This window comes from Emys orbicularis, chromosome 11 (assembly GCF_028017835.1).
Source record: "Emys orbicularis isolate rEmyOrb1 chromosome 11, rEmyOrb1.hap1, whole genome shotgun sequence".
Taxonomy (NCBI): Eukaryota; Metazoa; Chordata; order Testudines; family Emydidae; genus Emys; species Emys orbicularis.
This window is the reverse complement of record NC_088693.1, coordinates 69,638,884-69,783,062: the sequence shown is the minus strand read 5'-3', so window position 1 is coordinate 69,783,062 and position 144,179 is coordinate 69,638,884. Positions and strand designations below refer to the sequence as shown.

The following is a 144,179-nucleotide window of genomic DNA, read 5'->3' as shown; positions in this document are numbered from 1 at the left end:
TTCTGCCCTGGAGCCCGGAATTGCTGTTGGCGGGCCTGACCATTACCAATTATATTTGAGAACTCAGGGAGAATGGATGAAATCCCAGAGGACCGGAGAAGGTCAAATATAGTACCTATCTTTTTTAAAAGGAGAGCAATACCTGAGGTGTTGTAGACCAGTCCGCCTAACCTCAGTACCTGGAAAAATACTGGAACAAATTATTAAGCAATCACTTTGTAAACACCTAGAGGATAACAGGGCCATAAAGAATAGCCAGCATGGAATTGTCAAGAAGAAATCATGCCAAACCAACCTAATTTCCTTCTTTGACAGGGTTACTGGCCTACTGATACCCTTATGCTTCAGGTGTGATATATCTTGATTATAGTAAGGCCTTTGACACAATCCCACATGACATTCTCATAAGCAAACTAGGGAAATGTGGTCTAGATTAAATTACTAAAAGATGGATGCAAAACTGGTTGAAAGACCATACTCAGAGTAATTACCACTAGTTCACTTTCAAACTGGGAGGATGTATCTAGTTGGGTTCTGCTGGGGACTGTTCGGGGTCTGGTACTAGTCAATATTTTCATTAATGATGTGGACAACAGAGTGAAGAGTATGCTTATAAAATTTGCAGATAACACCGAGTTTGGAGGGGTCACTAGCACTTTAGAGGACAGGATGAGAATTCAAAATGACCTTGACAAATTGGAAAATTCATCTAAATCAACAAGATTAAATTAAGTAAAGACAAGTACAAAGTACTACATTTAGGAAGAGAAAATCAAATGCACAGCTACAAAATGGGGAACAACTGGCTAAGTGGTAGTATCCCAGAAAAGGATCTGAGGAAATATGAGTCAACAATGTGATGCAGTTGCAAAAAAGGCTAATATCATTCTGGGGTTTATTAACAAGGGTGTCATATCAAAGATGTGGAAGGCATAGGTGCCGACTCCGTGGGTGCTCTGGGGCTGGAGCATTCACGGGGAAAAATTGCTGGGTGCTCTGCACCCACTGGCAGCCAAGCTCCCCTCTCTGCCCCCCGCCTCACCTCGCCTCCGCCTCCTCCCCTCAGCGTGCCACGTCCCCGCTTCTCCCCCTAGCTCCCAGTGCTTGCCGCCACGAAACAGCTGTTTCATGGCGTAACAAGCTCCGGGAAGGAGGGGGGAGGAGTGGGATCGCGGTGTGCTCAGGGGAGGAGGCGGGGCTGGGGCGGGGATTTGGGGAAGAAGTCTAATAGGGGCAGGGAGGGGGCGGAGTTGGGGCGGGGACTTTGGGGAAGGGGTTGGAATGGGGGTGGGACAGGGGCGGGAGGGAGCGCGTAAGGGGTGGAATCGGGGCAGGGCTGGGGGCAGAGGTGGGTCGAGCACCCACCGGCGCCAGCAGAAGTTGGCGCCTATGGTGGAAGGTAATTGCCCTGCTCTATTTGGCACTGGTGAGGCTTCAGCTGGAGAACTGTGTCCAAGTCTGGAAGCCATACTTGAAGAAAGCAGTGAACAAATTGGATTGCATTGGTGTTAAATGCCTATATCAGGTTCCTATGAATTGAGCCCTGTGTACCTCTGTACTACTTCTGTGCTACCATCTATGGCGACAGAATCCTCAGCTGGTGTAAATCAGGTGATCTCCATGGACCTGTGCCAGGATACACCAGCTGAGCATCTGGCCCGAGGTACTGTTTGCTGCCTTTCTCAATCTGTTCTTCCCCAAATCACCACTTTCCAGGGGCTTGATTATCCACCAAAACCATTTCCTGGCAGTGAATCTTAGGATAAAATCTCCCCAAGATATAGCTTGAATAGAAGGTTTGAATACTTCAATACGTTGAAGTCATCACAAATCACTTTTCTTACAGTGGTTGCTATGGTAGCAAATGTCAAAACAAAACATATAGCCTTAGCTAAGGCAAACTTTCCTGGCTGATGGCTTTCATATTTATTTTTTATGAGCTGCCTTTGGAAGATCTTTTAGTTTCCATTAGCTGTCGCTTTCTCTGCCCTTCTCCCCCGTTGTCTGCTCCCTCTGTCTCTGTAGAAATTGAGATAAAGGTTAGACATCTGTTTTGGATCTACCCAAGTTGTTTAACTTAAGCTAAGAGACCGACTCTCCCTGTCTTGTAAATCACTCTGCATCTGGAACACAGACACAGCAAATAGCTGGGACTGTTTACCCCACTATGTCTAATTTTAAAGAGTGACTTCACTTCCAGCTAGTCGTGTTCTGCCGTTTGACAATCTTTTTTGCCTTGGGATTTGTGGGGTCAGGGGTGGGGAATGAACAAATTAAAAAATTCGTTAGGATTAAAATTGCCGTAGAATTTACACTATGGAACCCGGGGGACACCGCCTCTCGGGTAGTAATAATAAATGATTGATATAAATATATGTGCGAGAAGATGCATGTGGAAAGAGGTTTTTCCACGCACAATGCATAATTAGCCTATGGAATTCACTGCCACAAGATACCCCTGAAGCCAAGAGCTTAGCAGAAAAGGATTGCACATTAATATGGAGGACAAGAATACCGCGAGTTAAAAAAATTAAATGGAAAAAAAAATAGAATTTTTGAACGACTATGAGCCCTAGTGCTTTATGGCACAAGCCGGCTTTTAGCGAATGGGGGTCAGGAAGAAACTTTCCCCCGATTATCCTATAACTGCCTACTGCAGGGTTCCTGGCACCTTCCTCTGAAGCAGCTGGTATCGGCCGCTGTTGGGGACAGGATACGGGACTAATTGGACCATTGGTCTGAAGCAGCCTGGCTATTCCGAGATCTCGTGGGTATCCAAGACCTGACAAAATTGTGTCTGTGCCAGATTCAGAGGCACATAGAAACCCAGAGACAATAGCCCCTTTTTTCTTGGGACAGAGTCAATAAAAAAGGAGGGTAGTCACCGGGGGGCTGTCTCGTCCCTTCATCACCAAGGGGAGAAAAATACAAAACCATTGCTAGTTTGCACTCTCCCAGGACCCATCACAGAAGGCATGAGACCCCACCTTGGAATAGTACAGGTCCATAGATGACCCAGATGCCATGGAGAGGCTGCTGCCAATACCAGCTCAAGAGGAGGTGGAGAGAAATACCGGGTGAGGATCCGCAGGTCAGGAACATGGGTCTGCTGCCTGGGTGGCTGCCACGTCCATGCTGCTGTTCAAGAGCTCGGGTGGAGCATGGTAGAGCAGCCTATGAGTTCTGCAGGCTCAGGTTTCACTGGATGCCTGCCCACGGATGCCCTGATTGGTGGTACCGACTGTGTTTTCCTGATTGGCTCAGGCATGTTATTTAAGACCTGGGGAAACACCTGGAGGTTGCCTGTGCAGCTAGGTAGATCCCCGGCTTGCTGCTACAGACAGACCCTGCTGTGTTCCTGATACCTTGCCTCATTCCCATCTCCAGGTCCCCCTGCCCAGCTCCTCATAACCCGGCCTGCCACTGTTCACTAGCCCAGCCTTGACTGATCCACTTGGCTTTTAACTTATCATGGCTCAGCAACTGCAATCTGACCCTCTGGCGCAACACCAGTTCAGACCGTGGCTTCTGGCCTCGACTACCCGCAGCCAGGACCCTGACAGCTAGCCTCCATTTTTCTTCTTCTCCACGCCTGGCCACCTGGGGCTTGAATTTGCACATCTTTGCTCTCCTCCACCCCATGCAGCAGAAGGGGACATTGAGCCCAATCTTTTCAGCTCTCGTCCCAGGGCAGGAATGAACCTGGGACGTGTCTGCTCGGTTCCGTTAGACACAAACAGAGCTTTCAGCGGCACTTTGCACCTAGCCCATGACGGATCATTGTCTTCTTTATTATTTGTAATGTGCTAGTGCCTAGCAGCCCCCGCCAGGGACCAGGACTCCATTGTGCTCGGCACTGTACAAACACAGAACAGAAAGACTGTCCCGACCCCGAATAGCTTACTCTCTCCATCATTTTGCCCAGAATTCAACTATAACATTGAATATACCCAAATCCTCTAACCCTGGAGCCCTAGTGGTTCACCCTTCCCTTCTCTCAGAATTTTGGCCTCAGATTCAGGCTTTGGGAGGATTTCTTAGGCTGTAAGGTTGCTTCCAAAATGTCAGGTCTTTGAGCAGGGCTTTGGTCATAGATGAAGCAGGTGCCATTGCTGCAGGCATGTAATGCTATATGGAATCACAGTCCTTGTCGAAGAGGAGGTGTTTGGTAAAGAAAATGGCTACAGACCCAAACAAGCAGGTGTCCACACAGCTTGAGTTCCAGCTTTGTCTCCCTTGTTTCCAAGGAGCATGCCCTCTCTGGAACAGCATACAGTACAGTGGATAGTGAGACATCTAGTGGCTAAATAATATCCTGCACATAAACATAGAAGTGACATTGAATGGAACAGAGAGATACTGAATCCATGCAGGCCACAAAGCAAACAAATCTTGAGTTCCCAATACTGTCCAGATTCCCTTGCAGTAGGAAATAGGTTATTTTCCTGCAGGGTTATTTTTAAAATTAAATTGCATTTTCTTTACTGTCATTTTCTTCTCAAATTGGAGAGGACTAATGAGAAGGAGAGCGAAATCTCAGCTTTTCAATTTCCCATTATAGACTGTTAAGTAGACTGTATTGACCTGAGTGCTCTGATTAAAGGAAAAGGGACATTATGTTGATGATTATTTGACAATTACTCCAAGGCATCACAGACAGAATTGCTGCCCCAAAGAGCTTGCAGTCTAAACAGAAATATGTATGAAAAGGATATAGCACACAAAGAGAACTTCTGAGATAGAGATTTAAATACTGCGTTGAATAAGAATGGATGGCTAAGCATCTTTATATAATCTTTATTCCTCCTTCTTTTATCTTTTTTTGGCAATGCCTGTATTAAAAATCAGAGCTTAACATTTCATCACTTGGCACCGTTCAAGTGCATCTCATTTACGTATCCTGCTCTGACAATTAAGCCATGATCTTTGCCACTCAGTTTCATTGGACTAAATGCATTTTTGGAGAGAAGTCCAGGTACATCAGCCAAGTCATGCGTGCTCCTCCCTGCTGAGTGAAATACATAGTATTTCTTCAGATATAAAATATCAATTCTGAAAGGGAAAAAAAGCAAATAAATACAACAAACATGAGAGAGAGAGAGCGCCAAATATTACATCATTCCAAGTTAAGGTTTATCTCATTATGGTACTTACATGGTCCCCATTATTGGGCTATCTGAGCCCCTGACAATTTGTAATGTATTTAGCCACCCACAGCTCTTTGAGATGGGAAAGTGCTATTATCCCATGTGTACAGATGCTAGGGTGACCAGATGTCCCGATTTTATAGGGACAGTCCCAATATTTGGGGCTTTTTCTTATATAGGTGTCTATTACCCCCACCTCCGTCCTGATTTTTCACACTTTCTATCTGGTCACCCTAGCAGATGGGGAACTGAGCACCAGGCAGACTAGGCCAAGAGCCACAAAGGTATTTAGCCTCTCAACTTTCATTGAGTTGAAGGGAAGTTAGGAGCCTAATTACTTCTGTGGGGCCTCTTTGACTTGGCCAAGGTCCCCCAGGAAGTCATGGTGGAGGAAGGAATTGAACCCAGAAAGTTCTAGCTTAGTACTCTAACTACAGGACCATTCTTTCCATCTAGGGCCTGCTGTCTCAAGCTAGGCTTCTAAATCCATATTTAAGTACCTAAATAAGTGCCCTGATTTTCTAAATTACTTAGGATTCTAGACACCCATTTTTTGAAAAGCTTGGCCTTTAAGAATCAAAATCTATAGTATATGACATTTCATCAACAGTATATAGTACTTTTTGAAACGAAGGGGATTCAATATATAAGTTAAGTGCTGCATGCTTAGACTGACTTCATTGACAGAGGCTATAAACTTAATACTAGCTAATAAAATATTTCAGAGCCACTATGAATTTTCTTATAAAAGTTTCCAAGGGTGGATATAATTAAAGGCCAAACTCTAGCATTAGTGCAATGTAAAGGCTGAGACAGCGAATGCTCAGAAGATAGTAAATTCCAAACGTTGCCACCAGTGGTTAGCTCTGCTCCGTTTCACATCCAAAAATGTTTCAGGATGCATAAATAACGGAGGAATGAAATGAAAAAAGGACATTTTACAAGGGAAGCAGCAGTACAAAATGTTCTGTAATGCTACTTATTTACAACCTCGCAGAATTAGACATGGCGGGAGCAACCTTAACCATTGCACTTTTTTAACTGTTGAATGCTTGATATTTTGACCTGAACCAGCAACACTGCATTTCATTTACCTGTGTGTGTTTGGATAGAGAAGAAATAAAAAGAAAAGGGTGGAAAAATCCAGGCAACAACAGCATATCATGTTAACTAATATAGTCTTATTGTTTTCTTGTACTCCCTGTCTGTCTGTCAATCCGTTGTCCCATGTCTTATATTTAGACTGTAGGCTTTTGGGGACAGCGACCATCTTTTTGTTCTATGTTTGTACAATGCCTAGCACAATGGGGTCCTGGTCTCTGACTGGGACTCCCAGGTGCTACGGTAATATAAATAGTAAATCATAAAAAATTCAGAGTTAATTGGCTTGGAGAATTTGCAAGCACCAGAAGCTTCGCCAATGGAGTTTGTGCATTCCATCATCTTGGGTATATGCCAAGGGCTCTCTGGTCTGGTAGCTATCCCTTGTGGAGCCTATAAACTCCCTAGTCGTTCTAACAGAGCAATCCTTATCTCAGTTGTCCTCAAACGACCTTGAAGGCTTGGCCTGAGTGGTTTACAAATGCTACTAGCTTTGTCAAATTACAAGACTTACTGAACAGTGTGAGATCTCCATTCCAAAATAAAGTAAGGCCATGCAACCAGGCCCCTCCTGCAAATGCCTGAGAGAGTAGATCAACCTTGCACTATTCTGTAACGATCCGAAGGCCCCAACTCTTTTTAGACCAGTGTGGCACTGAAAAGTCAAGGCCCTCCTAACAAAATAACCCGACACCCGCACTCCGTATAATCTAGGTAGTAATTGCACCCAAGTTGATCTCAGCCTTCATGACTGCATGAGGAGAGAATCAGTCCATTGCTGTATAGACAGGACCCATCATATAGGGGTTTTGTAGACCAAAATCAGCACCTACTGAACCCAAGATAGTCTTGTGTTTTAAGGTCAGGGATTGATCCTCAAGAGTTATGGAATTGATTCCCAGGTCTGTCACAGACATAGGAGTTGCTATTCCTGTTCATACCAGTGACCCATCTAGTCAAGTATGCTGTCTGATTTTTTTCAGTGGAAGGTACAGGGAACTCCATGCTCATCTGCTATAGAATAATTTACCCATAGTCAACAATTACTGTTTGGCTTATTCCATGAAGCATGAGGATTTATTACACACCTATTTTTATACAATCTGATATAAATGGTTATTCTTATATGTCTATAAAAATGGGTATAGCCCTCTTTAGAATTGTACCAACCTTTCGCTCCCACTATCTTATTGCAGTGATTTCTTGGGTTAATTATGTTCAAAAGGTGAAAGCGTGGTACATTTTTACTGAACTGTACATCAAAAACAGTTTGACCAATTTTGTTCTAAATTAACAATAAATAAATACATGAAAATTCTCTGGTGGCCAGCGAATCAGCACCCCAATTTTTAGACTAAAAAGACGTATTCTTACCCACTTCTAGGAGAGCTGAGAAAAGGGCTTAGACTGATAGACTCCTAGACTTTAAGGTCAGAAGAGACCATCATGATCATCTAGTCTGACCTCCAGCACATTTCAGGCCACAGAACCTCCCCCACCCAACTCCTGATACTGTCAGTATCTCCGTAAAAAATGGCACAATGCGATGAAACAAAAGCTTAATACCAGAGTTAACAGTGTTTGCTGTGCCAGCCAATCACTAGCCTATGTAAATGCTTTATTAGAATAATAATAGTGCTTAGGACTAATGCAGCACTTTCCATCTGTAGATGTTTACAGAGGTAGATACGGCTCATGCAGGACAAATGGCAAATACCATGCATATTGTGAGCAAGGTCAGAGCTCTGATTTAGTGTGGGAACATCAACTATTCTGACTAAAAATATCGATTATTGGGAAGAAGAGCAGGGCAGTGGTTCTGGAACAATTTTTATGCTGGGGGTGCTGAAGTCAGAAACCATGTATTTGGGTTGTTATTACTACTTCAAGGCAGGACTCCTAGTTCCAGCACCTATGGAGCAGAGCCTTGGAGGGGAGAGATTTTATTAAATGGTCCTGATCATCGATATGTCTCAGTCCCTTCAGAAATCACTTTGTACTTCTACTCCACATAAGCATTTAGGAGCCAATCCAGCTCCTATTAAAGTCCCATTGACTTCAGTGGGAGCTGAATCAGTCCGTTAATCATCCACATATCTTTCCCTAAAAGCCCATAAAAAGGAAAAAGCCAAGGAGGGAATAGACCCTGTGTGAACAATGATGTCGAGTCATGTTTGCCAGGAGTAGAATTGCTGAGTCTTTGATGAGGTCTCTCCATAACTAGCAATACATTTCAGAAGATCTCTTTTGCTCTGTGCTCAGAATCTATGCTACTCCCTATCCGATACACACATGTGTATAGAACCTCCCTGAATTATGCTGAGTCCATGGAATTCTCTATGAATCACACTTCACCAAGGTGCTTTCTTTAAACGGAAGCATTCTCTGCTCCATAATACTGGCTTCCACATACTGATAGGCATTGGCTTTGATCTCAGGCCATGTCTACACTAGCAAGCTTACGGCGACACAGCAGTGCTGCTGTAAGAGTGCTCGTGTAGCCTCTCCATGCCAACAGGAGAGAGCTCTCCATCGGCAAAACAAAACCACCTCCAACGAGTGGATTCTCCCGCTGACATAGGGCTGTGCACACTGGCGCTTCTGTCGATGTAACCTATGTCGCTCAGAGGGGTGTTTTTTCCACACCCCTGAGCGACATAAGTTATGCTAATAAAAGTGCTAGTTTAGACATAGCCTCAGTTACGTTTAATGTTTATCTTTGTTTCCACCTCATCAAAGGGGATGGGGAACATCAGATACTGTAAATCTTAAGGAAAAGGCATAGCATACAGCAGATCGTGCAGGAGCCTTCTGTTATTAATGGCACAAGTCTGTTCTTTGAAAGCAGGAGTTAAAAATAATGACCTTGGAGGTTGTTCAGGGATGGGTTAGGTAGTTTAGAGGAGACCTTTCTGATGCAGATTTATATGATGGTGGTCCTGTCTCTACAAGGACACTGTAGATCCCCTCATGGCACTTTAACATTATAAATCAATGACAAGTTACTTCTGCCTCGGGGTGTCCCAGAGCGTCATGTCTTCTCCAGGTCTGTCTTCTAGATGGTAAGTTCATCAGGACAGGGACTGTCTTTGTCATGTTTTTGAGCCTATAGAAAGAGAGAGCTAGAATGCAGTACCAAATGTTTCCTGATGTTGCGTTGAGCACTTAAAAACCATTGCCAAGAACGTAGCAAGATTCTGAGAGGTTCTAGTATCTGTCCATGTAAGTGTCTTGCATCTCGATTTGCTTAGCACTCCACATTTCCCACCTGTCATCTCCCTGAATCTCCAGGATTCATTTCTCCTCCCTTTCTTCTAGTCATCCACTTACTCTTTCTGCTGCTGCTGCTTCTGTTTAGAGAGGACTTCCATTTCCCCTGCTGTCAATTATAGTATTTTGAAGAGCAATTGAAAAGATGCTTTCTGGACAGTGACTATGGAAACTTCTTTGCATCACCCTGCTTCAGTTTTGAACTGGAGGAGCCACCTTTATTTGTCAGTCTCTCTGCTCTTTCAATCCTTGATCTAACTGCTGAGACTGCCAGCAAGGGAGCTAGTTGTAAAGGTGATGGGACATTACCGGCAGTTGTCCATTAGAACTGGCTAAATTCAACTCATGTCAATGAATAGCTTCCAGATGCTGAAAATCTTTACTACCTATCACACACCCAATTCTGAGAGTCCTCCTGTCTGAGCCATACCGTGGAACTTCCTACCTGAAAAGCAGATGTGATCCTGTGAATAGAACATTACTGGATATCACCTGAAGGTGCTAATGCAAATGATCTTGCTAGTTCTGCCTATCTGAATGCACAGGAGATAGATCTTGGGAAAATGCTTATTGTCGGCTGAGATGCAGTTCTTTTAAAATGCTGAGCATGTTTTAGATTGCAAGTTGTATTGAGAAAGAACCAGGTCTGTCTCTGATTATACTGTGCCTAGCACAAAGGGACTTTAATACTCACTGGGACCTCTGGGCTGTAACGTAACATGAATATTAAATATTGAATAATAGTAACAATGAAGTTGATCCCTACTGATTCATTCTATCAAATTCTCTCTCTCATTTAAGGGTCTCAAAGTGCACTACAAACAGTAATTAAGCTGTGAGATATGTAGTGGACTTATCCCACCATTAAGTGAAGCATTGCACACAGCTGATTCAAGGGCAAAAACCCAAGTCACCTGAGGTACCTTACCTGCACAGTTTCATATTTCCCATTGTATGGGGGAGGGTTTTGAATATATCATTTTAACTTTGAATTTCTTGGCTTTCAGGTATTTTTTAACTACAACGTTCTAGTATAATGTCCCCCCCAAAACATAATTTTTTCTACAATAACTCCAGCTTCCAGGAGCAGCTGGTCTTTCAACAGAACTGCTAAATGAAGGTTGAGTGGTGACTGGTACACAAACCACAAAAACTTCCTGTACATATACTTTACAACTTAATTAAAAACTATTTTACTTGAGAGAGCTCACCACAGGTACATCTGTAGAAAAGTACATTATTCTAATAAAGTACAGATGAATAAGGCTAAAGCTAAAATTATTTAGCACTTGGGTAACTCTTTGCAACTTCAAAACTCCATCACACATTGTGTATTTATTATTAGTCCTATATAATTGTAGCCCCAAAGACTACATGAATTATTTGAGCTCTGGAAAATCAGCTTGATGGTGACAAATTTAATAAACATAGGGCTTGTCTACACAAACATTTAGTTTGCAGCAAGCTGGAGTGTGAATCTACAATCCACTAGCCTGCCAATGGCTAACTGTGGACCCTGCTCATGTGCATTAACAGTTAATTAATGTGTTTGATTTACTCCCATTTCAAAAAAGCTTAGAACAAAATGCATACATGACCTGTTAATGTGTGTCAGCCAGATCCACACAGATACTTAGTCCACACCAGGCTAGTGTAAGGTAGATTTACACCCTATCTTGCCATGAACTAATTGTTCATGTAGACAAGTCCTTAACCTTCTCTTTGATAAACTAAGTAGATTAAGAGGTGACTGGACCACAGTCTATATGTACCTATATGAGGAGATTTTTGATAGTAAAGGGCTCTTTAATCTAGGGGGATAAAACAAGCTCTAATGGCTGGAAGATGAAGCTAGAAAAAGTCAGGCTAGAAATAACGTGTGCATTTTTAACAGTGTGAATAATTGACTATTGGAACAATTTACCTAAGAACATGGTCAATTCCTCCATTACATGAAGTTTTTAAATAAAGATTGGATGTCTTTTCAAAACATTATTCTCTAACTCAACTATTAGGTATGGGCTTGACGTACAAATTACTGGGCGAAAGTCGATGGCCTGTGCTATGTAGGAGGTCAAACTAGAAGATCATAGTGCTTCCTTCTGGCCTTCAAAGCTATGAAGCTATTGACTTGTAAAGATGCTCACCAGTGTGAGTAAATCTTGCACACTCCCACTCGACATATTTTGATGTGAGCTCCATTATGCTCTATGACAGTGCTTCTCAACCTTTCCATGTTTGAATGGCAACCCCTTCTTTGAAGTAAAAAATGTCCATGATCCCCTTACATGTACTATAAGATTAGGTGTGAAAAAGATATCAGTGATAACTATGGTAAGCCTGTGAAATTTATTTGTGGGTATGTTTTGATGGGATGACAGAGAATACTTGACCTTGAAGGGTGTGTGTTGTGAGAGCGGGAGCAAGCGTTCTTTTGCTTTAGATTGTACTTAAATTTTCAGTGCCCTTCCCCTCCTCCCCACCAAGAGAAACACTGCTCTATGGCATCTATTTACAGTGCAGTAACTTAAAAAGAAAAAGCCAGAGGCTGGTCCAGAAGACAGTTCAGTCTGATGGATCTGCAAAGTACAGGACTACAGCTCCCATCAGTCCGCTCTCCACTGCACTTCTCTTTCCATTACCCAGATAAGGGGAGAGAGAAGCAGGAAGTGGCCTGGCTCTGTTTGGGCGTGGGAGCCGCATGGCAGCAGGGAGCTGGCGAGAAGCCCCAGGAACTGTGGACAGAACCGCACGTGGAACAGGCTGTGAGTGCCAGACATTACAGCTGGGTGCAGGTCTAGGTGGGACTTCCGGGGCAGCAGCTGGGCAGGGAGCCTGCACAGAGGGGACCCAATGAGACACGAACTGCGCCTGGCCTGGAAACCTCCATGCTCCTTTTGCTGGAATAGAGACTGGACTGGGGAGAGCACCCCAGTCAGCAGGGCGTGAAGAGCCCTGAGGCTCGATTGGGATGCCCCAGGGATGCAGACGAGCAGCTATTCCTCACTTTGAACTGTAACTGTTTAAGACTCAGTTGTACCTATGGTATCTGCATCCATGTCCTTCCCTGCCAGTCCTAGTGAAATACCTACCCTGAGCCATGTGTCTGAGTGGTTATTGGAACACATCTGGGCTGGCGCCTACAAGGTCTAGCTGCGGACGCACCTACAGTGTTTGCCTCCGAGTTGTGGTGCATCCAGCGTACTACCGGTACCCTAAGGGTTTGGTGTGCTGAGCAGCTGCAGTAATTGCAGTAAACATGACACTGTAGTCATGTGAGGGACAAGTGACATGACTGAACATAGGAGAATTTCTTAACTGGGCTGGAAATTCTAAGTAAGATCACAGCTGATGCAGCTTCTTGGAGGGATTTTATTTCCTGGAAAGAAAATAAAAAGAGAAGAAAGTGCTGCGTGTTTCTTCAAGTACGGTAAGCGGGAAGTATATGACAAAAAGCAAGCCAGAAGAAGACCTGGAAAAAGAAGACCAACGGGTATAAATTATTCCCAAGATGAAGAATTCTTCTGGGGTGAATAGTTTGTGTCCTGGATCCTCATCCTAGTTCTTTACAGAGCCTTAGAAAACAAAGCGACAGTCTCTTGTCTGCCTATGGCATAGTGGCCCTGTTCCATTCTGGGACTAGGGAAAAGGGAACACGGAAGAACTCGTGTTTGGCAAAGGTTTCGCAGCTACATTTGCAGATCATGTCTCTTAAATTGGTTGGTGGCATGATGTTGTTTTCTGCTCTAATCACAATTTTTGCACTGGCTCGAAGGAGATCAGGGCCCATGATGCTAGGCATTGTACAGACACATACTAAGAGCCAGTCCCTGCTCCAAAGAACTTGTAGCCTAAATGGACAAGACAAAGAAGTATTATTATTTCCATTTTACAGAGGGGGAAACCGAGGCACAGAGAGACTGAGTGACTTGCCCAAGGTCACACAGGCAGTCTGGACCAGAGTCAGGAACTGAACCCACCTCCTCTGAGGCCCAATCCAGTGTCCTAGCCACAAAACCATCCTTCACAAAGAACATACACAATTCTGCTCCTGGGTTTGCCATGTGTAGTTTTGTTTGTTTGTGTTTAATGGGCAATAGTGAGAGGTGCTGTATCCCTCCCACGATAATCGGACAATGGTCTCAAGTTGCAGTGGGGGAGGTTTAGGTTGGATATTAGGAAAAACTATTTCATTAGGAGGGTGGTGAAGCACTGGAATGGGTTATCTAGGGAGGTGGTGGAATCTCCATCCTTAGAGGTTTTTAAGGCCTGGCTTGACAAAGCCCTGGCTGGGATGATTTAGTTGGGCATTGGTCCTGCTTTGAGTAGGGGGTTGGACTAGATGCCCTCCTGAGGTCCCTTCCAACCCTGATATTCTATGATATAAGAATGATCCCTGAGAGGTTTTCCCATTTGTGATACAGAAATGACAGACTAGTTAGACACAGAGAATTTTTCCATTGGGGAGAAGCTGTTGATTTTCCTTTGCTGTAGTCCAGTCTAGTCACAGCCGATCAGGGAGCTAGGAATCAGGGAAGACCAATATCTCTGCAGCGGTGTTTAGTTAAAAATGGATGGCTTCAATAAGCATTGTGGATCAGGCCCAGTCGTAACTGAATAGTACGATCCAAGCTCTGAGCCCCGGTAAGAAGACTTTGCTTGAAACTGGACAGCTTCACTTGGAGACCGGGGAAGCACAAGGAGGGAAAATGTAATGGCTGGAGATAATTAATGTATCCACGAGTTCAGTTTGGCCGCCTGCACGTTGAAGCAAATGCTTGCTAGTTGACAGACAGGCCCGAGCTGCTTCTGCAAAGGCCTCTGAAGAGCTGCACCACGTTATTTTTGGTCTGAGTCCCCGGCCACGTTGGCAGATGCTCTCCCAGCTGACCGACAATCGCTTCCATGTGTGCAAGCCGGAATGCAGCCGTTGGACAGATTCCAGTGACATGATGTGCTTCCTTAAAAGGCCCGAGAAAGCTGAGCTGGGATGCCTGATGTGCTGGGAGTGAAAAGAGAGGATAGGTGATCACTTCCCAGACAGGCCCTTTCCAGCCTGTGTGCATTCCCATCACAAATAACTAATCACATGAAACCATCCTCCATGGAGTCTGCCTCTACCCCAGGCAGATGCACTAGGAAATACAGTCCTATGTGAGAGAGAGATCACTGAGCAGTTCAACCTCTCTGCTTCCAATTAAAAACAGAGTCCTTTGATTAGATCATTCAGGCAGCATGCGATAGTCAGATCCTGATTTGCATTTACACTAAGGCACTTTTAGAGCACTCCTCTGGGAGTACAAAGGAGGCAGGAAATACCTTTACAGGCCCTTTTACACTGGAAAGGAGCCTTTTTGTAAATGAGAATCAGGCCCTTATTTTTATCTAGCCACAATCAAATGGGGGCGTTACAAAAAAGAAAACCCCAACAACCTCAAAACAACCCCCCTCCCCCACCCCACCAGCCCCTTTTATAATTAAGTGCTTGAAACCTGCGAGGAGGCAAGTCCAAATAAATGTTTGACTAGCTTGGCTTCCAAGGCACACCAGGCTGAGCTCGGCACCTCCTGCCTACTGTGCAAGACCTCTGTCTCGTGCCAGTGCTTCCAAGCCTGAACCCCGGCCAGAACAGCTCTGCATCATCAGAGGAACACAGTAAAAGGGGGAGTGAAGAAAAGGAAAATCCACGTTGAACATGCACCACGGAGAGCAAAAGAAGAGCCTATTGTGGACTGGGTGATGATCCGCTCTTTGGGTGGGGGAGCTGTCCGGGAAGAATTGGTGGGGATCTAGTGTTGAAAGTGACGCACCTGCAATATGGAGCATATCTGAGGGGAGAGGCAGGAATACATTGTGAATCACATGGAAAATGAGTATCATTTGGTATCCTGAAGCTAAGAAGCACTGTCACCTGGGTGATGCCCTTATCCACAAGCTTAGTAGAATTCAGTTAAAGGCTTAGTTATCTGGATAAGGACAATTTCCACACTAGTTAGGATAAAAAAATGCATGAGAGATATAAAGCGTCGTGCTTCAGGGCATAAACCAAACACTCACTGACAGGGCTAAAGAAGAAATTTCCCCTAAGGGGAATTCCTTGCACCTTCCTCTGAATCATCACCAAAAATCATGAGATTGGCATAAAAATCATGGCTTTTTAAAATAAAAATAAACAAAGAGATTTTATGTATTTATGTCTCTCCTTGTTTTTGAATCTTTAGAAAACACTCAAGTTCAGTTTTCAAGCTTTTCTCTGCATCCATGAGTGCTAGAATCTTACAATGTTAATGAACACTGACATTTTCACAGGACTTTCACTTGTCTCCAGGAGCTGGGGCCTTAAGGAATCCATCAAAATATTTCAAGACTTATGAGCGTTGGCCACTGGAGTCTGTTTCTACTTTGTACAGGAGTCTCTGCACTTCCCATATTTTTTTCAAATATTTTCTATTTTTATTAGGGCTCGTCACAACTTCTCAAATTCCAAACCGTTGACACCATTTTGAAATTCCAAATTATTTAATTTGAAAAAAATTGAGAAAAATGTTGACATTTTTTGGTGAAATATCCCTCCTGTTTTTCAACCAGCCAGTCAGACTCGCTGCTCAAATAGTCCCTTCTAGCCTTTAACTCTATAGATCTATGAACCCAGAGAAAACACCTTATTACTTGTAAAGACAGCTGGGCAGAAAATGGTTTCCCCCTCCTAAGAATTTTTGAGATATTGAAAAATTTTCCCATCCCAAAGCAGGAGGAAAACTCAAAACCTTGGCAGTTTTTGTGAACCAGAAATCTGAAGGCAAAAAGAAATTTTATGAGATCAACTGAAACATTTTGTTTTGATCATTTCAAAATGTTTCATTTCAAATGAGATCATGTTTTACATTTTTAACTAAAAATGATGTTAAACTAAACAAAAATTCATTTTGACCCCAAAAGCAAAATTTTCATTCCAAAAATGTCAAAAGGAGACGTTTGAACAATTACCAAAAAAAAATTTCAAACCCTATCCCGGGAAATTTTTTGGCTAGCTCTTCAGGGCAGGGACTGTCTTCCGATGTGCTTCCCTAGTGTGTAGCACAATGGGAACACATTTTGCTACATAGACATTATATTGCCCTCCACTGAGATGAAACCGCTTTTAGGGTGAAATGGAGATGGTGCTTTATCCTATAACATATGGATAATAAAACAGCATTTGTTGTACAGTAGATGAGCACCTACGGCTTCACTTACATGGCTTTTATTTTTATACAGTTCATTGTCTAAGGGCTTCTTCAGTTAGGTATTCTCTTGTTATTGTACTGCTTCAAATATCAAATCACCCCAATACACACACTATTCAGCCAGGTTCTTATCTGTGCTTTCAGTCAAACTGGCAACATGGACTCTTGCTTTGTGTCTTCACAGTGAGATGTTTCATACTGTGCCAGAAACCATAAGAACTTAAAAACGGCCCTACTGGGTCAGACCAAAGGTCCATCTAGCCCAGTATCCTGTCTTCTGACAGTGGCCAGTGCCAGGTGCCCCAGAGGGGATGACCAGAACAAGTAATCATTGAGTGATCCATCCCCTTTGTTCATTCCCAGCTTCTGGCAAACAGAGGCTAGGAACACCAGACACTGAACTACCCTAAAATCACTGACTTCGCTCTCAACCCACATTTGGTTGGTATTTTGTTGGAAGGATAATGAAAGCTGCTTCTGCATATGGAGCAATACCTGGACTGCATAAGTTAGGCTGTGCCCTCCGATGCCCATGTTTGATTTCAGAGCCAAAACCTAAATCTACTGAAAATTGATGAGAGAAACATCTTGGTCCTCTGTGGACGACGTGGAGCGTTTGAATGGAAAATAATGTAATTCCCCCAGTTTAATTAATCACTTTTGTATGGTGATTAAAAGAGTGATGATGCCACAGAGGGCAAATTTAAATGCTGGAAAAGTTGCATCAAAGGAATATAGGAATTGCCGGCTGGATCACTTGTGTGGTCCATCTAGTCCAGTATCCTGTCTCTGACAATGGTGCAGGAAACCCTGCAGTAGGCAGTTATTGGATAACCTGCCGCATGAAGCTATCATCCTAATTCCTAATAGTTAGTGGTTGGCTTAAGTGCTGAAATATAAAGTTTTATCTCCCAAGAATTTTTTTTTTAGAGTAAACTATTACAACTCTCTTCTTGCTATGCATATAAATGTCCAATCCTCTCTCAAGCTTGCTAAGGTCTTGGCAATGATTTTTACGTGCTCAAGACAGCCTCAAGAAATATTTGGTGCCATATTCCAGCTCTCTCTCTTTGTGTGGACTTCTATGGCCCCTAACATCGGCCAAATTGGCAAAAAAAAAAAAAGTTTCATGTTGATCAAAACAAAACTTTTTGTTGCAGTTTTGAGGGATTTTTTTAAAGTTTTACTTTTTTTAATTCAAATAAAATTGAGGGGAAATCCAAAATGAAATGTTTTTCCAAAGCAAAAAGTCAAAATGTTTTGTTTTGGAAATGCCAAAACAAACGGTTTCACCATTCCTGAAAACACCTTCTTCTTTTTTCCAAAACAATTTGCCTCAATCAAGTGGAATTTGCGAATTGTTTTGGTTGACCCCGATCTCCATGGTTTGGTGTGGAAAGGCTCTGTAAGAAAAATTTCACCCAGTTCTACTTCCGAGACTCAGTCCCATGGCTGACACATCCCCTCCTAACTTTTCTTTCATCTCTTGTCATATCTACCACCTCTCTCTTCACTGTAGTGTCTGAGCGTCTCACAATCACTAATGGATTATCCCTGCTACATCCCGAAATGGTAGGGAAGTGCCCCTGCTTGACAGATGCGGAATGGAGGCACAGATTAGGTCACTCAGGATCCCAATCCAATGTTTTATCCAGTAGCGCATCCTTCCTTCCTCCCCTTTGTTCCTTCCGTGCACTGCACACGTAAGATCAGCTTGTGATCAGGGCCGGCTCTGGCTTTTTTGCCGCCCCAGGCAAAAAAGCCTCCGGCCGCCCCCACCCCCTGCAGGGGGGAGGGGAGCGCGGCCGGAGCCCCGGGGGGAGGGCGGCGAGACCCGGCGGGGGCTCCGCTCTCCCCCCGGTGGCCGGGAGGAGGGCGCCGGGGGGGGAGGGCGGCCGGAGCCCTGGGAGGAGGGCGGCGAGCCCCGGCCGGGGCTCCGCTCTCCCCCCGGCGGCCGGGGGGAGGGCGGCCGGAGCCCTGGGAGGAGGGCGGCGAGCCCCGGCCGCCGGGGGGAGAGCGGAGCCCCCCCGGCGGCCGGGGGGAGGGCGCCAGGGGGGAGGGCGGCCAGAGCGCCGGGGGGAGGGCGGCGAGCCCGGCCGTGGCCCCGCTCTCCCCGGCGGCCGGAGCGCCGCGCCGCCCCCCTCCAGGTGCCGCCCCAAGCACAAGCTTGGTGGGCTGGTGCCTGGAGCCGGCCCTGCTTGTGATACCCTCACTTATGGTGGGCAGCAGGGCACTCCCAGTGACATCATGGAGTAAGACACTTTTGGACATGAGGGTAGGGCTGACAGTCTGCCCCTTAAGAATCCCTCATGACAGGAGGATCTGGAAAGCTCTCCTAGCAGGGGTGAAAGTAACTTAAAGGACTTACCAGAGTGAGGGGGAGGGGCCTCAACCGGAAGAGGCGTGGCCTCTACCGGAAGAGGTGGGGCCTTTGAATCCCAGGGCTTTTAAATCTGGATTTAAAGGGCTCGGGGATCCAGCTGAAGCTAGGAGCCCCGGGCCCTTTAAATCACCCCCGGAGCTACCAGATGCAGAGGTGGCTGTGAGCCCTGGGGTTTGGGCAGGGGTGAAAGTAATTTACATTTCTTACCCATATGGTCCAATCGCAAGCAACCCACCTCTCCTACGTACTTCATGGATCCCTCCCATTGCATGACATAGATATAGAAAATAAAGCTGCTACTACTACTACTAAAAATACTGTCTGTAATAAAACTTTAATATTGGAATAAGCCTGAAAAAGTGAAAACTCACTGTCACATTTTTCTCCGTGTCTTCCCTCCTCCTCCAGCCAGGCTGCCAACGCTAGGCCGTGCTTTCCCCCTGCCTGGCACTCAGCAGCGGCTGCAGGGGCTTCCCTCTAGCTTGCAGCAGGGAGCAGGGACACTGGCTGAGGGAGGGAGAAGCCTGCCCCCTGCATAAGAACAGTTTAAACTCAGCTGTTCCCTGCGCGGTTCAGCTCCCAGGGTTAGGAGCCGTTTCTGGCATCATCCTTGTTAATTTCACACCCAGTTGTTTGGGGGTGGGGGGAGGGGAAGGTGTGTGTGACCATGGCCAGGGCAGTTCTTTTCTGCCCCCAGGATGAGGGGATCTCCTATACACAAAAAATACAATCAAAATCAGGAACCATTTCCAAGTTCAAATCTATCCCATTCCCTCCCCAACAGAGGATCATGGTTGTGATGTCCAAACTGCTTGCAGATCCTCTTTGAAATGTTACTGTTTAAAAAGAAAAACATGGAGAACATGGTGGAAAGATGTGTCATGATAATCAGGGTTTATTTTGGGCAAAGCAATTTTGCTAAAGCAACTAAAGATTCACAGGGAAAGCAAATAGCCCCCATAGACAAAACCACAAAGGGATTGGAGGGGAAAACTGGATATTCAGGGAAATTATTGTGCCTCCTTTGAAAGAAATAGTAGTTTTCATTCCACCCTCTTTAGATATTGATTTGAACACCTGAAATGTCCTTAGGACATCGGGTGCAATCTCAGATCTCTTTTTGTTTTGTCCTGCCTGCCGAGTGCAGAGGCTGAAATTGACAAAACTTTCTCTAATAGCGGACTTGCTATTCATTTCATGTGTGGGACCTTCTTATACTCAGTGGAATTCCATGCCATATGTGAAATTGTGGCTTGGAAAGGGCCGATGTGCAGCATATTCATCTCGAGGCATGGCACGACAACAGGGAGAGCAGCAGGAGTAGCTGTATGGCCCAATATGGGAGTTGCTATAAGGATGCTTTGCTCCATCCAGTCCTTCCCATGGATGCCCCTTTCTTGCCCATGCTGGGCTGGCCCACTCACACCTTCCACGTGCCAGGACTGAGCCGGGGGCTGGGGCGGCTTTGCTGTGGGTAGTGGTTCCTGTTGGAGCTGCAGCCCCCACCTGCCACCCCCTATTGCAGGCAGCAGCAGCAGGCATCTCAGCCATTCTCCCTGCTCACTGCAAGCTAGACCCTAGAGGAGAGCCCCTGCTGAGTGGGGGGTGGGGAGGAATGCAGAGCCTTACTGTCTGCAGCCTGGCTGGAGGAGGAGGGAGGAGACAGAAACCAATGTGACAGTGAGTTTTCCCCTTCCACCTGCTTTTATTAGCTCTGGATTTAAGCTGTGCAGCCAAATGCTTGTATTTGTTGTGTATATTAGTATTGGAGAGATCCCCTCATCCCGGGGGCAGAAAAGAACTGCCCCTGCCATGGTCAAACACACCCTCCCCCCAGCAACTCTGAGTGAAATTAACAAGGATGCCAGAAACGGCTCCTAACCCCGGGGGCTGAACCACGCAGGGAACAGCTGAGATTAAACTGTTCTTATGCAGGGGGCAGGCTTCTCCCTTCCTCAGCCAGTCTCCTTATCTTACCGGTCCTCCGTACCGGCCTGTACCGGCTTACTTTCATCTCTGTCTCCCAGGCCCTGAGTCACTTGCTTTAAGTCCCGGCTTAAAAACTTTTGTTTACGTTAGCTCCTCCTTAATGCGGTGAAGCATTTTTAACACACTTCAGAGCAGGCGGTTACTGGGCACCATTGCTGTTTATCATGCCATTCCTGGTAGCTCTTTTGCTCTGTTTTCCCATCTGTTGCAACTTTGAATTCTTTGTCGTAGGTTTTATATTTGGTGCATGCCCTTCCTCTCCCACCTTACGTCCTTTTATCTTTGTAGACTGAGATTTCTTTTAAAACCAGAAGTGAATTGCACCATTTTATATTACATTATTCCCCCTATGGTGTTCCATCCCCACAACAATCTCTCAGTTGCGTCTGGAGAGCAGGAGCCAGTAAATGCAATACACTCTAGGGAACAGTAGGGGGAGCCAAGGGAGAGAAGAGTCAGGACTCAGGCGGGATGGAAAGAAAAGGCAGCGGGAGTGCTTGCTTTTAGTGCCTCTACATCAGTACAGAATACAGATTTAGCCTACTGCCTGCTTTGCTGATGCCACTCAAAAGGCAGGCAGCACGGTGCCCTGCATCAGGCAATGGACCGGGAGATGGTACACATGGGCTCTGTTCCTTCTGCCAACTGACTTGCTGTGTGATCTTGAGCAAAACCCCCTCTAAACCTGTATCTGTCTTGTCTATTTACACTGTAAGTTCTTCAGGGAGGGGACTGTCTCTTGCTATGTTCATGTACAATGCCTGGCAGAGTGGAGCCGATTTCAGTTGGCTGTTCCAGGTGCTAACCTCACGTTAATAATGCTTTGGTAACACTGCTGCGTTAATCACAGACCATTCCCTTTCCTAAAGGCGATCTTTAAAAATCCCCCATAAAATATGTTTACTGATTAATATACATGTTCCGTATTAGTCAGACCAATGACTCGAATCCATGTTGGATCACACCAATGACTCGAATCCAAGCTCTATTGTTTCTTCCTATAAAGGCCCAACAAAGGGCCGAGTGCTTTTCTCTAACCCATCTGATCCAGGGATTTCACTTGACCATTCCAATGGTTAATCCTCCTCTGAAGTGACTTTTTTTTTTTGCTTGTATTTATGTGCCTGAGCCATTCCAACCTGGTTTTTCTAATATGTAAAATATTTTGGATCAGATGGAAAATATAATCCAGCTGCTCTTCTCCAAGAGCTCTCACGAAAACCAGATACTGGATCCAAAGCAGATATTAAACCTTCCTTCAGCCCACAATTAAAAAGCTATTGGGAGACAACAGTCTTGGCCTTCTGCACATTCCAGAAAAATACACAACGTGACCAATATTAGCTCCCCATTTAGAGTGTGGGGCCAGATTCCACTTCCGGTCACTACGCAGGTTGGAGCAGGCATGGTCCTTGCTGCTGGTCTCCTTGCAGAGGAAAGTTTGCTAAGGGATTGGAGACTGAAGTAGCACAGTTGAGCTGGGAGTGTGACTGTGGATGTGCTGATACTGCACACCTGAAGTGCATTTTCATTCTCTGGCAGAACTTAAAGCTGACCGCTCCTGGCAGAGCCCTAGAGATAGGGCCTGTAGCCAAAACCACACCTGGGTAGTCCTCATTGGCCCATGGAGCTCAATCTGGTAATTCTTTGTGCTACTGGGGTGAATGTGGCTCTTTGACATCACAGATGTAGTGTTAATGGCACTTAGGGGTATCAGAAGAAGTTGTGTAGATCAAATATAACCCAGTCATCATTGGAGCATCACTTTTTCACTCTGTTTAGCGCTATGAATATGTGCTGGCTTTTGTCCCTGTGGAAACAAATGCCAATTCTGATCCTAGAGAGATTTGTGGGATCCCTTTTCCTGGATTAACCTGCTAGGCTTTCGGGATCCTTTCAAAGGCAATGGATGCCCTTTGATTGGGTATGACTCAATATGATGATATTAACTTGCCTAATATGAATTCCTGATGTGACCATCACTCATCTAAATCGGGATTCTCTGATCAAGCAAGTGAAGATGACACAGTCCACTTTCAAAGCATTGCCTTGGCCATTAGCTTTCTAGGGTAGTCTTGACTAAATCTGGGAACACCAGGTGCTAAAATATTACAGTTGCCATGGGCAGCACTGGAAATATCCAAAATTCCAGCTCCAGATCCTTCCTTTTCTGCAGACTTTTTCCAGACTGGGTAAGGAGGAAAACCCAAAGATATCAGCTGTTTCTTGATGACCCTTGTGGCTGTGACCAAATTTTCCTACAAGATAGATTCATAGATTCTTTTAAGGTCAGGTGGGACCATTCTAATCATCTAGTCTAACTTCCTGTAAAACAGAAGGATCCAGATCCATCTTCTGGGGCTTGGATCCAAATGGGGCAGCTGCTGGATTGACAGGTCAGTGTGGAGGGGCAGTGTTATTCCCCACTGCCCTGTGTGTGTTGGCAGGACTGCTGTCACACCTCTCCCCCAACGACGCTTGGTGCTGTAGCCAGCACCAGCAGCCTGACTGCCATGGGGGGAGTTGGCCAGCCCTCACTCCTGGAGAGCTTAACAAGGGCGTTGAAGGCATGTGAACCTGAGGACAGGAAGGGTAAGGGGGAGACCAAGGGAGTGCAGGGTTAGTGGTGCTGGGGGTAGGGAGCCAGACACAATGTGACTTCCACCAATTCGGTTCAGGCGCTTGCTCCAAAATCAGATCTCAGCTGCTGTTTGAGCTCGGATAAGAACCCAAATCCTGACACCCCACTTTGGCATCATCCGGCCTGGCAGGCAAATTTCTCTGGGTGACTCATCCCCACGCTGGAAGGTTTCCTCTCATTTAATAAAATGCCTCCTCGATTCTGGTTTGACTCTGTACATGGAGCGCAGTGCATGCTGGGCCTTGTGTGAGGGCAGCATTGGCTCACAGAGCCTTCTCCCGCCCCCAGCACCCTAGCATAACTGTCAGGTACACCAGCAGTCCCTGCCCTGGGAGGGGCACATTGGGGTGCTCCCTGATAGTAACCCAGACATGCAAATCACACCAAAGAAGGTGGGGTGGCAGGCCCTGGCCCTGGCCCAGCGCACACTGCCCCACGGAACTGGCCGATCTGGAGTGGTGAGCAGCTGACAGCTCCCAAAGGGATAGTGCAGGAGGCACACTCCCGTTACCCATTGGGAAGGGGGTGTTGCAACTCTGCACCAATCCTGGCATTGACAGGCGGGTGACAGTCAGGGCAGAGGTGTGTGCAAAGTTACAGTTACACACCCGGAGGCTGCTCGCTGAAATCAAGGTCACTGTTCCTAGCCTGCCTGCGATGGCATGTGCCAGCTATATTTTTTTTACCCTGGAAGCGTCCTAAGGGTGTGATCCTGCACCCATTGAAGTCAATGGGAGTGTAGTCATTGGCTTTAGTGGGTGTCGCCTCAAACCTCAAGCCAGGGTCTTGGCTACTGAACCACACAATAAATCAGTATTTTATGGTCTTTTACAAGGCAGCATGGTCCAATAGTTCTGCCGTTGGAGAGCAGCTCAGCAGAGCAGGGTTCTATTCCCAGTGCTGTCACTGACCTACTAGGTGAACTTGGGCAAGTCACTCGTCCCCTATGCCTCAGTTTCTCCATCTATAAAATGAGGATAATGATACCAACTTCCTTGGTCAAGTGCTTTGAGGTTTATGGGTGAGAATTGCTACAGAAGAGCTAAGTATTTTTATTGTTCAGTCTCTGAAATCCACGTTAACTTCCTTGTTTCTTTATTTTGGTCAACGATTGAGGCTCTGATCCTGCAATGACCTGTGCTATACAGGAGGTCAGACTGGATAATCTAGTGGTCCCTCCTGGCCTCAAACTCTGACTCTGACTTTATGTGCTAACGTTACTCATGGGAGTAGTTCCACTGAAGTTAAGAAACCATCCACGATTGTAAAAGATGGCACGAAACCATGAGAGTTTCAAAACCTCCAGTAGACTTTATTTAAAAGTTCTTTTGTATAGACTTCCTAAAAACAAACACCACAATTTAAAAAAAAAATCCCCAGCCCTGCAAACAAACAAAAAAGATAAAACACACAACATTAGAGGAATGCCAAAAACATTCTACACCACGATTTAAAAATTCTTTAACTGAGGCGTTGGTCCCAGCAGTGCATCTGTATTCAGAAATCTTGCTTTTTTCCCCCCTTTTCTGGTTTGATTGATCACATATGTCACAAATGCGTAAAAAATAATCCGTTTGAAGTCTAATCCAGCAAGAGTAAAAACAGAATGAAAAACTGAACTGCCTGTTTTTCAGAATTAATGACTCCTTTACACATAGGCTTTCCATCTAAAGTTATGCTCAGTTATGAAAATGATACAAGCAAGTACATAACAGTTGCAGTGAAATTATTTTGTCCCTTATTTTCTAGACTTTACATTGCCATAAACAGGCATAATGCCAGAATCTGAAGGAAATGGTAGTTTGTAGACATGTTCAAACAAAATAATCTGCAGTGGATAACTATTACATAATGTTGAAGGTATACACTATAACCCGGACACATGTAGTACTCAGTCCACAAACAGTTTAGCACCATATTGATAGGTCATGCAGCAAAACACTCTCTTCAAGGTTTGCTTGGAATTTAAAGCATGAAATAGTACAGTGCAAGGTAGTCTATACCCTTAGCTTCTAAAGGGGTAAGTTGGCATTGGCTGACTCCTGGTTCTCTGAGAGGTATGTGTTGATATTTTGCTGTCTTTAGGTTTCTATTGTCGTGACAACCCCAGGATTAATGTGAGCTGAAATTTGAATGGAGAGAAAAAAACAACATTATTGTGTGGCCAGGAGACCACGTACAGCCCCAAACAAGGCAACATTTAAGCACTGAAAATCCCTTTTTCACAGGCTATGCCGACGGCAGCTCAGGAGCAAGCAGGGACAGACGTTGCCCTCAGCGGCAGATGGATTGGGAGTGAGTAGGCATCCATGGAGCCCTGACCCTACCCTCAGCGCATTGGCTAGTGGAGCGGCCTGGTCATGCAGGGGGTGGTGCGCTGCACCTTGCAGAGTTATTTCCCAGCAGAGCAGGGGGCAACACCCTGGGGGAAATTGTTCCTGAAGCACATGCAGATCCTGGATCAGGGTAGAGACTAGACATGCTGGCCTTTACTAGGGGCATGTGCAAGGAGCACAACACAGCCCTAAATATGCTGTTCCTCAAGGTCATCACCCAAGTGGCCTCTCCTGAGGCCATTTATACAAGGGTTGACTGACTAATGTAACCGGGAGATGTCCTGATCATTCTGGCCACGCCCCAGAGATGTGCACGTGGCTATGGAAGTGTGGGACACATCAAGGATGAGCTGTCATCCCAGGTCCTGGGTATGACTGACGCCTCTTCTGTGTACTCTCATGTCCTAAATTAAAGAGCTAAGCTAACCAGCACACAATATAGGGTGCTTTTTGTCCTGCCAGCTCTCTGCTGTCCTCCCATGACCACAGATCTCTTGTACACACAAGTTTAATCTATAGGAAGGCAGGCGATCATAGCAAGACCCCAACTGTGATGATTCCTAATGGGCTGGGGTCTAGTGTCTTCCCCATATGCAGCAAATCCTTCCACTAAGCTACAGTCGAAATTTCAGCCCACAGCAACCAGTGGGTGGGAGCAAGACCCTTCTTGGAAGAGAGGCTTCAAGAAGGATAATTCAGTGCACCTGTGCCCTAATCCATAGCACACTGAAGTCAATGGAAAGACTTCCACTGACTTGAATGGGGTTTAGCTCAGGTCTTGGATGGAAAAAGGGATTGTAGTCACTGTCGGAATTGGTATCTGAGCTCCTTTACAATTTCTGGAATGTCCACGTGATACAGGTTTTGGCGCATTCTGTAATCAGAAGCCAGTGTTTTGGTATCACATTGGAAGTGACAATTTCCTGACGGCGTAACTATTATGGAGCAGACCCACAACTGGTGTAAATCAGAACAGCTCTATTGAGGTCAATGGAGTTACACCAGTTTACACTAGCTGATGAGCTGGCTCCATGATCTTAAGTGATGATTAACTGCCAACACTTCCACTGCATCTCTCAGCTATTGTAGCCAAATGGAAATGTGCAATGGCAGAAGGGACTCCACTTACCAGGAATGCAAACTTTTTCACATTCTTTCTGTGTGTTAAATTTGTTTTCATTTCCTCCGCAGCCACCATACCAGAATCTTGCACAGCTCTTGGTCTCTGAATCATAGTACCATTTGAGCACGAAATCCCTGCAAGTTCCTTCTTCTTTTTGCAACCTACAGATATCTGTGACTACAAATAGAGAAAGAAAAAGACTTAGCAACCGATAAATGCAAACACCTTCACTATGTTTCCAGACAGGCTCCTGCACTTCCGTGGTTTTACAGATACCATTTGACACAAAGTCAGACGTGTCCTCTCAAAAAGTGCATGCTTGGAAGACTGAGACAGATGGATCGTTGGGAACATGTGGCATGCAGGATTAAAGAGACAATCTCCATATTACAACATACAAATTACCAGTTCAGACTATTGGTCCATCATTCCAGAGTCCTGCCAGTAGCAGCTGCTGCTTCAGATAAAGGCAGAACTACCATCACCCACCCACAATTACCTAGCCAACTATGCAATGTTTTCCAGAAAGGACAAAATTCCTTCCTGGCCCCTGCAAGTGATCGCTTGAAGCTCTGAAGCACACGATCTGGCCAGCCCCTGTGTGGGAGCACTTCCCCTTCCCTCATGTTGCACTATTCAGGGGCTGGCCAGAATCTTGATGGGAACATAGTCCCTGCTTCTTCCAAGTATCCCCAAGAATGCGAGGTGCCGGAAGAGGATGAGAAGAGGGCAGGGCTATGTCCGTTTTCCCTTCTGCGCCAGCCAGTGGAATTGGCCAGCTATAGAATGGGGAATAGGCTACAGTAGCTTCAGAGTATGCAGCCCAGTGGTGCCAGAGGGGACTGGAAACTCCAGCAGCTGTATGGCCTGTCTGCTCCCCACTCTCACATGCCTAACTATCTCTAGGGAAGAGGGAAGCCAGACATTGACTACAAAGAATGCCGACCGAAAAGCCCACTTCCAGTCCTTTTTAAAATCCAGGCCACGTCGAATTCAGTCCTGCACAGGCTAGTCTGGTAGTGGGAGTGAAAAACGTCTCATTCCTCAGTCCTACATGGGGAACAAACTCACCTCTAGTGACGAGGGACAGAGCAACAGTGGAGTGGTGCTGGAGCCTCTCCAATGGCTGTAAGCAAAAAAGCTGCGTTGCCTCTGCACACTGACCTCTCTAGTCTGTTCCCAAAGGACAGTGTTTTCTCTCCTACTGACAAGTTTACATTTACATTTTTCCCTTCCAGTTTTCCTGGCACCAAGCTGTTCTGGCTGCACAGAGTGGGCTCTCACCGAGAACGTCGCAAATGAGTCCACCGGCAGGGGACAGATGTGATTGTGTGGGAGGGCGGGGGGCAATTTAAAGGATTGTTCATTAGCATTAGCTATGTCTGGGTTTGGCAAGGGTGTGACATGACGGATAGCAAATTTCAAAATTAGGTGACTATATTTTTGGCGCTGATTTTATTATAGTATCTATATTATAGATGTACGTGTGATAGAGATACCGATCTGGAAACACTTACATCACCTTAAATAGCTCCACATAGCTATGTCCCTTTCTCACAATAACAAGGGCATATCTTTTAAACCGTTGGAGATTGGGATCTAGCCCTCTCCCTCACTGATGTCCAGCATAGCCCAGCCAAAGGTCAGAACTCCACCATGCATTCACTACCCGGAAGCCTTCCCAATGTCAGGTGGTGCTGTGATTAAAGATGACACCTCCTGGTTAGAGTCAGCCCCCAGCCCCCATCATGTGCCATATCGGCTTGAATCATAGAATCATAGAATATCAGGGTTGGAAGGGACCTCAGGAGGTCATCTAGTCCAACCCCCTGCTCAAAGCAGGACCAATCCCGGCTTGCTGTCGCTGGCTGCTGAATTCTCTCTCTCAAACACACACAGGGGAAATCCTTTGGTGAGAAGGGCTTGCAGCAGTCTGTGGCACTCGCCACCTGCGTTACCCCATTTCTGCCCTAAAATACCATATTCTTCTCATATGTACAAAATCTGTGAACGCTATAGAGGCCATCTGAACTAAGGTAATTTGGGACATAATCCCTCTACTCTCACTTAGGGACACTGTTCTTAGACAGTGTAGGCTGAATATAACTTCTTATATTTAGTTAGCTTATTATTGAATGTACCTGATATTAGGTTGGCCCGGTCCACTGAAACCAGTCTGAGCTAAATATCTGCACATGGTATGTCAGAGTCAAGATGCTTTTGCTCATAGAGCCATTTCTGGAGATGTGCCATCTGCACACAAACAAGATTCTCTGGATTTTTTTAGTGAATCATAGAATGTCAGGGTTTGGAAGGGACCTCAGGAGGTTATCTAGTCCAACCCCCTGCTCAAAGCAGGACCAATCCCCAGACTGATTTTCACCCCAGTTCCCTAAATGGCCCCCTCAAGGATTGAACTCTCAACCCTGGGTTTAGCAGGCCAATGTGCCCACCACTGAGCTATCCTTCCCCCCATATTTGCAACTTAAGCCACAGTTGGGTCCTCTGATCTCCAGGTGGTGTAAATAGGTGCAGCCCATGTAAATCAGCCCCATCATTTACCCCAGCTAAGGGGGCTGCTCCATAGGACAATTGCAGGGCAAAATTTTTTGTGCAAATAATTTTTTTTTGCTGAAGAAAGCAGATTTGGGTTGACCACAATCATTTGCAGGCTCAGGTAGAGTGTGGCAAATTGTTTTGGTCAAGCAAAGAAAAAATTTGGAAATGTCAAAATGATTTGTTTGGGCATTTCCGAACCAAAAACATGTTGAGTTTTCATTTTGGAATTTCACACCATTTAAAAAAAAATAAGTTAAAAAACCCCCAAACCTTTGAAAACTAACAAAACAGTTCATTTGACCCAAAACACTTTTGCTTCAACTTTTTTGTTTCACCCCAAAAATCGAAAAAGGTTTATTTTGGGTTGCTCTGAACCATTTTTTTTTTTTTTTTGTCTTCAGTTCTGCAACTGAACCAAAAAATCACTTAGTCACACGGTTCTCCATGGGACCTGATGGGATGTTAGAAGCCTTTCCATTTACGTTCTGGTCACAGCACGATCCTTAATGACTCAGAGCCAGGTGTCAAAGAGTGTGGACTCGATACACTCTCCTGGTGCAGAGGATGTATAATAGGCAAAGGGACCCCAGGGGGGTTGGCGGGGGAAGCAGAAAGGGTTTGCAGCTTTAGCTCAGTGAGCTGCCCTGATCCCTTCACTGGGGTCCTCTACAAAATATACTTAGGACCAGCATCAGAGTCATTGTTGGCTACAATGTGTGCTGCCCTACCTGGAGTATAAAAGTCCAGTTTTTGTCAGTATACAGATACAAATCTCTTAGCTGAGGTTATAGCATAGAAGCACATACCAGACAGCGCTCCCTGCCCTCACAAGAAATGATATATTAGCCAGATAGATTCACCACCAAGACAGCCCATGCATGGAATCCGGATTATAAAACCACAGCCTTTCATAGAAAGACAATGTACCTGTTTAGTATAACACTATTTATTTTCAATAGCCTGCCATGTTTCTGAGCAGTTCAGTATCCGCCACAGGCAAGAAAAAATACATGCCTTAAATGGCAATGGTGAGGCAGGCAGAATCTAGTGAGAAGACTTGGCCCTGGAGTTCCTGCTCTGATCCAAGTGCAAAACGAAGGCTAATGCATCTAAATACACCCATGGAGTAGTAAGTGCAATGGCTGATTGATTAGGTACAGATAAAAATAAGGTCTCATAGCAGCTACACTCTATCAATAGGGACAGAATTCTATGGGAACCTGAACTTTACAGTATCAGAGTCGATGGTCGTCATATAAGTGGATTTATATTACAACTCCCATTGAAATCACTCGGCGTTAGGCACCTAAATACTTTTAAAAATCTGGTCCTTGGTCATTTATTTTTCTATTTATTGAAGAATAGTTTCTCTTCTGGTTATCTGTCAGCAATGGGGGAGATCCTGGTCCTCTGCTCAGGCTGTTTGTGTTGCTCCAGTGCTACAAAGAAGGGGGACACAAAGCTGGCTTGAGGCACCCCCGTTCTGCAGGCTCTGGTGCAAGGAGGTGAATTGGGGACAGGAGTTGTGTGCTATGCCCTGGCAATCTCGGTCTGGCATAGCAGCCACTTGGAAGCCATCAGCAAGGAACACAAGTTAGAGCAGTCCTGAAGCTGCCCTAATCTGGGGGTTTAGTTGGCCTCTGGATTAAGGGGTGAAGTTTAAAATTGGCAAACAACCGTCTTTGACACCCCTCTGGGGTGCTGTGCCAAGCACAGATCCGTGGGACCCAAGCATCTTCCTCAATATTTCCAGTTGCTTGTTCTCTTTTGTTTCAGACTGACCTTTTCCAGCCTGCCACGGGATTAAAAATCACACGCAGCACACACAAAAACAAGAAAATAAAACCAATTAGTTGGGGCGGAGAGGAAGGCTGATGTTCTAATTGTTGCAATATTTCCCCGTCGCTTGGGAACATGGGTAACAAATTCATCATGTGTTTATGTCGTTCGTAAACAGCTGCAAGGGGGAAAAGCAGGCTAAAGCTAATAAATACCTTTCAGGGCTGGCAATATTTGCATTCAGTTTTGCAAGACGTTCACAGGATGTGAAAGTGGAAATAACTACTTTTTACATGCTTAATTTTGCATCAGATCAAGAGTACTTTTTTTTTTTTTAATTTAAAAACCTTTGCCTTCCTTTCCAGAATGAAATTTAGCCTAGGCTTCTGTAAAGTACAGTTCAATATCTAAACAGGATTTTCAAAAGTGACTAGGGATTTGAGGTAACTCAGCATTGGGGCTCTCAGCTTGAGACCCCTTAAAATCAGGCCCTTTGGAAGGTGTGGCAAGTTGGACATCGAAAACTTGAGCTATTCAATTGACTAGTCACTTTCAGAAATCTCGGCCTACATGCATTACAGCTACAATGTTTTCGGCAGTCCTCACCCTGACTACAAATTTTAGTTAATGTTAACAAAGTACGGAAGGCCCGAAGAGTAATTCTCCTTCCCACAAAACATCCCACTGAACTTAACGGGCCTACCTGGCCAAGTAAGGACTAATCATGGGAATAAATGGTTGTGGGATCAGACCCCAGTTTCCTATAAAGCAATTTTACATCAACATTGAGGATAAAGGACTTTTTCTCATTAAAAATGAGAGAAATCTGTTAGGGGCTGAGTATAGTTTCCCTTCCCGTTATTTTAAAATAATGAGAGCGCCTCCCTGCCTATTTTGTTGTTGTTGTTTTTTGGGGGTCGGTTTGTTTGTTTGTTTCCAGGATTGGGGCCTTTGACGGCACCAGGGTCCCAACCTGGCAGACTGGAGGAATGAAAGTACATTTGCAAGCTAGTTTCTTAAGCTCAGGCAGATCCTAAAGAACAAGACTTAATACTCCCTAAGCTCTATTTTGTGGAATGACCTTGAACTATGCTACTGAAACTCTGATTAGAAAACAGGTCTAGCAAAGAACTCCAGAGAAAAGATTCCAGTGGCAAGTTGATCAAAATAAATAATAATGGTAGGTCCTGGAAGCTACTCAGGGGTTTCGAATGTTAGAATAAATCCCAGGAGATCGATTAAGGGCCTGGAGATGCAGTCATAAGTGTGTGATATATGTAAGTATCTTTATCACAAACCCATGCAATTTATCACATTGTCATCACACACGCACCCCCCTATGTATGCAGTTGTGTACTTCACACAATTATACTTCTGGCTCAGAATCTGGCATATATAACAGGGGTCGGCAACCTTTCAGAAGTGGTGTGCCGAGTCTTCATTTATTCACTCTAATTTAAGGTTTTGCGTGCCAGTAATACATTTTAATGTTTTTAGAAGGTCTCTTTCTATAAGTCTATAATATATAACTAAACTATTGTTGTATGTAAAGTAAATAAGGTTTTTTTAAATGTTTAAGAAGTTTCATTTAAAATTAAATTAAAATGCAGAGCCCCCCAGACCGGTGGCCAGGACCTGGGCAGTGTGAGTGCCACTGAAAATCAGCTCGCGTGCCGCCTTCGGCACGATAGGTTGCCTATCCCTGATATATAAAATCAAATCTGCTCTTCATTTGAACTGGGGGGGAGGGTTCCCCACTATGATGCTTTAAGCTATATTAAGAGTCTCTCTGTTTTATGATCACATATATCTGAGTATATCTTTGCTAAAAGAAATTCCAATGTGTCAATCAGTTCAACCTCAAACTGTCCATCCTCCCTACTGGAATCACATTGGAAATTTGTTGGCTGCTCTGTTTAACAGTTCTCTATGGCTAACAGTTTATTGTGATGTATAATCCATTGACACTAGGAACTGCAATTCTGAGACAGCAGAAAGTTTTAAAAGCACTTTTCTAGCCCTTGCCATTTCTATCCATTGTCCCCTACAAGTCTGCAATCAATAGAGATCTTTCAATTCAGCTTTGTTGATGGACTTCTGCAGCCAAAAGCTTTTCCAGGCCTTTGGGAGAGGAGGGTGTTGTCTTAAAAAACAACACTCCAGCTCACTGCTTTTTACATTCCAATCGGCCAAGGTCAAATATAAAAGCCAGCACTTACACATATAAAAATCAATCTACTCCAAGTTCTGGTGCTCCGTTATGGAATCCAGCTGGTAAGCAAAGCTGTCTGATCGTGGTATGTATAGGTAGTAGTAGTAGTTAGTCCTCTGCAGTACAGAGTCTACATAGTTAGGTTGCACCCTCTCCTCCTTTTTAACACTAACAAGGAGTTAGAGGATATTCTAGATCAGTTGATACACAGTAAAAGTCAACTACTGTTTTACTTTGTACACATCAAATTTCAAATTCAACTTCAGGATTGTTTCTGCTGTACCGTAGCTGAAGATTTATGAAACTGTGTATGTTGATAATGTAGAATAACAACAGCTTGCGGTTATTACATGGACCAAAAAATACAGGAGAATCTTAAGAGTGTTGGAAAGACGGAAGGGCCTGATTGTCAAAGGAACTTTGGTTTCAATCAGATGCCATGTGGACACACATCACCCTGGAGGATCTCAGCCTTCATGGGTACAGGTGATAGAAATGAGTCCTTTTGTATATTGTTAATGGGGCCCACTTGTTCTTTTTGATGTTGCACTTTGTACACAGACACAACCTCAGTGTTCAGAGAAGAGGTTTCTTCTTCTACTGCCTTTTGTTAAAACTCTCTGGAGCTACCTGCTTTTTGAAAGCATCATGTAGGTAATGTTTTCGTGCTCACCTTCTTACCTCTCCTTTATGTGCTACAGAGCCTTATTAGCAAACCCAGATCCAAAGCAACCATCCCGTCTGCTTCTAACTTTCATCTCTGCTTGTTAAATTAGTTCCTGACCAGTCTGACTCTCTTCTTTGTTTCTACCTTCATAGTGAGGGAGTTTTCATTTCCGTGTCAGTTGGAGGGACATACTGTGTGTTAGTCTTCGTAGTTAGCCTCTATCTTTGCATCTTGGGTAGTTGATGGTTGTTCATCAATTCCACGTTACTTTATGGCTCTCTCAGAAAGGCCATTTGGGGGCAATCATTACATTCAGTGCAACATGACTGCTTCAGCCCAGACTCAGATGCAAGCCTAGAAGTTGGAAGATGTAGCTCTCCTTGCATATGCTTCATCATACATCTTTGCAGCCACTGGGCCCTTAGTATTTATGGGAGTGTTTAACGTAGAGCCCTGCGTGGCTACAACTTTATACCCGCGGATAGAAATTGGTATCCACGGAACCGCAGGGCTCTCAAGGAACTGCAGCAGTGAAAGAAGCAGAGCGTGGGGCCGCCGCTCCCAGGAGCCAGCACCCCGCCCCAGCAGCTCCTCCGGCGTGGCTGTACCGGTACCGGCCCCAGCACTGTGCTCCGGCGGGTCTGTACCACCCCCAGCCCTTCCATGCAGCTGTCTGCATCTCCTGTCTGGGGGGGGCGTGCGCTGCTTGAACACAAGAGCGCACCCAGGGACAGCTGCTGGTGGTCCTGGTGCCCGCCCCACATTCTGCTCCTTTCGCCGCTGTGGTTCCCGGGATAGCCCTGCAGTTCTGCAGATACTGGTTTCTATCCGCGGATATCTGCATCCACAGGTATAAATTTGTATCTGCGCAGGGCTCTAGTGTAATGGATGTTTATAGCGCTGTCTCCTAATCCAGAGAATTCAGGGAGCCATTTAGGTGTTTGCTTAGTTCAATGATTTACCGTAATTAGGGCCCTACCAAATTCACGACCATGAAAAATGCATCATGGACCGTGAAATCTGGCTCTTGTGGGCGGGGGGTGGTATTGCCACCCTTCTTTCTGCACTGGCTTCACAACTGGGTGGCTGGAGAGTGGTGGCTAGTGGGAACCATGTGACTTATCCAACCAATGAACTACCTGACATATCTTGGAGAGTGAATATTGAACATTTGCAGTGATCTGTTCATGAGCAATACATGCAAGGAAATCCTGCTCATAGCTAGTCCAGAAGGCTAAATGATTCACCATGAATGATGTACGTTACTCTCTGCTTTAATTCTGACTCAGAATGAGCTTCCCAAAGATTTGGCTATAGCAGATAGCAAAACAGTGTCTTTCCAGTTTTCCTATTAGGCTAAATTGACTTTGACTGTTACACAATGGCACCTCTGCTCTAACGTGATACTTTCTTATCAGTCCAGTCCTTTTCATAGACCTCTAAGAGCGTTTTTAAACCTCCTTCTCTGATTAGCTTTCCACAATACACAGCATTTTTGTTGCTAATAAGTGATATTATCTGGTCACGTGTCAGGTTCTGGATTGTGCAGTAATTTGCAGAGGTGCTGACCCTGTCTTCCATTTGCTCTTTTTTGAGTACTAGTTAAATCTTTTAATTTATTTCATGCATTTTCAAGGCTCCACCTTCAGCCAGTGGATTATAACCTGCAGTTCTTGAGAGACTCTAGGTCGAGCCAAACTCCCATTGACTTTTAGGGAACACTGAAGAATTAAGCTCAGAGTAAAAGCTGTGTTATCCGGCACTTTACCAACCGGAAAGATCTATAAACCAGCATTTCTGAGCTTCATGGAACGTCCGGTTTATAGTCCGGTTGGTGTGGGGCCAGCAGGCTCCCTACCTGGCTCTGCGTGGCTCCCCAAAAGTGGTGACATGTCCCTGCTGCTTCTAAGCGGAGGAACGGCCATTAGGGGTTTGGAGTGTGGGAGGGGGTGCAAGACACGGGCCCTCGGAGTTTGGGTGCGGGGGGGGGTGCAGGGTGCTGGATCTGGGCAGCGCTTACCTCAGTCAGTTCCCTGCAAGTGGCAACACATCCCAGCTGCTCCTAGATGGAGGTGCAGGTAGACAGCTCTGTGCGCTGCCCCCACCCCACCCCACCCCACGGCCAATGGGAGCTGTGGGGGGACGCCTGGATCAGGCACCCCCTGCCGCGTCCCAACCTCCAGTCCTGAGCCCCCTCTCATACCCAAACTCCCTCCCTCTTAGTTAACCAGAATTTTTTACTTACCAGCACCCCCAACTCCCTCAACATGCCGGATAACAAAGCTTTTACTCTATTTGGGGCCTTGATTCAGCAAAGCTTCCCTGTTCAGGAAAGCACTAACGCACATGATTGACGTTAAGGCCTTGGTGCTTCAGCAGAGGATGTGGAGATCTTGTTTTTGTGCCATTATTTGGGCTTCATCTATGTTGCTTACGCAATTCATTTCCTTTCCTTTCCCCTGTTTCAGCTTTTGTCCTGTGCGTGATAGTTTTGCATTTTCCAGGTTATTTTTCCTTTGTAGTTTGCTACTTTCTGTGGCTAATTAGCTTCTTATTTACACAAGTCTCCATGTGCCTCCTATGATCTCGTTAGCCTTTCTTTCTTTTGTCTGTTTCATAGCAGCTCTTGCCATTCATTCTGCATTCTTTCTCAATTTTCCTAACCGTAGGTAATTTCTTCTGTGGGTATTTTGAGAGCAGTTGTTTTACAGGGAGGCTGTGCCAACTGGCTGTTAGTCCAGGGGACTGAGAACCAGAGGACTTTAATTTAATCTGACTTGATGTAATCTTGGGCAAGTAATTTACCCTCTTGCTAAAATAAGGCTACCACTCGCCTTAGTAAAGTACATTGATAGTCCTGGATAAAAGGTGTTATGTAAGTAACGTCAGCTCTATTCTGACCCCTTTTCAAACTCCATTCGCCAGCCTCACCCACCACATTACCTTCAGGGTCTCCCTCTCTGGCTAAACTTTCAGTGTTTCTTATGTCAGGGTGATTACGGGCTCAATTGTGCAGCACACTAAACACTCGTCTGTGACACTGAGCAATCTCAATTCCCACTGTGGTCAGTGGGAGTTCTGCTTGAATAAGGAGTGATTCTTTTGACTCACTATGATTTCTCGTGTGTCCACCGGGTGAATTTCAAGTGTGGGAAAACTGTGCTATTAATGAGCAAATCATTCAGACAATTGACCGAATTCTTGTTATTTGTTTAGGCACCGGGACTCTAACAAGTTTCAGTGCATCTAACTGGTGTCTGGGGGGGGCACAGATCAGCATTCATGTCGCACTCCGGGCCAGGCAAGCTAATGATCCAACCAGAGGACCAAATTCGGTGATGAATCCGTGCCAGTTGAGACATGTTGCGCATACGCTAAGAAGATTTGTGTCTAAAGCTTGCAGTAGACAAAAAATTACCCAAGCAAGCTGGGTCTAATCACAGGGTTGTGTTCTGAATTTTGTTCAGACCTCCTAATTAACTGAAATGGGCTTTAAGCTGTGGCCATATAGCACATAATTGAAAGAGAGGAGGTGGCCACTGTGAGTCATGGCTTTACTTGATCCCGTCTCACACAGATAAGTATGACTGGAATGCTAGGCTTGGGCTGCTACTGTTTAGATTTGTTTATTCCATAGTAAACTTAAAGGTCATTTCGTATTTAAAACATACGGAGGTGGTCCTGAAGCAGAGTTCTGCATCCAAAGAATCCTAAAGTTTGGCTGGGTTTGGAATCACACGTATATCCCAATTTTACAGCTGTTCTTCATCTCTTTGCACCAAAATCCCTGATCTCTGATCTGCAGAATTGAAATTTTCCCCTACAAAATTCGTCCTGATTTGGGATGATTTTTTTTTCAAAAACTCAACATTTTTGCATTACTGAAAAAGGAGGTTACTTATCTGTAACTGGAGGTTCTTCGAGATGTGTGGTCCCTATGTATATTTCACACACAGGGACCATCACTTGAAGAAAAATCCCATTTCCCAGATGTCTCTATTGGCTACACTGCATGTTGCCTCTAGCAATTGGATTAGATGACCTCTCAAGGTCCCTTTGAGCCCTACATTGTTGTGGTTCCCTGGCATTCGCTTCCTTCCTGGGTTTGTCTCCCCTCTCAGAGAGTGGGCTGGAGACAGAGCTCCATCAGTGCTGGCAGGACTTCTATTCAGGTTTTTGTCCTGTGACCATCGCTATGGAGGAGGAAGTCTGTTGTGCATTGATCTTCAAGATCCCATGCAATTGTTGACTACACCCTCTGTCCAGTCTACAAAGCTGCAAACCCCCACATTAGAGCAGAGGAAATTCCTTAAGGAGAACATTGCAGTTTTCTAGTGTGGGTTCCCCCCTCCCGCCCCATTTCTTGTGGGTTTTTCCACATAAGGGGAACATCTGGACTCAAGACCCAAGCAATGAGGAATATTTTTAAATTGAGTATTTCAGTTAAAGAAAAGTGTACAGATCCGCACTACTTTACTCCTGGGAGAATTCTGCGCCCCTGGGGGGCACAGAATTCATACCTTCCGCAGATTTCTTGGCTCCCCCGCAGAAAAATGGGGGAGCCAAGAAATCTGTGGGGAACACAGGCCCCCTCCCTGGCAGCCCGGGCAAGTCTGTTGGGAGGAGCCGACAGCAGAGAGAGCAGATCACCCTGCAGGGGAGATGCTGTTGCTGCATCCCGGGCTTGGAGGCCTAGGGCTGTGTGAAGCAGGCTCTGTCCCTGAGGCAGAGCAGAAATGTAACAACTAAGCAGGCAGGCTGCTCATGTTCCCATTGTTAGTGAATTGTTCCCATTCTTAGTCAATTCAGGCTCCTTTACCTTGCCAGAGTGGTGTAAAGGAGGCTTATTGTAAAGGACAGTAACGGACTCCTCAGCTAGGAAGGTCTATGTGCTTTCTCCCTTTTTTTCCTGTGCCAGAGAGGCACAATGGGGTTCGATTACAGCTCAGGATCTATTTTACTTATCCGTTTAAAAAAAAATACAGGACAATGATTAGCAAAACTGTATAACTTTCATGTGTGAAAGTCTGGGCCATATAAAGTGACATTCTACTTTACAGAACACCAAACACCAAAATACAAGTAATGTAATTTAAATGAAAATCCAGGATTATAACTGGATTGCAGGGTATTTGTAATTTAACTTTCATGTGTTTAGGAAATCCTGAACAGTTACCGTGATTTTTTTTCTGTATGGTAGTTTAAATAAATTACCAAAATAAGTGAAACTGGTGTGATTATATGCCATTATTTTGACAAATAAAATATGCAGAATTTTGGATTTTTTGGTGCAGAATTTTGGATTTTTTGGCACAGAATTCCCCCAGGAGTAACTATTTGCATAAAAGCAAACGCATACAACAGAGTGATGACATTAGTTAGGGACACAGTTACCAGGGGACAACACAACAGTGCTAACACGAGTTTCCTGGTGATTGCAATCCTCTCCAATTCGGTGACTATATACTTATCACGAAATAAACTACCCAGTTTTGCTGTAACTACAGTTTGTAATTAACTCGTGTCAACACTGCGTTTCTGGATGCAACATGAGGCATGCCGACAGCGTGTCCATGCAAAGCACGTGATGAGATCCTCTCAGCTGGTCAAGTGGACAAGTGAAAAAAAACATACTTTCTGGTTACATTTGCCCTAGTCCCACAGTGGCAAAGCTTGCAACAGAAGTGGCCAGAGCAGTGAGATTAAATGCAGGATCTGCTGCATTTGTGCTTTTACCTGGCAATAATCTTTTCTCAAGGGGCGGTTGCTGTTGCTGCATGACTTTCTCAGCCGCTGTAGGGGGAAAAAGTGTGTGGGGTTTTGTTTCTAAACCAAAATTTCTTCCCAGTCTAAAATTTTATTTGACAATATTATAAAAGTGCAAAAATGGTTAACCCCGTGTGGTACTTACATGGCTTCAAGCATCTGCTAATGCAATCAGCTTCTGTCTCAAATCTATTGGCATTACCGCCGCACCCACCATACCAAACCTGGGTGCAGATCTTGTTTTTGTAGTCAAAGAACCACATAACCTGATACTCCTTGCACTGTGTGCCCATGTCAAAATCCAGCAAGCAAGGATCTGTCAAATCTGAATTTCAAAATGTGCAAACGTTAAATGACTCTGAAAGTGTTAAAAGCTGAAAAGGCAAAGAAAGCAAAAAAAAAGAAAATAAAGCATTTAAAAAAATCATCAGTAGAACTGGGCCTGGCCGGAACTCTGCTTGTGCCAGGTCATATCTGCACATACTCTTGCACGAACCCCACCAGATCAAACATGCCAAGCAGCTGGTGCATGCGCCTCCGGTTTTGTTTTGTTTTTGCATAGGTTTGCAGGAAATGTGCTATGCTTGTACGTGCCTCTACCTAGCCTAGGACATAAGCGCCAAATCAGTGCAATGTAGTAGTCAGGGGCAGACCAGAGCATGGTGAAAGTGCCAGAACAGTGTAAAACATTTCACTGCCCAAGTGAAATCAGGGACATTACTGTTTGCCATGGTTTCATGATAAAACAAAACAATTTTTTGGCCTAATTTCAATATTTGTCAAAACCCGATTTCTCCGGGCCGGACTGTGAGCTCCATGCTCCAATGGTGAGCAGTTATTCACAGGAGTGGTTAATGGAAACTACCTGTGCAAATAACAGCTCATCAGGGGTTCACAGTCTGGCCCTCTCTAAGCAAAACCCCCAGAAACCAGGGATATTGGGGGGGGGTCACAGGGATTGCGCTGAATTGAGCGAAACGTCGGACTGGGATGTCGTTTTGCAGTAGATGTAAGATTTCATGATCCTCTCCAGTTTGCTACCAAGCAGATCTCAGCAGAAAAACACAGCACAGGGGTAGTCCGTGTCAGCTCATCCGTTACTGAGGGGCAAGTCATGGGCCAGGCTGTGCCGCTTTATGTAAGCTGGGTAATTCTGTACTCCAGGAGCAGCCCTATTGTTTTTAATGGAACCGTTCACTGAGTAAGGTTGCTCCTCTGTGGGCAAGGGTGGCATGAGCTGGCTCAGAGATGCCCATGTCCGAGGGCACAAGGATTCCCTGTGTGCACCAATGCAGAAGAGAGCCACAATGCAGCTGCTAATGCTCTCTGGGGACAGTGTGTGGGGTTGGGATTGGGAGGAGGAGGACATTTCTAGCACTGATGGCAATGCTGGACAGCCCAAAGGGACCAGGATGGGGATGAGGGCTGATCAACACCACCTCCAGCCAGTGGCAGCAGGAAACACACCCTGCACCTTTTCAACAGGCCTAGCAAGTATCGCTTTGGGAAGCCCCCAGCTTCCCTGTGGCATTATGCCGTATGCAGTCACGGTGGTTCCCACCCACCTCTGCTTGGACAATACACCCCCATTGCACGCGCTCTGAGGAATAACTGGGCCGTCAGTCGGAGTTGGACATTTGTCTATGGCAGGAATCATGTGGTAGTGGTGTCAGTTTAGAGATCGCTGAGGTTTTCTATCTTGGCAGAAAGCATGAAATACAGTGTGGGCTCAAGTACCATAGCAAGAAATTCCTCAGTACTCCAGGTGGCTAAAACCCTATGAAGCCACTGAGATACCAAGTCAGGGAGGCTAAAGAAGCCAGCTTCCCTGGAAGGTCAGTGGGAGTAGTGTGACTAATTCCCTTAAGCTCCTCAGATAACCGTGTAGTCTGGAATTTCAAAGGGAAAATTAACTTAAAACCCTGTCTTCTTAAGCGGAGAGTTCCAGGAGTAAGCTGTCATTTTCAAGTGTTCCGAATCGGTGGTGTTTCTGTGAGCGAATGGTGGTTGGATTTTCTTGGGTTTTCTCTGAGATCTCTAGATAGGGATTGTTTGCTTGCTGTGGCCCAGTCCTGCTCCAGTTTACAGCAGTGGGAAGTCTGCTGCGGTTTTTAATGGGAGCAGGCTTGGACTCGAAGGGTCCTGCGCTCTGAAGTGTGTATTCAAAAACCTATTTGCTTTGGCATGAGTTTTGGGTTTAAAGTACATTTTTTTAAAAACTCGTTGATTTCATAAGGTCTGACTTAAATAACTGAAGATTCAAGTATTTTACTTAGAGTCTGCAGTTCTTGCTCAGGCAAAAATCCCATTCCCTTTAATAGGAGTTTGAGTGCAGGGTTTGGCCCTTACTTTGAACACGTGCCTCTTTTCCGTGCCAAATAACTGACACACAAGCTTGTATGCAGGTTAAGGTTGCGTAACCCAGTATTTCCAGTATGCTATTCTGGTTAATGTCTTAAGTGCCTGGATGGAATCCAGATAAGCTTATGACACTTTATGAACTACTGAACTCTTTATCAAACGGCAGGTTTCCTCCAGATCACTAGCTACTGGAAACCTGGGCTCCCCTGGTACCACGACACTCTAAGCAACACATTTCCTAGTCCTCTGAGAGCCTGTATCAATTCCATAGGCACACATGATTAGCTATTGTATTGTGTATAATTTATGTATTTTGATTCTGTTTTGTTCCGTATATCAACCCTTAAGCATTCCCGCGGTACACTGTACGTCCTATGAAGTCACACGTGGACACATAGATGTATAGTGCACCAGACATCTTGTGCTGCTGTTTTGGAAGGTGTGACAAACAAAGGGTTAAACGTGTAGACAAGGGCTGGTGCTCTCAGAGTAGCTGTGTCATTCCAGGTGAAGGACCATGGAGGGGGTGGGGAAAGAAAATGGAGATGGTTCACACACAGACAGTGGAAATGATGGAAGATAGCAAATGAAGAGAGGAATGTACTTTGAAGGAATCATTCAGTGCATTACAGCCAATCTCAGGCTAGGTCTACACTACCCGCCTGAATCGGCGGGTAGAAATCGATCTCTTGGGGATCGACTTATCGCGTCTCGTCAGGACGCGACAATCGATCCCCGAATCGACGCGCTTACTCCACCAGCGGAGGTGGGAGTAAGCGCCGTCGACTGGGAGCCGCGGCAGTCGATTTTGCCGCCGTCCTCACAACAGGGTAAGTCGGATCTGATACGTCGAATTCAGCTACGCTATTCGCGTAGCTGAATTTGCGTATCTTAAATCGACCCCCCCCCCCCGTAGTGTAGATGTAGCCTCAGCAATGGCGCGTCGTCCAAACAAAGAAATGAAATATTTCTATTCTGGAGCCAGCAAGTTCAAAGTGCTGCAGCTGAGCAGTGCGATTGAAATGCAATGGTAGTTAGACACACTGCACCCACAATGAGATTGTCCCTCCCCACCCCTCCCCCATACCCGGGTTAACGGTAGGAACGCTAGCAACGATGTTCCTAGGAGTCCTAGTCCTTCACAGCACCCGGGGAAGTGTGTGTAAACCGGTGTGTGTAAAAAATCACTTGAATAAACTCAATCTGGTTTAAAGAACAGGGGCCATATTTCACCCTCATGTACATCCAGGCAAACCCCATTGACCTCAGTGGGGTTGTGTGGGTTGGCCCAAGAACTTCCTAATTCCCATTAGAAATTAATGAGAATCTGGCACCCAAACCCCCTAGCCAGCTCTGAAAATCTCACCCTCCAGGTCTGCATTTTTAATTCAAATTCACAGAACCTATTTTCAAAGAAAATGGTGTTAAGGTAGCAATAAGGTCTTAACAAGACAAAGGTTACAAACCTCAGGATTACAGTTCAGACTGGGAGCCAGGTCCTCTGCCGATGGAAAACAGTGCCGCCCCAATGACTGCAATGAAACTATGCTGCTTTCCATGAGTTGAGGGTCCAGAGCTCCCTCATTTGTGAATCAGGTGTTACAGCCAGGGGGCTGAGATCAGTGCTAGCTGAGGTGTAACTGATCACATTAGGTGCAATCAGGTGTTTAACGTTCTCTTTTTTTGGGGGGGGGGGTAGCCTTAATGTAATATCTTTATGGTCATTTAAAACAAAGTGGAGGAGCCATTATAGGTATTAATTATTACAATGGTTACATGTTAATAACAAATGTTAATAATAAACACATTGTTAATCACTGAATAGGATCTGCTTACTTGCTCATTAATGGTTTAGTACAATAAACCACTGATGCCATGGTGGAAGAAATGAAGAGGAAGGTGGGCAGGTGGTAGGACTTACAACGTGAGGGAAGCTTACTAAACCAACTCAAAAGGTCACATGACCATTCTTCATAGGATTCCTGGGAAATCTTTCACTTTTGCTCCCCAGTAGGCCACAGAATCTTGGGTAGAGCTCTGTGTTACACCCAGGAGCCAAGTGAACCAAACATCTAATGGTTCATTCCTTCTCCAGTCTGACACTCCAGTACAATGGTGCAGTGTGTCATAGAGCATCCTGCACCAATTACACCTTCAAGTCAGAAAGGGAGGGTGTCAGGAGAACAGTACAGAACAGCTAATGGGGTTATGCCTGGGATCGGCCTAAGAGCCGGATTGTGCCAGGCTTACTTATATGGGGACTGATCCAAAGGCCCCTGAAACTGAAGGAAAGAATCCTATTGACTTCAATGGGTTTTGGACCAGGCCCAGGGTGTCGTACCTCACTCCCTGAGCAGTCATATTGAAATCAATGTGACTTTCTGCAGAGTAAGGTCCTGCTCTGGGTCAGGCAGGCCAGCAGAATCTGGCCCTGAATGAACAGAACTTTTCCAGCTCTTTGCACCTTAACTGCCTGAGGAAATAATTTCATTCATAACAGAAATAAAGGGCCAGATCCTCTGCTGGTGGAAATCATCTTAGCTTCACTGATTTCCAAGCAGTTTACCCTAGGATCTGATCAAGGCCCACTGAAGTCTATTGACTTCAATGGAGCTAGAGCAAACTCTAGCGGAGGACCTAGTACAGTCGCAACACAGGTAATTATGGAACCTACTGCTCCCATACTGCTAAGTGCATTGCTACTCACCTATTTCTGGCTGTTCCCAGGGCTCAGTATTCACCATCAGATTAGCAGTCGCTACTGAATGTGCCTTGGACACCGGCATACTTTCTGTAAGAGCAAAACCAAATGGAATGATCAGCCAAAGGGGAAAAAAAATCCTAGAGCAACACATGTAGCTAAAGGAAATCCAACACCACCTCCCCTAGCAACTTGTCCAGGCCAGCCACCTGTCTTCTATTTCTTTCCTACTAGAAATCTACTGTCTGGATCAGGAATTGTGCTTGTCAACCGGACACAGCCTTGATCATACTGATTATGGAAGGAATGGAATAAGAGTTGGCAAACAAAATGTGCTAGTGTGGGGAGGGAGAGCTGCTGCAATGTTCAGAGCTGGTTTTGTTTGCATAAATACATAAACTCTAGAAATGTGTATTGGCTGCAGCTGAGACAATGAGTAACTCATGTCAGAGTAACTGTGTTTGGGATTCATTTTTCTCCCTCCAGCAACTATGCTAACAGGATGGGCTGCTTTATTCTGTATTATAACAAAGACGGTGTTTATGCATAAGTGATTACGTTGGGCCAGATCACACCATCCCGGGGAAAAAATCCCACTGTCGGGGATTCCTGGGGAGCAAGTCTCCATAAAAATCCTTTAATGGCGATTCCCCCTGACTGTTCTATTGGGGAGTCTGGAAACCCCTAGCAAGGTCCATGGGGCCTGCTCTCAAACTCCAGGATCCCCCGGGATCTGCACAGAGGCCCTGCTCTGGTCCCTAGTACCCCACTACACAGTTGCTGGTAGCACAGGCCCAATGTAAGTGCACTACCAAGAACTCTCTCCTGGATACAACTGCTCCCAGGACTTTTGGAGTGGAGGGGAGATCAATCTCCACAAGGCATGCTGCCTTATGCATCTATACTCCTTCTCCCCCGCCCCCCATAGTACAGATTCCAAACCCCCCTTCCACAAGGTTGGGAGGAAGGAAGGGGATGGTGCCCAAAAGTAGCTAACACTGATAGGTTTCTTTCTGCATAGGACGGGGTGATTCACATGTGGATTTGGGTTGAGAGGGGAGATGATCCCACCCAGTGGGCCAAATACTCAGTTGGTGTAAATCAGTGCTGCCTCATCAGTTCCAATGGAGCTATGCCAATGTACAACAGCTGAGCATGCTGTCGGTCCCCCTCCCCCCAGTGCAATTTGCAGTTCCCAGATGCGGTAGCAGTTATACAGTGTGACAAAGTTCCTCCTCTATCTTGGTGGGTCCTGTGCTTATTGGTGGATTTTCTTGCCTCAGAGATTCACCATGTGGGTTGGGGAACAGCCCAGAAATCTTCCCCTCTGGAAGAACCCACAGTCCAGGTCAATTGGGAGGTTTGGGGGGAACCCGGGCCCGCCCTCTACTCCGGGTTCCAGCCCAGGGCCCTGTGGACTGCCGCTGTCTATAGTGCCTCCTGTAACAGCTGCATGACAGCTACAACTCCCTGGGCTACTTCCCCATGGCCTCCTCCAAACACCTTCCTTATTCTCACCACAGGACCTTTGTCCTGGTTTCTGATAATGCTTGTGCTCCTCAGTCCTCCAGCAGCACACCCTCTCACTCTCAGCTCCTTGCGCCTCTTGCTCCCAGCTCCTCACACTCGCACCACAAACTGAAGTGAGCTCCTTTTTAAAGCCCAGGTGCCCTGATTAGCCTGCCTTAATTGATTCTAGCAGCTTCTTCTTAATTGGCTCCAGGTGTCCTAATTAGCCTGCCTGCCTTAACTGGTTCTAGCAGGTTCCTGATTACTCTAGTGCAGCCCCTGCTCTGGTCACTCAGGGAACAGAAAACTACTCATCCAGTGACCAGTATATTTGCCCTCTACCAGACTCCTGTACCCCACTGGTCTGGGTCTGTCACAACAGCTGCTTTGATGATAACATTTGTGCTGAATGTAATCAGGGATACATAGACCTTGTCAAGCCCAAACTCTCCTGGAAAAGGCCTTTCTTCACAATGGAAGTTTCCACCAAACTGGGTTTTGCCCAAAGTGTAACAGCAGTCAAGAGGACTGGTTCAATAACGATCCTCAGGCAGAAAGACACAGCCCTCTCCATAAATTCTTCAGCAGTGTTTCTGTGGGAAGGGTTGTTTTTCAAAGTATGGGCGTATGCAGGCAGCAGCGATAGGGGGAATCCTTTTACTAGGCATCCTAGCTTCTAATTCAGTTCATGCAAATGCCTCTTCTTCGGGCTGACGTCTTTTCTGAACATTCTGGTGGGTGAACTGATTGCTCGCAAAGGTAAGCAACTGCGACAAGCGTGATCCAAAAACCACTGAAATAAATGGAAAGCCTCCCGATGACTCCAGTGGGCCTTGGGAGAGGCTCTACCAGCACTAGAGTGAGCCAGTCATGGAGCTGGCAGGCACAGGGCAATCTTCCCCACACTGCTCTGCCAATGCACCTCAGTACTGAGCGGCAAAAAGCTTGGGCTTATCCTGAATAGCCACCGCCGACTGCGCCAAAATGTTTGGTGGTTTTCATGAGTTACCTACATGTGGATTTGAGTTTGGGTCTCCAGAGGACTAACCTGCTGCTTAATCCCCTCTGAATGGACCCATATAATATGTTATACTAGGACAGTTGGGAAGCTGAGCTATTTTGATACTGAAGGCCTGAGTCAAAGATCAGGGCCCCATTGTGCTAGGGGCTGTACACACAATAAGAAACAAATACCTCTTTGGGGAATGGCCTAATTCCATTGAAATCTTCATCAATTTAACTGAGTTGAAATGACAACTTGTATTTGCTGTTGCAAACAATTTCTGTTTGCCACTGCACTACAGACCAGGCTGCTGCACTGAGAGGTGGAATGCAAGACATATGGTTACACACTGAGCGTTATCAAGGCATGAATCATCATAATCATCACCAAATAACTCTCCATTGTTTGTGATTTTTTCCATTTAATGTTTTCAACATCTTCCCTGGAAAAAATGTTTATTCCATCCCACATGCCCAGAAAGACACTTACTTGTGCTGAATGTTCCCATGTAGGTTACTTTGACTTGTGATTTGTGGTACCCGGTAATTGCTACCTGGTATTTCTGCCCGCTTCTAAGCCCTCCGATCACCCGTTCAGTGCTGGTTAAGTTTAGCTTCAGGACTAGAGAGTGGTCCTGTGTGGAGGTGATGGAGATGTCAAAGAAGTCGACGGTCTGGGGTTCAGGGTTCACCCAGCGTAGCTTAGCGCTGTTCTCAGTGATGTCAGTGATCTGGATTTCACTCTCCACTTTAACTGCAGTGCAACACAAACTAAAGTCAGGGGCTTCGAAGAGAAAAGCTGCAGGGAGGGTTTGGTGCATAAGGAATTCTAGTCCAATTAGCTGTTCCTGAGGAGGAGGATGGGAAGGTTAACCAAGGCTTTAATTATCACCGTATGGAACAGATTATAGAATACTACAGCCAATATTTTCAAAAGTGAGTTTCAGAGGGTGGATGTGCTGCCCTTCCTAAAACTCAGGGCCCTTCAAGGGGTGCCAAGTTGGGCACCCAAAAATTGAGACACCCCAAATTCCTGGTCACTTGTGAAAATCTTGGTTGAAATGCCATGTATGGTATAGTACCATGGTTCTGAACTGAATTTTTAAAGATGCTCTATAGAAAATGAATCATGCTCTTTAATTCACACTTGGAAACTGCTTTAGTCAGTGTTTCTCAAGTATCTCATGTTTGTTCATTAAGAAAGAACTCTTGATCCTTGCCCACCCCATTGTGGGACCAGAAAAAATCAATGGATAGTGCAACCATGATGAGTTGAGTGCTCAAAAAAGGACATGGTTTGAGGAGCCCATGGAGACTGCAAGGGATGTGCAATGAGAGGGCTTAATCTGGACTGCTGCAGTAGGGTTTGAGAGGCCTGCGCAAATGAGGGAATAGTCAGGGCTGGTAGATCTGTGATTATGTGGCCAAAATATCCCCACAGAAATGGGGCAGGAGGACAGTAGCTGCAGATACCACTGCAGCTCTGTGAAGGCTGCTTCACGCCTTAGGGTCTGCTGCTGAGCTACAGTCTTGGAGGAAGATTGCCCCATGACCACAGCAGAACAGCCCCAGCCCTTCCCTAGGGCTAGTCTACACTTAAAATGCTACAGCAGCACTGAAACAGAAGTGTTTGGGTGTAGACTATACTTATGCCAATGGGAGGAGTTCTCCTGTTCGTGTAGGTGATCCACCTCCCGGAGAGGCGGTAGCTAGGTCAGCAGAAGAACTCTTCCATCAACCTAGCGCTGTCTACAAGGTGATTTAGGTCAATTTAACTACACTGCTCAGGGGTGTGGATTTTTCACAACCTTGAGTGATGTAGCTATGCCGACCTAATTTTCTAGTATAGACCAGACCCTATTCTGCTCTCTCCAGCTTACTTATAGGTACCAGGGTTAGAGCTTAAAAAAAGAAAGCACGTAGTGCCATGTGTTACTTCAACTCCTCAAAATCAGCAATTCAGTTCTAAATGGCACAATATTTCTTCAATACTTTTCATTCACATACACATAATTTTCTTTCTAGAGACAATACTAGAGCTGGGTGGAGCTGCAAAAACCTATTTCTGAATGTTTCGTTGACTAAAAGATGCGAATTGGCTTTTCCACACTCATTGGCACCAGCAACATTTTTTGTTCATAAGAAAGTTCACGGAAAGCGGACTCTTGGGAAACCTTGAACACAAATATTATCATGTGAAGGTCAGTGGCAGAAATGTTCATGTGAGCACTGAAACATTGCTGCTTTCCCTCTTCCTCTTTATAAAAATTTCCATCACCCAGCTATCCGATGTGACACGTGACCAAATCACGGTCCATGTAGAAAAATAGTGACTAGTCAAAGACATCTTCAAAGCAAACAATCCTCCCACAAACTGAAATATGTTTGTATGAAGTTCCTAGCAATTACAAATGGCAAACAAATCTGCAAACACCAGCGGGCCACATTATAAGCTGGCATGGCTCCATTGACTTCTGAGTTATACACCTCTACCCCGATATAACACGAATTTGGATCTAACACAGTAAAGCAGCGCTCCCGGGGGGGGGCAGGGCTGCGCACTCCGGCGGATCAAAGCAAGGTCGATATAACGCAGTGTCACCTATAACGCGGTAAGATTTTTGGCTCCCGAGGACAGAGTTATATCGGGGTAGAGGTGTACCAGCTGAAGCCCTAGCCCAATGTCCACCCAAGGGTAATTTATAAACAGAAAATAGGTCTAAATGAGTCAAATTATTTGCAATGAAGAGTTTGCCTAGCTCTGGATAAAACTATGATAGACTGTTGGATAAAACCGTCAGAAAACTGGCTGAAAACTCCATGAGACTGTGTCTCCTCTGCAAGCTGATGAAAAAGTTGACCCCTAATGAAAGTGTAACCGTATATTTACATGGAGATATGTGTTTTCTGCAAACATTTAGTGTACATCTGCCATATGTTCTTTGTTACTTGTGTCACTGAAAAGTAAAGACTTGTGCAATCCCTGGACAAAAGCATATGGTATAGCTCTTTTAAATTACCACTGCTCATGTAAGAGGCTTTATTTTCCCATATATGGTGCCAGCATTGGTTCTGTCTGCACAGACTGTGACATTTCCATTTAGTTGACTCAGAAGTCAAATGATCCTATACAGTGGCTATGTGCTTAACCACAATGGGCCAAATTCAGCCCTGCTGTAATGCTATTAAAGACCCTCAAGGTCAAGCCAATGGCATTACACCTATGACCCAGTAGTACTGGGTTGGACTGTATAGATCGTTTACTATATTTATTCTATCTAAACCACTGAGAATCAACAATGCATTTGAATGAAGAAATATCTTTTATATAGTATAAATTCTCTCTAGTCTCTGATTCATTCATAGCCACGCAATCCCACCAAATCTTTGTGGGAGTTTCCAGGCACAGAAGTTGGGGCAGATCTCCCGCTGGTGTAAATCAACAAAGCTCCATTGAAGTCAATAAAATTTTACCACTTTACACCAGTAGAGGATCTGGCCCTCTAGACACTTTTTAATGAATATAGTCCTTTCTAAGACCAACAGCATTGAGTTTTTATTTCCCAGTATTTTAAAAAGTGAGCACTGAATTTTATTGCTCACACCCTGGATCACAGCCCATCTTCTAAAAAAGGGAAGACCAGGGAATACAGTACATACCTGCTGGTTTGTCTGTAGCAGCTGTACTTGCACTGGGAGTTGGAGTTGTACGTGCACCGGGAGTTGTGTTTGCAGTTGTCGTTGTAGCTTTACGAGCACTGGTAGTTGTGTTTGCAGTTGTCGTTGTAGCTTTACGAGCACTGGTAGTTGTGTTTGCAGTTGTCGTTGTAGCTTTACGAGCACTGGTAGTTGTGTTTGTAGTTGTAGCTTTACGAGCACTGGTAGTTGTGTTTGCAGTTGTCGTTGTAGCTTTACGAGCACTGGTAGTTGTGTTTGTAGTTGTAGCTTTACGAGCACTGGTAGCTGTGTTTGCAGTTGTCGTTGTAGCTTTACGAGCACTGGTAGTTGCGCTTGCAGTTGTAGTTGTAGCTTTACGAGCACTGGTAGTTGCGCTTGTAGTTGTAGTTGTAGGTGCACTTGTCGTCACATTGTTTGCAACATATCTGTTTAAACAAAAACAGTTGTTACAGCTCGGTATATTTTTCTATTTAACATAAAATGTAGCTGTACCAGGCAATAACATCTTTATTCATGTTATACTAGAATTCTGGAGGTAGAAGGACTAATAAAAGTCCACTAAGTCAATGGGAATCTTTCCATGGACTTCCCTGTGCTGTAGACTGTGCCTATAGAGAAATGAAAAGCTGGTGGATTTCTGCCAAACAGCTGAACGCTACGCCTAAGTACTATCATGGCCGGCACATTACAAGTTCTGTTAGTAAGTAGGCCATTAATTAGATAGCACTGTAAGTATCCTATAGTACAGAGGTGGGGAAACTATGGTCTGCGGGCCACATCTGGCCCTCAGCTCCTACCAGGGAGCGGGGTCGGGGGGTTGCCGGCATGACCCCCCCCCCCTCCGGCTCCTAGGTAGTACACGGAGGCATGGCCAGGCGGCTCTGTGTGCTTCCCTGTCTGCAGGCACCTCCCCCACAGCTCCCATTGGTCACGGTTCCCAGCCAATGGGAGCTGCAGGGGTGGCGCCTGCAGACAGGGAAGCGTGCAGAGCCGCCTGGCCACGACTCGGAGCCAGAGTGGGAAGATGCTTCCGGGAGCTGCTTGTGGTAAGCGCCGCCCAGAGCCTGCACCCCTGAGCCCCCCCCCACCCCGTGACCCAATCCCCTGCTACAGCCCTGATCCCCTTCCCGCCCACCAAACCCCTCGGTCCCAGCCCAGAACCCCTTCTTGTACCCCAAGCTCCTCATCCCCAGCCCCACCCCAGAGTCTATACCCCCAGCCAGAACCCTCACCCCCCCAGTGCCCCAACAGCCTGCCCCATCCCTGATCCCCCTCCCACCCTCCGAAACCATTGGTCCTAGCCCGGAGCACCCTCCTGCACCCAAAATCCTCATCCCCAACCCCACCCCAGAGCCTATACCCCCAGCCAGAACCCTCACCCCCACCATGCCCGAACAGCCTGCCCCATCCCAGATCTCCCTCCCGCCTTCCGAATCCCTTGGTCCCAACCTGGAGCACCCTCCTGCACCCAAACCCCTCATCCCTAGCCTCACCCCAGAGCCCGCACCCCCAGCCAGAGCCCTCACCCCCCCGTGCCCGAACAGCCTGCCCCATCCCTGATCCCCCTCCCACCCTCCGAACCCCTCGGTCCCAACCTGGAGCCCCCTCCTGCACCCCAAACCCCTCAACCCCAGTGCCCCCCACGCCCCAACCCGGAGCCCCCTCCCGCACCCTGAACTCCTCATTTCTGGCCCCACCCCAGAGCCCGCACCCCCAGCCAGAGCCCTCACCCCCTCCTGCACCCCTACCCCCAATTTTGTTAGTATTCATGGCCTGCCATACAATTTCTATACCCCAATGTGGCCCTCAGGCCAAAAAGTTTGCCCACCCCTGCTATAATATAAGCTTTTTAAAAGAAATTCATTTTTCTCATTTTCAAACATACCTGTTCTGGTTTTTATATCCTGTCTATCACCATACAAGCTGAATCATCTTGCCACACATAGATTCATAACAATGTAGGGCTGGAAGGGACCTCGAGCGATTATCTACTCCATCCCCACCCCCCCATGGTGAGGCAGGACCAAGTATACCTAGCCCATACTTTAGGGCATGATTGTGGTATGAGAGAGGGCAATAACCCTTACCATACACAACATCCCATGATAGCACAATCATTTTAGTGGTAATTTACAATGATGCCAGTGAAGTAAGAGAAAGAGGCACAATTAACCGATGAATAGTGAGGTATATTAGGCTCAATCTTGCTTGCTCTGTACCTGGAATTCTCATTGATGTTACTGGGATTTTGATGAAGAGAGAACCTGGAGGATGGGTCCATTGACATGACTTGTAAATTTAACATCAAATCTGTTTACGAAAATCCAGGACCAAGATTTTCCAAAGATGCTAATCATAGCGAGTGTCTTACTTTTGGGGTGTCCAACTTCAGTGAGACCCCCTAAAGCAGCGTTAACCAAAGTGTGTAGCATGCCCCTTAAGGGAGTGCAAAGCACTAGCTGGAGCAGGAGATGTATACATTGAGAGGGGTCAGCTTTTAACAACACATGGCCAGGTCGAACGGGAGTGTGACTGGTTTCATTTTCCTGAAGCAGGGGATCAGCTTTCAAAAGTTTGGGAAACGCTATCTAAGAAGGGCCTGATGTTTAGACATAGGGTGACCAGACAGCAAGTGTGAAAATCGGGACCGGGGTGGAGGGTAATAGGAGCCTATATAAGAAAAATACCCCAAAATCAGGACTGTCCCTATAAAATCGGGACATCTGGTCACCCTATTTAGACAGTGCTGAGCAACTGGTCTCTGTAAAGGAGGTCTCTTTGGGGTGGGTCAAGTTGAGCACCCAAAACCACCAATCACTTTTGGAAATCTTGGTCCAAATGAGGAATCAAAATTATCTAAAGACATAGATGTGCTTCTCCGTTGCTACAGCACTAAGGACAACAGGCTGCCTGAACACTTCGATGCCCTGTGGGAAGATCCAGGGTTCAGTTTAATTCAGTATTACAAGGAATATGAAGACAGTGCTTGTCCCTCAGAGATTTGGCTTCCAAAGCCCAATCTGTTGCAGACAAACTACTACTTACATTCGTTTTTGGCCAAATTTAGCAGAGCTCTTTGCTAACTGATCATCTTGGACCCAATCACATTGTTTCCGTATGTCTGGAGACAAGTAAAAAGAGTTTTCACCTAGAGAGAGAAACAGCTCAATGTGAAATGTTGTTTTTTAATAATGGTAATACCTTAAAAAAAAAGGATTCATCAACTCAGCATAACAATTATTTCATGTTAATTTACCCACATTGATCTCACTTTGGCCGCAAAAGACAGCGGCCCTGTTTTAGGTTGGAATGTTGTGTTAACAACTATATTATAATATCTCTGGCACCAGCTCCATTTGATCACTACAAAAAATTAAGCTGTTGCTTAAAATGGTATATTTATTATTTCAAGACAGCAACATCTCCACAGTGATCATAAGTTTTAGATTTATTTCAGGACAAATCACGAGAATACATTAGTTGAGCATATTTGTTGATGTCTAAACCATGCTGCACTTAAACAAAACCCGTGCGTTGAACATGTAATATTTTTCTGACAATTTAAAGGATGTAGGCCTCCTAGATGGAGAAAGCAAGCTGCAGAGTTCTAAACATATATTTTATTTCCAGGTGCCAAGACCGTATGATGGTGGTGGTAGTTGTGGAGTCTGTAGGGGAAAATCCCAACACTGACGCTTTGTTAGCCCAATGGGTTGCTTTTGGTACTGCAGCAGGCGGATTGTGTATTGTAGGAGAGGCAGTGTTGTGATGAACCCCGAGAGGGTTAACGTACACACACAAGAGCTAATGGCCTCAGCAAACCACCCAATTCTCTTCTCAGTGGCCAGATCCTCAGCTTGCATAAGTTGAAGTCAATGGTGAGTTATGACCATTTGCACCAGCTGAGGATCTGGCCAGTAGCATTATACTTGCTGACAGGCATTTCTGGTGCAACAGAGATTTGGTTTTCAAGGCACCTCTAAAGGAGCCATACACAGTAAGCTACCTCTGAATGACAAAGGGCTGAGAAAACTATTGGGATCTGAATCTTTGGCTAGCATGGTTTACATCACTAAACTCCTGAGCATTAAGCTCGGAGAACAGTAATTCCTCGTTTGACCTGTTCAAATATCATAAGAACATAAGAAAGGCCGTACTGGGTCAGACCAAAGGTCCATCCAGCCCAGTATCCTGTCTACCGACAGTGGCCAATGCCAGGTGCCCCAGAGGGAGTGAACCTAACAGGTAATGATCAAGTGATCTCTCTCCTGCCATCCATCTCCATCCTCTGACAAACAGAGGCTAGGGACACCATTCTTACCCATCCTGGCTAATAGCCATTTATGGACTTAGCCACCATGAATTTATCCAGTCCCCTTTTAAACATTGTTATAGTCCTAGCCTTCACAACCTCCTCAGGTAAGGAGTTCCACAAGTTGACTGTGTGCTGCGTGAAGAAGAACTTCCTTTTATTTGTTTTAAACCTGCTGCCTATTAATTTCATTTGGTGACCCCTAGTTCTTGTATTATGGGAATAAGTAAATAACTTTTCCTTATCCACTTTCTCAACATCACTCATGATTTTATATACCTCTATCATGTCCCCCCTTAGTCTTCTCTTTTCCAAACTGAAGAGTCCTAGCCTCTTTAATCTTTCCTCATATGGGACCCTCTCTAAACCCTTAATCATTTTAGTTGCTCTTTTCTGAACCTTTTCTAGTGCTAGAATATCTTTTTTGAGGTGAGGAGACCACATCTGTACACAGTATTCGAGATGTGGGTGTACCATGGATTTATATAAGGGCAATAATATATTCTCAGTCTTATTCTCTATCCCCTTTTTAATGATTCCTATCGCCAGGGTGGGGTGCTGGGGTAAAGAGGGAAGCATGCTTCGTGAGTTTCCAGCATGCTACGGGACAGCAAGAAACAAAGCTGCATTGGGCCTGCCCCTGAGAATCTCTGCAATCTCTGTGGTTCTTTGAGCCACCAAAGACTTAGTGTGACTAACGGTTTTGCACTGCCGAAAGCAGCCAGCCCAGAACTCCCTTTTTGTGGGACCAATTTGCATCTACAAGATGAAAGGATAAAAAAAGGTTCTAATTAGGGCTGACTCTAAATGGCAAAATGCAGATTCAGAGCCAAAGGGCTGAGCTGCCTAGATCCAGAGTTTTAATGTATGGACCTAGGTACCAGGCATCCTGATTGGTTCCAGAAGCAAACTTGCCTAACATCCTCAGCTGTTCAGATCTGCAGTTCAGGCTTTCGGCCCATCTCTAGTTAAAACCAAATAAGACAAAACAGCCATGCCAACAACTGCTAATTTTCTGTACTTTCATGCTGTCCCCATCTCCAGGCTGCACTATCATATTAACATTTGTATTCTTCCACTTTCCCCAGGCCTGTGCTATGTTCTACTTACTGCTGATAAACGACGGTAACAATTTCGCAAAGCGCAGTAAGGGCTCTTCATGCAGCTCAGACGGCTTCTCGACTAATTTGAAGAACACATCATTTGGCTCACTAGCCAAGCTGTAGATATTCTTGACGTTCACTTTCTTGCCGATGCCAAGTACCACGAAGAAGTACCCTCTGCATTTGGCACCCAGGATAACTCTTTCAAGGTGCTCAAGTTCTTGCTTTTTCACTTCTCCAGTCATCATCAAAACCAGGACTTTCAGATCCCTGGGGTTTGGTGCACTTTCGAAAACATGTCCCGTTGTGTATTTAATCGCACTTCCCAGAGCCCTGGTGCCATATAGCTGCACCATTTGGTTCTGAATGAAATCCATCATCTTGTCTTTGGACCCGTAATCTGTGAGGGACAGCTCTACTTTTACCGGCAATGAGTTTGAGTTGCTTTCGTATTCATAAGGAGCATGCTGGAGAACCGCCACTCTTGCGTGGTGCTGTGATGCCTTTGGATTAGAGCTGATCTCCAACTGATTTACTATGTAGGAAATGTACTTCTTCATCTCGTTGAACTGCGAAGGACTGGTGCTCTCGGAGCTATCCAGGAGGAATGCCATGTCAATGTCGACGTCTGTGGGGGCTGCCCTCCTGTCTCTGAAGAAAGGCCTTTGAGGACTAAAGCCACAGGTGGGATCAGGATCACATACATCTAGAAAAGAAATACATCCTGTTTCATAGGCACATCCTTAAGCTGATCATTCCTGGACATAGTTATTGTTTGATCTCATCAGAAAATCGGTTAGAACACAGATGTGGTCTCCCATAAATACTTTGGCGTGTCATATGCCTGGTAAAATAGTTTTGCTATAAAAGCAAATCAAATAATAGCTTTGCTTGTTTCCACACTGTTGGCATAAATTAAGCATTCGTTCCAGTAGCTGCAACTGAATCAATTACAATTTTCCTTAATTATATCATGTATCTATGTAGTAACATGCTCAAATTGTATTTATTCATCTACTGAACATATCTTTTATATAGCTATTACAATCTAATTCCCTCATCATATGAAATACTACCAAGGCTTGAGCAGAAATCAGTAGGTTATATGATATATAGAGGATTTCGTCCCAAGGCATCTTCAGTTACTTGAACACACGTATACTAAATCAATGAATTTCACACTGTGCAGTCCATCAAGCCCTTTCTAGCCAACTGGAGAAGGCAGTATTTTGAGCACTAAGAAGCGGGGGATCGAGACATTGGGAGAGGAAACGGCCCATGAAAGGAATATAAACGTCTGATGTGATCTGCAGAATGCAATAGCTGGAGAACCACCGTGTTCAACCGCAGTGTGATCCAGGCCCTTTCTGCTGAATGTTCTCTCTCAAACATAACTCAGCAAAAAATAGAAACGTGAATGTATCCCGCCTCATACTGTATAAAGGCTGACTCCTGATTGTGCCTCCATCACATGAGAACTTCCATTGGCTGTCATGGGGCTGCTCATGTAAGACAAGGTCCTAACTAAACAGAATTATAAAGAAGAGAAATCCAGTGCCTTACCCAAACAAATGTGGCATCTCAGGAGTCTCCTAATGGTTTGATTAAGTGGAACTACAGCAGTAGGAAGGACAATAGCTTGTCCCACTGCACTGTTGTTCATCTGGTTTAGACAAAAGCAAAAAGCACAGGGTTCATAACACAGTATTTAAACATACAAACTTCTTAGGCTAAGGGTAGTCTTGAATTAAGGCACTGGCTTGGGGCTTAGAGAGCTGGATTCAGTTCCCTAATCTGCCATACATGCTCTGTGTGACCTTTGGACAAATTATTTAATCTCTTCGGACCTCAGTTCCCCATCAGTAAAATGGGGATAATAATGTGGTACCTCCATTCTATTGTCTGTTTAGATTGTAAGGTTTTTAACGCAGGGACTGTCTCTTGCTATGTTTGTACAGCACCTAACACAGAAGGTGATTGGGGCTTTTGGGTGCTGCTGGGATACTAATTAATAATAATACATTCTTTGGAGCTGACTCAGATTTTAAGTTGTATTTCAACGTACAGTATAGAGATTTCTGATTCTCTGTGTGTGAGAGACCTCTCACCCAATTCATTCTCAAAATGCCATTCATTCCCGTCAGTACCTTAAGAGTAAGAGTGTGGGGATTTTACTGAGATTGGAAGCTTTTTGGGGCAGGGACTGTTTTTGTTCTGTGTTTGTACAGTGCCTAGCACAATAGGGTCCTGGTCTATGACTAGAGCCTCTAAGAGCTACCAGAATACAAAGAATCAATATCCTCGTTCCACGGCATGCATTGCGTTGGGAAAGAATTTTGGAATATGCATGAAGCCTGTTGTTTGCCCTGACAATGTTGCTCGGAACTAGGCATTTGAAAGGCTTGAGCCGATGCCTATATAAGTCAATAGAAACCTGCCCACTGCCTTCCCTGGGAGCTGGATGGAGCCCATCAAGCAGAAAGGAAAGCGCAGGAATGAGTGATCCAAACCTGCAGTGCATTTATGAGTGCTCGATCCTCTCTGTTAGTCAGGAACACCGGCGTGACTCCAGCATCGTACAGCTTCAGCACAGCATCGTTAAGCTGCGATGAGGCTCTTGTTGGGCCGTTGCTGAAGAACACCGCCACCTTCCTCATCAGAAAGCCACTGCGTGCGCGCTTGAAGGTGTTTCTGGCTACAAAGGACATGGCAGTTTCTAGGCTGCGCTGCTTTGTCGTCAGGGTGATTTGGAGGTTCTGAAGCTGTTCCAGGAGATTGGTTTTCTTCCTGGCATCAGCAAAACGGATCTCCGTGGTGACGTCGCTGTTGTAGGTCACGACTGCCACCCGGGCACCCCGGGGGCAGTTGCTCTCGGCAATGGTTAGATTGTTAGCCACTCTCAGCACTGCCTGCTTCATTCGGTTGAAAACGTCGTTATTGACACCTGAGGAGGTATCTATAGCAAATGCCAGTTCTGTTGGGTACACAGGGCATTCCTTGGGGCCTACCGGAAAGGTGGGTTTAAAATAGTCAATATTAGATATTATTATTAAATAGCAAGGACCAGATCCTCAGCCGGCATAAATCAACTTACCTCCATTGAAGTCAATGGAGCGTGTTATATCGCCTGAGGCTTTGGCCCTGAATAAATACATATATAAAAGTTTCTACCAGAAATTAAACAATTGAAAGTGACTTACCATAGCAGCAAGCTGTGAATAATTAAAAGAAAGTGATTTAGTTGGGTCCGTTTGTACAACATGATCAGCACACAAGGTGAGCTACAGAAACACGATAGCACAGAGATACTTACGACATTTATCTTTGATGCTCCGGATAAGTTCACATTGCTTTAAAAAAGAGGAAAAGGAAAAGAGAGAGAGATCAACACACCATCAAACAAAAGATATTTCCGAACAAGATGGAGGCAGAGAAGTAATATTCAACTTACATCTTTGGATTCTCCTCTTCCACCCTTAAGTCCCTGTTTAAAAAAAAGATTGCATTACAATACGTATTGATGGGATGTTATACCAAAGTCACTGAAAATGGTTATTCAGCCAGTGAGCATGCGGAAGTAAGAACAAAAATTTGTATACTTTAATTTCCATCTCCAGGAGGAGATCGAAACTTTCTGTCCTTATCAATGTTATACAATAGAATCCCGATTTTACAAACTACTTGGAGATGGAGGAGCTCCTAAAATCAAGGTTCTGTTGTATTACTGGCATGCAGGGGTCTTATTGCTCATCTAAAGCATTGCAGTCACTGTTAAGCACGTGGTGAAATTCACCCCTGTGCAGAGGGTCACCATCCCTTAGGAGCTCCGCATAGGGCTTACGTGAGAATGAAGTGCTACACGGACCTTGTGCAGGCCCTGGGCACGGAGGGGAATTTCACCCATGCGAGTGTTAGGGCTACTTTGTGCCTTGCCCCGGAGGAGTGCGCACGCTGGGGCTAAGGCAGTCACAAACGTTCCCCCGCACGCACACCCAGCTTGCCTCGTTGGGTGAGAGTTATGTACCATCTTGGTGAGGAGCATGAACCGCCCCTGGCAGTCCTCCACTGGGGCAATTGCCAGAAAACTGATTCAAGGCAATGCATTTCAATGACCGTAAAACAATGGCTAGCAGGCATGCCCGGCCAGTATAAATGGCATGTAATTAATTAAACAGAACTGATTATCTCCCAACATATTATGTTCCTGGGTGTCTGAGACTCAGGATGTTTTCTTAGGGCCCAATCCTGTGCTGGGGTATGTAGGCCACTCCACGTCCATACCCGGGAGTAAGCAACTTGCATAACACTTTTGGTGAGCGTTACTGGGCTGGGCAATGGAATAGCTGCTATTCCACATGCTGCACTAGGTAGCACAGGACTCGCTCAGTCACAGGTAGGCCGTGCAGAAGAAAAAATGGCATGCTGGGTAAGGAAAGGGGATACAACGAAAAGCCCCGCAGATTTAGCAGATGGGTGACGACCTGCCGCTTTGAAAACAAGTAGCTACACAACCTCCACCTCCCACCCAGGGTCCCTGCAGCTGCAGGCTTGGCAATCTGTCTCCAGGAGCCCTGCGGGAGAAGTTCCCAAGTACTTATGATATTGTTAAGGGGTGATGGATTTAGCTGGTGTATTTGGCTGGTTTCCATTTGACCAAATGCTGAGAAGGAAACTTCCCCCGTGGAACAACTAAAGGCCAAATGTCAAAGAAATGTCCATTGACAAACTTCTCAGCATGTGCCAGCCCTTTACTACTAGCCCCAGATCCAGAGAGAGGGAGGACCCAGACCTAGGTCTCATGACTGGAGCAAAATATTCCACATGCAGCATAAGAAAGAATGGCACATCTCGCACTACCTCTCTAATCCCAGCCATGGCCACACAAAGAGTCCATTTAATTAGTGCCCTGACAAATGACACACGTGTTTCATTGGGGAAGTTATCACCTTAGTTTCAGCACAGGTTTCACAGATTTCAAGGCCAGAAGAGACCATTAGGATCATCTAGTCTCACCTTCCGCATAACACAAGCCAAAAGGATTTTAGCCAGTAATTCTTGCCTCAAGCCCACAGGATGGGCAAAGGGCCAGACTTCACCACTATGTATAACATGCTTCTTGTATGTGTTAGTAAGCACCAGAGAAAGTTCTTGATAAGGCTTTAACTGGCACATTGCCATTGCGAGATTCTACCCTACTGAGAGTGCCTTGCGTCACTCACTGAACCTGGAGCATGTATGAATATTGTTCAGTGATAACAACAAGATAGGAATTTATAAAGCGAGCACAATGAAATCAGAATCCCATTATCCTCACTAGACCCAAAGGAAACATGCAACATGTCCAAGATAACGGAGGATGAATTTGTCATAGTGTAAGATGATAGGAGGCAAAATAGAGCTTATTTCAGTTGTTGGCAAACATACTACATATTAATGGAAAGGGAAATTAGCAAGTTCTCTGGGGACAGTGAAGCCAGTTTACTAGACCAGCTGTAAATACAATGAACACTTACAGGTGGTCCTGGGTATCCGATCTCTCCTTTCTGACCTGATGTCCCAGGATTTCCTACAGGCCCCTAGGAAACAGTAGAGTAAAGATCACCAATCCACATTCGATATGTTTGAACACAAGACTAGGAGAATGTCCCGAATGCTCTTCAAGGCAAACAGAGTCCTATGTACACAGGTGCTAATGAGTTAGGAGCTTTGTAGCGTACAGTCCCACTAAGGAATAGGTGTCTGAAATACACCTGGTGTAACCTCCCATGGCGGATTATTTTTCAGAATAAAGGTACTAATATAAAAAAGCGGCTTCCTGAGGAATAACTTTGTCCGGCTGACTACAAGTGCTACATACAGCACAGCAATGTGTCTCTGCTCTAATTGCAAATCCAGACATGAGTAGTCAGCCGGAAAGCTTGGTACATGCTCACGGTGAGAGGAACCCTCCTCCCTCACCCGTGGAGCCAGTGTGCAGCGGTTTCTTCAGACCAGTGGCTGAATTAATCTATCTGTGGCAGGTAAGTCCCCTCCCCCCCCCCAGGCGGAATGGGACTGTCTGAGCAGGGCTGCGTGCTCCAGTGTAACGAAGAGCAAAATCTGGCCCAACTGATCACTCTCCCAAATCTGCAGCCTAGCAATCCCAGTCATTGGCAGCAGGAGAACCCCCAGAATAGCGCCAATGAGCAACAAATGTTGCGCAGAACTCACAAAGCCCTGGAGCTGAGCAGGCTTTCACTCTGTTCTCGCATAAAGGACTGCATGAGAAACTGTGTGGTGGTAAAACTTACCCTCCTGCCTTTGATTCCTTTAGGGCCAGGATTTCCAGGTTCACCTTTAGGTCCAGCTTCGTCCTGTTTAGAAAACAGCATAAACAGGAGTTGTAGCAGCAGACAGTATAAAGCAGAAATTTGCTATGCTCGCAGAACATGAAGGGAAGTTACATAAGCTCAACGGTACCTTTCGCCCTGGGTATCCCAGGAATCCTGTTTCACCCTGTAATAACAGAAAAGTTTTAGGGTTTAAAAAAATTAATCTTGCTTCTGAAGACAGGTCCAAAACAAATGTATGAAGGAAAAGAACCGGTGGAGGAAAAGTGAAGGAAACTGCAGACTCGTAACGTTGGTATGATCAAGAGAGAATAAATGGCAGCTGGTTTAAAAATCTGATTGTTATTGGACTGTTAATATCAAACAAGACTGAAATGACAGCCGATGCTGCTATTTCTAAAGTGCCGTTAGTAGGCGGGACAAGCTCCACTGAGGAGCTAACAAGCACAAAGACACCCAACACATATGAAGGCGGAGGGGTTTGACCGGCATCTTGTTGTGATTCAATAATCAGACGCACTAGAGCAGATCCTTGTTCCTATGCACAGCCCCACTGACTTCAACTAGACACCCCCAGGCTCCATGTGTGTGGATCCAATTGGAGGATGGAGGTCCTTGTTACCTCCAGGGTTTGGGTTGTTTTTTAAGGTCCTTGAAGCGATGCTGTTAGACATGTCGTGGTTGTGCTTACTTTTTTGCCTTTAGGTCCTGGCCCGCCGACTCCATCTAGCCCATCTGCTCCCTAAAATTGGCAAAGATGAAAGCATTAATATGTAACACATGTGCTAGGATTATTGGTGCAATGTAAGAGTCACAAAAATCCATTTAGTCCAGAGCCAAAGTCCATAGGAGTCAATGGAAAGAGGCTTTTGAATCAGGCCCTTTTAGAATTAGCTACTTAGAGAGAAGTAAAAACAAAGATATAAAACTAAAAACAGGCTTGGTGCATATGCACTCTGGGTGAAATCTGGCCCCGTTGAAGTCAATGGGAATTTAGCTATTGACTTCAGTGGCACCAGGATTTTACCCCGTTTGTATATTATGTTGCTCAGAAGAAACCAGAAGTCTCTCTGAACCAGTATATTGGATAGCTATTCTATTCCTAGAGGAACCAGGGAAACCAATTCAACACCCATAAAGTCAATGGAAATTTTGCCACTGCCTTCAATGGGAACAGGATTGAGAACCACTTCCCTGATCTCACCAATACTTAGGCATATGCTTAACTTTACGTAAGTGCTGATCCTGCAAACACTCACCCACACGTGTTTGTTCCTCCTTATTTTAGACTATCAACCATTATCCTTCCTGTGGTCCAATACTACATGGCGTAAGGAGGGTCAGGTCCTATGAGATGACTCTTACAGTTGACTTTTAGCACTGCAATATGTAATAAGTTGAGAATCATAGGAACTATGGTGACTGCTAAGTAGGGTATCCATCTAGGCCCTGTGCAATGGGCCAGAAAGAGACCTAGCTACCACTTCAGGGCAACAGGGTGAATTTCGCCCATAGCGCTGATAATATTTCTAGCACTGGTCTATACAGCTGTTCTTGCTCATTGTGAAGAATTCTTAGGTATTAAGGAACAGATAGTAAGAGGCACACAAAAAAATCACCAAATAGTATCCCCTCAGCTAATATAAAGACCTCTCCGGAGAATCATTGCCATTTAAAAAAAAATGTTCACATGAGAGTAAAACTATGATGTATATTTCTTCTTTACATGTCACCATATAAGATACAAGGACCATAGATAGGACAATAAAACTAAATTTTCTGCTTTGATGGAATTTTGCACATTTATACCAGAATGGGATTTAGCCCAGCATCCTTTAGGGTACATATATACTTACCCGCTGGTTCGGCGGCAAGCAATCGATCTTCTGGGATCGATTTATCGCGTCTTGTCTAGACGCGATAAATCGATCCCGGAAGTGCTCGCCGTCGACGCCAGTAATCCTGCTCCGCGAGAGGAGTAGGCGGAGTCGACGGGGGAGCCTGCCTGCCGCGTGTGGACCCGCGGTAAGTACTTTGTAGTTTGAACTAAGGTACTTCGACTTCAGCTACGTTATTCACGTAGCTGAAGTTGCGTATCTTAGTTCGAACTGGGGGCTTAGTGTGGACCAGCCCTTAGAGGTGCACATGACAATGCTTACTGTCTCTCCTCGAGGCCCAGGATATCCAGGCTGTCCTTTTGGTCCAAGATCACCAGGTTCACCCTGAAAAAGGGAGCATTCATTTAAGCCCGTATCTCTCCGCTTATGCATTGATTCTTTTCTACGAATGCATTTGTAACAGTCCCTGACAAGCAGAAATGCATGGCCATGTTTACACAACTGACAATGTGTGGATAAAGCAATAGCACTCTTTATCATTTTGCCTGATCCAGCGATTTCAGAAACTGTGTGATATACAGAAGCTGCAGTAATAAGTGCCACCATTTGTCTTTTATGAGCATACCAACAATAAAGCCAAAATACAAAGGGCCAGACGTTTTGCTGATCAAACTCCACGGCGAAGTTACAACAATAGGTTTGGTGGCCCAATGGCTATACATGAAGAGAGCATAACAGTGATAAAGCTCATGAAAAAAGGGATTGGATCATTTTCTGGTGCAAATCAGCAAAGTCAATCAAGCTACACCAATTTACAGCAGCTGAGGATCTGGCCCAGAATATTATGAATCCCAAAGTTGTTTTTATTTTAATAAATGCGCCTTCTAGTTCAATGACATAGGATTCCAGTAAAGCAGCCAGTGGCTTAGCCTTTACCCTGCTTTGTTCCACTCTATGCAAACTCTTGAAGATGATAAATCACAATTTTGCTTGAACATGTTGATTGCCAGTATGTTTAAAATAGAGATTAAACTCATATTCCGCAGCTTTTCATTATTATTTTAGGCATCGATGCTCAATATTGATGCTCAACGTACCTTTCGTCCCAAGGAACCAATCCTGCCCCGATCCCCGGGTGGTCCGGCAGCACCACCACCCCCCTACAATGGAAAGAAAAGAGCTGAAATTTTGCAACGTGTCAATAAAGCTCAGTAAATTGAAATTAAATATTGGGGCCTAGCTCCATAGCTCATTTATTATTATTTATTAATAACGTGTGTGTGTGTATCAGCCACACCTAACGATGAAAAGGTTTTGTCCAACAGTGGAAATTACCTATTAGCTATTAAGACTGAGATCCATCAAAGCTGCTTAGGGGTTCAGATGCCCAGTTCCCATTGATTTTAATGGGAATTGAGTGGAAAAATTGAATTGGTGGCATTGTTAATATCAATCTACATTGTCTGTGGACTAAATGCGTTTTAATTCCTCAGTAACTCTTTCTTCCTTCCTACTATCCCCCTGCCTTAAAGACTTAGGCACCTTGACCACAGAAGCAGGGGGCTGGAAGTCAAGCACTCCAACCACTAGGCCACCTGGCCCTCCAAGCCCCCTATTACAGGGACTTTGCCTGTAAAAAAATTGGAACTTGGTCAGGATTTGATCCAATGAATTTCACGTTCATGTTCATGTTTAAACCATTAGTTTGGGGAACCTTACCATGAGCTTCAAATAGAATTATTTTTGCAACGCACGTGGTACTGGGGAGAAAGACAAATAATGGACTTCATCCAAAATCCCACTGAAATCAATGGAAAGCTTCTCATTGACTTCATTTAAATCAGACGTAGTAAGCGTCTTCTGGTCCCCCAGAATGAGAAGAACAAGAAATATTTACCCTTGGGCCAGGAATGCCTTGCTCTCCTCTTAGACCTGGAGTTCCAATCTGACCGGGAGGACCCTGCATGTGAAACAGATAAATACTATATAAGATATAAAAGATTAAAGGACTGAGATGACATTGTTAAAATGAGACTGGGAGGGAGAACCAAAGCTATAAGACTAAAAGACATTTTTGAAAACCGTGGGACCAGTTCCAATGTTTCAAGATGTGACCAACACACCATAAATATAATGAGTGACTCATGTCCTGGGGCAGGGCAATCGGGACCCCTGTCAGCCACAGTGCAATCCATAGATCCTAGTCACTTTGCTGTAATATTCAGAAGCAGTTATGGACAAGGTCTCAAAGACGTTTACACAGAACAAGCCTACGCTGAAGCATATTGCAGTAGCAAGTTAAAGGAAGCAACATAGCAAAGGAAAACATATTTAGGCTGTTCAGGAACGGCCTGTGAAACTTACTAACCTGTGGCCCTCTTGTACCCTGTTCTCCCACAGTTCCTTGTAGACCCGGCGCACCTTTGGCACCCTTAAAATACAACACAATGCAGATTAGGACGGGCAGGTCTGGGGTCGCAAACAATTTTCAGTGAGTCCCAACGAGCCTCCCTTTCTTTACGGCTAGATGGGAGGGGAGTTATGAGGTTTTTTCTCATGTAACCTGAGGTCACAGTACAGAAACGGTTGAGCATCGCTGATGTAGAGTCATTTCAGCTCCTGTTAGCTTGTCTTCTGCTTTAGCAAGAACAATGGCTCTGATGACTGTGTATTCTAAGGCCTCTTTACACTGCTCTGGTGATGTAAAGAGGCCTTAGTATAAATGAGAATCAGGCACAATGAAAAGTAACCCTTTAAGGCCAGTAAACCATGTGCATTAAGGGGTTCATTTCTCCTACTGATTCGTATGTGCTTAAGTCCCATTAGCATTAGTGACACTGACTTACAAAAGCGAAGGCTGATCCTGCAGTCCTTACTCAGGTAAACCTCGCAATGAAAGTAAGATCTGCAGGGCTGGATTCCTGGGTTTACACAGCATAGTACAATAGGGCAATTGATTCATAGACCTAAGGCCAGGAGGGACCATTAGCTCATCCGGTCTGACCTCCTGTCTAACACAGGCCAGAAAATTTCACCCAGTTTACCCCAGTTATGATAAACCACTGTAGGGTTATCATTTAATGACCTGAGCATGCCAGGTGCTGAGCTCCCATTGCGTCAATGGGAGTTGAGGGCTCTCGCTTTTCTTAGGAGGGACTCAGCATCTTGTAGGACAGAGGACACAACGCAGTGCAGTACAGACCCAGACAGTGCCGAAATTAATTGGTTATACACCTGGTCACGTACTAAATACACAGCTGCACGACATTCTTAGTAAGCACAGGAGATCAGGAACCCAGGCCACTAGATTTTTGATTCCCAACACTTTATTTTTTCCTACGTTCAAAGTAGTCAACATGCTTTTGAACAAAGCAAGATCTACCGAAACACCCAAAAAAAGGGCCAGCCTGGATTCAAAGAAGCAGGAAAATAGCACTTTCCAGGAAGAGAGTTGCAGAATCAAGACCACTGTGAGTGTTGAGTAGTCGATATTGAAATCTGAGCTGTGTCACTTAACGATGATTGGACACACATGTCACGTGGACTTGTTTCTGCTTTATAGTTCGTTGAGTGTAATTGTGAGGCTCAGGTTTCCAATATGAATACTCATGCTGAGAAATTCAACATTTGAATTGCACAAATAGTCACTTAAAATTTGCCCTTTCTATGAACATTCGGCTAATACATGTGTTCACAATAGTAACAAATGCAGTCAGGAGTGAGACCGTGGAGCTGAAATCAATTTCATTATTCTATTCAAGCAATGAATCCTGGGAAATTTTGTCAAGTATTCTCTCAGCTCGTTTCAGTCTCCTCCAATTGCTCACTGCCTCCTCTGCCAGTTTATGCGTCTCCTTTACTTTCAGAACACATGACCGGAGGCAGGGCCGGCTCCAGGGTTTTTGCTGCCCCAAGCGGCGGGGGGGAAAAAAAGCAAAAAAGCTGTGATCGCGATCGGCGGCACTTCGGCGGCAGCTCCACCGCACCGCTTTCTTCTTCGGCGGCACTTCGGCGGCAGGTCCTTCCCTCCGAGAAGGACCGAGGGACCCGCCGTCGAATTGCCGCCGAAGAGCCTGACGTGCCGCCCCTTCCCCTTGGCCGCCCCAAGCACCTGCTTGCTGAGCTGGTGCCTGGAGCCGGCCCTGACCGGAGGGTAAGTCAACACTGGGGTTTGTTTCTTGCTCTATTTAATATGAGATTGCTCCTTGGCCTCCGACTTGTTGTGTCTGGTGACTGGACTGAAAGAGAGAGTAGAGTGGGCCTGCACTTCACAGATGTGGAGTCTAATTTCACAACAGCCACAGGACGGGAAGGAGCTGAGAAATGTGAGGAAGGAGGTAAGTTTGGAGGAGATGTGGAAGAAAAGAAGAGAAAAACAAAATCCAAATCTGCTTCCAGCACTACTGTGCAAGTCACTTCAACTCTCTGTCTGGAACACATCAACTCTGTACCACTTACACAGTCTGCAATGCAAACCGGCTGCCTGTGCAACATTGCCAGGTTTTATAGTTACCACGCAACACACTGGACACTTACTTTGTTTCCTGGGAGTCCTCGTCTTCCGAAACTCCCCTGTGAATCAATAAATTACAACAAAACATGTTATGCAAAGCAACTGAATCTAATACTCACAGCTTGTGGTCTGCGCTGATTCCTTTAACCATGTGCTTATGTACGCAGCATGGAAGCAACAGAGCAGAAGAGAAAGGTGTCTCCAAAGGGCTCTGGCTTGCCAGCTGAAATAGCAACGACTTCCTTTTTGCCCTTTAAAAATGACGGGCCTTATTCTGCTGTCTTTCACACCAATGTAAACGCCACAGACATCACCAGAGTTCCTCCAGTGGCAAGGAGATCAGAATCTCTACTCAGTCCTTACTCAGGCAAAATTCCCACTGAGTTGGCAGTTTGGGAGTTTTGATTCATTAAGGACAGAAAAGACAGCAGAATATGGCCTGTCATGATTAAGAAGCACTGATTGAAGTGACAGACCATTGTCTTTTTCATTTGGGTTCCATTGGGTGTACTTTTACACCCTTTTTACACTTTTACTTTTTTAATTGACCCTTCAAGATCCTTTTCATAGCACCAGATACTTCCTTGAGAGGGAGGGGGTGTCTACAATACCAGGATAACTAAGGATACTCACGTCATTTCCAACTCCACCAGGGGAACCCGGCCCTCCATCTGGTCCAGGTTCTCCCTATGGTAAATGAAAGACTGAGCTGAGAGTCCTGAGAGTTACTAGCAAGCAGAACACAGTTTAGCTCTCAACAATTAAACATTCATGCCAGCTCTATTAGTGACTGATCCAATGTCCTTAGAAGTCGATGGAAAATCTTTCTATTGACTCCAATGCGCTTTGGATCAGGCCCTTGACATACATCTTAGAGTCAGTCGAAACTCAGAATTCACATTCTATAGGAAATTCCAGTATTTCAAAAAAGAATAATTCATTTCTTGCTCAACACAATTTTTGGAAAAAAATCATTTCAGGTTAATTGAAGCATTCCATTTGGATAAAATCAAAATGTTTCATTCCAATCTTGGAGTTTAAAAAAATCGATATTAAAAATGATAATGTATATTATATTATAATTCATTTTTATTAAGGTATATTCCAGGGGTTCTCAGACTTTTGTACTGGTGACCCCTTTCACCTACCAAGCCTCTGAGTGCGACCCCCCCCCTTATACATTAAAAACACTTTTTTATATATTTAACACCATTATAAATGCTGAAGACAAGCGGGGTTTGGGGTGGAGGCTGACAGCTCACAACCCCCCATGTAATAACCTCGCGACCCCCTGAGGGGTCCCGATCCCCAGGTATATTCCAATGTATAATAATATAAAATAAATACATTTCTCAATGAAGAGTAGTGTCAAAATGAAATTGTAACCGTCTGCTCCGATAAGGCTTCATTTCAAATTGTTTTAAATCAAATTTTGCTAAAAGTGACATGGTCCCACAGAAAGTTTCAATTTCAACAAAATGCCATTTTTCAGTGGAAAAATATGCCCTCTGAAAAATTTTGACCAGCTCTCCTAAATCTAATCATTGTTTGCAATGTCCTATTTTCTTGCTGTATTTGTTCTATCATACTTTAAAAAAAAAATCTCAATACTTTACCATTGGTCCAATTTCACCCTTTGGGCCCCTGGATCCCCGTTGTGTGATATCGGCTCCACGCTCACCCTGAAAGCAGCAGAAGCAATGAAAAATACCGGTGTAAGTGGGGCACTGAGGCAGACATCACACGCTGTAAAATAGTCCATCATATTTCAACATCCACATTTCATTTTTTAACATAAATTGTATGAAATAGATCACAATGGTTGCTCGGGACATGAGACATATTGCAAGAGTGGTATAAGAATGGGGAAAGGATTTCATATAACGAAACCATGTTTCCAATAACTAAATGAATGGCCAGTTTAACATTAGTAGGGTGACCAGATGTCCCGTTTTTAAAGGGACAGTCCCATTTTTGGGGACTTTTTCTTATATAGGCACCTATTAACCCCCACCCCCGTCCCTTTTTTTCACAGTTGCTATCTAGTAACCCTAAACATAAGTCAATATCAAGAGGCAAGTGCTAGCCACGTGTTGATTCTGCCCAGGCAGCAACTATATTGGGGCTTTCCTTTGCCCACACAGTAACTTAGATAACAGGTATGATGCAGTATAATCGTGCCTTCGTATGGCAACTACTTTACCACCTTCACAGTGCATCTAGATCCTGTGAAGCTATGTCTGTCTATTTAGATGGCTCTTCTCTTCAGCCATGTAATACAGACTGGCTCATGTGTGCTTCTTATATTGTTCTGATTTGCTTCATCTCAGCCTCATATTTTTAGACTGCACCTTTGGGTTTCAAAACAGGAAGGTTTCTCATCTTTAATTACAAGGCAACCTGTAATGTTTACTTGCACATCTTATTGAGCAGCCGTCCTCGGTAGGTTCAATGGGTCACATGCTGGCAGGCATCTGGAAATAGGCATATTACTGACATGTATATGGCAACGGCAATTTAACATGTGCCTGTACTCTGGAAGTGGGGTAACAGCACAGACAGCTCTTGTCCAATCTGTCCCTTACTAAGGGCCTCTTTGTACATTCCTAACACAGCCATGGCCAGATCCTCAACTGGTGACTCTAGTGGAGCTACACGGCACCAAGGATCTAGCCCCCAATCAGCTGGAGTTCTGGGTGCAGCAGAATGAAGAACCATCCTTGTAGGCTAATCCATGCCGAGGGCAGAGTGGGGAGGCCTAGCCGTTGTAAATCCTTACAAAGACTAAAGTATAGTTACCGGATCACCTCGAGGCCCTTGGTCACCTCGTATTCCTCTGACTCCTTTAACGCCTTTATCGCCCTTTCAGGAGATATACAGAAAATTAGAAACACCACAGAACGGGTTCACACACCTGCCTATATGGGGTAGATTTACTCAGCCCATCAACTGTGATCCTTCTCTGCTCTCTCTGTCGAAACGCCCGTAAGGATGAAGTGAGGAATGCAGGATCAAGCTGAGCCGTGTGAATTTGACTCATGGAATAAAACTGATCACTGCTGGTGAGAGTCCCTTTGGCTCTGGATTTGCCCACTGCTACTGGCTTTGGGACAAGTCTTAATGAATAAAAAGTATTCAGCCACTCATAAGAAAGGGAGCATATTGGCTTTGATCCTTAGCTACACACACAGCAGCCCTGCAGCTGGTATAGCTGGTCATGGGAGGATTTCCCCAGTGTAGGAGGTTCCCCTGCTGCTGTACAGGTGATATAGTGGCTCCTATGCTCTCCAACTCCCTGCTGAGATAAGAACTGTGGCAGGAGAAAGGGGGCATGCCCAGGGCTTCCCTCTGCCCCAGCAATCCCTAGCTGGTGTAACAATCCCTTGAGAATACAGGGAGCAGATATAATTTAGAGCAGCCTGAAGGCTGCTCTTATACCATGGGACCAGACTGTTGCACGTCCAGCCCAGGATGAGAAGAGCGGAAAAGTGGCTTAAACCCATCCCCTCCCAAGTTGTGTGGTGTGTCCCTCCACCCCAGCCAAGGACTGGAGTCACTGAGTGTAATCATTCCGGAACAACAAATATAATAAAACATACCCTTCTGCCAGCATTGCCTCGCTCCCCAGAAGTGCCTGGTAGGCCTCTTTGCCCCTGCCAAAGACATACGCGTTAGAAGAATTTCTGCTGCTTTAGGGGGAATAGTACCACGGCAGCTCATTAAGAGAGAGCTCATTAAAATGACTTACTTCTTCTCCATCTATGCCGTCCAGGCCAATTTCTCCCAGTTCACCCTACAGAATAAAAGAAGCATGGTACAAATGATTAAATGTACACATAGGTGAAGAGAGGAAATATTTCACACACGCGCGCACTGCCCGTCATTGTTGTTATGTTTGTAACATGTTCACATACCTTTTCTCCTGGGAATCCACGGGAGCCCTGAAGATAACAGAAAATAGACAGTTACTCTCCCTTAGAGACTTCCCACAGAGATCTGCAGCTAGGGAGAGATGGGGCATAAACCTCCCCCAGTCAAAGTGAGAAGGGGAGGCAGCCAGGTTATCTGCATCCTTATAGCCTTTCAGCTGGCATCAGTGGGAGCTGGACAGTGCTTAATTTGTACCAGGGCTTGGCAGTTCACAGCCTCAGCACCTCTGGGCTTGGCAGCGCAGAGCCCCGGCACCTCTGGGCTTGGCAGTTCATAGCCCTGGCACCTCTGGGCTTGGCAGCTCAGAGCCCTGGCACCTCTGGGCTTGGCAGCTCAGAGCCCCGGCACCTCTGGGCTTGGCAGCTCAGAGCCCCGGCACCTCTGGGCTTGGCAGTTCATAGCCCCGGCACCTCTGGGCTTGGCAGTTCAGAGCCTCAGCACCTCTGGGCTTGGCAGCTCAGAGCCCCGGCACCTCTAGGCTTGGCAGCTCAGAGCCCCGGCACCTCTGGGCTTGGCAGTTCATAGCCCCGGCACCTCTGGGCTTGGCAGTTCATAGCCCCGGCACCTCTGGGCTTGCTGCGTCAGTTATGAAAGTAAACAAATTTCTTGAGCCCCGGCACCTAATTACTTGAGCCCCAGCAGCTCTTTCATTACAAATTAAGCACCGGAGCTGGACTGTGCACTAAGTCAGCAGATAAGCATGAAGAGTTTGGAAAAAATCTACTATGGGAGCCAGCAGCCCTATTTAGTCAAACAGCTGTTTTCTAAGGAACTTTTCCAAGTGTGAGGAGAGCTGAGGACAGACTGAGCCCAAAGTGAGGGGCAACATGTAGCTGAACCACCCTGGGAAGGAATTTTACAACCCTCTCTCACTGCAGCTTTTGACAGAGTGCTCCCTTCCATCCAGCAGCTCCCCTGACCAGCAAGTAGGGGGGGAGGAGGGGGGGACCACTCGCCAAACCCTCTCCACCACACTCATTCACCACAGGGAGTATCTGGAGAACAGGGGTTGGAATCACCACCGGACCCAAGATCTGGGTAGGTCTTAGTCTAGCAGGGACTTTGGAGTGTGGCTTTTACTGCCCTTTACTCATCTTACTTTACTGAGTAAGACAAAGGCACAATCTAGCCCATAAAGTGGCCTTCAGAAATTGGGCCCCCTCCCCCATTCTCATGCTGCATCACAAAGTAATGTCTATTTTAGCCAGTGGCCTCAATAAATAGTTTACTCCTTAAACAAATCCCCTTCTCCTCAACCTAATGACCTCATGCCTGATCCCTTTTCTGAGCCATAATAAATCTATATCCAAGGGATGTTCCAGACTGGATATTTTTCTAAGAGAAACGTTCTAGCTCACCCACAAGATATGGGTTTGATACAGGAATCCCTGGGAGAAATTCTCTGGCATGTGGCAGAATGGTCCTTTCTGGCCTCAGAATCTATGAATATTTATAATAAAAATTGCAAATCCCCCCCAAGTTCTTGCTTTTCCTTGTCCCCTTTTCTGAGCCATTATTTAATAAATCCATTTAAAACGATAGTCATCTTCTCACTTTGCTCTCTGTCTCCCAATTGCAGTTTCCCTCCCACACACAATCCCAGCCCTGAGCCAACATTCACACATGGTGATGGTGTCAAGAAAATCAATCTCCTCTCTTCCCTCTCCTTTCCTAGTTTTGCATAAGAGCCTCAGCTGGAGAAAAAAGCTGTAATGGAGCTACACTGATTGACACCCACTTAGGATCTGGCTGTATTCTCTAGAGATTCATTAAAAACATACCTTAATTCCTCTCTGACCAGGACAACCTTGGAATCCTTGAGTTCCATTGACACCTGCCGGACCCCGTTCACCCTATTGTAGGAATGGAGCAATTAGTAATGGTCTACGATACACCCTACTCACCCTAACTTTGTGTATTTACACGCTTGGATTGTGGTTTTACTGTACCAGAAACTGAAAATGCATATAAGGGCTGGGCATGTGTACATGATAAAATCATGCAACTGACAGGGGCAGGCAGCTGCAGTGTGAGTTTCCTCACAGCATCCTGCCAATGACCTTGGTCACGACATGTGGGGGCCAACCCTCGTCTTAGGAAGCAACTGAAAGATAATATCTTCTTGCTAAATTGTCTCTAGCCTCTCAAATACAGAACTGTGTTAGGAGGTTCTCCTAAAAGAAAATGCATTCTGGATGGGTCGGTAATGAGATCCTGCCCTTAACTATTCAGACACAACTCCCATGGCACATAGTATCTGAGAGCAGAATTTGGCTTCTCTCTATTATGTTCCTGGATGGATGAGAAAAGCCCGTTGGCCTCCATCTCACCATCTGGTGCTGTGCATCACGGCGTGTTTGTTTATTTCTTAGTTTATGTAGGACTTCATGGTGAAGTGACGGTTCAGAGACGATGATGCTAATGAGAAATTGAAATCATGGGACTCATTGTCTTCACCATCACTGTTACTGTCTGATATCCCAAAGGTTGGACTGAAAAGGGCAGCACAATCACTCCACATTTCTTTTAGTCCGTATCCATTACTTTGGGGTACTCCACTATCTTCACACAGGCAGGGTGTTTGCTCTGTTTGTTTGGCTCTCTATGTAACTCAGGTGTGGCCAAAGCTTCTCTGCTCTGAGTAAGGGGTGGCAAAGAGGTGTGTGCTCCGCCCTCGGAGTAGCCCAGAGACTGAAAGGCACACCTTTCCCCAGCTCCCCCTTGCTTCTAACACCATTTCACGCCCCGTTGTGAGTCAGGCCAGTAACTAGTGGGGGCTGGAAGCAGGGCACCTCCCACTCCCTGCCCCACGTTCACAGGAGGGGATGTTGGGCACAAAGTCCCAGCTCCCCACCACCCACCGCAGCCAGAAACAATCTGAGCAATGTCAAGCGACCCCTTCATTCCCCTCTGAGGCAATATAACTCTAGGCAGTTACTTACAGGTCCACCTTCGTCGCCTGGATAGCCTCTGTAGCCATTCTCACCTGGAACGCCCTAAAAACCAAGGCATATCAATTGATTTTTCAAACAATATCTGAGGTTTCCTTGCTACAATCCATGCTCCCCTTTAAGCCCCTGTTCAAAATATCCCTGGATTTAATACAGAGCAGACGTTTGGGAGGTATAATCTATAAAGAAACTAGTTAAATTAAATAATCTGATTACGACTTCCACAGACCCTCAAGCTGTGCAGAAAGCTAGTCTATGCAACCACATATTTTCTATCACTAGGATTCTTCATTTTCCCGACACCATCCCATCCGATTGCTACACCGACTGGTTGTGTCTTGTCTTAAATTAGATTGTAAACGCTCTGGGGCAGAGTCTGTCTCCTGCTGTGTTTGTACAGCACCCGGCACAATCAGGTTCTGACCCTGACTGGAGACACTAGTTGGAACTGTATTATGAAGAAATTCTGAATGAATACCATTACTATGTAACATGAAGCCCTACAATTTCATTAGTGTTGCTTTAGATGATTGTCTCTAAAACTCAACCCTCCTCCTGAATCGTAATTTTAAAACAAGCAAATCTAAAAAACTAAAAAAGCGCCATTTTGCAGCTCAGAACTCTTTTTTTTAAATAAAAAGCACTTTTAAAAAAATAATGTGGGAACTTGTTCCTTATAATAATATATGGAGATATACCTTGCTTATAGAGCTGGAAGGGACCTTGAAAGGTCATCGAGTCGAGTCCAGCCCCCTGCCTTCACTAGCTGGACCAACTACTGATTTTGCCCCAGATCCCTAAGTGGCCCCCCTCAAGGACTGAACTCACAACCCTGGGTTTAGCATGCCAATGCTCAAACCACCGAGCTATCCCTCCCCCCTTCTCAGCTAGGAATGCAGGATGCTGGAGTGAGTGAGTGCTACATTTATATTGCTTTATTAGGGGAAAGGTCTGAAAGCTGGAGAGGATTTCTGTGAGATGTGAACCTAAGCTTGGCTATTATGAAACTAGATGCAGCAACGTACCTTTGGTCCAATGGTACCTAGCACTCCTCTATCTCCCCGCTGCCCAGAACACTTGCAGGGCACTCGGCAGCATGCTTTTTCCGCGACGTTATCCTATAATGAAAGCAAGCTGTTAAAAACCCATGCAGGAGATGAACTCCCGAAGCAACATTCATCCTTGAGTGCTGTGTGATGGACAGATATGCAGGAAGAGTAATTTAGTAGATGAAGGACCTAAGGTTTATCCCCCAGTCCTGCAGTGAACGCTGCACAAGTTCAGGAGTCTATCCACATTGAGCAAGGTTTCATTGCAGGGTAAGAACCTGGATATTAGTGAATGTTAACGAAATGTTTGATACGGCCTCAGAAACAGAGCCAGACAAGGATGGAGAAAAAATATTCACCAGGATTTTAGACACTTTTAAATGGAATTTTGCCTCCACTATATTTGCAACCATTTCTATTTGCTCTTCCCAAAGGTCCATGCAAGCAAAGATGTGTGTACAGACACGTTCACGGAAAGTGAATGCCAGACTCCCAGCAAACTCCTTTTCAGGCAGAAGTGGAAGTAATTCATACAGGCTAGATCACATATCAGGGAAAAGAGGATCTAAATTCACCCCTGGGCAGAAGGCCAATGCAAGGACTTGAGTGAGAGTTGAGTGGTGCATTGGCCTTGGTATGCCCCAGTTTCGCCCAGAAACAATGCCATATGCTTTAAGGTGACCAATCTCAATGCGGAAATGTCAAATCATGAGCATGGAATGCTCCAACGAATCCTCACAGCGAGCAACCCGCAGGCTGAAAGTCATTTGAACAAAACAATTTCAAAGAGCAGACAAGTTAATAAAAAGTAGTCTAGTTTTGGGTACCAGGTATTAGTGTTAGTCTGTATCCACAAAAACAACGAGGAGTCCGGTGGCACCTTAAAGACTAACAGATTTATTTGGGCATAAGCTTTTGTGGAGTCATGCATCTGAAGAAATGGGTTTTTTACCCACGAAAGCTTATGCCCATATAAATCTGTTAGTCTTTAAGGTGCCACCGGACTCCTCGTTAGTTTTGGGTAGTTCATTAGCAGGAAACCAGTAACGAAATTCAGCAAGTAAATTGTTTGTCACAGAGGTCTCACCTACCTCTACTCAGCATTTACTAGGAAAATTCATTCAAATTGAATTGCACAGAGGTAGACTGAAAACTAGCTCGAATGGTAAGCCAAACGGTAATGTTAAACAGCTAGGTAGTGATTTGCGGGAGAAGTGTTCAGTGGAGGTAACACAAGGATCAGTGTGAAATCTGGTCTTATTTAATATTTTGATTAATGATCTGGACGAGGAAGGTTATAAAACTGGCAGCAGATACTAAACTGGGAGCAACTGCAAATGCCAATGAAGATAGAAAATTATTGCAAAGAGCCCTAGAGAGACTACATACATGGGTGTAAAATAATAAAAGTGCAAGCTAGTTCATTATCAGAAATATTAGTGAAAGACAGCTATCCACGCAGAGGAAGAAACCTAGAAAGCAGCACTGCTAAAGAGATTTCATGGTGACACAGAGTGAGAGCAAGGTAGCCACAAGTTTGTAGTGCGATAAAGCAGCAAGACTAATGCAAATGGCATATAGAGAGGCCTAACTTCTTGGAACAGGGAAATAATAGTCCTGTTCTGTGGCATCGCATCTGGAGTACGGGGTTGAATCCTCAGGTGGTATAAACTGGCATAGCTCCTCTGAAATCAATAGAGCAGCACCAGTTCACACAAGAAAGTCAGGATTTAATTTTATTCACTGCAGCATCCACAAAAATACACAAATGAGTTTATAGGGCTAGATCCACAGCTCGTGTAAATCAGCAGAGCTCCATGGATGGAGGATTTGTAAGTGTTTGTAAAGTTTCTGCTCTATACAAGCTGTTAGCTCAAAGTTACTTACAAGTTGTTCTGCCAGCTCGAAATCTAAATCCAGCAGATTTACTCTGAGAGGCCTGTTATACGTGAACCCACGTCCAAACTCTAACTGCATCACATCCTCAAAATTTTGTGTTCTCTCCAGCCCCACGAAGATGAGAGCCTTTACACCTGAAGGATTGGAACAGAATGCATTTCTATGAAAGCGCCAGCAACACTTGGAAGCATGCATATTGTAAAATCTAAGCATGGATTGTTCCTGTCTGCTTAACTGGAAATCTAAAGAAAATATTGGCACATGTTCATTAACTTGAATGATTTTAGGGGGTCTGGATAATGCAAGGGATTAATGATCTATCTGCCTCTCTCTGGGTTTGAAAGTCATCATGTTTAGGTGCCAGTAGGTAGTGGATGGGCTACACACACAGTGTTTCACCTCTAGGTCACCAGCTTGAATCCAATTTGCTTCATTTAATGGCTGAAACACCTGGTGGCTGGGCATTTGTCCTTATAAAGCTACTTAGTGGTCTCGGCCCGGTGGGGGCAGGTGGCCAGATGACCAAAATTGTCCTCATGGGGCTAGATTCCTGCTGGCCCCATACCTGGGTGGTGCAGTAGGGAGGGAGCGAGGAATTGCTCTGCTCTTGTGTGGGCTGCAGAAGATTGGATCAGCTTTGCAGCTTCTGTGCTCCGGGCTGTCCCAAGATGCTCCCGCTAGGAGCACTGTGCCCAGAAGGGGGCAGGAAGGAGAGAGCACCATGGTCAGCTGTGAGAGCGTGCAGGGCCTATGCTGCACTCTCTAAAGGGGTGTAGCAGTTTGTACTGCCCACAGTGCACTAGGAGGCAGAATGTCTCCAGTGGCAGTGCAGGGTTGCTGCTTAACAATACAATCTAGCTCGTGTATAATCCTAGGTGGAAAGAGCAAAGGCAGTGGATCCAGTCCTGCCAGCCCTTTGCCTCTGGAACTTGCCCTGCAGCCAATGGGAGTTCCGTGTATGGAGGGCTTGCAGAATCGGCCCGTGAATGAGCGTGGACGCTGAACTCCCATCTCATTCCTATAGCTGGTCCCTTCAGACCCTATCAGCAGCGCAGGGCGGGGCTTGCACTGCCATTGCCAATGCTGGACCTGCTCTGTACCAGAAGGATTCCATTTCCCATCCTGCGCTGCCATCACTTTGGATGAAACAGATCAGCATCCCGGGAATCCTCTGCCGTCACAGGTCACAAGCTATCAGTTAATGTAAACTGAGTTAGAGCTGTGTGGATCCTGGATTGAACTCCACCCCTGTGCCCCAGACTCTGAGACGTTCAGATTTAGATCTGAGTCTGTCCGCATGGGCTTGCCTCCGCCCGCGATATACCACGCACAGAGTCTCCGTCAGAGTAACGCCGCCATAGCATTATTCAAAGGGGAAGAGGATTAAAAACAGCAAGCGTGTGCGAATTCAGCTTAATACTGACCTCACCATTCATCAAAAAGCTGGGTGCACCTCTTTTATGAGAAGCCCGGGGCAAAATGAAGCAAAATGAAAAGTGACAGAATACCTTCTCTTTGCAGCGCGGCTGACGCAGCCTCCAGCTGAGCCATTCCACCATCTATACCATCGGTTAGGTGAATTACCACCTGGGAAGGAAAAAATTCAAGTCAGGCCTCAATTGTGAAACACAGCCACATACAGTGAAATGTTTGGCCAGATTCTCAGCTAGTGTCAATTTTGCTTAGTTCCATTGCCTTCAATGGAATTTACACCATAATATTCAGAGCCGATCTTGCAATAACATACTTTCCTCAGGTGCACATTTTGTCTGAGGTCAGACTAGCTGATCCTACTGGTTCCTCCTGCCCTTCACATATGGATTTTTGGCTTGACGTGCCCGATCATGTTACTCAGATGTACATTTTCCAGTTAGTAATAGCTACAGCTCAGTAAATGGCCCAAATTGGTATTCACAAACATTAGCCGGAGTGACACTCCACAGTGTTGTGCCTTACAATATATTTTAAAATGCCACTTAAGTGCAGCAAGACAATACGGTTAAGATGCTCTAACAAGGATGCTTTGTTTATTAATTTCCCTGCATCAATTAAACTAATATATATACAGCAATATTCCAAGTAAAGAAATAATGGGGAAAAACCCAGACATCTAGGGATCTTTGCTTTTCAGTGTCAGGAAATCTTTCATGCTCTCAACGTTTCAGTGGGGCAATTTCCTACCTGGTGTAAACTGGCAGAGCTAAGTTCACTTCTCTGGAGCTGTGCTTGTTTAAACCAGTAGAGAATCTTGCCCAATGTGTTTCTGTTTCAAAGCACATAGAAAAACCTCTAGAATGAGAGGAGAACCCAGACTTACTTTCACGTTGTTGGCAGGAGCTGTTCTAAATTTGCTCTGGTAAGAGCTCAGCGTCTGTGCTGTCAGAACATATGGACCACGGTTGCTTATGTCTCGGAACTTCGCAAACAATTCTGGCTGGTACTCGGAAAAGTCAAAGGCTTCAACGACTCCGGTGGGTGTTTGCGCCATGATTGCCACTCGCACAGTCGGCTGCTGGTTGCCAGTACAGCTGATCCTCTGCATCTGGGTAATTCTGTTCAGAATGATCTCTACCTTGGACTCCAATGCTCTCTGAGAATTAAATATATTTTGCCCTGGTCCAACATCCGAGACATCAAACCCAAGTATCACATCCAGTTTGCATTCTGGGGAGGAAAAATGTGTAGACTCATTCAGACACAGAGTAAGTGGTGGGGGGGAAGTTATTTCACTAGGAGGGTGGTGAAGCACTGGAATGGGTTATCTAGGGTGGTGCTGGAATCTCCATCCTTAGAGGTTTTTAAGGCCCGGCTTGACAAAGCCCTGGCTGGGATGATTTAGTTGGTGTTGGTGCTGCTTTGAGCAGGGGGTTGGACTAGATGACCTCCCAAGGTCTCTTCCAACCCTAATATTCTGTAATTTTATGATTCTTCTACGATTCTGCAATGATTGCTTCAGAACAGAGCAGGTACAGAACTCTGTTTATTTTTTTTTTAATTGAGTCACCGCTTATTCATCTGTTGAATATTATCTGAATCCTAGACTGTGAGCTCTTTGGGCAAGCGACAATCTTTGTGCTAGTTGTCCAAATGACAGTGGCAAGTACAATGAGGCCCTGATCCTGGTTTGGAGCCCTAGCTACTACTTATAATAATAACAATGAATAAAAAGTGGTTATATGTTTTTCTCAGTGTAGCTATTGTTTAGAATTTGACTTCATCTATTCAAAAACAAATAGGAAATGAATCCGCTAAGAAATAAATGTGTCCTAGACTGCATGGAGAAATACCTTGTTTTGCCTCTGTGAAAGCTTGTCCATCCTTTAATAGTGGGCAAGTGTTTTCTCCTTTCGTTTGCTACAATTTGCGGCCAAAAACTGGCGTTTCATTTTATCTTGATTTGCACAGAATTACAAGTCTTGCATTATTTTAGGAGAGAATTAGTACAAAGATTTAATATGAGATGCAAAAAGTCTAGTGGTTTAGGCAGGGCATTGGGAGCCAGGACTCCTGGGTTCTATTCACGGTTTAGTGGCCAAACACTTTTGTATCATTTGGCATGGCAGGTAGACTCTGCTAGCTCCATCTGTACTTATCGACTTCACAGGAATGTTGTGAGCCGTAATCGATCTCTGTGAAGTGTTTTGCAATCCTTCGATGAAAGATGCAATGATGAGTGCAAAATGTTATTATTATCTGTATCATGGGCATGTCTAACTTTTCCCCAGCGGGGACCACATCTTAATAGAGAGATCATCACGCAGTCTCAGCTCCCTTCCCAGTCCATCCATTGGAGCCCTACCAGTCTGGATCCCCTTTCCATTCATGCAAGAACCCTGCAGAAACACCAGAATCACCCTCCTTATTGCCAGCTGCTTCTGTATGCATCTTGGCACATCTGCAGCCATGCAGTGAGCTGGAAATGAGGAGGAGCCAGCATGATGTGACGTGGGCTATCTACAGAATGACCCACTAGTTGGATAGTACTTTCTTTTGTGGCTGTCTAGAGCCAAACAAAGCCCATCACTCTCTGAGGATGGACCAATGAAATAGATCCTACAATATGACAATGTGCCCTGAAAGTTCAGGGCAGACCTTGACAAAAGGGGTAAATCTCACTACTCTTCTCCCCACAATCCTTAATCCTCCAATATATATATAGTTACACCCAGTTCTGATCTAAAGGCAAAATCCATGGTGAGGTGAGGTCAAGCTGGAATTCACTGGTATAACATGCATACTAATCTTGGGCAGTCAGTTATGAGTTTATCATTTAGTAAGCCTTTGGTCATGAAAACTAACTAAGGCTTGGTCTACACTAACCCCCCAAGTCGAACTAAGGTACGCAAATTCAGCTACATTAATAACGTAGCTGAATTCGACATACCTTAGTTCGAACTTACCGCGGTTCAGACGCGGTCCACACGCGGCAGGCAGGCTCCCCGTCGACTCTGCGGTACTCCTCTCGCTGAGCTGGAGTACCGCAGTCGACGGCGAGCACTTCCTGGTTCGACTTATCGCGTCCAGACCAGACGCGATAAGTCGAACCCAGAACTTCGATCCCCAGCCGCCGAACTAGCGGCTGGGTGTAGACCAGCCCTAAGTCAGTACAAAGGGGCCAGTCAGATCAGATAACACTTAAATCCACAGGGCAGCATTAGATCATTTAGTAACTATTTTGTTTGAGGTGGAGATACTATCATTGTCAACACGTGATCAATCAACCCTGAGTGCAGGGGACTGGACTAGATGACCTCTCGAGGTCCCTTCTAGTCCTATGATTCTATGGGGGGGAGGGATAGCTCAATGGTTTGAGCATTGGCCTGCTAAACCCAGGGTTGTGAGTTCAATCTTTGAGGGGGCCATTTAGGGATCTGGGGCAAAAATCTGTCTGGGGATTTGTCCTACTTTGAGCAGGGGGGTTGGACTAGATGACCTCCTGAGGTCCCTTCTAGCCCTATGATTCTATGCTAGTGTTTGTCATCTTAGAATGATTGTTGTTTGACATATATTGCAGTCCCACCCCCCATGTTCTAGGTGCTCCACGGATGGATAGGAAGGTTTTTGTGCTGAAGAGCTTACCATCTAGGGAAGGGTTTATAGTCTAGGGCTGAGCCCAGTCACTAGAATTTGCAAGATCCAGGCTTAAGAAAGCATGGGAACAGGAATACAATGATGCTATTGGAGGAGTCTGTTTAAAGCAAACAAAGTGCTCCAAGAGGAGAACTATACATGGAAATAATATTTTTACAACAATGGCACTTACCTCTGGCTTCACTCACTCCTGGACACAGTTGCTCTTCCATAACAGCATCAAGAGTAATCAACACTTGTTCATTCAGTTCTGACAGTTCCTGGGCCGTTGCCACTCTGAAAGCAGTGGCACTATCACTGGATAGCTTGCTCACTTCATCCAGGTCAATGTTTTTCACACCAACGGCAAACACCTTGACACCTGCGTTTGCCAGTGCCAATGCCGCTGTCTGTCCGTCATCCAAAGGTTTGCCTCCTGTCACAATAAAAGCAACTTGAGGGACCCTGTCCTCCCCCCTGCCACCAGCCTCTTTCACAAAGTGCTTTGCCTGGATGTGTCTGATGCCTTCTCCAGTATTAGCCACTCTGCCTCCTTTATAGGCTACTCTGTTGATAGCACGTAAGATCTGGTCTTTGGTGGTATAGTCCTTGAGAAAAAATTCATCAGTCACATCAGAGTTGTACTGGGCCAATCCCACTTTAATGGATTTATCATCTGAATAGAGAGCATCAATTATGGAATATACAAATTGGATAACCTGCTGGAAGTTCTCTCTCCCTAAATTGATGGAGCTGTCCAGCAAAAACACGATGTCGACTTCCTTTTTACCATCTGAAACAGTTAAAAAGAAGGTGGGTATTAAATGCTTTGTGGCACCCAGAATATTGTTTCAAACACTAGAGGAAAATAGACCATTCTTAAATTGTCGGCAAAGGCTGCGTGCTGCACATAGAAATAATTCTGCATTTCATTTAGAAACATGTCTTGCCTTGGAAAATAAGATGAGCAGTAAGACTATGGCTGATTCAGAATGAGTGAATGAGTCAGTGAAGACCAAGCCATTCAAAAGTGAGTGGCTGCCTCCTTTTTTGGATGGCCAATCTTAAAGGAACCTGACGTTCAGTGAGGAGGTGGCCGCTGCATTTTCGGAAAGTCGGGCCCCTTTAAGATGTCTCTTCTTTTGCTAGCACCCAAATTCACAAGTCACTTTTTAAAATCTTGGCCGGACTATACAAACTGACACAAACCCCAGCTCACACCTCACCTTTTTGGGGATTCATATTAGCACCTGAGGTCCAAAATCTCCCTGCCCCTGCTCTGCACTTGGGCTGCTAGCCTGCTAAATCCATAGCCAAATCAGTCAGTCCGTGCTGGGGAAAATGTCCTAAAGCACCAATGAACTAGGAAAGCCCTCTGAAATGTGAGATTTGAAGAAACCAGCCAGCAAAGCAGGTTCTGCAAGATCTATTGAGACCACATTTTGGATGTGGCAAAATATCAACCAGAGATGACCTCTTGGGAGAAAAGAGACCATAGCGACAGGAAGGAGAAGAGAATCAATACGCTTAGGTTTGAGGCAACCATTTAGGGTGACAGATTATATGCCGAGAGTACAAAGGGCACACTTAGGGTCATTGAAAGAGACAACGATGGTTACATGGAGAAAAGGAGTGACTGTATTTCAAAAGCTTTGGAGGAGCACCCAAAGATTATGGGCTCATCAGAACCAAACATTAAGAGGTTTGTCCATCAAGATTCCAGATTAGGGTACCATTGGGTGTAATTCATTACTGGGTGCCAGTGAAAAATCAAACGAGGAAAATGCTGAGCAAGCAAATGATAAAAACAGTGATTCACACACAACATGTAAGCACCCCAGGGTGAAGCCAGTGCAGAGAACAGGATAGATTGGGGGTGGGGAAAGGCAGGGAACAGAATTCCAAATGCCAAATCTAAGTGCAAAACCTCGATTATTTTAGCAAAATGCCTGGTTCTATTTTAAGGCTAGGAGAACTCCTAAATATAGTCCTGATCTAAGGCTCTTGGAAGTCTATGGAAATCTTTCCACTGACTTCAATGGACTTTGGAGCAGGTCCCATGTGAAGTAATGTCATGTTTCACTATCACTTCCATCTCATCTTTATGTTTCTTCAGCGACATGAGCAGTTTTGTGACCGCTCAGAAGAAAGGGTCCATAAAACATCATATTCATGATAGAGTCATGGAGTTTAAGGCCCGAGAGGACCCCCAGATCATCTAGTCTGACCTCCTGTGTATCATAGGCCAACACCACCACCCAGCACCCATATACTAAACTCAATAACCGAAATGAGACCAAAGTACGACAGCCCACAGGAGGCTAGACTCTATGTGCCACAGGCAGAGAACAAGAGGGTCTGAGGGGCACCAGTGCCCGAGGCCCCCGCAATGTCAGGGAAATGATTAAGTGAGACATACCCAGATAATCCTGGCAAGTGACCTGCAACCCACACGCTGCAGAGGAAGGCGGAAACCCCCCCCAAAGTCACTGCCAATCTGACCTGAGGGAAAATTCCTTCCCAACCCCCTTACAGCGATCAGTTAGACCCTGAGCATGTGAGCAAGAGCCAGCCAGCCATGCCCCTAAGAGAAAGAATGCTCAGTGCCACCTCAGAGCATGGACCCACCCCACCCAAATGTTACGCTATATAATATGTTATTTATTTTTATGAGGGACATATTTCCGTCTTATTCACGTTCTAAATTCTACCATTTTCCAAGTTCTGCAAGGCCCTTTCGGCGAGTATTCTTTAGTGCAATGCAAGCAGAGGAATAAGGACTAAAATACATTAATTCTGAACGGCTTTACAAATTATGAGAATTTTATCCCATGCTGCATCCCGAAGGTTCCCCCCAGTGTATACCAACATGAATAAAAGACTGACCAGGAATTGGAATTGGAATTGGAGGAGGTGCAAGTGTAGGCTCTTGAGGTTCTTCAAATGATTTGATGAATCTCTTTTCAATGGTTGGGAGTGCTGTAAAATCTCTGATTATGAATGCAAGTCGAGGATCATTGGTAATTCTCTGCAACTGAGTGCCGTCTGCATTCCTTGCTCCTACACCCAGGATTTTAACCCCAGTGGATGCAATCAAAGCAGAAGGTGTAGTCACATCATCCTGGGACCTCCCTCCAAGGAGGAGGACTAAATGCTGGGGGACCCCGTCTTCTATTCTGCTCCCTGCAGACCTAATGAAGTAATTCTTCACAACATAGTCCAGCGCGTTGCCAACGTTCAGTGGGGACCCTCCTTTTAGCCTCAGGCGGCGTATGGCTTGCAGAACAGCATCTTTGGTCTTGTGTTGTTTTAAAAGGAACTCCTCGAATACAGTATTGCTGAATTGGGCCACACCAATTCTCACTTTGTTTGGCCCAACATCCAGCTGCTGAACAATTCTGATGATGAAATCCCGAATGTGTGCAAGACCGTCGGACCTGACGCCGTCAGAACTGTCGATGAGGAAGATGACGTCCTTCTTATCGCCGTCCAAATCTGCAGGAGAACAAAACCGTCAAGGAGAGAGGAAAATTACTGACATGAAAAACCTCCTTTGCTTGAGCTTTGCTGTAAGGTTTCTGAGCAATCTCTTCCCAAGGATGACCCAACTCATGGGATCTCTGATGAAGCTCCATTCACCTGATAAATATAGCACATATGCTTTGTTTTTAAGGGGGAATGCTAAAATGTGCTATCTATTAAAGTGAAAAGCCACCCTTTAGGCATGGGAATTGGAGTTGGTTTCTTTTGGGGGGGCGGTGTTTTTTGTTTGCCTCTTTTTGGCTTTACCTGTCAGTTTAAATTTACATCCAAAATTATAAATATATATCACCCCAAATCCTACTCTCCTGCACTCTGACTTCTACTTTTTATGCATTCATTTCCTTAAATGTTCCTAACCTCATTTTGGCCCCAGATTTATGCTCATTTTAACTAGAAAACTCTTCAAAGGGCTGCAGACAAGGTAAGCAATGCAGCTTTTGCCCAGAAAACCTTAGCCCTTGATATCTCCATGAAATCGCTAATGAATCTCCATTCTCCTGACAGTGCGAATGTGCTGTATTTGTTTTTCAGGGGGAAATCATTTGTTGTCAGGGAAAAAATGGAAAGTTATTTGCACTTTTAGCAATAGCTAAATTAACAGCAACACAAAGGCACTGGGTGATCAGACAATCTTACCTGGAGGGACTATTATGTCTCCCAGGAGACTTTGTATCTGGTCTGAAGTCAGCGTTCTAATAGGGGTCAGCAGCTTCTGCTCTAGGCTGGGTAGTTCCTGGAAGTTTCTCACTGAGAATATATACTCAGGGCTGAGAGAAATCTTTGTCAGCTCCTCAGGATCCACATTCTTTGCGATAGTCAAAGGTGCGACTCCAGCTAGTTTGATTTGGAGGGCAGGGTCCTCTATGTCATCAGCAGACTTGCGGGAATAGAGCAGTATTAAAAACTGAGGGACACCTTCCTCTATGCGACTTCCAGAAGTTCTTGTAAAGATATTTTTCGATACATACTCCAGGGCAGCTCCTACATTAACTCTTTGGCCAAATTTGGGCCTTAATTTTCTCACAGCACTCAGCACTTCGTCTTTGCTGGAGTGAGCATTGAGAAGAAAGTCGACCCTGGAGTCATCACTGAACTGGACCACAGCAACCCGGGTGGCATCGAAACCCACATCCAGGGAGTTCACCATCCGTTCGATCAGACCACGGATGAGACTGAACTCAGAGGTAACAAACTGGGAGCCATCAATGAGAAACACAACATCCTTCTTGCTGCTCACTGTCAAAAGAGAAAGAGTTCAGATGATGCACGTATGTCCAAGAGTTGCATTGGTAAATGATCTAAAGGGCAAAAGTTTAAGGCACCCGCAGATGTGCAATTACACATCATCATTTTTGGGGTCATCAGCGAGCAGCACCGTGCTGAAATTAGCTGTCCAATGAAATTGACGTGTAAGATTAAATAGTGTGGAAATCTAGTCTGCAGTCCTCATACACAACTCTGACTTACAACATTCGGAATCCAAGTGAGGCTAGACCTTGCAAGCCACCTTCTGTCCCGCACTCTCACAATCTCACTTCGATACAGCCACTAATTAAAAAAAATAGGGATCATGATTTGTCATTTAGTGCACAGAGGGGAGCCTGTCAGCCCTCTCTCTTGGCTGTGTCAGGGAACAGAAGCATTAAAGCCCCTTTGCTCCCCTGCTCAGATTGCGAATCTGGCCATGTGGGGTGGAGTAATGGTTGCTCTCCTGATCTGAGTCCTCTGAGTGAAGGCCAGGGAGGGGGCTGAGAAGGCAGGAAGTCAGAGGAGCCCTGGCTCCACACCTCCCCCCTATTCACTGGCCAGACTAGCTTGCCACACACATGAGGCAGTAAACATGAGAATTATCTCTGAGCACCAGGTCCTTCTCTGGTCTTTTCCCAGAGAGGCGCAGCCCCATGCTACCCCTTACACAGGGCAGACTAGATATTGAGAAAGTGAGTTCAGTGACACCGCCCTCTCTTTTGCATCACTAGATTGCGCTACACTTGCCATCTGAGAGTTGTTTTCCCCGTTGCTGTTATTCCCAAGAGGAAGGTTTGCTTCCTGATGATGAGCTTTTCTACCCGGTTTCAGGTCAGAGCAAAGTTCTGTGCCTGAATTATAAATGTCGGAAAAATCTACATGAATTTACATGAAAATGTCAGTTTCTTAACTAAATGATCTAGTTTTCTTTTGGGGAAGTGGGGGCAGAAATTGCCTGGTCACTAAGTTATTAATTAATATATCACCCCGTTTATTTATTGTAACACTATGGTCCAGAGCCTGCATTGACTTCAGTGGACTGTGTAGACATAGCAGTCTGCCTGCATGACCACAGGGCCTATAGATGTATTTGAATGACTGGCAGGAATTACACAGATCCTTGCAAACCCGGGTACAAGCGAGCAAATAGAGGATAAATTCGCAGGGAGATGAGGTTGGTTTTGGAGCCTTAATTGTGAATGCCTTGCCTTTCCCTCTTTGCGTCACAACCATAATGTTATTTAAACATCAGTTTTTTGTCTCTGAATCTTACTCGTATGAGCATTGCTCTGCAGACACAACAGCCAAAAAACACCTTCTCACCTGGACTGGGTGTTGTCAATTCAAAATCCGGGACTAGCCCTTCAATTTGTTCCCTGGTGAGCCGAGTGACTCTCTCTGAGATGACCTGCTGTACAGTATCCAGTTGATTGAAGTCGGGGATTGCAACAGCAAAGTCTGGAACGTAAGAGATGGTCTGCAGCTCTGTGATATCGGCATTTCCAATTCCAATGCCTAATGGCACCATGCCACCAGTCTTCAGGGCCACCGAGGGCCTTCTCACATCATCTCTTGATTTACCAGATGTCAGGAGAATCAATAGCTGAGGGACACCTTCAGCTGTCCTGCTGCCAGTTGGGCTGGTGAACACATTCTTTAGGACATAGTCCAGGGCTGCACCCGTATTAAGAGGAGCCCCTCCCATAATGGACAGGCCCCGGATGGCACTGATCACATCTGCTTTATCAGTGTAGGCGTTCAGAAGGAACTCGGGTTGTATGATGTTGCTGTATTGCACCACGGCAACACGGACCCTGTCAGGACTGACATCCAGGCTCTCGACCACTCTTTGCACAAAGGCCCTCAGTGCAGGGAAACCACTTCTGGCACCATCTGAGCCATCAATCACAAACACCACATCCTTCTTCTCACTTTCGTCAGCTGTTTTTGGAGACAATGAGGGAAGGGGAAGATAAGTCAGATTCTCGGTGTAAAGTAGACATCCTCTGTATAGAATGATTTGCAGAGAGAGGAAACGCTTGGGATCTTAGGTCATGTATCACAGATGCTGATCCTGTTTCTTTATAGTTTACCTTTACCCAGGCAGTCAAATGCTCTTGACTAATGGACAGATGGATGGAAATCCAATGAAAACCATGTGACATCATGTGCTGGGTGATACCTACTTAGTCTGGAGGGGGCTCTATACTCTTTAGTGGAGGCATCAGCCTTCAGCAAGGGAAGACAAATGGAGTATGTAATCAGGGGGCATTTTCTCCCAAAGCGATCAAGGGTCTCTAGGGAGTGGAACACATTAGCACCAGTTGACTACTCCACATAGAGTGCCCTAGAGAGGGGTGCAAGATGGAGGAGAGACATAGGGAAAAAAAACTTCCCCGGGGAGCATTCTAACCTAGAAATAAGTAATGCTGCGCACACACACACAGACACACACACACACAAATTCCACAGCTGATTGGACAATGGTGAAACTATTTTTGTGACAATATTTCAACTGGCTCAAGCCAGCAAAATAAAGAAGTGAACTGAAATAAAAATGAAAAATGTTCAATCATTTTTGTGATAAAAGTAGTTGAACATTTCTAAAAGCTAAAAAAATTTGATCAGTTCTACTACCGAACAAACTCACACCAAACTTCAACACCCTGGTTCAGGCCAACCAGTAAACAGTCACTGCCTGTCAAAGACCGGATAAGGTTCATTTGGCTAGAACCTTTATGGAGGCTTCATGTTAAGTATGTTGCATTTTCCCTGTCTCCATCTGCTGGTAGGAGGCCATAATACCCATCGTCTTTGCTGGCAAAGCAGGGATGTTTCACAAAAAAAGGCATATGTGTTCACAGATGATGTCTCTATGGTACCATGCTATTTAGAATTTTGATAATTGAATTGTTACCCTTTTGTTATCCTTTATTCTAGTTCTGCCATTTTAATTTCCTCCGGTTATAATTGCAACTGATTCAATAGCATTTAATTTACTGGTTGATATCTGGGTGCAAAATATAAAAGCTGTTCATGTTTCATTCAAGAAGAAATTTAGAGAAATGAATCTAGGATGGCAAGCAATAGATTTATGCACTGGATTGTCGATGATGCCATGTTCCTCTTTCCCCACACCACTTTCAAGAAGAACAAAATCAGTTTGGAAGAGAAATAGAGACAACCTTGCCCTAATTTGCTCCTAATCCAGCAAAGCACTTAAAGCTACTCATACTGTAAGCTCTTCAGAGAAGTGACTGTCTATGACACCATCTTTGCACAGTGCTTAGCACAATGGGGCTGCAGTCTCTGTTGTGGCCTGCAGATTATACTTTATAATATAAATCAGAAACCATAAGATAGGCTTTTTTACTTCAATGAGACTGTTTGTCCTAAAGGAAAGCATGCACTGAAGTGCTTTACTGGATTAGAGCTTGAATGAAGGAAAACCAACGTAGACTACCACTTGCTACATCATTATTTTAAACCTCAACCGTATTGGGCCTGAGCCAAAATGTACTGAAATCAATGGGAGACTTTCCACCAGTTTCAGAGAGCTTTGGATCAGGCCCAGGATCCATTGTTTCGTGTGTAGTTCTAATTTACAAGGATCATTTTGCAACATTTTTTTTAGTCCTCTGAAACAAATTTGATACATGTTTCAATGTTATAAAAACAAAAGAAATGGTGGCTTTCCATACCTGGTCGTTGAATTTCTATGGTTTGCAATAAGTTCACTATCTGTGGTTGTATGTCTCCAATTCTAGAAAGGGAATCAACTTTTAAAATGAACTGTGGACCATAAACTATCCTTTCTAGTTCTGTGATATCGGCATTCTTGGCTGCGATAATAAAAACGACAACACCAATTCCTTTCAGGGCCTCTGCTGGTTGTTCCACGTTATCAGTAGATCTCCCAGCAGAAAGCAGAACCAAGAACTGAGGAACGCCTTCTTCAATCCTGCTTCCAGCTCTCTTCACAAACAGATTCCTCACTGCATAATCCAGTGCAGCCCCCATGTTCAGTTGTCTCCCCGTTTTTATCTTCATTCGTTTCACTTTCTGGAGTATTTCCTGCTTGGATGGGATTTGGTCAAAGGTGAACTCCACCTGGACGTTGTCGCTGTACTGAGCCACAGAGACTCGGATGGCATCCGGCTTCACATTGAGCTGAGAAATAATTTTGTGCACAAAGTCCCGGACAAGAGGGAACTGCCCAACTAGGTTGGATGAGCCATCAATCATGAATAAAATGTCTTGCTTACTCACTAGAACAAATAGAAAGAAAAAGAAAACAAGATGTTAAAACCTTTTTATGGGTCATCATGGAAACTTTACTTTTAAGGAGCTGGATTTTGATATTTAAAACGATTGAGTGATTTTCATTAACTAGAGTATCTAAATGAAAGTATCTAACTAAATGAAAAGGGATACTTTACCTATTTCCCTTTGGTCACTTTTTAATTTCATTGACTTTCCAAAGCAAAGTGGAGCATCTGTTATCTATTTGTTAAATTCCTCTTAATTTTCGCATTTCCAAACTAAATAATCTTAATCTTTTTAATAGCCCCTTCTGAATGGAGCCACAATAAAAGAACTCTGGGGAAAATATTTATATATATCAGGTTAACTTTAAACCTGACACAAATATTTTTGGAGATAATATCAGAGACTTTCATTAACTTTTAACTCACTATCAGGAATAAATTCTGTCCTCCTCTACACCCGTACCAGCCCATTGATTTCAGTGGGGTTGCAACTGAGGGTCAACTCTAGCCTTTTATGTTGGGGGTTTGCTTTTTCTTTGGTTGATCTATGCTGTTCTCCACTATATTAATCTCTTCTTTTCATTTTTTGTGGGGAGCAGTAACCACTCCCTACGTGTGAGTTGGTCCATACAAACACCTATCGTAGGCACTAATGCATCCCAAGTGGTAGGGATACAAAGGCTACGGGGACAATTGGGCAGGATATTTGGTATGGTGGTCATAGACCCATTCTGATCTCCATTTCAGTGCTGATTCAGCAAAGCACTTGAGCAGTTGCTGAACTTTAAGCATGTTAGTGATGACTTCAGTGGGTCAATGGATCTACCCACATAAAATTAAACACAGGCTTAATGCTTTGCTGGATCAGGGCCTTGGACAAGTAAGAAGTTGTGCATCATTCAAAGTAAACAATCAAAAGAAACAAGACCAACTTAATACAGTCAACATGAAGAAAGGTAGATATTACCTGAAGGGGTAAGTGGAACTTCTTCCACACCTCCACTAACATATGTTGTTAAAGGACTAATTAACTCCTGTGGTAAAGCTCCCAGAGAACTGAAATCATCCATAAAATGCACCAGCCTTGGATTAAATGCCATCTGCTCAAGTTCTGCCTTATCGGCATCTCTAACTCCAACACAAAACGTCAGCACTCCAGCCCGAGCTAATGCATTGGACGCTTGTATGAATGCATCAGCAGACTGCCCTGCTACAAGCAGGACCAGGACCTGTGGAACTTGTTCATCTATTCTGCTCCCACCAGCTTCAGTGAAGTGATTCGTAAGGACAAAGTCTAGTGCCGAGCCAGTATTCAGCACTGATCCCCCTTTAGGGAACAACTGCCTCAGGCGAGTAATGATATCTGCCTTGTTTGGGAATGTGTTTAAAAAGAATTCAGTTGTAGGAGTATCACTAAACTGTACTAGGCCAACGCGTACATTGTCATTTCCAACATCAAGGCCGTTAACTAGGCTCACAACAAAGTCGCGTACAAATGGGAAGTAGGCATTTCCAACGTTGAGTGATCCATCCAAAAGAAAGATGATATCCCTTTTGCTTTGAACTGCAGTGGAGCACAGAAAATAACGTGAGACATCATAGAAAACATACCAGTATTTGTCATGTGTGCATACAGTATGCACCGTACACACATGTATACCTTGTTAGAGAGAAGGGGGGAGTGGGAGAGAGAAAGTGAAGGGAAGAGAGAGTTTCCAAGAGAGTAACAGCAAGAACATTATGTGACGTTATTGGATGTTTTGTTTTTGGCTTGGGCTGCAAACAGTATTTGAATGGCTCGTATTTAGAAATGGAGCCTCGTCCTTGTCTGCTGTGTAGAAAATGTATATTATTACTAATGACAATCAGAATGGTTGCATACTCTGTAGCTACTCTGGGTCAGAACCTCAGCTGGTGTAAACTGGTTTCATTGACTTCAATAGAGAAACACTAATGTACATCAGAGAAGAATCTGACTCTCTGCAGTTAGTCTCCATTACACTGGTGTGAGTGAGATTATATTTAATGAAAACTTTGGGCCTCCTATTAACACCTTATAGAAAATATGAGTTTGGTAATATGTAAAATACACTGTGATCTCAATCATGGCCAAATATAGTGAAACCAGTACCAGAGACCATCCTTATGAGACAATCTCCCATTCCGAGCGACTGCCCCCAAAGCATAGTGAGCCAGATTCTGCTCTCAGTGTAAATCTGAGGTAACTCCATGGGCTCTAGTAGAGTTACTCCAGATTTGCCCTGGCGTAGCAGAGAGCATAATATGGCCCCTGGAGTACAACTTTCAGTAGAAGAGCACCTGTCTTAAGTAACTGGTTTTGGATGGTATTTTGAGTGGCCACCTTAAATATCTTTCACTGTATGTTGTGTTTTTAAGTAGGTGTTTCTCCTGGCTGTACTGGGGTGACTATGTAAGGTGCCTGTGTATCTCCACCCTCCCTAGGTCCAGAATGGCAGATTTGCATTTTGCCATCAGTGACGGACAGGAACTTCCCTCTTTGGGGACGTACTGCTTGATCCTGCACTCCTTGCTTAGGTCCAAATTCTGGCCTCTCGTATTGACGTTGCATAGTACCTGGCCCAGCCATGGTCCCCTGCAACACAGAGGAAGGTGGCATCAGACCCACAACACCAGCTCAGTCCCACTAGAGGATTCTCCCTACATCAGCATTAGGGCCTTTTTGCTCTGGAGTTGTGCAGCAAACTGCTGGATCTCAGCCAAAATGTCACAGCTTTAAAATAGTATCTCAGCCCTTTATAGGGTTAGGAGATAGTGCTAAATCCCACTGGGAAGCTTAGGGTAAAATACTGGCCCTATTGATGTTAATGGCAAAGCTCCCATTGGGTTGGGATTTCACCCTTGGAATCTCCCTTTTCCAGTTCCCGCTTCTAGTCCTTAAAGGTCCTGTGATATCAGACTTAAAATCATAACATCCCTACATTCTGAAAAGCTGCCATTGCTTCCGGAACAAATCTGGGCCTCTACCTGGGATCAGTTTGGGGGGAAATTCCACTTTTAGGGGGATGCAGGAGTCAACTTTTCTCTTGTAGGTTGATTTAAAAAACTAAGTCAGGTGTTTGAAGCTGCTGAGGGGTTTGAAATGTTAGGGGAAGTCCCCGGGAGATAGACTAATGGGCTGGAAACATGGTCCTATGTCTGAGATAAACTGCATAGGAATGCAACACATTTATCACTTGCCTATGCAATTTATAGCATGCCTCTCCAATTGATCACATGGATGCCAACTCCACATACATGTATAGGCATGTATGTAGCTACGTTCCTCTATTCTGAAGGTTCTTTTGTCAAGGGTAATGTTTGATGTCTTTAAACTTGAACATTAGAGAGGTCTATCCATTTATCTATCTCAGGTTCTTTCTATAGGGCCCTAGTAACAGGGCATTAAAAATCAAAAGGGCAAAATTGGTCCCTTTGTAATGAAATTATTTCTGCCAAATCATATAGATTACGTTGCTCTTCTCTGTTCTCATCTGTGGTCACCATTCAAAGCCTTGATGCGAACTAATATCCTCAGATAATCTATTGCAGTGTCATACTCAGTAGTAATATTTGTAATGGGCTGTTGCAAGGGAACATTTACTTCCATACAGTGTTTCTTTACGGCTATGTTTATGACAGAGACAGAGAGACAAAGAGGGAAGCTACATGTATAAGTTTTAAAGAACAAAAAGTCTACGGACATTTTTACTTGGCATTTTGAAATAAAAATGTCAGGGTTGACATGTAGCCATGCGAAACTGTATTAGCAGGAAACATATTTTGAAAAAGCTTGTTAAATGATAGATTCTTTTTCCGTGATATTCATCTTAATTAAGGACCAGTGCAGGCAAACTGATTTGTAAAATGTCATCTCTGCGTAGGGAGCAGTCATTGCGTTTTGAAAGGATTCTTAAAACCATACAGTTTCTCTGCACCCTGGGTTATCATTTTAGTAACTTGGAGAAACTAGAAAGTGATACAGTCCTGATCCAATTTCACTTAAGTCAATGGGAATCTCTTTAGTGACCTTAATGGGAACTGAAGGGGGGCCTTATTTGTCTAATGTTTTCATGACATGGGACTGAAATGAGAGTTTAGAACATGATCCTCTGTATCTTATTATAAGAATCCAGCCTCACACTTGTCTACTGGTGAAACATCCTTAGGAGAACCTTAGTACAAAATCTTTAGGCACATAAGTCATCTATTGAAATACATGGGAAACTGGTTCAGATGCCATTACTCAGTTTACTGTGTAAGGGTCTAATCCAAAGCCTACAGAAGTCAATGGAAAGAAACCATTGACTTCAATGGGCTTTGGGTCACACTCTAAATGGACACAATCAATTCTAGACTAGTTTTATACTCAGTTTTATAGGTGGGTGGATAATGAGAAATTTTTCTGCACATTTGAATTTCAAATTTGAATTTGAAAGTGAATTAGAAGTCATCAATGTTCACAAACTTGTCTGGTTCACTTTCTCTGAACGTATGAATGGTCCAGCTTTATCGTCACACGTACAATACTTTCAAATATAATTTTTAAGCTTGCACGATCGATTGAATATCCATTGAAAGCAAATTTCAAATTGTATATTTGATTGCAATATTCAAAATTTGCTCTGTGGTGGTTAGTAACACAAATCATCTCATCGGAGATCAGAAACAATACCCTGTGACTTATGTAATTAACCAGAATAGCATGGGGGGGGGGCAAATTTACAAATACATTAATGAAAAACCTCAAGTAACAAATGCATTAAAGAATGTAACAACCTGTTCATGAACATTTTGCAAATGGAAAAGAGGCAACATTTAACTGAACTAAATGTCCATTATGGATGATTCATTCATCTCTACTAGGTATAAAATAAGAATTGAGAACTATGTCAGCTACATCTCCTTTGATAAATGTATATGGTTACCTTCTGGTATTTCTTGAATAACTACTTCTCCAGAGAGTGTTTTTATAGGTGTCAGCACTTCAGGGAGAATGCCTTGCATAGCTGCAGTACTGAAGGCAGCTGAAGTGAATGCAAAGTTTGCTTCCTGGGCAATTGCTTGAAGTTCCGACTGATCTGCATTTCTGGACCCGATGGTGAGAACCACAATTCCATTCCTTTTAATCTCTGCTGCTGGTTGGGCAACGTCATCTGTGGACTTACCACCAGTAATGAGCACCAGCATGGGCAGAACTCCTTCGTCACTCCTGTACCCTGCAGAACTGGTGAAGAAGTTTTTCCTAACAAAGTCCAATGCCAAACCTGTATTGAGTGTCGTACCACCCATTGACTTCAATTTCCTAATGGTACCGATGACATCTTTTTTATTCTGACTGGCACTAAAATTGAACTCTGGTTTTACAGTATTTGCATATTGTGCCACAGCTACTTGGATAAGGTCTGGTCCAATTTCCAGCCTTTGGATGATTCTGATAATGAAATCACGGATTGCAACAAACTGGCTAGTTCCCAATGCAGTTGTGCCATCTATCAGGAAGACTATGTCCTTCTTGTTCACTTCAACAACTGCAATTAACAATATACAGATATATTGTCAGTGGAAGTGCTCAATCAACAATGCTTATTAATGCAACATCAACAATTGAACGGGCTATATGACTTCTTGTTTGCTTAAAGTAAGTGTTACTGTAGTTTTACATGCCTCTTATGGATACTTTGGTTTTGTGTCATGAACTTCACTTCCTTCCCTTTTAAAGTGCTTCCTTTCAGAACATTTTCCCATTTTCTAATGTGGGATTGCATTGAATTCCACTATAATATGATTTATTATAACAATGTCTCTTTCTAAATCATGGGGAAAAGTTAGAAAATGTCAAAAGCTAATCATAATAAAATTGCAAAATGTATTCTAGCACAGAAAAAACACACACACATGAAAAATCTTCATGGTCTTCAATGGGCTAGAACAGTGGTTCTCAAACTAGGGGCTGCAGGAAGGGAAGCCAGCACGTCCCTCGGCCCACACTGCTTCCCGCAGCCCCCATTGGCCTGAAGCGGCGAACCGCGACCAGTGGGAGCCGTGATCGGCCGAACCTGCGGACGCGGCAGGTAAACAAACCAGCCCGGCCCGCCAGGGGCTTTCCCTGAACAAGCGGCGGCCCAAGTTTGAGAACCACTGGGCTAGAACATAAACTGGTGTATTCCTATTGGCTTCAGTGGAGGCATGCTAATTTACATCATCTAGTCCCATGTGTCTCAAAATAGTTATGCTCACAAAAGCAATTAAGTAAAGAACAGTTCCCACTTATTCCACATACCTGTTCCCTGTGTGTCTTCATGTCCTGTCTGTTTCCTTAACTAATAAAACAAGTTATTACTGTTCTTCGCTCAACACAGCCAGCCCAGCTATGGAAAAGTGCGCTGCATTCTATTCTGGCTTGACTAAATTTTAACTGCCAAATCTTTTTAGGGATGTTGATGTAAGAAGTAGAAAGAACACAACTGGATTTTCAAATCCCCAGTTGAGTCTGAAGGGCTGGTAATTAGAAAAAAAGTTGGTTGTGCCATACTGGAATCAAAACGCCATTATATTTAACACAGAAAATGTAGGCACTAGATAAATAAATATTAACATGGTTAATAGGCATTATGATAAAATATGATGATATGTAGACACTATCATAAATAAATATTAATTGCATCATTTGTGCATGTGAATATTGCACAATCTTCATTTAACTTTCAACAATATTACCCTAGAAGCCATAATAAGAAAATCAACAATTATAGGATGGGGAGAAGGTATTTTTCGATTTCCACATTCAGCCTTAACTGACACTTCTTTTTACAAATTCTTGGCTTCTCCGGGTGACAGTGAAAGGCAATTTATACAGGAGCACTGGAGGAATTTTTTCCAGTTTTTTTTTTTTTAAATCACAGTGGCCAAGATGTTCAAAAGTGACTAGTGATTTTGAGGGCTTTAATTTCAGGTGCCCAACTTAAGATGCCTTATAATGGCTGGATTTTCCACAAAAGGCTGGAAGCCAGACTCCTCTACGGGGTCTCAAGTTGAGCACCCAAAAATAGAGACATTCAAAATCACGCGTCACTTTTGAAAACCTTGCCCAGCTTGTTTTGTATGTTTTAGGCTAACTAGGAAAGAAGGGTACAAGAAAAGTACATATTACAATACTCTCTGTGATGTGGCTGGCTGGTGAAAAGCAATGTGCCACCTTAAAATACTCTTAGGAGTTTGATGCTCTTATGGGGCAAAATCCGTAATCAGGGCCATTGCTGTGATCAGACTCTGTGCTGGAGCAGAAGGCCTAAAAAGCAGTGGAGTTGATGCACTGGCAGGCAGGCTGTGGGAAGGCTGTTATAGGGATTCAATACAGTACTCCATGCGCACAATACAGCAAAGGTTGCCGGGGTTCTGTCTGTGGCAGCATGCGCTGGAACTTTGGCCAATGGTTCCGGACTATGTTGTACTTGTAGTACAAGACTGCTGAGTAGTGGGAGTACAGAAGTAATAGCCTCTACTACAGCTCATGGGTGGTAGTAGCAACTCTTCTAGACTATTAGTGTGGGGGGAGGAAATGGCAGTCCTTGAGCCCGTCAGCAAGCCCCTGCCCATTTATTCTGACTTTGAATAAGACTAGCGTTTGGCCTTATGTCCTTTCTCAAGCACAAGCCCTGTGATTTCAAAGACTCCAGTGGGAGTTTTGCTTAACTAAGGACTGCATGACTTGTACTACATTAAAGGGTAAAGCCAAGGTTCTGCCCACAACCCTCCCACCTACTCCCAGATGGGAGCAAGCAGGCGAATAGCTTTATTCCTGTGCCCCTGGGCCCAAAGTTAGAGGGGGTGCAGGTAGGGTGACCAGATGTCCCGATTTTATAGGGACAGTCCCGATATTTGGGGCTTTTTCTTATATAGGCTCCTATTACCCCCCAACCCCTGTCCCGATTTTTCACACTTGGTATCTGGTCAGCCTAGATGCAGGAGTTCTTACTCTATCTATGCCAGTGGATAATCCAAGTCACAATCTATTTCTAACTGCCTAGGCTTCCCAGTTTAAAAAGGATGTTACTAACATCAGCTGCCAAAGTTAAGCTATTCACATACCATTCATTAGTGGTTTAACCTCAGCCACTTTCCAGAACCTTGAATAGTTTCCAAACCCTTCCAATATTTGTTCCCCCAGCAGCCAGTTTTGTTCCTCGTCAGTTTCCCACTGGAGAGGGGTGCCAGGCACAAAGCCAGAGGTTTGGATGTGGGAAGGATGCCAGCTTAATAATAAGGCTTGTTAAAACACTGATTTGTGTCCTCCAGAAAGATGCCAAAAAGTACCTCTGGGCTTGTGAGCAGCTAGATATCCAAACATGGGGGCCCTGGGTCCTCTTTTAACTTTATATAGAAGTTAGTGTGAATCATCCAAAGAGTTTGGCAGGCACAAAAGTGACCAATAAGGCATAAGTCTTTGTTAATAAATTATTGCCATGGTCAAATTATACACTACATTTCCTCATAAAACAGGAATGCAGGAACTACAACCAACCCCTCCCCCCCCCCCCAAAAAAAACCCCAACAACACTTCACCACAGTGCCACTTTCAATGGACAAGATTAAGACAAAACCATTTCTTCCAGATAATTTAGGGGAGGTTAGACTCTTAGGCCTGGTCTACACTGGGGGGGGGGGGGTCGATCCAAGTTATGCAATGGCAGCTACGTGAATAATGTAGCTGAAGTCGACGTACTTAGATCTACTTACCGTGGTGTCTTCACTTCACCGAACTGGAGTACAGGAGTCGATGGAAGAGCGCTCAGGGATCAATTTATCGCGTCTAGACTAGACACGATAAATCGATCCCCGCTGGATCGATCGCTGTCCGCCGATCCGGCCGGTAGTGAAGACATACCCTTAAAGTCTGATCCAGGGACCACTGAAGCCAATGGAAACACTCCCCCTGATTTCAATGGGCTTTGCATCAGGCCATTAGGACGTGACTCTGAAAAATGCTGAGCACTCCTCCAAAGGGCTCCCTCAACTGTGGGAGTTAGGGGCCTAGCTACCTATGAGATCTGGGCCTCAGTGCTTCACAGGGGTGTTTAGCATCTTGCAGGAATGATTCCTTATAGCTCACGCTGATCTGTATAACATTCAATCTGTACATTGTGGGCAAAATTTCAAAGACACAAATGGAAATTAGGTGCCCAACTCCCATTGAATTTCAGGGCCTAACTCCCATAGGCACTTTTGAAAATTCCAGTCTCTCCCTCTCTCTCCATATATTTAGACACACATATATTCTAGTTGTTGTATAATGTTTTAGGCTGATACTTCTTCTAATGAGCGGTGCTGTAAATAGAAAATATACAAGTAGAAACTGAATGAACTACAACCCGTGCGGTATTGCAAGGACTGAAATGTACACTCTTAGCAGTCTCTGAGTAGAATGTATAAAAAAAACTTTCCAATATAAATATCGAAGAACTGGAAAAAAGTTCTAAGCTCAGATCCCCCAGCTGCAAGCCCCCCCATGCACACATGAGCTATTAACTGGGTCCTTTGGGCTTTATTTTAGTGGGTTTTGGAATGGACGCTTTTAGCTAAACAAGAACAAACTGCCCCAATTAAATTTTGAAATCAGGCCAGATGGTTAGATAAAACAACTACCATGAGTGAGAATTACAGGCATTTACCAACGGACGAATGGAGCCCATGTAGTAAGATAAGGTATTGGGCCAAATTCTGCCCTTGGCTACACCCATACAACTCCAATGATATAATATAGTTCAAAATGTAACTGATTGAAACATTTTGGGATGAAGTTTTCAAATGCCTACGCGGTGGGTGAACCATACAAAATGTACCATAGTCCATACTGGCCTTTAGATCCAGAAAGGATTTCTTATGTCTATCACTTGGGTAATGGCGTGCACAAATGGATATCTTCATGTACTCAGGGAGGAGTGGTGGCTGAATGGATGCATGAACATTTTGGAAGACTCACTCATCACAGGGGCCTTTGAAAATATGGCACTTCATGTCTATTATGGTAACCATATATTACTGAATTTAACTTAATTAAAGCAATTATAAAATGACAGTACCATGGGATCCTAATTACCTGCATGTTCCATAAAATTCATATGTTAAATATTAACTCCAGCACAGGTATGTTTCATTTCAGGGACATGTTACCGGATATATTCATGAATTATGTTTCAATAACCCCGTTAATGCTGCTGAGTAATAAATAGATTGGTGTGTTACTTTAAATCTTCATTGCCATTAAACTGAGAAGTGACACTTCAGTGTTTTGTTTTCACTGCCTCCATGTAAAGCTGCAAACCAACTCAGCTACAGTATTTAAGGATAAATTATGTTAATAGGATAGGGATTGCCTCTAAAAATAATTGAGGGTTGCTTTTTTTTAAAAAAATAAGTTCAATGTAATGGTACCCTCTAATGCAAACTTATTCTTCATCCCTGTACAGATGGTCTGTACAACATCTATGTGCCACTTAAGTTGTGCCACTTAAGTCCTCAAAATAAGGGACTTAAGTAGTGCATAGGCCTTGAAATTGCCCTTTGCCCAGGGATGAATTTTGCCCTTAATGTAGAAATCTGACATAGTAGGGCTGGGCATGAGCTAGGGCTGGTTGACATTTTCCATCAAAACTTTTTTCAGTGGAAAACCGTTTTTGACTACATGAAAATGTTTGCTGAAAATTTCTGCTTTCCTCTGAAAATTTTCAATTTCTTGTCAGAAAACCAAAAAAAAAAAAAAGAAAAGAGAAGAATAGAAAAAATCAGGTCTATGCTGAAACATTTCAGTTTTCAATTACTGAAAAGGAAAAAAAAACATTTTTTGGCTTTTTTGTTTGTTTTTGGTGAAAAAAATCAACATTTTCAGGAGGGAAAAACATATCCAACTAGCTCCCTCCTGAACCCAAACTGGCTCTGAACATCCTCTCACCACAGTAGTTGTTCAAAATCTAGACCTGGATATGAAAGCTGCACGTTGGGGCCATCCCTACTAGTTACTTCTTAGCTAATGACTAAGAATAATTAACCCCAATCTGCAGTCATATCATTGTCTATAGCATTGTATAGTCCCCATCTGAATTTTACACCTGACCAAATGTCACACTGAAGCCTTCTATTGAAGCTTTACAGCAACATATGTTGTAAGTTTTCATGACACAAGTGTTCTTCAGAGACTGACAAATCAGAAGAGTTCACATCTGGTTTTTTATACCCTGCTTATTTTGTTTAAACCTCCTGTTGTGATAGTATCAGGTCAACGTGTCGCCTGCTGGGCTAATGCGTTTCCTCAAAGTAGCCCAGTGTCTTCTCCTTTCTCTTTCAGAGAACATATCAGAGATGTGTTTTAAACATGCAAGAGGCCATTCAGTCAATGAAATACAACATTCTAGAAATGCATACATACCTTCTGTAACAAAGGTTGGGGCATTTAACAAAATGAGTCTTTGGGCCACTCCAACAAGGTTTGGCAGTAAGAGTTCCTGAAGATCAGCAAGGTTACGAATATCCAGGGCAGTAAATGCGAAGCTTCCATCAGTAGCAATCTGCTGAAGCTCCGCACTATCAGCTTTCAGGACCCCAATACTAAATGAAAATATACTCGCTTGCTTCACCGCTAACACTGCCTCTCTGATATCATCACTAGACTCTCCACCACTTATCAGCACTAAAACCTGAGGCACGCCTTCCTCTATTCTGCTGCCTCCTGCCCGTGTGAAGTGGTTCTCCACCACAGATTCGAGTGCTGCACCAATGTTAGCTTCCTCGCCACCAAGGAAACTAAGTGCCTTCACTGCATTCAGAACATCAGCTTTTGTGGAGTAGCGGTTCAAAGAGAACTCAGTTCTGGGTTGGTCACTATATTGCACCACCCCAATTTGTATCTCCTGAGTTCCAACTGAGAGTCTTTCAATGAAATTTACAAGGAAATCACGTATGGCTGGGAAATTGACACTTCCGATGTTGTTTGATCCGTCAATAAGGAAAATAAGGTCAGCAGATTCTTGCGCTTTAAAAAAAGAAATGCAAAAGGTGAAAGCATTAAAACAAGAGATTACATGCAGTCGTACAGTGTTCTGACATGTTTCTTTGGAAAACATTAAGAAACACGAAAATGGGAAAACAAAACACACATTTATTGAGGACAGTGAATTTTGCCTCTTAGTTCTGCATTCTGATTGAATATGAGTTAACAAACCAAATATCTTTTTCATGAGACAATATAATATTGTGAAAGAATCTAAATTCATTTTTATGGTTAAATACCAGGACAATATTTTTACGGGGGGAAAACTCTAGAGCATAGAATTTTGTGAAATCTAGATAATTTCTGTGGAAGCGACTTGTCTAAATATTTACAGAAGTTAGGAGACCCAAAAGAACTAAACAGATTTATACATAAACACACATTTGCACAGTCAGTGGAAATGTGAACATAATTTGTTATCACGGTTAAATTCAGGGGAAGTTATCTCATTGCACTTTTTTCAAGACAAAATGTAACAGTTATGCTGTAAGATTACATTCACAGCTGGTATGCCAGTAGTTCTTTTTATATGGAAAGTTTCAGCCTCTGTTTGGAAATCTGTTGTGTTGTATGTTTGAAATGTTGGCTGAATATATTGTTTTTTTCACTGAGTGACCAGTATCTAAAATGTGTTTGTAGAACAACAATAAAAAGGCTGTACGATTGACTGTTTATTTTGATTTAGAACTTTATTCTCAGTTGTCCAATCCATGCACAATATTAATGGGAAAAGTTTATCATTACAGGTACAATAACTATGCAGATGAAGACCACAAATAAATGTGCTTGTATTTGTGGTTTTGTGCAAACACAGAACCTTGCATTGGTTACAAATGTAGGTATCTGGTTTTGTATTTTTGCATGAACACTGGATATTCAATCAAATAATGCAGAATCATGTTAAAACAGGCTGATTAAACCAGTCATGACATAATTATCCAACCTTACTTATAACCTGGATGGTCACAAACACCTAACGTGAATATGGACATCAAATGAATTATGAATTAGAAAAGGAGGTAGGACCTCTCTTTGTGCAGGACTTACCAAAGCAGACTAAGAATTTCCTAAACAGTCTGTTCTTCCCTCCTTGTGCTCATTGATGTCAATGGGAATTGTACAAATGAATCAAGGGCAGAATATACCCCAAAGCAGACTCAGATGTTTCCACGATACAACTAAGCAATCTTGAAGCCATTAATAAATAACTGACAGGTTGATTTTGGAAATCTTCTCTGACTCTGAGCTTTAAAGCACCTAAGGCAAAATCCTGGCTCTACTGAAGTCAATGGCAAAACTCCCATTAACTTGGATGGGGTCAGCATTTCACCTCTGGTCTTTGCCAGGAGCCACTTTTGTGAAATACCATCACATGATGCAAATATGTGATTCATAGTGTACAGAAAAAGGCTCTAGTCCTTTACCTATCTCATGAGCCATTTCAGTCCCCATAAACAATGCCAATTAAATAACTTAGCTATGGTTAAGAACTACTAAGGGCTCAGAGATTTAGTCAAAAGCTATGAAAGTCCTTAACTTTGAATTGAATTGATCATTTCAGACTGTGGCGTACTCAGCCCACATAACAATAAAAAAAGCAGAGGAAATATCTTGAACAATACATGGCTTTGTTCATATCTGTTTCATGTGTCCTGGCTCTCTTTTTAATAATGGTAATTAATTTATTGACCGTCGTGTCAATTGGTCATCATAGTATGAGTAGCTCCTGTACAGGAGGAAACCAGAATACGATGTATGCAAATGTTGGATAATTTGCCATCACTGTAAAAACCTTGTACTTACGTACACACTGATGGAACAAGCCAGTGATGGAGGACAAATGAAAGCATGCTTGTTACACTATTAAGCAAAGAGTGTCAGATTAGACAGACAGCTAAGATTTAATGTAGGCATCAGGGCAAATTCAAGGCTGACTTTCCTATTCACTCTAGTGAGCTCTGTGGCTGTCAAAGTTTGTGTTTTCTAGAGTGCAAATTCAAGGTCTGCTTTTCCTCTTACACTTAGTTTTCATGTATTAAAATGCCCCTGGCATTTTTAGGTGGAGAAGATTACAGAAAAAGGCTACATGGGATCACAAGATAAAATGAATGAAAGTCAATTATCAGCTAAATGAATGGCACCATAAAGTCATGTTAGACAGATGATCAGCTTGGACTATGTCTAGGGGAGCTCACAATATCATCCAGCATTGATCATCAGTGGCACCATTATTTTTATTATCATTTATATATAGGTTGTGTAAATCACACAGTGACAAAATGCAGTTTATGTACCAATGTTACCTTTCATTTTATTTGTAGAACAATAACACTCGCCCAAATTATTCTTGAATGGAGGTAATCTTAGAAATACTCCTTCACAGAAATAAACATGAATTTTGGGCTTAAAAATATTTTCTTCTATAAAAATGTCCATGAGCCAATAGGGAATTCAATACATTAGTCTGGGTTACCTGTCAAGATGTTTCATATATGGGCCCAATCCTCCACACATTAAGGCAATGGCAAAATGCAAATTGTTTTCAATAGGAGTTGGATCAGGCCCTTAATGACAAAAATATTGAACTCTCTACAGAGTGCAATCAGAGCGTCAGGTATCACAGTTATTTCATATATTGAAAAAAATCCATTGTTATAACTGAGAAATCTTAGGTTACTAGTGGAAAAAAGTTTAATTTCCCCATGGATTGCAAATGATCTGTCTATTTGCCCCGTCAAATACTTAGCAAAACAATAGGCTTGTGCTCACGCATTTTTGTGCAAAGTATCATGCAATGATGGATAGCAACTGGTGGGACTGAAATGAGAGGTTAATTAGACAAGACAAAATGAGTGGATTAATGTTATATCTTGTATATCGCTATTGTCTTACATTACCCAAATGCTATTGACGTTTAGATGGAGTCTCAGGAATAAAACCAAAGGTTTGATCGTTCGGCCTTATTATGTGGAATGTACAGTCATTTTCCAACTTCGTAATCGCAGAAAGGGGCAAAATTGTCTCATTCATTGGGCCCAGTTCTGCCCTCTCTTGCACCCAGGGCAGCACCATGGAAGTCAGTGGGGTCCAAGGTGACATTCCCTTCTTTTACAAGATGGTCCTACTGCTCTAGCACTCTACTGCAGCACTGCAAAGGGGATTCCCAACTCGCCCGCCTTCTTTGATCCGACTGAGCAGAGGAGAAGAAAAGCTGCCGCTGTCCTAGAGTGGGCCTGGGATGTCAAAATATCTGGAGCCTGATCGCACCACAACTGGTACCAAGCAGGGAGCCAACAGGAGGAAGGAGCCATTCTTGCCGCATCTGCTCCCAGTGAGGAGCAGGAAGAATAGTCAGAGTTTTTAAAGCTGTATCACTCTGAGAGTGCAAACATGGCCTTCCTGAAGCTCCTTATAGTGATCAGTGCCTCCTGGAAGTGCAGGGGTTAATAGAACCCCACAGCGTCTTCCCTGCAGTGCAAGGAGAAGATCATCTGCCAAACTGGTCCTCACTTCCTATCATGAGATTCTGCTTATAGCGAAGAAAATGATCCCCAAACAACTTCATTACAGGCCAGATCCCAACCCCCCTGAAGTCTGTGGAGTGGCTCCCATTGGCTCCGATGGGCTTTGAATCAAGTGTGATCCATTGTATTTCACAAACCGAATTATCTAGATATATTTTATGCACATAGGACTAGTTCACGGCCCCACCGAAGTCAGTGACAGTCTCCCCACTGACTTCCATGAGTTTTGGAGCAGGCTCTTATGGGGCAATATTTCTACGGCTGACGTTATTGCTGCAGGCCTTTATTTCACATTTCACTTAGTCCCAGCTTATCAGCTCCCATCTTCCAACTGGGCAGCTGATAGGGTGTGCGCCTCCTTTAGCATTTATATCAACAGATATCAAATGGTGGATATTATGGGCTAGACATAAAGATCCTTAGTTGCTACGAAGTTGTCTCATAAGACTATTTCTTACAAAAATCCCTAAACCTGTGTTCTGTTAACGAATGCACAAAAATGACTCCCGGAGGGATTTCTGCAGTTGTTTGCATTATTAAGCCCATGCGTTTGGAATACAATGTTCCTATGGACGCGCCCTGCACTTTGTGATCAGGCAAGCGTTTGGCCCAAGCATTGACTGTAGGATGAGGCTGCCTGTGAGTCCTGCAATCAGCTCCATGCAAGCAGGCTGCCCTTTGTGCCCATGGGGATTGGATCACAGGTTCAGGGCCTGCATTAGGAAGCATGATGCTTTTTTCATATCGCTGACTCACAGACCTAGACAATGCTTGATTTAATCATCTGGCAGGGAGGTCAGTGTATTTTGCAAACAGGGACAGGCTTTCACTGTACGATTGGCTTGGAAACCTTTGTTTTTAAACCTTTGAACGTCCATCTCCGTCCTCCCCTACAAAGGCTTTAAACAGTGCAATACCAGCAATTACCGTACTTATCTCAAGGATCAGTACGGCAATGTCTCAGCACAGCAGTTTGCCATTACCTGTGACGTCTTTAATCACTCCTTTGGCTCCAGCCATTTCTGGAGTCAGGGATGTACAAACACTTGCCACTAAGTCGCCTACTATGGCGTGGAGCGCAGTAATATTCTCTAGGTTGAAAAGGTGCGTATCTCGGGGTTCACTCACTACTTCCTTTAATTCCCCTTCCATTGCATCCTGCACTCCAACTGCAAACACGTTTACATCAGCAGACTTAAGGACAGATGATGGCAGAGCGACATCATCCTGGGATCGTCCGTCCGTTAACACTATAATAATCTGGGGGACGCCATCACTTGCTCTGCTTCCAGCAGCTTTAGTGAGATGGTTTTGGATTAGGTATTCTAATCCTTTTCCAGTCTTGTTGCCTCCCCCCAGATAAGGCATGTTCGAAATATGGGACAGGACATCTTGGGTAGAGTGATACGTATTTAACTGGAACTCTGTGTGTGGGTTTCCGCTGAACTGGACCAGGGCAAAACGAAAATCATTTCCTCCCACAGCTAAAGATTTTACAACATCATACAGAAACTCTCGAACAAGTTGGAAATGTTCCTTTCCAATGCTCCAAGAGGAATCCACTAGAAATATTATATCAGCAGCAGCAACGATTCTGACATCTTTAAAAAAACAGATTGGTTTAGGATTTTCTACAGGTCAGCTGAATAAGTCCATGATGCCCAAACCCTTCCTCAGACATGGCCTAGTTTGCATTATCAAATGAAGCCCCTAATTCCCCGTATAACCTGGTGCAAGATAAAAGGATCATTTGAAGCTAGACTGTGAATAGCCCTGCACAGGGGCACCAGGAGGGGGAAAGATGCAAAAAGCCCATCCTCCCTTCCACCTGCACAAGGACTAGTCCCAGACCTGGCACTCCCAGAGTACCAGGGTGAGAAATTATGACATGTAGCATGGGAAGCAGCATGCATTGCACTCTTCCATAGGCGATGCCCCTTCTGCACTGCAGGAGCATTATACTTCTCTCTGGGACAATTCCCTTATGCACTCTCACTGGAGTGGCGTGACTCCTCCCCTCCCCTTACTGTGGGCTGTGGCGAAAGGTCCTGGTCCACTGATGCAAAAGCATGTGATTAGTTTCATTGGCCCAGATCCTCCAGGGTATTTAGGTGCCTAACTCACATAGGCACCTAACTACCTATGATGATCTGGGCCATTGAGGTCTACGGGATTACGCATGAGCTTAAAGTCACACACATGCGTCAGTGCTTTGCAGGATCCAGGCCTAAAGCCACCTTTTAGCCTTTAATGTTATTAAAGGATCAAAGTTCCACTAAATAACTCCTGGAGCATGGATTGTTAGCACCAGGAAATCTTCTCCACTAGTCAAAACGCAGGTTTGGGTATTAAGTAATGTTAATATACATGAGTATTGCTTACAGGCAATTTATGCTCTATGACCCAAACCCTGTAACCTTTGCTCCCCTGCTAGTGTCAATAAGGACTAAGGTGCAGAACTGGGCTCTGTATACTGAGTCCCCAGTGTTTTCTACTTCCCATGAACTCCTAATAAACTAGTTACAATCCAAAAGATGCTCTTAGATCCCTTCAGAAAACTAAAGAAGCTTTCTGCACACTCAGTGGCAACATCTGGAAGTTGGTGTTCTTTTCATTGCAACGTTCAGTTTTTCTTCCCATGCTTTCGGTCATATAAGGGATGCAAAATACCTTTGCCGAGAAGCATAGACAATACATAGGGTGGCAACCCAGTAGATGCAAACACTCCACTCGCAACACAAAGCAACATCAGACTGATACCATTTGCTCTTCACATGCTTAGGATAACTTGAGAGTCCTCTCCGGCATGTCTATGAATTGGCATTCAGGCTGGCTGACTTGTGAGGAATCGATAAGCATCTACTATGCTCGGACTAACTCTCAGTCAAAAACATTGACCGGTCACAATATCTTGTCAACAGGCGCGTTTTAAAATGGTCCACAAACACAACAGGAAAGATCATCAAACTTTTGAAAATAACAAATCCTCGAAGGATGTCCGAGCCTTACCTTCCTGTGGCTGAGCATCAACCATGCAACAGCCTGAGAGCATGAGGCCAAAGATTGCCGCTAGCGGCAAATGCCGATGTCTCCTCATTTTTTGTCTTGTTTTTCAAAGCACCAAACGTGTGACCTAAACAGGAAGAGAGAGATTATCAGTGTAAACTTCATTCTCACACCAGAGCTCACCAGAGTTTACGATACAGTGTTAGGGCCATATGTAAGGCCTCAGCCCCATGCTCTCCCCCCTGATGTCAGTGGATTAAGGATTTTATAGCCCTGTAGCGGGGTGGTCATCCCGCTCCTGCCTGAAGGGGATAAAGCAGCCCTGGAGAGGCCTGGCTGATTGGGGGAAGCAGCCACAGGTGGGGCCACGCCCCAATCATGCCACATCTAAAGACGCTAAAGAGACACTCTCTCTAGATTCAGAGAGAGACGGTCCAGGCTGCTTGGGAGCTGAGCAGGGTACCTAGAGTGGAGCAGGGCTGGGGAAAGGCCAGAGGAGCCAGGGAGCTCAAGGCTGGAAAACCCCCAGGCTGCAGGCCTCGGTAAAGGCCGGAAAGGGTACAGGGGTTGCAGAGGTGCAGCCCAGATATAGGCAGAGGCAGCTGGTCCAACCCCCCTTGCCGATGATAAGTGGTTGATAGACTGCCGTCTGCCCCAGGGAGCGGGGGCTAGATGATGACTGGCAGTAGCCACTGAGGCAAGGTGGGGATAGGGGGATTGCGGTTTCCCCTGGGCAGGGAGACCCAGATTGTGGGTTACTGCGGGGCAGAATCCTGACATAGGAGGGCACCGGGGTCCAGGAGGGGCATGGGGCCAGCGGCAGGCAAGACACCGGCCTGTAGAGGGTGCTCCGGGCTGAGGAAAGAGCTGATTCCCGAGACGACCAGCAGGAGGCGCCACGCTGGGGAGTCATCGCCCACCACAAGCCCTCCCACCCCCGTTAGTAAATACCATAAATTCCTCTCCTGCTATTAATGTTTTACTTAGAACTCACGCTGACTTCTGCTAGAGGTCTGTGAATGAAAAGATACCATAACCGGGACAAATTCTCTTCTCGGTTACAGTGAAATGTAGTTGGACCAAATTCAGCACTGGCATCAGAACACATAACGCCCTCTGATTTCAATGGGAGCTGTGCTGGTTATGCCAAGGCTGAATTTAGCCCACTGCCTTCAATAGGATTCCACTGGGGTAACTGGGAAGAAGATTTGTCCCGTAACGGGTTACGTTCTGCTCTCGATGACATTCGTTCTGTCCCATTTCCCAATCTTTTATATGACTTCTGGGGGTTTTGTAGCATCACTTAAGTAAAACAGTATTTGGATGTGTGCTGCCAGCATTGCTGATGCACGAATTATGACGTGTTTTGGCATGATACGTCATTTAAAAGATGGAAGTGGGTATTGACAGGCAAAAACCAGGTGCGTGAATTTCAAAAGAGAAACAATCAGCGTTCGCCAAATGGGAAATGGCAATCTGGTAAGGAAAACATTTTCACGTGAGCAGAAGATACCACAAATAGTGGGAAACAGACAATGCTGCATAGATGAAGTTTGGTGGAGCAATGATCAGAGCCCATTCCTACATAAGGGCTAGATCATGCCACCAGGCCCCAGCCCATAGGAAGGGACGGTGCATTGCTGCTCTGTTCCAGGAAACACCCAGTCCCCCACTTCTGTCCTCCATGCTCCATGGAATAGTAACTTACTCATGGCCTATACAGCAACAAATTCCTACTCTCCTTCCCCAGGCACTGGTTTAGCAATACAGGCCAGTGCACTGAGGAGGCGGAGCCTGGCATGACTCCATCCATGCTCCCTCCCTCCCTTCCTGCTCACTTCTGTGCACCTGGACCCAAAGCCTGGGTAGCCAACATAGGGGCATAAAGGAATTTCTTATTCATCCTGGCAACCCTGCCAGATGTACTGCCTAACCCACACAGAGAGACACAGGTACCCTACTGGCTCCAATAGAGGCATGTACTGTCATAGGAAACCAGCAGGAGCAGAAAACATTTACATAAAACCTGTCAGCAAGGGCCAGATCCTCAGCTCATGCAAAGCAACATTGCTCCACTGATGTCAATGGCGCTATGCCAATAAATGCCAGATGGGCATCTCATTGTGGTTCCTCACTCTTTCTTTTCTAAAATTGGTGACATGTGACTGTTACCAATAGGAGCCTGTGAGCTCGCTGGGGAGGGAGATGCCTTTTTGTTGGGTGGGTGTGTACAGCACCTCGCCATGATCAGGGCTTCTAAGTACTGCTACAATGCAAATAAGAAATAATAATAATAATAATTAGGTCCAGGAGCATCCATTATAAAAGAGAGTTCAGCATAACTGAAGCATAAAGCAATTCAGAAAGGCTCAAAGCAAACTATATTATGTCCTGGCCATATCCAGGCCAAGATGCTTCCAAGGGCAAGAGGAAAATGGCTGTGCCTTTGTTGTTATTGTGTATGACTTATTACAGTGACCAACCAAGCTGAGGGCCCGTTGCGCCAGGTACTGTACAAATATAGAGCAGGAAACAATCCCTGCCCCAAAGAGCCTGCAATCTAAATAGCCCAGGCAGGCAATGAGTAGGGGAAGGGCTAGAGCACCTAAGCAGAGTGACCAGAGTGATGATAGGCCAATAGTATGTTAGCACCAGCTTCTTCTAACATGTTTTGGGGTGGGTGTGATGGGGTGAACAAAGGGTTAGCAGGAGGGAGAGCTCAAGCTGGGGAGGTGCTGGGTCTTCCTCACAAAAGGAGGAAGTGAAAGCTACAGGGGTGGTCCAGGAGAGGGACCCAGGACAGAGAAACCCAGGAGAGAGCAGGTGCGCAGTTGCTGCTCTCTGGAAAGGGCTTGGGGAAGGCAGTCTGAAGAAGGCCACAGGGCTGGAATTATTCCCTGTGGTGGGCCCTGGAGAGGGGGCAAGGCACGGAGGCAGTCCTGAGAAGTCAGCGTTCCTGCAGAGGAAGACAGAGCTGGGAGAACGCAGGGAGAAGCCAGAGGCCTGGGAACCAGAGGAGAGGCTGTGTTAAGCACAGGCTAGAGGGAAGCAGCGCAAAGGGCTCTGACATAGGAAGTGGCCCAAATAAACAGCATGTCTGCAAGAGCCGCTTAATACAGGGTCCCTGGGCTGGAGCCCAAAGCAGAGGGTGGGCCGCGGTTCCCCTACCAGCCCCAAGAACAGGGCGCACAGGCCTCAGATAAGAAGTACTGAGCCCAGAGTGGGGCTGAATACTGAGCCTCAAGGGCAGGTGGAGAAATAGCCCCAAAGCAGGTAAATGGATCTTTTCTGTTGGCACTTTTAGTTGGACTTTTGTTACCCGGAAGGGGTGTGTCTAAAATGTGACCTGGCTGGAGGGTGAATTGCGAGACAAGACGGACCCATCCTGGGACCGGAGCGACTGTCAGCAAGGGGCGCCGGAGGAGACAGCTGATATAGCACACACCAGGGTTCACACCCGCAGAGTGCAGCCTTCCCCGGCGGAGCAGTGCTGGGAGCTGCTTAGCGGAGCCGAAGGGAAAAGGGGGGCGAGGGAGAAGAGGGAGAGGAGTGTGGCAGGCAGATGGAATGAGGCTGAGGGGAAGAGACTGTGAGGGAAGAGGGCAGGATGGGCTGGAGCAAGCAGCCAATCAGCACAGGGAAGAGAATGTCCAGTCAAAACCATAGCGAACATTTTGATGATATCAAACCCAGCTGCCTACTTCTGATGGTTTCAGTGCCTATGGCCCCTGGGGCTGGCTCCTCCTGGCAATTTCTTTCTTCCCACAGCCCAGAGGTCCTAGTGCTTCTTTAACATGCACGGCTCTGGTCTGGCAGGCCCAAAGGGGGGAAGGTTTGGTTCCACCCGGGCCCCTTTTTTTTCTTTCCCGCTAGATGCAACATGTGATATAGGGTGACCAGATGTCCCGATTTTATAGGGACAGTCCCGATATTTGGGGCTTTTTCTTATATAAGCTCCTCTTACCCCCAACCCCTGTCCCGATTTTTCACACTTGGTATCTGGTCAGCCTAGTGTGATGTGACATTAGATATTATGTGGCTGCCTGTTACTAAAACCTCCCCAGGGACAAAGTCTGTGATCGCACCCAGCCGGGTTATTTTACAGCACAAGGGGAAAAGATATTCAGGAATGACAAGCATGGGGGTTGGGGGGTATCCCAGATCCCCCAATAAGGAGGTTTTAAGGTCCTTTTGTGCCGCTCTGGCAATTCAGTGACCTTAGCATGGGCCAGGATCTAAGCCACAGTCTCTGTGGCTCAGGAGTTTGTATGGTTAGACCTCTGTCAAGGACTTGGATGATCCACTCTTTACCTGTGCTTCACTTAGTTAACTGTAGTTCCCCCATTTAAAAAAAAGTTAGGATTACAGCTGGCCATTGGAGGCCCCCCCAGTCAGGAGCATCGTGCACTGATCAACATTTCTTTCTATTGCTAGTTCCTTTCTTATTTTTAGCCACTGCCAGACTGACAATCCGCCTGGGATAGCAATTCTGCTCACTTCACCCTTTCAGGGACACCAAAGGCAGGCATGGAAACCTCATTCCAAGTTCAAGTCCATTAATTCTTCTGATCTGCAGGATAACTACAGGAATCCTGCAAGTTTCCAGGCCCCTCCGTGGTATCCCCTCCTGTGTGGGGATGATCCCATAGTACGAATATGGAAGTGTCCCAAGAATAACTTTATATGTTGTAGCCAAAATAATACTTTATGTAAGCTTTTTATCTGACATCCACATGGCAAATCGGCTGAAAGAATATAGCCCTTAGTATGACAGCAGATATGCTGCCATACTGGTGGTGAGTTTATGATTTAAGACTTGCTTCCAGTCTTAAATACCATCCCCCAGCAATACTTCTTAGCTGATAAATATCATCCAAGTATAAAATGTAGTGATTTAATATTTCTCTTTCCCCAAAAGGACACGAGGCAATCAAATGAGCCAGAAGAGATTCAAATAAGTTAAATGATTAAACCAAGTCAGCTTTAAAAAATTACATTCACTGTTTTTTGCTGTTCTTGCCAACTCAATTAACTCAGTGCTCCTAAGCGATACAAGGGAATCCAAGACTATCAATGAAAAGAATAACAAGGTTTTGTAACAAAACAGCTGACCAAAAAACCAGCTGGAAATAAATCCAGGCATCCTCGATCATCTGAAATGCACAAATAAAGCGGCACCTGAGAAGTTAATGGCCCACAGTGGGATAATTTCACACATGCTCTTTTCATGATTGTCCCCCTGGGTTTCAACTGAAACTTGAGGGGGTATGAGCCAGAGCCTCAGCTGATGTAAATCAGTGTCGCTCCATTGACTTCCCTGGAACACGGTTGATTTGCACCAGCTGAGAATCTGGCCCTATGTATTTCAAGGAAGTGCTAGAGATATAGGAAACGTTCACTTGCTTTGTGATGAATTACTGAAAGCCCACAAGACACACATTTTTCTTCCTCTTCGGGTGAAAGAATTCACAGTGTTTACTCTCCCGGATTATGTGAATGGCTGGGTTACCCTGCCACTTGTTCTAGCTGCACTTCTTTGCTTCACAGCATTAAAGCCACTGAATAAGAAAAATCAAAGGCAGCACCTTCTTTCCTTGTTAGTGAACAATCACTACCCCGAGTACTTGCTATTAAAAAGTCAACATATGCCAACAGCAATAGCCGAGACATTGCAATTATTTCCCAACCCACGTGTAAGGCAGGTTGGCTTTTTAAAGGCAACCAGCATAGCACAGGGTATTATTACCATTTTTAATTGACAAGCCAAGGTTCCAGTCCAGTCAAAGCGAGGGCTCTCTCCAGGCAAAACTCTCCCAAGCTGGGAGGAAGGGAAGGAGGGATACCCGCCAGGCCAGTACCACCTCACCACTCCCTAACAGCCTTGAGAAATCCCTTCCAGAGGTGTTTTGGGGGCCGTCTTCCCTCTGAAAAGTGGCGGGAAGGAGGCAGGAGGGGATGGAGCATGGGGGCAGCCGCTCTCTGCAGTAGTGTTTGCTGCTCTGCTGCCCAGAAATCCTGATGGAAGTTAGCGGCGGTGGCAGCTTTAACGCCTGTGGGCTCCTCTCTGTCACTGTTCCCCAACAGCCCCTGCAGGGTTATTTTCATAACAGATTTATCTGGGGACCTGATTCCCCACAGAGTTCCGCCAGCCTTAGGCCTCGGTGATGTGATTCCAGTGGGGTTACACTGGCAGGAAGCTGGAGAAACCCAATGGCCAATCAAGCCCACTATTTCTAAGAACCAACAAAGGGTTGCTCAGGTGATGGAGCCCGGCTTTCAGAGGGAAGGATGGTCCAGCTCAGCCATACAAAGGGGCTCCCATCCATGCCGCTGATCTCCTGCCTATGTGGGAAATGCCCTTCCCCATAGATCTATGGGGTTGGGGAGCCTTGTGCCCCGGCCACTCTGGGTCTACCCCCAAATTCCTCCCATTAGAGAGAGGGGAGTGCCTGAAAACTCCAGGAGATGCCCGCCAACTCTGGCCCTCTCTGGCATGTTCCTCCATGGAAGGGGCAACCTGGACCTTTATTTCTAACCCTGGTGAACTATGACTACAAACAGGAAACAAGGGAGAAATAACATTTAAAAAAGAAACATGTTGCCGGGGCCTCTGGGAGCAAGCCCAACACAAATAATAAATCATCATCCTTCTAGGACCTCAACAAAGTAATGGAATCCTTGGGAATTCCCATGGGAGTTAGGTGCCTAAATACCGTGGAGGATCTGGGCCCAGATCCTCAGCTGGTAGAAAATCAATATTGCACCACTAGCTTTACTGGAACTACACTGATTTACACCAGCTGAGGATCTGGCCCGATATATTTTACATTCAATCAGTCGGTCAACTGTAAGACAGCAGTTCATGCAGGAAGATCATGTGACAACTATATGCTAACCATTGGAGAACTCAATGCTGCTTCATACAAAGCTGTTCTCTGTTTGAACATCTGGTCACTGAGCCAACTAGCTCCTCCTTTCTCTGTAGGACCTTGCCACAGATTGCTCTCTCAGAAGTCCTACTGTATAATCCTTTCTAAGCTGCAAAAAGGGGTGATTTCCTGGCCCCACTGAAGTAACTGGCAAACTGACCTTGCAAACGCTTACACATGTGAATCGTCCCAGCCATTGAATTCAATGGGTTTATTCACCTGTGTAAAGTGACTCAGATACGTAAGTGTTTGTAGGACCTAGAATTGCAAAAAATAAATGAGAAGAACAGTTAACACTCATCTCCCATTAAATCATACTGGAAAAATTCCCTTGTGGGAAAATGGGATTCTAGAAATACTGGACAAGTGGATGGTTCATGCTATGATTGTTTATTAACATTAGTTTCATCAATTGGGATTAAAATGAAGCCTGTCATTAATCAAATATCTGAAATAAAATGCATAAGCCAAAAAGTGGCTTCAGAATGTTGCTGTCCTTATTCACCCAAATGTGAATAACATCTTTCATTTGATAAGAGGATTGATATTTTTCTCAAAAAGAACAGGAGTACTTGTGGCACCTTAGAGACTAACAAATGTATTTGAGCATAAGCTTTCGTGGGCTACAGCCCGCTTCATCAGATGCATAGAATGGAACATACAGTAAGAAGATATAGATACATACAGAGAACATGAAAAGGTGGAAGTAGCCATACCAACTCTAAGAGGCTAATTAATTAAGATGAGCTATTATCAGCAGGAGAAAAAAAACTTTTGTAGTGATAATCAAGATGGCCCATTTCAGACAGTTGACAAGAAGGTGTGAGAATACTTAACATGGGGAAATAGATTCAATTTGTGTAATGACCCAGCCATTCCCAGTCTCTATTCAAGCCCAAGTTAATGGTATCTAGTTTGCAAATTAATTCCAGTTCAGCAGTTTCTCGCTGGAGTCTGTTTTTGAAGCTTTTCTGTTGCAAAATTTTTCTGAAAGATATATTATATTAGACCGGTATTTCATCTTATCAAACATACCACAGTCTATTACAGCTGGTCTGTAGGGAGATAGGAAAGAATATTCACAAACTGAGACAATCTTTTTCCAGCTAATATGAAAGGGCCCATCCAAACAATTTTGGTTTTCTGTTTTAATATTAAACAGCTGTAAGTCATTTTCCTAAATTGTTTACAGGCTCTGAAATACAGCATACCATAAAAAAATATTTGTAAGAGGTCCTTTGATATGAAGGAAACACTTTTTAGTATGTTTAGGTTGCACATTCTAGTCCCAGGCTAGAAAGAAAAAAATCTTGTCGAGTGTTAAAAGATCTAAAAGAATCTCAAACACCTGTACACGCCATGTGCTGTTAATAAAGACCAAATAATTAAGTATCAATGATACTTTACTACAATGTGACTTTCTCCTCCCCATGCATTAGTGAAAATAACAAAGTAAAGGTGTCTGCAATTTAGCAGCAGCAATGACATGTTGCATTTATAAAGCCCTCCTGTTATTACTCATAGGCCTGGTCTACACTAACCCCCAAATTCGAACTAAGGTACGCAACTTCAGCTACGTGAATAACGTAGCTGAAGTTGACATACCTTAGTTCGAACTTACCGCGGTTCAGACGCGGTCCATACGCGGCAGGCAGGCTCCCCGTCGACTCCGCGGTACTCCTCTTGCCGAGCTGGAGTACCACAGTCGACGGCGAGCGCTTCCGGGATCGATTTATCACGTCCAGACCAGACGCGATAAATCGAACCCGGAACTTCGATTGCCAGCCGTCGAACTACCGCGGTAGTGTAGAGACCCTAACCATCCATTATTCCAGGCACTGTTCATAGACACAGAGCTGGTCCCTGTTCCAAAGTATTTACTGTCCAAATAGACAAGACAACGGATGGGAGAAAATACAGTGTCAGTCTGTCTATCTAATATATATACAGCCCTTATTTACCATAGTCTCTGAGTGCCTCGCACTCTTTAATTTATTTATCCTCATGATACCATTGGGATAGGTTGGGCATGGCCAGGCAGCTCTGTGAGCTGCCCCATCTGCAGGTGCCTCCCCTGCAGCTCCCATTGGCCTCAGTTCCCAGCCAATGGGAGCTGCAGAGCTGGCGCATGGGGCGGGGGCAGCATGCGGAGCCCCTGGCTGCCCCTACGTGTAGGAGCCAGAGTGGGGACATGCTGCGGCTTCCGGGAGCCGTGCGGAGCCATGGCAGGCAGGGAGCCTGCCTTAGCCCCACTGCGCCACTGACCAGACTTTTAACAGCTGACCAGTGCTGACCAGAGCCGCCAGGGTCCCCTTTTGACCAGGCATTCCTGTCGAAAACTGGACACCTAGCAACCCTACTGGCAACACTGTTATGTCGCTATCCCGATCACAAGAGAGAGTCACTGGCTTAGTAGTGGTGAAAGTTTAGCAGCTGCACAGAGTAGGCAGGAAGTAAGGGGGAGGTCAGAGAGAATGAAGCTTCCTGCCAGCTTAGAATCACTCCTGGGAGGGAAACAATGAGAGAGGCTGCTGGAAAGGTAATGCATGCCTCTGTCTTGCTATGCCTTCTGCTGTGACTAGCCTGGGCCCAAGCCTGCTTCCACTGAAGTTAATAGCTGGTCATTCAGTTCTTCAGTGGGAGCAGGAGTGGGCTTAATTTTTAAAATGAAGTGCAGAGACTTTTCAAATTTGGATGCCTGGAATTAGGTACCAAAGGCCCAGACCTCCAAAGGCATTTAGGTGCCTAACTCCCAATGGGAATTAGGCACTTAAATACCTTTGAGGATCTGGCTCCATATTTAGGGACCTAAATTAAAGTGGCTGATTTTCAATGGTGGTCACTGTTCGGTGGTGATGTACAAGTAATAATAACATTTCATACCTTGGTGCAATGTGTTATTCAGCTCAGTTACTGAAACTGCTGTGCTCCTTAGAGACACAGAAATACATTTTGGTGTAGGCAGCATCTGCTAGTTTGGGGGGAAACCTAAGAAGCTAATTTAGGGTCCTCTGATTTCATTATTGATTTCTACAGCTGAGGCCAAAGGGCCTGATTCACCACTGGGTTACTCCAGGTTATTATTTGTTAGGGTACAGCCTGAAGGCCCCAGTTAGGAATCAGGGTGCCCATTTGTGCTTGGCACTGTACAAACACTGATTGAATTGACAAAACCCGCCCCAAAGAGCTTCCCATCTAAACCCCCGACCCTGTAGCTGCTTGCGCCATGAGTAGATTGCTGCGCCCCCACAGAGCCTTACTGCTGTTAACAGGGCCCTGCAGGTCCCTGGCTCGCAGGCTAGGGGGGCCTAAGTTTAGACAAGCCATGCCAGGAAAAGGGATAAACACTAGCTGAGGGGTAAGGAGGGATAGGTGGAGGAAGGCCACAGGAATCAGCAAATGATGTTGCTGAGGCTGTCGATGCATGTGTCTTGCTACCATCAGCACACTCTAACAACCTCATCCTTTCCTTCACCTTCCTCATACATCCCTCCCACGGGCATGCTCAGAACTGCTAGGGAAAGGCTTGTGGCAAGACTTGCAGGAGGAAAGGTGGGGGGCATGGCAGACAGGATCAGTCAGGGGGCACTGTGTGGCATAAGGCTTGGAGACAAGAGTGGGAGGACCTGGATAGCCTGATGGTTTAGAAGATTAATGGGGCCACACAGACATCCAGGAAGCTATGCTCATGAGCACTGTATAAATCCTCAGCACAAGAGGGGGAGTGAAATGAAACCGTTCTACCGGTAAGAGAAGGAACAGAGTTAAGGGTATTGGAAACCTGCAGTCTGCCCTTAGAAAGGGCGCGCACTGCCTCAAGAGCAGGGTAGGTAGCAATCAAAGACCAACTGCTTCCCCCTTGCTGCCCGGGGGAAATAAGCTGCACCAGCCTTGTCACTTCCCCTTGCACGTCAGTTCAGCTATGCAGGCCAATGTGTTCAAGGTGGGGAGGGGAGAACCAAGAATCCACCCATTCCCCACCCCTTCTCGCCCACTCCCAACCCAGCAGCACAGGAAGAGGAGGGGTAGCAACTTCCTAGTGGCTATTCTGTGCACTGTGTTGTAACCTGTGATGCACGTAGCCTGTGCAGGGAAATAAGGGATGCCATATGTCCCTTACTGCCCTGTGTAGTCATGTAGGCCCATTCGTGATTAAGCCCTTCCAGACATTATGGCAAATGGGCTTCTTGCATTACAACCTTCTAAATTCCTGACTTCAGGCAACCACACCTCTGAATGTCTTTCCTTTCAAATGTTTTGTTATATTGTAATGACAATGTTTGAATAATATTGTTTGAAAGTGGTAGATATTTATTTACAGACTTACTACCATCTTAACAAAGTTTTTTTTCTGGGAATTTTCTTAGATTTTCATGGAAAGTTTTTTTTCTCAGTGTGTGAAAGCGTGATGTGGATTGAGCCACCAGTTTCCAAATGTGAGAGAGTTGGGAGTGAGATCCCTGTGGGGATGACAAGGTTTTAGTAAACCTGGAACTGCGGGACATTTGCTTGCGCTGATTAGAATTAATACAAAGATTGGAGAACAATTTCACTAATAGTTTATGTGTAGAAAGATTCAATCACATAAAACTGAAATTTCCAAATACCATGTCTGGCTACAGTGTATGTATATAGTATGTACTGACCCCTTAATACAACATATGTACTCTATTGTGTCAAATAATATACATCTGTTAGTAATAACCCTTTCAAAAGGCAATCATTTTAACCACTAACGTAGTAAAGTGATTTCCTTAAATATTTTCCCAGAGGTATTTTCTGCCTTGTGTGCGTAAAGTTTGACATTGTACATAATTTTGTATTTCTAGTGGATGTTTAAAATTGACTTTCTAAAATCATTCTTTATTTGTTTTTTCACTAGAGCGTAGTTTTAAAAATAAAGAAGTGCAAAGCGGATGACGAGATCTAAAAGATCTGAACATGAAAGGCAGGAAAAACTTACTCCAGCTGTTTCATATCACTCTGATTCATTGCACATGTCTCATCTGGCCTGACTGGTTTTGAGGGGTAGGGTGTGTGTGGATATGACTCCAGTGTGTGTGTTTGTGTCCAAGGGGAATAATTACAATGTGGCTTCAATATTCCCATTAAATTCAAATATCCAGCTATACAGTGTTTTCAGAACGAGCGATAGAACATGCTAGCATGAAGGAACATCAGGCAGCTCAAGATGAACTAAAGGACCTTAATATTCTATTTGCTCTTCTATGTTGTATTTAATTAATTATTAAGTGCCAGACACAATTAAACTGAGGGAAGAGTAGGTTTTAGAAGGGTAGAATTGAATCGGGGAACTGGCCAGCCAGAAAGACCCTGGCTAGTGATTTATTTGTGAAATCTGGACGCCAAGGAGACCCCACTGAAGTTGCAGAGGGAGGGGAATAGATTCATAGATTCATAGATTCTAGGACTGGAAGGGACCTCGAGAGGTCATCGAGTCCAGTCCCCTGCCCGCATGGCAGGACCAAATACTGTCTAGACCATCCCTGATAGACATTTATCTAACCTACTCTTAAATATCTCCAGAGATGGAGATTCCACAACCTCCCTAGGCAATTTATTCCAGTGTTTAACCACCCTGACAGTTAGGAACTTTTTCCTAATGTCCAACCTAGACCTCCCTTGCTGCAGTTTAAGCCCATTGCTTCTTGTTCTATCCTTAGAGGCTAAGGTGAACAAGTTTTCTCCCTCCTCCTTATGACACCCTTTTAGATACCTGAAAACTGCTATCATGTCCCCTCTCAGTCTTCTCTTTTCCAAACTAAACAAACCCAATTCTTTCAGCCTTCCTTCATAGGTCATGTTCTCAAGACCTTTAATCATTCTTGTTACTCTTCTCTGGACCCTTTCCAATTTCTCCACATCCTTCTTGAAATGCGGTGCCCAGAACTGGACACAATACTCCAGCTGAGGCCTAACCAGAGCAGAGTAGAGCGGAAGAATGACTTCTCGTGTCTTGCTCACAACACACCTGTTAATACATCCCAGAATCATGTTTGCTTTTTTTGCAACAGCATCACACTGTTGACTCATATTTAGCTTGTGGTCCACTATAACCCCTAGATCCCTTTCTGCCGTACTCCTTCCTAGACAGTCTCTTCCCATTCTGTATGTGTGAAACTGATTTTTTCTTCCTAAGTGGAGCACTTTGCATTTGTCTTTGTTAAACTTCATCCTGTTTAACTCAGACCATTTCTCCAATTTGTCCAGATCATTTTGAATTATGACCCTGTCCTCCAAAGCAGTTGCAATCCCTCCCAGTTTGGTATCATCCGCAAACTTAATAAGCGTACTTTCTATGCCAATATCTAAGTCGTTAATGAAGATATTGAACAGAGCCGGTCCCAAAACAGACCCCTGCGGAACCCCACTCGTTATGCCTTTCCAGCAGGATTGGGAACCATTAATAACAACTCTCTGAATACGGTTATCCAGCCAGTTATGCACCCACCTTATAGTAGCCCCATCTATATTGTATTTGCCTAGTTTATCGATAAGAATATCATGCGAGACCGTATCAAATGCCTTACTAAAGTCTAGGTATACCACATCCACAGCTTCTCCCTTATCCACAAGACTCGTTATCCTATCGAAGAAAGCTATCAGATTGGTTTGACACGATTTGTTCTTTATAAATCCATGCTGGCTGTTCCCTATCACCTTACCACCTTCCAAGTGTTTGCAGATGATTTCCTTAATTACTTGCTCCATTATCTTCCCTGGCACAGAAGTTAAACTAACTGGTCTGTAGTTTCCTGGGTTGTTTTTATTTCCCTTTTTATAGATGGGCACTATATTTGCCCTTTTCCAGTCTTCTGGAATCTCTCCCGTCTCCCATGATTTTCCAAAGATAATAGCTAGAGGCTCAGATACCTCCTCTATTAGCTCCTTGAGTATTCTAGGATGCATTTCATCAGGCCCTGGTGACTTGCAGGCATCTAACTTTTCTAAGTGATTTTTAACTTGTTCTTTTTTTATTTTATCTGCTAAACCTACCCCCTTCCCATTAGCATTCACTATGTTAGGCATTCCTTCAGACTTCTCGGTGAAGACCGAAACAAAGAAGTCATTAAGCATCTCTGCCATTTCCAAGTTTCCTGTTACTGTTTCTCCCTCTTCACTAAGCAGTGGGCCTACCCTGTCTTTGGTCTTCCTCTTGCTTCTAATAGAATCATAATGGCCCCAACGTCAACGGTGGATGGGAGATGTAGCAATGGACTGTTCAGAGCCAGCAAACGGAGATATGACAGAGTGTTTCCAATCTGCTGCCCATGACCTTAAAAGCCCCATGGGCTGAGATGACTGGAAACATCACAAGCTTTAACTCACGGAGGCAATGTATTGACCTGTGCTAGGGCCCCTTGGCATTGCTCCTCTAAAGGGGCAGCTCACCGTTCCTCACCGCTCAGGAATTTTCAGCTGATGCAGAGCCTTTGCAGCCAGATCTATGCTCGTTTCCCCCAGTGCAGAGGGCATGGTGGGGGCTGGAAGTGCCCGGGCAGAACACTCTGCTTCAGAGCTCCCGGCTAGCAAAAGGCAAAATCTATCTACTGAGCTATAATTATACAAATAAGGGGATGAAGTCTCTCCTCTCTCTTGCAGGGCATTTTTTGGTGCTCACTAGGCGTATGCAGTTGGCAATCCACGTAATGCATTGCCTCAAAAGAACACAGATCAAGGGGTACAAATCTTCTGTTGAGATCCAGGACTGTATCTGAGTATTATATTAAACAAATGCACACATTGCTCTTGTGCCAGTAATCTCTAATGTGCAAGCGAGGTACGTTTCATTTCATGGACAGAAGGCAGATTTAGGCCCACGTCCGTACGACGTTCTCCATAGGGCGAAGGAGCGGAGGACTGTAAGACATTAGTGAGTGTGTGTTACAGGTCCCTTTCTGGGCCCTGTCCCAGAGGATATGAGCCGCAGCTGCAGTTTGAACACTTTAGCTCAAGTTTCAGAGGGGTAGCTGTGTTAGTCTGGATCTGTAAAAAGCAACAAAGAGTCCTGTGGCACAGATGTATTGGAGCATAAGCTTTCGTGGGTGAATACCCGCTTCGTCAGATGCATCATGTATTCACCCACGAAAGCTTATGCTCCAATACAGCTGTTAGTCTATAAGGTGCCACAGGACTCCTTGTTGCTTTTTAGCTCAATTTGTAGCCGCTCACGCTTTTAGCTCTGGAGGGCCACGGTTCAATCCCTGGTGTGCCAGTCAAGATGGCAGCCAACCCAAAAGCACGGAGTCATGGTGGCTCATTAGATTCCCTCTCTCATTGTGCAGCCACCTCTGGGCTCTGTTCAGCCTTGGGAGGCCATGGGCGGCTGCTGAGGGAGACAGGAAGCATGGATCTACATGCAGTGCTCCCAAAGCAAAGAGGGCTAAGTAATAGGGAATAGAGGTGATCTACTTAGTGCAAGCGTTAAACACGCCCGCTGTGGGTTACGGAGCCCAGTAGTGGTGGCAGGCTGGGGTAGACAATGGCAGAGTGGCATGTCTGTCAGTTGTGATCCCAGTGTTAGCAGAAGCACCCGGCCTTGCCAAATCAGCCCTGAGTGGAGTGGGAGGAATCACCCACCCAGCACCTTCAGCCCTCCCAAAATGAGTGCGCGAGGCAAGGAAAAGTCCAACATAAATTAATCCACCAGCATTAACTTGCTCTATGCAGACAGCCAATCCCATCGGGGTGAGGGACCAAATTCCTGCCTAGAGGCCTTTGGGAGGCATGCAGCTAGATGGGATGGCCAGTCTTTAGCCATAGATCCACGTGTCTTCAGCCTAAACCAATGGGCCCTACTGATCAGCAGCTCATCACACGATGGAATTCTTCAGTAGGGCTTGCAGCATTCAGAAACCACTGAACTATCCAAGTAGGTTTCCCCCTCCGCCCCGCTGCACTAAGTACATGTGATGTCGGAGAGAGAAGCTGAGATTTTCAAAGTTGCCTGTGGGATTTAGGGGCTCATTTCCCATTCAGTTTAATGTGCGGTGAGTGTTCAAATCCCTCGGGTGACGCTGAAGATCTCAGCCGTAACATACTGTAGCAATGTTACTTTCTAAGTCACGCTTCGGTGACTTTAAAAACATTTCATTTGGTGTCAAAATAGCATTAGCCTGCCTGCAATTTGGCAATAGTTGTAGCACTGAGATACCAGAGGATCAGAACCTGAGCAGAACAGTGAGACGTCTGTTTGCCAATCCATTTTATACCTATATTTTGTTCACACTTAACTAATATAAGAAAGTAAGAGCTACCATACTGGGTCAGACCAATGGTCCATCTAGCCCCATCTCCTGTCTCTGACAGTGGCTGGGACCAGAGCTTCAGGGGAGTGCACAGAACAAGAAACTTGGAGTGATCCCTTCCTGGTTTCTGGCAGTCAGAGATTTAGGGTTGCCCTGAGCATGGGGTTGCATGGCTGACCATGATGGCTAATAGCCATTGATGGACCTATCCTTCATGAACTTATCTAGTTCTTTTTTGAACCCATTTATACTTTTGGCCATAACAACATCTCATGGCAATGAGTTCCACAGGTTAATTGTGCGCTGGGTGCAAAAGTACTTCCACGTCTGCTGCGCATTAATTTCATTGGGTGACCCTTGTTTTTTGTATGGTGTGAAAGGGGTAAATAACGCTCCTCTATTCACTCTTTCCACTCGATTAATGATTTTACAGCCCTCTATCATATCCCTCCCTTAGTGGTCTCTTCCCTGAGCTAAACAGTCCTAGTGGCTCCTTGTCTGAAAGCCATTCCATACCCTGGATCATAATTGAGTCTTTGTCAGCGTATTTTCTGAGCTACACTCAGAAGCTGTTTCTCTTTCTGAGAATAAAACTCCAATCAGTGTGTGCAGAAATAACTTCAAGCGTTTGTATTTTTAAATGAATTAAGGGTGGGGGAGCCAGGGGTGTAGGGCCTTACTCCTCTCCATTGGGCACCCACTTCAAGGGTAGCTGTGTGGAATAAGAGCAGCCTCCATGGGGCTGCTACTCCACCTTCCATGCATCTGGAGGGGGAATGGGCAGCAAAGGGTGGGGAGTGGGTTTATCCTTGGCTCCACCTCCCCAATACACTGAGCCTTGGCACCTGAGGAAGTGGGCGAGGCCAGGTTGGCATAGATTACTTCTTCCCTGGAGGGGAACCAGGGCCCAGAGAATGACTCTGCCCTCTGGGCAGAGCAACTACACACTGTCCCTAGCTCAAGGCTTGCAGCAAAGCCATGACTGAAGCACAAGCAAAACAAAAATCCCCTTTCTAGACTTGCCAGATAGGAACGAAAATCAGCCCAACTGACTTAAGCGTCTTAGAAAAACAGGGCGATTCCACCTCTTCTTAGCTATTCTAACTTACTAACGGGAAAGTGAGAGTAAATCTGGCTGCTGCTGATCTACTTCCGAAGAAATATTTTTATGATACATGATTTATCTCTGTCCAGTCGTCCCAGGGTACCAACTAAAAAAGGCTAATGTAGAGAAGACATCCACGCTTATCTCTTCAGCTCTCAGCTTTGGATGAACTTCATACAATTCTTTCTGGTGTGAGTCACAACGGTCTCCCGGTTGCCAAGAGATGTGTTTCGTAATCTCCGTTTTGCTGCCATCTGCTGGAGTCCTTGATTTACATTTCTTCAGCGTATACAGCAGAATGTACAGTCTTCTTTCAAGTACTGGGGAAAGTCAATGTGAGTTTCATACTCACGATATTTATTGCTAGTATAGTAGTTGTCATATTCAAAGCTATTTACAAGTATTAGTGAATCCTCACAATACCCTTGCATTAGGTAAACTCAATTAGCTCCAGACTGCAGATGGGTAAACTGGTCAGGGGAAATTGAGGCAGAGAATAATTAAATGCCCATGGTCAAAGAGCAAGTTGGCGCTTGAACTGGGATTAAAATTCAGTGTTAAAAAACCCAACTCTTCCTCTAAATGCAGTTGTTTTGAAAGGTAATGTTAAATGTCATGTACGTATTCTAGTTCTGTGTTAATGCCCCTCAGCCCTTCTGGCATCTGGCACTCCTACATCATAAGAGAAAAATGAAAAGTCACTGGCCCATAAAAAGCAGTTCTAACATGGGTGGAATTTGACTTCACCTAAACATGACCAATTTTTTCTGCAGATGGTTTGCAGCAGCACCAAGGAATGCAATTGCATTGCTGAGTCAGGATCTCACAGTGGCAGCTCCTTTTACCCATCCAACCCCCACCAAAGAGAAATCCTGTTAAATCAATGGGACTACTTAGGTGAGTACGGAGAACTGAATTTGGCCCATTCTTTCAAGAGGTAAAATTGGCTGCTAAGAAATTTGGGACTAAGGAATCTCAACTGTGAAAGGGAGCAAAGAAACAAAACCCCTTTGGAGTCTCAAAATTGTTTCCTCTTTCTCTTAGCATGTCCAGAGAGAAAAGACTGACTGCAACATTAAAGAAGGGCTTTGCATTTTCAGACTGCTATGGAATCCCCAGACATTGGCCCTTTCTTTGCGATTCAGAAATGTCTACTTGTCTTATGACAGAAAAGGGCTCAAATTAACCCTGACACAGTGGAAACAATGCTGTGAAATTCCCTAGAATGAAATACTTCAGTGTTATGCCTCTAAACCAAACGGAGGATTAACCTGTTGAAGGAGGCCAACAGAGAATTCGAAGCTCTTGCTCTCCAATTCACTGCTGATGGGGATGCAGCTACTTTATCTGAAAAAGCAATTAATATACCATAACTTTGCTTGTCCACTAGGATCCACCAAGGATGTATATGTTGTCAATCAGATCCTTACAAATCTAAGCTTGGGAATTTCAAAGAGGTGCTTAATTCCCATTGATGTTTTAACCAAGAGGAAGGATGGCTCATTGGTTTGGCCACTAGCCAGGGACCAGGGTTTAAATTCCTGCTCCTCCACAGACTTCCTATATGAATTTGGGAAAGTGACTTATTGCTGGTCTACACTGTGGGGTAATACTCACTATTGGAGTGTGATTTCTAAAGCGCACTAACATGTCGGGCATTAATTGGTCCATGTAGACCCAGCTGGTACACCCCTAAAGTTTTCTAGTTCATTTTAACGTAATGCTATTTCAAACAGGACTCAATTAAAGCTCACTAGGTAACTTTTAGTTCCCACCAGCAGGGTCGTCAATGATCAATTAACGTGCAACACATTAGTGTGCTTTAGAAATCACACCCCCGTCGGGCACACTGCTGCTCCATGTAGACAAGCCCTAAGTCTCTCCTTGCCTCAGCTCCCCACCTGTATAATGGGGACAATAGCACTGCCTTGCCTCCCAGTGGCGTTATGAGGATCAATACAATAAATATTGTGAAGTGCTCAGATACTCTGGTAATGGGGGGAGGCCACAAAGACAGAACTTCCTTATGCCCCTTTAAAAATCTGATCCTAACGAACCGAAAAGAACAAATTTGCCCTCACTCAATTTCTGACCATTTCAAACCAGAGGGAGCGACTCTTGTGTTTGCACTACCCACAACCGCTGCTCTCGGAATACTGGACACAGCACAAAACAACTGATGATCCGTTACTGGTAGAGCTGACTACAATGCAGAACTAAGCCATGCCGAGTGGCTGTCACAAAACCAGGGAACCACAGCCCCAGTGGCCATATTGTTTGTTTACTCTGTATTTTAAGTCAGATGAGTTTTAAGTGTTCGTTCCCACATTGGCCAGCTAAATACTTACCTCAGAAGTCTCCTAGTCAGTTACTGATTTCCTGGAACTTTGTCCTCTGAGACCTGAATCATCTACAGCTGCTGTTCAATAAATTCCAGTTCTGAAGTTATTTGGAAGACAGCAGAGGACCATACCCCAGAGTCAAAATCATGGCCTCCGACGTTAATCAATGTTAAATGTTTGACAGCTGGAGGTCTAAGCAATTTTGCAGAAAGCTGTTTGTTCTACAAGTCTCCCTAACCGAATCTGTAGCCTGACATACCTGCGGGAGGCTCAGATGTTTCTCGTTATATAGCATACTCCCTGAAATCAAGTGGTGAAGGCATTTGCTATACTGAATGCTGCCAGATGCCTGAAAACAGAAACAAATGATACAGAATAACCCTTTGTTAATCAGAGATTCTTGTTGAAGGCTCTAAATTTGTGCCTTTCTCATCTGTTCTCTTCATATCGTACAGGATAACATTTTCAAAAATTCCTAAGAGACTTAGGAGACTAAATCTAATTTTCAAAAGTGACTTAGACAAGATGCCTAAGTCCCACTGATTTTCAATGAGACATAGGCTTGTGAGGCCCAGGTCTTCAAAAGTATTCAGGTGCCTAACTTCTTGGGAGTTAGGAGCCTGAACCCCTTTGAAGATCTGGGACTCACGAGCTTAAGTCGCCTTTGAAAATGGCACTTAGATTCTTAAATCACTTAAGCACTTTTGAAAATCTTACCCATTGGTCATATTGTGGCAAGCAACACCGTCACCAAACAAGCCTCAGGTCAGGCTTCTTCTGTAGAGCAATGATAGTTCCTATGCATCCTCAGCTGACCTGGCACACCACTGAGTTCAGTGGCGCTGCACCGATTCACATCAGCTGAAGACCTGGCCCAAACAGCGTTTAATAGCGGAACTGCTTACTGATATTGAAAACTGATGACACTTGAAATGTGAAGGTTTTATTAGGCTGATATCCTCTCCCAAAGACTGCAAGTTAGACTTGGACTAAGCAAAAAACAAAAGGTTTAGAACATCAGAAAACCTTTCCATTGCAACCCAATGTTTCTTAGCTCTCCTGTTTTGCTGAAGGCTGGGTTTCACATTTTGGGATATGTTCTTCTCACATTGTACCTGGGTAACTCCCACCTGTGCTAGCTCTGATGGTAGTTGCATATGTGCGTTTGAACGAAAAAAGAATGCCCTTTGCCTCCAAATCCACTTCAGATGTATGGAAATATGAAGGGGAGTGATTCATTGCTGATCTACCTAACCACTAACTAAAGTCAGTAGTGATCTCTGGTGAGAAATGTAGTAGCTGGATCTATGCGCTCTGTGAGCCGCACTTGGTAAACTTCCCCAGCCTCATTATGCAATCCATCAGCTGTTTCATGCATCCCTAGAGGAAAACGGAATGAGCACACAAGTTGGAACAGCCGCTCAAGCGGCTCATCTCAATTATGTCACATTGTGTGTTGACTTGCTTATTTTATTCCTTAACTTTGCCTATTCTCCTTGTGCCTGATCTGCCCCCTGTTGGAGTTAATGGGAGTTTTTCTGCTGACTTCATTGGCAGTTGGGTCAGGTCTCCGAGGCACAGGGTAAGGTTCCACAGTAAAGTTCTTGGAGACTCTCCATTCAACAGCGCCGATACAATGCAAACATTTTAGTTCTACAGCATCTCTTCATACTCTCCTAACTGAAGACCACATACCACACCCTTCTGTCTCAAAGGCGGTTCCTTTGGAGCAGATTTCCCAGCCCTCTTGTGCCGACATCAGGGAAAATGCAAGCAAATCAAAGCAGGGAGAGGAAAGGAGAGACAAGGGTTGGTGGTTAATTCATACTGAGCTGCGAGGGATTTTTCTCTTTAAAATCCTCTTGTTGGCTTAAAATCTGGTTATTTTCTACTTTTTACATCTGGGACTGAAACAGAGCGGTTAGTAAGAGGAAAGAGAGTATTTGCTGAAGAAACGAGGAAACTCCCTCAGGAATCAATAACTCTTTATATGTAGGAACCTACTCTACCAGGTCCCCTCCACCCATGCTGCTCAGCTTCTTAATATAGAACACGGATCGTTAAAAGGTGGAAAAACTGATGGACGTGTGGAAGACCAGTGCTTGACGTCTGATTCACAGGAGAAAACTGGCACAAAAGACCACCGAGAGGCAAACTACATTTAGCACACTTAACCAAGAGGCAGGGAGAAGAATTGTAAGCCAGGTTTACAGTTCATACTGAATGTCACCAGGATAAACTGGATAGAATGAAATCCCAGCCTGACAAACAAGAGGAAAATGGTAATCTCGGGCAAATATCTCCACCGAAGGTGCTGATGATACCTTCCCCCCCCCCCCCTTAGGTCTTTCACACACGTGTCAAGAGCATAAACCTGAATTATAGGAGCAAAATCATTAGAGCAAAGTAAGAAGTAAGTTAAGGATGTTTTTAATCTGTCACGTGGGAATACATAGCCACGCCTAGGGCCCAATTCTGATGATACTGAAATCCGTGAAAGAATCGTCTTTGAGATCAGTGGTAGCAGGATCAGAGCCCTAGTTTTCAGCCTGAAAAATCTCATCCCACAAAAGCCATGGATCTACAGGGCTTAAGCAGTGGGAGAACATGATCTGATGGCAGTTCTGCTTCATGGATGTAGGGAGTCATGTGCGTTGTCCATCACAGCGCAATCCACTGTCAGTCACCCCTCATTTGTTCTCCTCAAGGGGCGCTTCATGAATATCTCCATTGTATTATGAAGAAATGGTGGGAAAGGGAGTGAAAAAGACGTGTTCGCCAAGCTATCTCAACCACGGGGACCGGTGGCAGTGCCATTCAGCCAGGAGGCTGGCTGAGGAGGGATGGTCCAAGTAATTAGTGGGCCTGCCTGGGACTCAGAAGACCCAGGTTCAATTCCCTGCTCTGCTACTGGGTGACCTTGAACAAGTCACTTATCCTCTGTGTGCCTTGGTTCCCCACCTGTAAAGTGGGGACAACTGTATGGCCCTACATCATAAGCATGGTGTTGAGCTAAACCTGTTTAAAAATGTGAGCTGCTCTGATGACAGGCTCTAGTTGAAATGCCTGCTGCAATGCAGTAGCAAATAGTGGGATTAAACTAGCAGATGGGGGGTAAAGACATGGGATTAAAACTGACAGTCCCCAGAGATCCTGCATGAACCACCACAGGGAAAGAGCCACAAATAAGCGGAGAGCTTCCCCTCTCAGCAGCGTCCCACTGGAATGAAGCTGACTTTAGCCAGACGGAGTTGGGGCAGGAGCAGTCTTGGCCCAGATGTCTGGTCAGGAAGCAGCTGGGGCCAGGAACATTTTTCTCACCAAGGACTCTGGTCAGGAGGGGCGTGTTGCTAGAGCAAATGTGCAGGAGCTGAGTCAGAGCAAAAATCCCCCAAGAGCAGACGCCCAGCTACATTTTCTGTGGCCCCAGCCGGTAATAAAAGTCTTGGGGTTTCCCTGTGAGGGAATCTCTGTCTCTCTCCTTGGCAGTTGTATGCACAAAGGCCAAGCTGTTCCCTCTCCCCCCAGTACAGCCACAGTCTTCCAGGGCATTGCATATAAAAGACCAGATTCTGCCACCTCTCCTTTGTGGGTAGCCCCCCTGGGTTCCACAGGACTACTGGAACGAGGGGGAAGGTGCCACTCAGCGTGCACAGGAGTAGCAGAATCGGCCTTGCTGGGCTCACTCGGTCCCCTCCTACCTCCCTCATGCATCAGTCCCCCCAGGGAAACAACTCTGTGTGGACAGAAGTGCCAGGGTGGGGACTCAGCCAGCAGACCAATTAGATAGAGCATCTCCATAACACACCTTGCCCCTGGGAAGCCTGGCTATTGCGCGCCATGGCGCCCTAAGCACCCCCCTGCCCACAGCCAGCTATGCACCGCACACGGGACAGATCACTCCAGACCACACTTCTCCGCTGCCCCATAGGACAGGGAAGGAAACTGATCCTGGCCACCGCTTCCCATTGTCACCACGACTCACTCCCACCCACCGCACCCGCACCAAATACACGGGCCGGGAAACTGATGGAGCTGCCGCTTCCCACCTGCCGGGAAATTACTAGGGACCCAGAGGCTCTTCCAAGAAGTCACCTAATGCAGTGAAATGTCCAGCAGCTGAGTGAAGGCTGTGGGCGGCAGGGGGCAGATCTGGGCGTGACAGTGGATGGGCGGTTGGGGGCAGGCCAGTGACCAGGCGGGGGGGATCTGGGAGAGACTGGGTGGGTAGGTTCAGGCCAGTGGCCAAGCGGGGGGGATCTGGGAGAGACTGGGTGGGTAGGTTCAGGCCAGTGGCCAGGCGGGGGGGATCTGGGAGAGACTGGGTGGGTTGGGGCAGCCCAGTGGCCAGGCGGGGGGGGGGGGATCTGGGAGAGACTGGGTGGGTAGGGGCAGGCCAGTGGCCAGGTGGGGGGGATCTGGGAGAGACTGTGGCTGGGCAGGACCCGCAGAGCCCCTAGCACCCACTCTGCAGTGAGCAGAGCTCAGAGTTGTTGGTTTCCTTTTCATTCTAGAGGGGGCCCAAAACGATGTGGCAGGAAAAGAGTAAAGGGCTATTCCCTATGCAGCCATAGGGTGTGTCCTGCCACTGGGGCAGCGTGCCCCACCGTGGGGCCTGGTTCCAAGGTAGCTGGCCCGACGTGGGCTGGCCCACCTGATCTCCCCACTCCCTGCAGCCTCTCCGCACGGAGCTGAGCCAGCTCCACCGGGCACGCGGCATTGCACTGCCAGTGCCAGCCTGGCTCTCCCACCATCCCCTGTCACCCCCACAGCACCAGTCATTCCGAGCAGGATAAGCCAGGGCGTTTGCAGCCCGGGGAGGATGGCGCAACCAACAGCCGCCCACCCCCTCCACCCAGCGCTCGCTCAGCCAAAGGCGGTGGCACAGACCCTACTAGCATCCTGCCACTGATCTTCCCGGGGCCCTGCCCTTGGGCACGCTGTCCCTCCCCGGAGCCACCCCCCTTGGGCACCGGCCCTCCCCGGAGCCACCCCCTCAAACACCGGCCCTGCCTGGAGTCACCCCCTCGGGCACCGGCCCAGAGCCACCCCCTCGGGTGCCAGCCCTGCCACTGCCCTTCCCGGGGCCCCGCCCTCGGGCACGCTGTCCCTCCCTGGAGCCACCCCCTCGGGCACGCTGTCCCTCCCCGGAGCCACCCCCCCTCGGGCACGCTGTCCCTCCCCGGAGCCACCCCCTCGGGTGCAAGCCCTGCCACTGCCCTTTCTGGGGCCCCGCCCTTGGGCACGCTGTCCCTCCCCAGAGCCACCCCCTCAGGCACGCTGTCCCTCCCCGGAGCCAACCCCCTCGGGCACCGGCCCTGCCCGGAGTCACCCCCTCGGGCACACTGTCCCTCCCCGGAGCCACCCCCCTCGGGCACCGGCCCTGCCCGGAGTCACCCCCTTGGGTGCCAGCCCTGCCACCACCCTTCCCGGGGCCCCGCCCTCGGGCACGCTGTCCCTCCCCGGGTCCCCCCCTTGGGTGCCAGCCCCACCACCGCCCTTCCCCAGGGGCCCCCCTCAGGCACCCTGTCCCTCCCTGGGACCTCCCCTTGGGCACAGGCCCTGTCACCACCCTTCCCTGGGGCCCCCCTGGGGTGCTGGCCCTGCCACTGTCCCTTTCTGAGGTTCCCCCTTGGGCACCAGCTCCACCACCCCTTTCCAGCCCCTCCTCCCCGCTGGGCACTGGCCCTGCCACTGCGCCGACCCCTCCCCGAGGCTCCCCCTCAAACGCTGGACCTGCCCTGGTCCCTCCCTGAGGCTCCTCCTTGGGTACCAGCCCTGCCACCGCCCCTTCCCAGCCCCCATCCGCCCCTCGGGCACAGCCCCTGCCACCGTCCCAGCCCCTCCCTGAGGCTCCCCCTCAGGCACTGGCCCTGCCACCGGACCCCTCCACTGCCCTTCTCTTGCTGCTCCTTAGACAGGGCTGCAGCAACATTTACAACAGTAAGGACAGCAAAGCCAGGACCTCAGTGGTCAGCAATGTCAATAAAATGCCATTAATTGCTTTGGACCATATTTAGTTCCCCTCTCCTTCCACAAAAGGCTTAAAATTGCTCCCGCTCTGCTCTCAGCTCTGTGCTGCTGGCTTCCAAGCTCCGGGATTGCTCAGGTAGCTGCGTCTAGCTACGGGAACAGCCAGCAGACCTAGGAAGAGTGTCCTGAGTGGTTCTGGCATGGGACCCAATTCAGCCTGGATGTTACCCTGCAATAGGGTGATCAGACAGCAAGTGTGAAAAATCAGGACAGGGAGTGGGGGGTAATAGGCGCCTATATAAGACAAAGCCCCAAATATCGGGATTGTTCCTATAAATTTGGGACATCTGGTCACCTTATCCTGCAGGATTCAGGACCATTACACCCGGGGTGAATCTAGCTCCTTGCGCTCATAGCTAAGAGAGAACACTCTGGCTAAAACCACCTGAAATTTGCAAAGTCAGCATATGCAAACTGAAAGCACAGGAGAGAATCTCTCAGTACAGCTGTGATATATAGAGCAATAATAAATCCTGGGCTATCAGAGCTCCTGTAGAGAAAGAAACACTTACCCCAAATAAATGTGAAGAATAAATTCCCAGACCTTTTACACCAAATTATTTGCAGATTGGACTCATCTCTTCTCCCTGGCGTTCAATCTCCCCTTCCTGGAGTTTGTTTATTCTCCACAGTGAGCGCGGGGCTGTGAATGGTAAAAATCCTCTTGCAGTTTTTCCAGTGAGGCTAGAGCAGCAGAAAACGGAGCTGCCTTTGGTGGAGGATGCAGCTCCAAACTGGATTGTCTCCAGTGTTACAGTCAAGGCCGCCCCACTGAGTGACCCAAACTGTAAATGAAAACCAGACTTGCATTACGTTGTTTCTTCTGGCCCTTCTGCGAGGGTGATGTCACAGAGCCAGCGTTGCCTCTGTCCCACAGCTCTTCAAAATAAAGTTTGCCTCCTCTCCGATCACCTTTCTGAGTCACCGTGCGTGGGGAGGTTCTTGAGACTGGGATCGCTGTTTCATGCTCTGCTACCCAGGGTTTGACTTGACCCCTTTTTTCACTGGTATCTGCAAGAAGAAAACAGGAAATGCAGTCTGGTTTTCCAACATTTAAAAATAAAAATCTGCTTGTTTGGATTACGGGGCTCACACAGTCTATTGTAATAATCCCTCCTTAACTGGGGAAGGGGGGTTTCATTTTCCCAGCAAGTAAAATCGTCCCTGGGTTTTAGACTGAGCAATAAATAGGGAGCAAACCCTGCGTTCCGTACTGAATCTCTTGTTATTAAAGAAACAGTGGCAAGAGGCAGAACTGAGGTTGTAAAAAGAACCCTCCGTGTGGCATGTTCCAATATGCTTCTACGTTGCAACAGGATGGCATTAGCGGGATTTTTCATACACTTTCCTGGGCTTTTCCTCTGCCTAATCTGTCGTCAAGCAATGTGGGAGTGTTGTCTGCTGTCCTCTTTGTGTGATATTGCAAATATCTGAAAAATAAGGTCAGTGTAAAAGATAAGGATTTTGATTAGAGAGACAAGGCGGGTGAGGTAATATCTTTTAGTGGACCAATTTCTGTTGGTGAAAAAGTCAAGTCCTGAAGAAGGGCTCTTGTAAGCTTGAAAGCTTGTCTCTTTCACTCACAGAAGTTGGTCCACAAAAAGATATTACCCTCAACCCTTGTCTATCTCATATCCTGGGGCCAATATGGCTATGACAACACTGCAAACAAGATTTTTATTGACATTTAAGACAATGTTTCTGGGTAAAATTTTCAAATACTGACTTATGCTCTTAAGTCCCATTTTCAAAAAATGACTTTGGGCCAGATTTTCACAGGCATTGAAGGCACCTAGTGGGATTTTCAAATGTGCCTAAGTTTTTGCCAGTAGAGATTTCAAGGTGAAAGTCCTCTTTAAAATCCCATTCGACACCTCGCTGCATCGTTAGGTTTCTAAATACCTTTACAAATCTCGCCCTAGGGGCCTAAGTCACTTTTGAAACTGGAACATAGGCTCCTACATTGTTTAGCTAGTTTTGAAAATTTAACCTACTTCTTCCAACAGGCAAGAAATGTCAAACAGGTATTTAATGATCTATGTAACCTTCTACCTTCGGAATGATGGGAGTCATTGATTGAAATTAGAAGAGTTTGTTTTTAATTTTTTTATAAAAGAAATTAGGATAAGAAAACATCTTTATTCTTACCTCTATTTTCTTACTTCAACCCTATTCAGGCTGGAATCAAGCTAGTTTAGCAGTAAAATGTTTCTGAAAGTATTTTACGCATTTTTACAGGGGGATTTACTATGTTTGTTCTTGATTTTCTGGCATTTCAAGTATCAGCCACATAAAAAATTGCTGGAATGCTCTAATGAAGGAACCCCCTGGAGCATTCATACTGATGTAATAATCAGTTTTCAAAATAGCGCTTGGCACTCTTTGTTCACTAGCAAGTAGGCTACTGCCTTAAATTAGGGAACTTGAACCTTGAACTTATATAAAGATGTAGTACAAACATTCATACTATGTGTGTCATACTGAAAACAGACCCCAACTCCAGAGAACCTGACCTCAGAGGAAACTAATTTCTTAGCAGGAATGTGATACATCTAGGAAAGTGTCCTGCAAAATAAGGGGCTGAGATCCTCACCTAGTATATATCGGCGTAGCTCTGTTGAATCCCTGGAGCTGTGTTGATTGGCACCATCTGAGGCTCGGTTCTAAATTCTAAAGTGTATTATCTAAGAGGCAGGGAACAAGGATCCTCAAGCTTCTCCTACTGTGGTTCACATCTTGATATGTTGGCCCCTGCATCACTTCTCCTTCCTTTAGTGATCACTAGGGCCGCCTCCCATTGCTTTCATGATTGCTGGGACCACCTCTTCCCATACATGATCGCATATAATTCCTGGGTTGACCACAGTAATTACTTCCATGGAAAAGTAATATTAGGAGTGCAGTGAATGTATTTTTAGCTGCATTTTTAAGACAATTTGGTAACTGGAAATAAGGAGAGCTGGCACCATGTGGCCAGCAAATACTCCACAGACCTCCAGTAGTCTGCAGCCCACACTTTGGGAACCTTGGATCTGGAAGTCTATTCCAAACCCTGCCACTGGCTTTGCTGTGTCACCTTGGGCAAGTCACTCAGGTCATTTTTTTTTTTAAATCTGCATTCAAATACACTCAAACCAGTGCCTAATTTATGCATGTGTCTATCACTATTGTATTTATAAGGGCTGAAACTCACCTCCATGCAGATGGCAAGTCCTCTACGCAGGAGTGACTTACATCTAGCAATGGGGAACTGTATGTATAGGCGACCAGAACTGGCCATTTGCATACACAATAACTCTAATTTGCACACGAAGGCATGGCAGTTCCACACACAAATTAGGGGTGCAATGGCACATACATTTTGCACATGCATTGCATGCCCCAAATCAGGAATCACATTTCTCTGTGTCTTAGCATCTCCATTTATATAATGGTAATAGTAACACTTACCTTCAAGAGTGTCATGAGGCTTAATTTAAGCTTACCAAGCAGGCTGCTATAAAAGGACTATGGTAGTCAACGTTTCATTATCTTCCCTCTCTAAAGTGGAAGAAAAAATAACAAATCTGCATGGACGTTATAGATTATGTGGAAATTGTGCTGAAGTTTTTGTTGATCGGTTTTACTGGTGAGATGTTACAACATGGGTCAATAAAATTCTGTTTTGAGACAATTAATATAAAACAGAACATACAAAGGTACCGTATGACTGAGCCTAATTGGAATGCTAATTAAAGAGACCAAAGAATCTCACAGGACAATTAGCTGGAATAAGGTTCTTTGCAGAAGATCAGTTGCAATAAGGCAGCTGGAGTAATGACTCCTAGACAAGTAAATCTGCACAACCAGTACAGAGTTCAAGTAATTTATTGACAAAAATGTTCCGTCATTTATTCCAAACCACAGGATTTTCTTCTCCAGACTTGAAGACTTGGGGCGAGATCCTCATCTTGCATAAATCTGCCTAGCTCCATTGAAGTTAACACCCTGGGAGCTATAACACACCTTCAAAAATAGTAATAAGAGAAGTATTAATTAAAAATCTCAACAACCACTATAATTGCACATAAGCTTTCTGAAAGCTTTTCTGATTATTGCTTTTATGAAAGCCTGAATTTACAACTCTTCACTTGAGACAGAAATGCCGTCTTCGATTTGCCAGATTAGACTGGATTTAGGGTCAGCTCTGCCCCCAGAGCTATACAAGCATATCTCTAAAGAGCAGAATAACGTATAGTTTTCAATTGTTCACGGCAGGCTCCACCCTGAATTGTTGCTCAGATGGGATTCTGCATTTCTCCAAAGAGGCATGTTATGCTAGATACGCACCTGTCTGATGCTCAAGTCCCATTCAATGCAACTCCCATTGACTCTACATACCAAAGGGAGAATAGATCCTCTAGGCTTCTCCATTGGGGGTTGACCCTGCACCATTCAAGCCAATGGGAGTGTTTTCATTTACTTGAACTGGAGCAAAATCAAGTTCTTAAACTGCAGTCAGTGGAGTTACTCCTGTTACTCCCCACTGTAAATGAGAGCAGAGTTTGGCCCCATAGTTGGAAAGCGAGATCCTGCAGTCAGACACACTGCAACTAGAAGGATCAGATTTTAGACCCTCACGCAAATTACCAACATTGAACTTGGCACCAGTTTCTGGAGTGTAATTCACTCCAAGCTCTTGCCAACTTGTTTAGTCCTGCTGAGTCTCCCCAGGTACGTGGCTGACAGGAAGCTATCTGGTTACAGGTCACACCCCTCTGTTGTAGACACTTGATTGCTCTAGGACAGGGGTCGGCAACCTCTGGCACGCGGCTCGCCAGGGTAAGCACCCTGGTGGGCCGGGCCAGTTTATTTACCTGCTGATGCGGCAGGTTTGGCCAATCGCGGCCCCCACTGGCCGCGGTTCGCCGTCCCAGGCCAATAGGGGCGGCAGGAAGCCGCGGCCAGCACACCCCTCACCCGCGCCGCTTCCCGCCGCCCCTATTGGCCTGGGACGGCGAACCGCGGCCAGTGGGGGCCGCGATTGGCCAGACCTGCCGCGTCAGCAGGTAAATAAACTGGCCCGGCCCGCCAGGGTGCTTACCCTGGTGAGCTGTGTGCCAGAGGTTGTCAACCCCTGCTCTAGGATGTGGGGTGGATTTGCAAAATCTCTTGAAGGACCTGGGCTCTGTACCCAACTGAATGGACTGTACTCGCCCACACCTGTCATCGTCTCATGTGGGACCCTGGTTAGAGTGGCAGGTGGGTGTTCCCACAGAAAGCCATCTGCTGGGGGGCAGGAAGCTGAGGCCTGGCTCCTCGCAGCTCTCTCAGAGGTGGGCAGAGGAGACGCCATGGGCTGAGGAGCTAGGCCTTGTCATTCTGCGGAGAAGTGCCTGTCGGCACAGCAGACGACTCCTGTGGCTCGGAGGCAGACAGCAACCCTAGCAGACGGCCCAGCTGCAGGGGCAGGCTGGGGGAGGCAGAGGCTCCCACACAGGACCCTTGGTTGGACTGGCAACGGTGTGACTGGAAGGCCTCCCATCACACTGCGTTCAGCTGGAGGAGCGCGGGGATATGGTGTCTCCTCTGGCCCAGGGCTCTGCACTGACAGACATTGGAAGCAGCACACTGAACAGGAGCCTGAAGAGCAGTGGCAGCAGTCCCCCTGCATGCTACCCCAGCAACGGGCAGAGCGTGGGCACACCTGTGTGTGCTGGGGAGGGGGGATGCTGAAGTGTCCAGCAGAAGGCACTGCCAGCGATGGAGCCATCCCCTCCCCGCAGAACCTCACCCCACCCAGGGCAGGGGCAGCCTTGACAATTTTAATAGCAAGTGCAAAAGCCAGACATGCTCGAAGGGGAACGGCTGCCCTTGCTAAAGGACAGAACCAGTCTGGGCCTTGCCCACTTCTACCATTGGCCACACTCACATCCCTCGCTACCAAGTTTTCTACAGCTCCCTTCGGGGTGGCGGGGGAAACTATTTAATAAGCTAACTGACACAGCTGCAAGTAATTTGCATACGGCCATAACTTCAGTTCATGGTCAACACACCCCAGATTGCCTTACTCCCACCTTGAGTCTGGTTTCTTACCAAAGAAGTGTGTAAGGGGGTTAGTCAAGTGGGCTCCCTGCACACTCTCCCTACCTTGAACGCCCATGCCCAGGGCATATCAGAATCTGCCCTTTAGCACGCTGGCTTTTTTGACGGTCGAGAAATTACCAGGACGCCAGTTAGGGACCACACAGCCAAAATGAGGCCCACGGCAGATGCTCAATAAGAAATATAGGTTATAGTTGTGGGTGAACCACAGACCGTGATTGCCAACAACCCTTTGGAAATTAGGCCCACAATCAGCAGACACTGGGCCAAAATTCACCACTCGCTTACAGGCAAATCGTGGAATAATTTTTTGGTATCAA

General features: G+C 45.3%; 1 protein-coding gene across 1 annotated transcript; it reads right to left on the bottom strand.

Annotated features, from left to right (window-relative positions):
- Positions 1-25,838: 25,838 nt before the first annotated feature.
- COL6A3 (collagen type VI alpha 3 chain) lies at positions 25,839-112,188 on the bottom strand. The gene is made up of 45 exons (XM_065413388.1): positions 112,101-112,188; positions 110,075-110,692; positions 104,947-105,549; positions 98,450-99,052; positions 94,471-95,067; positions 92,937-93,503; positions 90,559-91,182; positions 88,624-89,223; positions 87,331-87,939; positions 84,638-85,237; positions 81,692-82,038; positions 80,883-80,961; positions 79,363-79,508; positions 77,452-77,544; positions 76,418-76,471; positions 75,257-75,328; positions 73,460-73,486; positions 73,294-73,338; positions 73,145-73,198; positions 72,345-72,407; positions 71,162-71,227; positions 70,179-70,232; positions 69,569-69,604; positions 67,401-67,463; positions 66,930-66,992; positions 66,130-66,192; positions 65,354-65,416; positions 63,886-63,936; positions 63,325-63,360; positions 63,156-63,218; positions 62,379-62,441; positions 60,317-60,349; positions 60,179-60,215; positions 60,066-60,077; positions 59,376-59,869; positions 58,429-58,528; positions 56,873-57,571; positions 54,496-54,598; positions 51,433-51,875; positions 48,263-48,526; positions 45,268-45,351; positions 40,345-40,524; positions 40,170-40,226; positions 27,223-27,393; positions 25,839-25,879 (listed from the first exon to the last, which is right to left on the bottom strand). Exons 1-45 carry the CDS (start codon positions 112,186-112,188, stop codon positions 25,839-25,841), a joined length of 9,828 nt encoding a protein of 3,275 aa, XP_065269460.1.
- Between the last annotated feature and the right edge of the window lie 31,991 nt (positions 112,189-144,179).

Bases quoted from the DNA above. Each gene is read 5' to 3' on its own strand.
- COL6A3 (XM_065413388.1), bottom strand. From the start codon at position 112,188: ATGAGGAGACATCGGCATTTGCCGCTAGCGGCAATCTTTGGCCTCATG. The intron at 77,545-79,362 runs GTAAGTAACTTT...CTTTCATTATAG, and splicing joins TCGAGCTGGCAGAACAACTT to GATAACGTCGCGGAAAAAGC. The intron at 69,605-70,178 runs GTGAGTATCCTT...ATTGATTCACAG, and splicing joins CTGGTGGAGTTGGAAATGAC to GGGAGTTTCGGAAGACGAGG.